Below are 137,777 nucleotides of genomic sequence, written 5' to 3' on the forward strand. Positions count from 1 at the left end.
TCAAGAAACAGGTGGGTATGAACACAGGAAAAAAGGAGTACTGTAGCTGAGGGAATTCCCTCCTGATGGTTGCCACTGTCTTGGGAAGTAGGGGGTTCGGTCTTGGTTGAAGGGCAGGGGATCAGGGATGGAGTAGGTTTGAGGAGAGTGTGGAAAATGTGAAAGAATGGGAGGGTTCCTCGGAAGGATATCGGGAGACAATGTTATTTTCCCAATGGTTTAACACCTAGAATGCTTATTTCACGTGTATGTAACATTTCCATGAGCAGGTGGAGCCCCTATATTTTAACAACATCCAGTATGCACAGCCTTATCTTTTCCTCCAGCAGAACAGGAGTGGAGAAAACAGGACTGGGATTTTATTAGATAAGTGAAACAAATAGGCAACTGAGCAAGAGAATTGTGGGGATTGGCTGAAGTGGTGAAATATAGATGAAAATATAAAAGGCAGATTGAAGGAGAGATTTACATGGGCAGGGAGGGGACGTGTGATCAAACGAGGATGCTAGCACCACGTAATGATGTCGCCTCAGGTAACGCACAAACGACACAGCCTTTTGTGGCAGCGTAATAAGCATGGCAAGATTAGCCGTCCATCAGCTCTCCAAAACAAGAGAAAGAAGCAAGAGGGAAAAGAGGGACTTCGATTTTCAGGATGGGGCTAATCATGACCTAGACTGATTATTTGCTAAGGGTACCCAAGCTCAGGCAATATGGATTAGTTAATTCCTAAGCCCCTTATTGTGTGTTGGAAATAGCAGTGGTTCTGAGTACCCTAGTCTCTAGGGGTAGGAATGGAGTAAAGAGAGGACCTCCAAATTTTGGTCCTAGTAGTGGGGCTGCTCCTTTGTTAAATGCATTAATTGTATATTTATAGTATAATATAATTAATATAATTACATAACATTTGCAATTGCTAGGCCCCTGACTCACTGCCTTTTGCTTATGTTTTCGACTTGGGACTTGACCTTCTCTGGTGTTGGAGTTTTCTCTTATTCACTAGGGTTCTTGGGCTTGAACTCCTGGCCCTCAGCTCCAGTCCCCACAGCAGAGATTGGTGTCTGCTCAGCCTTCTCTGTTTCTGATGATCATCTACTTCCATCTCTGTTTCCAGCTGGCTCCGGAATTCCTCGGAAACTTGGATTTTTATTTTCTGACCCTTAACTGTACCTACATGGAATCTTCCTAACACTGACCCATTCCTTGTTCAGGCTTCTGCCCAATATGGATCAGTTTTAGAGTTCCTAATCCACAGGAGTGTGTTTGATGGGTGGCTGCATCCTAGATTCTTTGGCCTTTCTGAGTCTGGTCCATCTCATACCAACCAACCTTCAGTTATATTGCTCTACTCTGCTCTCGTAATTTTTAAAAAATATTATGCCTGTGCCTAAAATATTTTTTTCCTTTTTTGTGGTAACTTTCTGCCACTATTCTCTTTTGGGTTTTTATTTTAAGGAATTCTTTTGAAACCATATTCCATAGAATTTGGTGTGTGGAAGATAAAATAATTCTGTAAAAAAAAAAAAAAGAAAGGGGTGATTTCTGCAGGCAAATGCTTGGCACATACTTGGTTAAATAAAATTAAATAAGATTCTTTACCATAGGACCTGTCATAACCTCTAATAAGCCATATACATTGTAAATTCTCTAGACGGGTCTATAATAAATAATAATTTCCAAATCCACCTACGAGTAGAGTACACTTTTATAGTATACTTCTTAACATTTTTAAAACAGCTTGGAAAATAATGTTTTAGAGGAACAACAACAAAAAAAGAGGCACTATTTGATGATAAATTATGTATTCATTCAATTATTTTTCATTTATCCAAACAAAATTTATAAAAAGCCTGCAGTCTCAGGCATGGCGTCACATACTAGAGACACTGTGATGATTAGCTCTTGAGGAGCTCAAAACGGATATAAACACGGTCCCGTCCTCTGGAACTCATACTCCATATTGTTAATTGATATTAAACATGTTTAACTACTGTTAAAAAAAGACAATAGGCCCCCAATGTAGTCACTTACCCTAAACCCCATGTCACCAAACCAAGACTTAACTACAGTGTCCCCAAAATGGAACCTAAGACAAACTACTGATCAACACTAGTTAGGTCATCTTCCTGATGGACACCTGTCAACCTTGCAATGACCAACCCACTTTTTTGCTAGTATAACAGTATAACTTTCTTCTTTTTGATTCCTCTGCCAAAAATGTCCTTCATTTTGTGCAGCTCCTCAGAGCTCCTTTCTATCTTCTAGATTGGATACTGCCCGATTTGAATAGATTTTTGCTCAGATAAACTCTTAAAGTTTTTAATATGCCTCAGTTTATCTTTTAACACCACTGAGTGACCTCATGCAAAATTTGATATATCTAGCAATTTTAAGTAGTTGGTGTAGTGGAAAGAATGATAGATTTAGAGTTAGAAAGTCTGCTTTAAGTTAACAGTCTTTTAGGGTTGGTTTTCTCATCTGTTAAATGGGTATGATAATCACTTATTTGGTGGTGTTGTGGTTAAGATTAAATGAGATAATATATAATAAAAGTTATTTGCAAATGTAATTTATTTTTTAGAAGGGATAATTTACTGAATGGAAGAAAAGCATGATGGCATCATTAAATACATACTTGATGCATTATGGTCAGAGCCTCAAGTTTATTTTTCAATTTTTAGACAATGCCCCTTCTTGGGCAGGAAACAATAATGTTGCTCCAAATCCAGATAATGGAACAACCTCACATTTTTCAGGAAGCTATAGAGCACTCTTGAGTTTCTCTTCTCCCCACAAAAGAGCATTATAATTACGTTTACAATTCAAATTGGTGGTGGGGGGATGGGTAGGGGGGGGTGGGGAGGTGGGGTGGGTAAGTTTCACTCCAACTAAGATATGCATTTAATTGTGCAGGAAGAATATTAAACAAGTGAAAAATTTTCAGTGCTTATTTTGAGAAAAATGTAATTGTAAAAATCAGATCATTTTTATATGTATGGGACACTAAAATATTTACTAGAACCAATTTAGTTGCCCTATGTCAACCTTAGTTTGAAAGTCAAGTGTGATAGGAAGAAAAATGAAAATGATCTGAAGAAAGTAACCCTTTGAACTAATGAATCTGTTTCAAGGGAAGGGAAGGCACTATTCTTAGGCTCTTCTGTGTTTCTTAAACTTACACTAGGATACCTATCCTGTGACCGTGCTCAGTTTGAATCATTAGTCAACAAATTTCAACGCAATGGAAACTGTAAAAAAGGTTTAAAAAGAACTAGAAAGGTTCCCAGCTATTTTGCTTTCTGAGATAAATGACTGTTATAAGGGAAAATACCTCATTCTTATTCCCTAAGTTACAAATTAAACCATGTGAGTTTTCATTTATTAACATGGAAAGATATGAAAGAATTGCCCAAGATAAAAGTCATATTGCCACTGATTCATTGAAATTAGCTAATTCAACTAACTCTTTTTCCATTGAAGGAAGAGAAGCTAAGCTTCCTGTGAGTCGGAAAGGAACCGAGTGATCATCTTTTTACAGATGAAGAATCTTGGATAATTTTTGTTAATTCAGAATGCCAGTGTTTGCATATTTATAATACCTCACTCTGAGGCATCGTTCTTTATTGTTCACATGGGAAGAGAATTGCTTTAGGTGTGCTTTTGTCTGACTTAGTGAGAGTCAACCATACCCTGTGTATATAATTCTAATTACAGTAAAGAACAATGTCAATATTTAGCCATCTTTCCCATTTGCAAGTAAAAGAACTCTTAATTCTTCATCTGAAAAAAAAAAATAGCTTTTCTTTGCTGTGCTTAAAAATGCTAATATCCAATACCTGTTTCTTTTCAGCAGTTGTTTCTTGCAACATTTTTCTAAACATCTGAATTTAAAATGAAATCTTTGGGAATAAAAATACTTCTTTATTTACTTTCCAAATAATGAAATTGACTTGGAAAAATAGCACTGGCACTAGTTGGAAACCCTACTAGTTATGAAATCATATATAATTTGTACAACCTTGAAGATTGGAACTGCTTGTGGAAACTCATGCCATCAAACCCTCAACTCAATTAAATTCATGTTTGTTAACATCACTGCTGGCTGTGTGACCTCAGTGTATGCAGGCAACAAAATGAAAGGAAGCACTGGAAACAGACGGCTGTGCTACCTGTAATTCCCATGATTTGAGATTGACTCCTTTGACACAAAATATTTTATTCTAGGAGTAGAGGGTTAAAATTCAGAAGCCTCTGGATGAAATGCGACATTGGACCATTGTCTGCGATTAGTACCTTGAGGATAAGCAATTCATTCATTTTGCGAAACATTAGGAGACCTAAGAACAGGAAATGACTGATATACTAGAACACTGACCAGGACACCAACACTTTAATTACCACTCTGCTCATAACTAACTGCGTGACCTTGAACAAATCACTCCCCCTCCCCAGCTTCTCTTTCCACATTGATAGAATGAAGGAATTGTTCAGCTTTACAATTTTTCTCAGCTCTACAAATGCCTAAGACTCTACTAAGGAGGAGAAGGCAGAGTGTGGTCGAACCAGGCGAGTGGAACAATGAGTCTGTTATCCCCGATGTTTCTGTCTCTGCAAAGCGAGAGAACTTGAAGGCCAAGTGCCAAAGCAGCTTTCCAATTCTTGCTCAGCTCCATGCTTCTATCTTGAGTTGTTGTCTCAGGTAAATAGCGGTTTCTAATCGGGAAGCCAGGGCACGGTGGTCAGATTCACTCCACTTTGAGCCCACCTAGCCTGGCTTGTATTCAGCTTTTTAACTTCTTTTGGCATAGCTGTGAACTCCCTTCTTAATGCTCCTTACTTTGAGCATGAAATAGTCCAAAATACTTCAATATCTCCTGCTCTACTGAAGTCTAAGTCTCTGATTTATTCCCACCTTTCCTTTCAGAGTAGGTCAAAATTGCCCTTTAAAAAGAATGCATTGAGTTGCCTAAGGCTAATTCTGATTCATCTTTTTCATTGATAGTCATTTTATCTGACCTCCCCCTCTCCCTCTTGCCAAAACATCTATCTTCTTACAAAATGCAGATACTGTGTTCTTTCTGATTTTTGGAAATCATTAGGTGAAGAGTGTTAAACATCTTTTCTCATACTTTGTCTCACAGTCAGAGAGAGGCCAATTTGTCGCTCTTGTTTTCCTTCGTGTCTCTTCCCTGATGTGCTCCACTGGAGAAAAGAAACCTCCAGAATCTGTACTGGAATGGAGGTTTCGTTCCTGATCAAAGCGAGGATAGGATAAAACTGATTAGCAGAGCTTGGAGAACTTAAGACCCAAGCTATTCCCACTTTTTCTAAAATTAAAAAAGTAATAAGAGAACAAGGTAAATAATACAAATTGATAAAGAAGATCTACTAGGACTCTTCCATATACCCTTCCAGAAGTTTTCAGTGCATATAAACATACATATGTCTTTTTTCTTTCTTTTCCTTCTCCCTCCCTCCTTCTCTCTCTCTCTCAATCTTTCTCTCTCTCTCTCTCTCTCTCAATCTCTCAATTTCTCTCTCCTTATGTTACATAAATGAACTCATACTATTCACCGACTTCTGCTTTATCTTCTATGGTCATACACGATTTCATTGTTTGGGTATGCCATAATTTATTTATCAGTCCCCAACTGATCAACATTTTAAGTCTACTTTTTGATTGGTTAGATGAATAAATTAGAGCGCATAAGTAAAGAACTCACACTATTTAGAAAGTCTGTTTTATAAATTAAATGTGAGTAGAATGCATGCCTTTTTCAGAGCAGAGACCCCTTTTTGTCATTCTTGATAAGTAGTAGGTACATGCACTGTAGGCAAAGCTCTTTCTGCTGCGAAATCCATGTGATACTGGCGCAGTTGCTTGTATCGCTTGTGCTCGGCGTTGTTAACTGCTGGTAATTATTGTGTTTCGTTTTAGAAGAAAGAAGTGAGTTACTGAGAGATCAAGCTGCAGGATGGTGGGAGTGGGCCAAGAGCCAACGCTTGGCTGTTCAACTCGCTCTTTACTCATTAACCGTTTCTCATTATTTCAAGGACAGTTATTACTGTTACCATCAAAATAGCTGGTTTCAAGCTGGCAAGTAAACATACAGATAGAAGACTGATAAATCTTGAGATACAAAAAGTCTAAGATATAGATAGAAAGAGGTCCATATCAGAAAGTCAAAAATGAACTGCTATTATTATTGGTATTCTGATGCTCCAACTGAAATGAAATTAAAATTCCACTGCTATTAACTTATATATTGAAAATAATTGAAAATAGTGCCTCACAGAATTGTTCCTCACGGTGAGCAAAACTACAATTTTATGCAAGGTAATTCTCTATTCTTAAGTGCCTCTTCTATAATTCCAGGAAGATGTGATTTGAGGTGCAGTGAGCAATACCAATTACCATGTTTCTCTTGTGGGCTGCAGCTAGTGCTCATCCTCAGCTTCCTCTTCACTAAGACATGCAGCAGACATCAGTCATCATTACTGTGCAGCTGGTCTGCATTCTTAATTAGGAGGACACATAGTAGAGCTTAGTGGCAGAGTATGCAATATTATGCATTTTTTAAAAATTGTGGTAAGAAGCAATCTTAAATAAATTACATAATAGCTTATGTACTGTGAGCTCAGGACATCATAAGGTCTTAGGGAGCTAAAACCATTTGCCTGATAAAATTTCAAAAATGTAATTGGACACACCCTGCTCATCTAAGCAATTTGCAATTATGTTTTTGAGTACAAATAAGAATATTTTCATGGTTATCCCTCATATTTTTATGGTAACTTTCCAGGCTAATTTATCTTGCCATGGTTACTTCATGCTGTTTCCTTGGCTGTTTATTTGACATTTTGAAACTTGCTGTTGATGGTTCCAGCACAATGAGAGATTACTACTGTGTGGTAAAACACCATGATTTATGTCTGAGCATTGATTTGCTGCTCTATTGACTCATTATATTGTCATGATTCATCTTGGCTATTAGTGTGCAAGGGAATGGTAGAAGTTATTCCACTTTAAGGAAAATAAAGGCATTTAAAACTGCGGCAAGGAAGAGAAAGGGAGCTAATATTAACTGAGTACCTACTGTGTTACAGGCAGTACTCCAAAAATGTTTTCAGGTTTTATCCTCACAACACATCTGTGAGGTCTTTATTCTTATCTCTACTTTACGAATGAAAAAACTGAAATTCAGATTGTATATGTAATTGCTTTATGTCATACAGCTTGCAAGTGGTAGAGCCAATTTGGAACCCAAGTTAGTCTACCTCCTATAATTCAGCTTCTTCAAACAATAATAGTACCTTATTTGTGTATAGAACTCTATAGTTTACACAGCACTTTCCCAACAGCTCTGTGAGCTATACACTATTACAAAGTTTTAAATATGTTTAGATACATACCTTTGTATGTATATAATAATATATAATAACATATAGTATATAACAATATATATAATTGTTACTACATTTTACAGATGAGGAAGTGAAGCTTAAGAAAGCTGTGACTTGCCCAAGGTCACACACATAATAAATTGCAGGGCTAGGACTTGGACACTTATCAATGTAAGATGATCACTTTTCCCACGACACTGATAACACCTTGGAGCAAACTAATTCTTATTTAGAAGAAGGCAGATTGTTTTGCACTATGTTCTGTGTTTATTTAAAACTCCATATTTTATATCCTATACACTTGGAAAAATAATTTGTGAGAATCACAGCTTAAAACATAGATGTCGTTGTACAATTAAAGCCAAGGTAAAAAGAACAAGTAGTAAATTAGTGAATTAGAAAACTTAGGCTAAAATACACATTTGCAGTTGTGCATAAAAGTAGCAGAAGTTAGGGGGTCATGTACAAACTGAGGCATCTTCTTATTGTACACTGATGATGCAGTCAGAGGCTTTTCAGATGTGTTTATTAAAAGACTCTTTTGCCCAAGAAGTAAATTTATTAGAAAGTTGGAGCGGAGTGGGGAAGAAGTTATGGGGGAAAAAGAGGGGTCTTTCTCTACTCTTTCTTAGTTACACTTTCTAATTCCTTACTCCGTTCTTTTTGACTACCCTTCCCTCACAAAATGCTTACCTAATGAAAGTATTGGCACCAAGATGTGAATGACTGCTATGCTATGCTTATCTCTTCAAAGAGAAGCCTATGAACTCAATTGAACCTCCAAGTGGTAGAATGGTAGAATGTTCCAGAGAGATTTAGTTTCTGTTGCTCTATGATTATTTCAGGCAGCCACATCCCTAAACTTGCCCACATTTCCCTTCAAATACTCTTTCAATATGCTTTCAGCAACAAATACTTATTGAGAACAATTTGTGACAGGCACTGTGCCAAGTGCTGGGGACCTGTTAGTTAGAAAACAGACATACTCTCTTACAGAATCTAAGCTTCAGGAAGGCAGGGGCTATAATGTATAGAGTTAGCATTGTTTTGTACCTGCCACAATCCAATTCTCACTTTGGCAAATGGCTGTGTACTCCCTTAAACTCAGTAAAAACAACAGAGAACTAATAGCATATAGGTGGGCTGTGGTTTCACAGATGTAATCATTGAAACCATGAAGAGTATTGGCACTGGATACTATATTTCAGTATTTATTTCTCCCTCCTTCCCTTCCTCCCACCCTTCCTTCCTCCTTCGCTCCTTTCCTTCCTTCCTTTCTTTCCTCCCCCGCCTCCTTTTTTTTCTCTTATTACCACTCAAATTATTCTTGAAAACTGAGATGGAGTTATAGAAATCAGGCTCTTGGGAAAGACCTTCATTTGGGTCTAACCATCTAACATATCATATACCTTCTGCATTTACTAGTTGTGTGCCTCTCAGGTTCATTTGCTCTGCCTGTCAAATGAAGGGAATTAATAAGCTACCTTAAAGTATGCACTGCATGTACATAATTGGTGCTCAGTAAACGGAGCTATTAAAATCACTACTATTTAAATTTAGAACTCTTCATTAAATACTATAACTCATTACCTTTAAAATTTTGGAGATGTTTTCTTAAGGCATGATTTGTGGAAAGATGATATTTATATTAATAACTGCACATTTCCAATTGTAATGCATTACTTGCAGGACTTTTGTTTAGTATTTTCATAGCCTTGTTTGTTTTGATCATCCTAGGTAGGTTCTTTATATACCCCTAGGTCAGTTAAGCAGTCAAAAAATCAAAAGATATTTGTAACATCTATTACTTATCAAATATTTTTATATGACACAGGAAACTGGGTCTACTTCTCTACCTCTGTCCTTGATTATTTTTTCCCCTCCTGACACAGTATAATGTGACCAAATGATGTGCTCTCACATACCCTATGGAGTCCATTGTGTTGTCTTAATGCCCCCAAGTTCAAGTGCAGGTTCCAATGCTTACGTACCAGTTTTGGAGAGTGTCTGCAGAGATGCAAAACAACCATGTTGAAGGCTCTAATTCATAAAACTTTTGGCTTGACTTAGAAAAACAGAGAGATCTTAAAGTATCAAAACCAAATTAAACTGTATCACAAGAAACAACTAAAATTTGCGGACCATTCTCCAGCAACTACACTGCTGTGAGGTGTGTTTGAAGGTTCGGCTGAGTCCAGTTTGGCCCTCAGATCCAATGCTTTGACTCCTGTATAGTTAATTTTCATTAGAAGGAAGTATTAATTGAATACTTTCTTTAAAAGGTGATTTGCATAAATGCAAGGAAAAAACCTCCAAATAATTTTTCTATTTCCTTTTGTAGTTCTTTTGGGAAACATACTAAGTGTGACTATACAGTAAATATATCTAAATACAAACATTCTAAATCTTTTTCCCTTCCCAGAATGCACTTACTCTTATAATGCTGCTGTTGTTCAAAATATGTTTAGAACAGCTTTCAGGGCCTTTAGCATTTTCTTTGAAATGTCCTCAGTTGTGGAAAATCTTCATCTTTCAAAAATGAATGTGACTTTCAAAAAATCATCAATGTTCATTTGGAGCCAGATCTGGGTAATCAGCTGGATAATTCCACTTGAGGTTAAAACAAAATTAAATGTGATAAATATGATAAAATCTGATAAAAGATTATGATAAATTTAATGTATAAGTTGACTTTAAAAATAAATTTTAAAAAGTTCTAAAATAACTTTAGGCAATGCCAACATCATTGCCTTCCAACGTGACTGCTTTAAAAATCTAACTTCTAATTCTTTTGTTAAAATTTAATCTTGTAACATTGGTGACACTTCATGCACTGTGCTCTAACTCAGAAGGAAATTCCAAGAACTTGGACTGTGCTTTCAACAATTAAGGTATATTTTTACCCAAATGCTTAGTATGATGCCAAGCATTCTGTGGCAACTGAATAAATAGTAGATGATGATGATGACTGGCTTTGACATCAGTAGACTTGATAATGTAAGAAGACTTGGCAAGACATTAGTGACCATGTTCTGGCTGCTTAAGGATTGCTGGCATTGCCTTAGAGTAGAAAGAGTCAAATAACGACTTACTGAAAGTTTTTTGCTTTTTGGCATCTTCTAACGCCTGTGTCTCATGCTTGCTTCTGATGTAGCTTATGGAAATTGTGTAGTGAAACCACTGTATGCTGAGGAACAACCACTGACAATAGGGAAAATTGGCACAGAGCAAACATGGAAGGGCTTATTTTGAGACAAGAAGGTACCTAGAGGTCACAATAATCATATCAATGGACTGTTAACCCCAGGGGAATACTCATCAATTGTTGACCTACAAAGTATAGTCAAGCCACCAATAGTTTCCTATTCTCATTTATAACTTGGGAAACATTTGTACTCTTATTCCCAGGTATATTAATGGATTTGCGTATGCATAAATTGCAGCAGATGCTTTAAATATACCAAAAAAAAAAAAAAAAAGAAAATCTCTGTGGCTTTTTCCCTGAGGGAGTTTTACATGTTAGCAGGAGAAATCAAGATAGGAAGAAATATTTTTTTTAAAAAAAATGCAAAGTAGAAAGTGATGAAATTATTTGAGATATACACATAAAGTGAAATAATTGGTTGGAAGGAGAGTCTAAGAATGTTCTATGGAAGAAATAACATTTGAACTGAGATTTGAGAGTGAGATCAAAAATCCATGAGATGATATGGGGGAAGACTGAGCTGTTCAGTTGGCTGGAATGTGGGGGTATGAAGTAGGAGGGGTTGGAAATAGGTAGGAGAATTAGATGAGAGTTAGATTATAGGGCGTGGGAAGGAATAAACAGATGTGTGATACTATCCGAATTTCATTAAAAACAATCTGGCAGCTCTTTTTTCATTAGAGATCTATTTTAGTTAATGTTCAACAATCAGCTAATGTCCAAACATGAGCTTGAGATGTTGTCAACCATTCTAGTTCTAGGACGTGAATCAAACCTGAGTTGTAAATGCATATTTAGTTCTGTGGTTGCGGCACTCCTAATTGGCTTAGTAAATTAAACTTCTCACACATGAATGGCATTGGTGTATATGTATTTGCTTTATATTGTCCACTAGCTAGACATAAAACAAACAAACAAAAAAACTAACTGTCAAGCTGGATGACGTGCTCTTGAAAATTCAGGTTCAGGCATGAATTGCCTATTTTTTTCCCTCATGAAATGATGAATCTGGAAAAATCCTTAAGGCAGAGGTAGGACTATATTCATTTACCTGTTTATAGCACTTTAAGCAAGAAGAGACCAGTAGAATGATTGGTTCAAATTTTCTTAAACTTTTGTGTCAGAGTACAGGTTGGTGCAAGCTTCTTTTTGGTTCCCTAGGCTACAATAAACCCAATATCTGCTCTCTTCCTATTGGTGGATTTAAAGCCACCCTTTTGGCATAGGAATGTGGGCCAGGCTATCAGGCAGTTTGACTATCTTACCTTCTATTATGCTACTAATTCTGTTATGAAACAAAACAAAAACCAACCCCTAAACCTAAAACCTGTGATCTGTGCTCAGTCAACACAAAATCCCCAAGTGGGTAAAGAGATCAGCAAAAGTAGGAGTATGGGCTTCATTATAATGCTGAGTCACCCTAAGAGGTGCATGCTTTCACTGAATTAAAGTTTCAGTGTTTTGAGTGTAGCTTTTAAGAATACAGAGCTCTCATAATGAAGTGTGGGAGTAATAACAGAACAAGCAAATTTTAGGGAACTGGAGAAGGGATTCCACTACCGAGGAAACAAACCAAATTTCATGTTAAAGCTATTTGGTGCCCTATAATTTGAGTGTCCCTTCCAAATGTAGATTCTTTTTTTTCATGTGGAATTGATGACTGAAAATGTGGGCTGCACAGACAATAGATACAGCTCAGCAGGAACGCCACATGCTGTGGTATTACTTAGAATGTTTCTTTGATAGTTTTCCTCAGAGTACTGAAATTAAGTATAATTTTAGTTCAGTGTCGTTGACTGTAGATGATGAAAGATAGTGGAATATGTAGATAAAATGTATCAATGCATGCTCAATTTTATTTTTTCAAGTCAATATGCCTACTATGTGACAGACTCTGTGCTAGACTCTGTAGGGTGTGCAAAGTTGAGGAAAGCAGTCTTTTTCTCAAGGAGCTTATATTTAATTGGGAAAATAAGATAAATGTACAACTGGCTAAATCACAACACAGGATATGTTAAATGCCCCAAGTGAGCTTACAAGCAACATGGCATAATGGTTTGGAGGAGCAGAATGTCCGGGAAAAGTTAAATGGATACAATAGGTGTGAACTCCAAAAATCTGGGTGTCTGGGACGATGGTGGCCCCATTCATGAAAATATGTACGTAAGGAGGAAGAGTAGGTTTGCCTGTTAATGCGTTGAATTTGAGAAAGCAATGAAACATGGTTATTCTGGAGGTAGCTGGAAGCCTATCTAGAGAGAATTTGAGCGTAGAGGTGTGAATGGACATGCAGGGATAACAGTAGAAGTTGTGGAATGGATTAGATTACCAAGAAAAACCAGAGAGAAAAACGAAGAGCACTGGGAACTTTGAGAGAAAACCTGATTTTAAAGGACAGGAGAAAAAGGAAATAATATTAATATACGTAAAGAACAGTTTGAGCAGAGCAGAACCTGGAGAATGCAGTGTGATGAAATTTAAGAGAGGATTTCAGGAAGAAGTTGAGCAACATTGAGGATGGCAAACGAGAGCTCAAGGAGGATGTAGACAGAAGAAGAAATGGCATTTAGTGATTAGAAGGCGATTGATGTCTTTTAAGAGAAAGGCTTCAGTATAATGACAGGGGAAGAAACCCGATTAATTATTAAAAGTATGTTGAAGTATATAAAACAAATTACACAAAGATCACAACTTTTCCTGTTAGGACAACTACTCTGCCCTTTAATGTGAGGAAAATAATGCAATAGCTAGAGGACATTATTTCACGATGGATTAAGCATTAAAAAATATGACTATTTGCTGAGGTTATCTGAGTCTTTCTCACACATGCTACTGTAAACCCTTTGTTGAGATAACTGAGTGGCTTGTCTTCAGTAGTATTCACACTTGTTAATAGTACAAATGGAAACTACATGTAGCGAGGCATGAAGTGGGGGATGCCTGGAGTAGGTGATGGAAAATAGCGAGAAGATTCCACTTCAAAGGGCTTAGCATGCGAAGCTATTTTAAAGTCATTGATTTTTCTCTGTCTTGGTGTGCTGATTTCTCCTCCTGACTTCTGTGCTACTCTTTGGACCCCAAGCTTTTTTCTTTAATGGTGTTTTGATTAGTTGAACTGTGGTCACGCAATTATATGGCAAACCTCCCTTTCTCCTTCTTCGGTAAGATTAACCAGCTGATGATTATGGAAACCAGAATTAGATTTCAACGACATCTTTTATTTTTATATTGCTTTCTATCTATCAAACCCTATTTGCATATATGCTTCCACTTGACCTCAGATCAGTGCTACAGGATAAACAGAGATCTTTTGGATGGGAATAAAGAGACGGAGGGAATATGTGAGTTTTTAAATTGATCCTTTCCAGTACCAATTGTAAACTCCATCTCTTTTTTTTAAGGCTGTTTTTTTCCCTTTGGTTAAATTAAAGATATGTAGATAGACATTTCTATATCGTTATTTTAAAAAGTTTATGTGCTCATGGACATTGGACAATTAGATATAAACAATGGAAACATTATTGAAATAAAATTAAGTAATAATTTTTATTTATTAAACTTAATACTGAAAGTGGAATATCCTAAAACTGTAAGGGGTTAGAGTGAGGCAATTTGACTTTATCTTATTCTTGAAGACTCTTCCCCCATTTCAATTTGACAATCCTTCCATAAAAACTATCATAGTTAATGAATAATAATACTTGGAGTTATTTAGAGTTAAAGAAAGAGTATTCAGGAAATTAAAAATTAAAGGGGGAAGTTTAGAAAGAGAATTGTTCATTCATGAATTCATTGATTTATTGATATTATATGCAAGGTGTCATGCTAGGTCTAAGATATGGCCTTGCTTTGGTGAAGGACATAATATTCTTTTGAGAGGGAATGTTTTCCCTAAAGTCCTGGTGTTGGAGCAGAGTTAGCTGGCAGGTTGTCAGTGGCTGAAAGAGTGGAGAAGAGAAGGGAAGGCTGACAGAAAAATTCCAGAATAATATGAGGAGTAGGATGCCACTGCCATCTTCTTTTCTTTCCACTGGGAATCTTGCTGAATCTCAGGAGGGGAGGCTGGTTGTAGAAGGAAGACTGGAGAACTGTCAGGTAAAACTCTGAGCTGAAACACTGCTGGCCTTTCAAATAGTTGAGGAACTGTGCTCTGGTTATTCCACACCACTAAGACTTCACAATAGGGTTGAAGAGAGAAAGTCAAGAGCAACTTCTACTTTGAAAACATGGGAAAAATTAAGAATAAATCAAAATAGCTTTGCTATTCTATTTCTTTAGCGTTTTAAGAAATTTTTTAAAAATCAAAATATGTCGTGACTGAAAGGTCCTGTTTCAACTGGTGTTGATTTAATTCTTACTCAAGAGAGAAAATTGCCAGTTGGATCATCAACCTCAGTTTTTGTGGAATCAGATTTTTACCTCTCTGAAAGCTCTTTTATAAGAATTGTTCAGAGTTAAATGGGGGATGACAAGTTCATAGCCCAGAAGGAACATTGTATCTCTGGGCTATCAAAACATTGATCATCAAACATGGATTAGCAGAGATTCCCTAGAAAATCTTTGGCTTCTAATAAACACTAAAGAATGGGAAACCTAGATTTGGAGAGTAGTCTGTATGAGAAGAAAGTACACTGATGATAGAACATACCTGTGTAGCCTGTGAGTTGGCAGAAGGGTATTGACTGTGTTAACAGTTGACAGAGGCAAGGACATAATATCTTTGAGCAACCTCTTTGAAGTTGGGTATATTTTTTTTCTGGTAGAGTGAAGGGTATTGGTGGTAGTGATTGCCTATTCTCTACCGATAAGAAAGACATAGTCTCTATAGAGTTCACACTCTGGCTGGCTCCACTCTTGGCTGATGAAGCAAGCTAGAATGGCTAATTCTACTGGCAGTTATCTGAGCCAGTCCACACAGGTCTTTGACTGCTGTGAATCAGCACTTGTGAGATTCCACAGGGTGTAAGAAACCAGAAATACTGGTTTCTACCAACTGTTGGACTCCTAAGGACTAGTGTGACTAATCGACTAAGAGCAGCTTCAAATCCTTTCTGGGAGGAGGCAGGGTTTATAAATAAATAGAAAACAAACACAACTGACTCGAACTGAAATTTGTGGCTTCGGTTTGATATGGTAGATATAGTCAACCTAGCCTAAAAGAGAAAGCCGGAGTCTATACATTTATGCAATCAGTGTTCAACATCTCATTGCTTCTAAAAGAATCAATTAGACTTTTGGAAATGATCATGTGATTAATAGAATGATAATGCTCTGAAAATGAGAATATGAAATGATAGTGAATGAAGACGAGTATGAGGCATTTTAATAAAACTAAGAACATGCTAATACCAGTCATTAGAGTTTTCCTCATTGCATATGCTTCCAAATTCTGTTTTTAATTGTAAATAATGTAGCATTAACTATAAAATAATTCCATCATTTTCCCCTGTGCTCAAATCTAAAATTTCTCTTAAAAAAAAAAAAAAGCTAAGGTTCTTTACAATTAAAATCCCCTGCTTTAAAAGAAAATAGAAGCAGCTGAATAAAAGACATTTTTTACATTTCACTCAATCCTCCCTTAGAAGATATATACATTCCTGTACATGTTTGTGTTTTCACCGCTTTTAACAGTCCTGGGTGCCTGAAGTTGGTGCTATTTCCCAGACCGATAGAGCAGAGATTGCAGATCCATGCTCTGCCCCCTGATTCCTGGGATTAGGAAGACAAAAGCTGATGTGTGGGGGAAGAAGAGTTTCTGGAGGCATGTGCAACTAGCTGTTGCTAGCACATCCCAGCACATCAGCCAGTCTGACAGCAGTGCTGACGTCCACTCCCAACCTCTCATTTCAGGGTAAAGAGATGCTGCTAGAGAGCCTTCTCATTCTTAACTGAACACGTAGAAGGGTAAAGTCAGAGGTTCTAACCATCATTCCCATTCCAGTGGCCTTTTTCCTGAATAGCTGTCAGGATCTTGGGTGATCAAGAAATAAGCACTGTAAGGCACCTAAACCCTACTTTTTGTTACATATAAGTAAATAAGCCCCTCTTAAAAATTGTTGCTCTCTCCTCGTCCTTTTTATGGCATAGGAACATGGAGACTTAAGTGGGTGATTTTTCTTTTGTTCTATATAGTCTTTTCCATTTCTAGAGAAGATTCCATATAAATAAGAATTAAACATTGTTTTGCTATTCCCAATACATTTAATACTGCCTATTATTTTAATTGGCCTAGTCATTTCAGAATTTAAAACAGCAAATGCTTAATTAAGATTGCATAAGGAATTTCCAGCTCCTGAGAAATCGAAAAAAAAAAAAGAAAAGAAAGGTTCAAATACATAATATATTAAATCACCTATATACTAGGCTATGCCATATTCCTTATACTGACCTTACCTAGTATTTCATAAAGCTGTCAGCTCAGCTGCATATCATCCAGATGTCTTGTTTTGGCTCACCAAATTTCAGAATTGGCTGTGAATACTCGCAAATATTTTCTTTTAAAATGTAGAGTATATTACTGGTTGCCTCCAAGTATTTCTGTAATAATGTAATAGTCTGTGTTTACAACTAGAAGGCTAGAATATTCAGCAGTGGAAACCAATGACTGGAAAGCAACTCAACCGAGGTTCACTTCCTGGTCTTGCCATCTCTAGGCCAGAAGAATACAGATTATGAATTTCCTCTGGGTGGTGTCACAGAAAAGCAGAGAGAATTGGCAAATGGGGCCAGTGGAGCTATCAAACATAGTCACTGTTTAATTTTGATAAAAATATGCTTTTCTAGAACAATTAAATCTTTATAGACTCCAATAGAACATTCATTGTATTTCCCAACTTGGGCATTCCCCATTTGAAGAGGATTGGAGCTTTGGCTGGGATGGCCTCCTCCCTGAATTTCAGAAGTGCTAAAATAACAAGCAATGTCTGGTTGGGTGATTTTCCACATTCGCCCTGTTTAAAGGAAGAAGCTTGTTCTACTGTAAACACTTATGGGAACTGTTTGCTTTGGATGGGCTGGGTCTGTATGGGCTGAGAGGGCTTTCTTACTCTGGTTTCTTGCCAAGGTGGAAATTTGATGCCAAAGGCTTCCCAGTTATATAGAGGCATCCTCTAATTTGAATAAGATGGATCCCAAGAAAGTGTGTTGGGGAGCCCAGGCATAGTAATGGCTTGAATAAACAGTCCCTTGATGTAGTAGCTTGTGCTAACCTAGCATGGAGCAGAGTTCATTGTCGTATCTGGGATTGAATATTTCTTGGATCTGTTTTTGTGCTACTGATGATTAGGTAGGTGCCAATTGAGAAGATACTGTACATCTACGGAAACCTTTGGAATCTTACACTCCCTACATCTATTAAATCTAGAGGATAAGCATTCTGCGTGGTTTAGCACAGTCATGAGCTCCAAATGGGTATACAAAGGTGAGTTGGGTGTGGCTGCTAGAAGTCGATTTTACATCTAGTCATTCCATTACTTACTGTACTCAGAGTGGATGATCCTTATGGAGTTGTGGTTCTAAGCACAAGCTCTAGAGACAAATTGCATTGAGTTTAAACCCTGCCTCTACCAATTATTTGGCATGCGAACTTGGACAAGTTGCCTAAGTTTACCATGCCTCTTTCTTTGCCTTTGTAAAATGGAAAGTGTCATCAGGTCTCAATAAGTTAATATATGTGAAGCACTTAGAATAAAACCCGACACCAAGTAAGTACTCAATAACTATTAGCTACATTCATTTTCTCCTCTTAAAACTATAAGTGATGTCAATCGATTACTGACTCACTGTCTAGTCTGATGGTTCTGGTTGGAGAGGGAATTATAGGAAAGTGAGAAATGTGTGGATGTGCCATCTGTCCACCATAACTCCTATGTGTACCTTTATCTGTGTACAAAAGTGAAATTGGGCCTATTGACTGCTCCGACATTTATGAAGACTTCTCTTCAGAAGTGACCTTTCTGGTTTTTATGTAATTAGGTAGATCAGTTCTGTTTTTAATATTGTTCTGTCCTTTTGATGGTTAAATTCAAGCTGTGCTTATTATAGTTAACTCTTACCCAGAAGTTGCTGTGTGCTAATCCTCTAAGACAACGACCTATGGAAATAGTCATTTCTACACACAAATTGTGGTTGACCAAATCTACACATTCTCTCAGATATGGGGCAGACCTCTAAAATCCCACAGAACAAGTGGGAGGTGGGGCATTTACAAGTAGCGGATTATTGTATAACCATTTCCTGTGCCCCAGCCTCCTCTGACTTCAGCTGCTTTTTTAAGCAACTGATCCAGAGCTCCTGTTATGAGCCATGTCCCACACCTCCCCCATGCAGCTCCACTAGCCACTCCCTGTCTTGGATTTTGGCTGCTTTTTGTCAGACAGTCTTGCAGATCACATTAACCAAATCTACTAACCTGGTGTTCCTTCTGTCCCTGGTGTTTGTGTGTTTGATATGCCAGGCCCATAATCATTTGTTCATTCTTTCATTTATTCAGCCATCCATCAGGAATTTATTAAGGCCCACTATATACTAGGCACTGAAGATGCAAAGATGACCCAAGTTCTCTATAGCAGAGACCATATCTTAGATTCTAGAGGCAAGAGAAACAGATGGATCATGACAAGGGAGCAAATGGTATGGGTTAATGGTTAGAAATATGGAATTTGAGCCTGAGTACTTGGGTCCAAATTCCTATCTGTGTGATGTTGAACAAGTTATTTGACTTCTCTATGTCTAGTCTTCATATTTCTGAAATGAGGAGTGTCATTGTACCTACCTCACAGGGTTCTTATAGGAGTTATAAGAGAATGCCTGAAATATAGTAAGTGCTATATAAGAGTTTGTTAAATAAATAAGTTTAACAACAGGAATATACACAGGTATTATAGGAATACCAAACCCCATTAACAAGATCAAAATACTTTTTCCACTCAGCCTTCTTCTAGGTTTGAGCACTTCTTTCGCTTCAGGAGAATAGGAAAAAAACCACAAACAAATAAACAACAACAAAAAAAACTCAAACCAGGCCAGAGTTTGGCTATTGAACATTGGGGTGGCTTGTCCTGATCTTGTACTTTATTTACAGAAATAAGCCTTTTGCCCTGTTTCTTGGACCAAACATCTACCTTGTATTTGTTGCAGTGACTGGGTCTTTGTCTTATTTTTCTGCGTCCTCAGTCTCTGCCTTACTTTCTGGTCAAGACTTCAGTTCTTCTGGAGCAGGCGTTCTGCCTTGATCTTGCAGTCTGCCCTAGAACACTATCCTTCAAGCAGAGTCCTCTACCAGCTGCCAGACCTTCTTGCTGCCTCTATCTCTGAATATTACTTGCTCTAGGATTCTCTTATGCTATGTTTCTTCCACTTGTTCAGCCACCCGCCTGCCTACAATTTTACTCTCTGGACGCTATGCCCCACCAATGCGATTGGCCTCTCCTGTCTGTTTCCTAAGCATTTGCTTGACCTACAGAGACAGGTGTTAAGTCTTGGGTCTTTTATTCTCGCTTAAGGGTTGTTCTGCCACCTCTTAATCTTCCTACTGACTGAAAGAAGGTGGTAAGGAAGAAGAGCTGAGTGTGATATTCTCTGTGTTGCTCATGAAGTGACCTATGTAGCTTAGTTGTTGGTTCCAAGGGATTTTTGTGATGTTTGCGTGAGAGGTAGCTGTAATAAGTAACTGTGCCTAGGCAAAGGTGTGCGTAAGAGAGTGTTGCTCTATATAAAGTTTGCTACTTGGGGACTTTCTCTTCTTGATGGCAATTTCTTTACTAATTTATCTCCCAGAATAACCAGTTTTGCTCAGTACCAGTCATGCATGTTGCCTGAATACGTCTCAATTAATGAAGTCATAATATTGCAGTACTGGTTTTTATTTCAGTCCTTTCTACATATTTTTCCTTCTTAGTGTTTACATGCGGGTTAAACATTTGAGAAATCCATGGATTTCCCCTCCATTTTCTCCCTCATGCTTATTTTTGCTTCTTCCGAGTTTTCTAAAACTTGAGTATAGTTTAAATGTCGGTCCAAAGAATTTCTCTTTCCATGGATTCACTTCCGTTGAACATGGCCACTTTCTTCTTGAGTAGGAACATCCAATCATCTCCATTAAGATAGTAACCTCAAAGCTCCATTACTGACGAGGATGTCATGAAAATGAGGCAATAGTGGAAAGGAAATAAAGGGCACAGTGTAATTCCTGCTTTTAACAACATAACCTAATTTTCATTAGGCCTCATGTAAATGCCTAATTTCCATTAGTCACCTGCTGATTTATTTTAGCCCCATGCACAGCAGACAATCTTATTTTTCCCTTCAGTTCTATTTGGTACTTAGATTTAATCGAAAGTTTAATTATAAGTGCTAGAAGTCATCTACAGATTATTTCTCATTTGTGAATTATTTTATTGTCCATTTTTATGGTATATGGTATTCTCGACTGAAATAATTTTTATTTCCAACAGCATCTGACATTCACAAGGATTTTAAAGCACATTCATACATGTTACCTCGTTAATTCTCACAACAGCCCTGTGAGGTAGGCAGAACTGTTGTTATTCCTATTCTATAGATGAGGAAATGATGGCATAGAGAAAGATCATAAGAAGATAAGTTAAAAGTGTATGGGGGAAAAAGCACACTAAAAGGAGAGCCTGAAGATCCAGCACTGCTTATAGCTCTCGTACTATTATTACTAAGTGTGTGCCTCTAGGCAAGCCTCTTAATCTCTTCAGGACTCAATTTCTTCATCTGAAAAGTGAAGGACTTAGATTTGATGCTCCATAGGCTTTCTTCTGGTTCTAAGTCTGGATGACATTGTTTAAACAGATATATTCATATTTACCTCCTCTAATACTCAGCCTCTGACAGGTGAAGAATATGAACACACACACACACACACACACACACACACACACACACAAGTTGAGGCCAAGCAATCCTGCAGTGAGAGATGTTGGATGGGAGAATAAGGGAAACGGAGATGTAGGAAGAGATGATTTATTCTTGAAAAGATGTAATATTCATTTTAGGTAGACTGAGGTGACAAGTCCTGATTGCGAGAGTGTTCGATCCAGTTCAATACAAATTTGGAGTAATTAGAGGGTTGGGAGAAGGTTGAAAATTATGTTCCTTTAGAGGAGAAACAAACTGGATATCAATTATAAAGTTTCATTGGATGATGGCTAATAGAAGTGTGGTAATCATTCTAATTTTAAAAGACTTTTTTAAAGAGCAGTTTTAGATTCACAGCAAATTTGAGAGGAAGGTACAGAGATTTATGGTACACCTTCTGTCCCCACACATGTATTGCTTCCCTCAATATCAATGTAACTATTACAATTTTGAAAAACCAAACAAATATAAGCACAAACTTTAAAGTATAACTACTTCTATAAATGCAAAACTGTGAAATGCCTTTTGAAAAAGCAATGAGTTTATTAACCTTTGCATAAGAATCTTTCAGGAAGAGGGTGCCTTTCTCTTCCTCTCATTGTGTTAGTTACAATGTTATGGCACTAATATTTAGTCAAAAAAGGGTGCGACCACAGGAGTATCTGTTTTGTAACACATAATCTTGAAGGATTTCAATTTTAGTGCTTACATGTTGGTGTGCGTGTGCATGTATGTGCACCTATACATTATAATATTTTAATAGCTTAGATGCTTTTTCTGACTATATAACACAACTCATTATTATTTACTGGAGCCATCATCTTCTCTTGGTTGCTGATAATTGCTAATAGAAACACAGCAGCATCGTTAGAATACCTCTTAACTGAATCCAAAGGGAGGCAAGCTCAGCGTGGGCCGGGAACCTACGTTATTCACCTTGTCACTTGAGTATCCAGCAATAATGGCCTCTCGATAAAATTGTGGTTGAGTAAAACATAGTCTTCCTAAAACTATAATAATAATGTTTATAATTAGCAACAGTGAAAACAGTTTCATGATGCCACCAAGTTAACAAAGTAAGAAACAAAACTCTCTGTGTGAGGTTAAACTACCAAAGCTTCATAGAATACCTTCAGTCATGATGTTTAGTGAATATCATTCTTTTATTTCTGAGATCTCAAAGTAGTGGAATGTCCCTAGTTTTTGAAAAGACAGTGATAGTTTCTACAGCTGTATAGGCAGGGATTTCTACCTGTGCTGAAAATTTTGAAAAGCGAATAGCCCACGTGGAGGTTGACGAGGGCACTAGTATATGCATCTTGATTACTCTTAGAGCCATGGAAATAAAACTCAGTATGAAATTACAAATGAGACTTTCCTGTGGTCTTAGGTTGAGATTCCAAAGCAGAGCATAATAGAGAACAAATACCTCCACATTCTATCAAGAGGAGCTAGACCAACACCAGGGCCTGCTAAGGGGTACCCTAAACTATTTCTATGACCTGTTTCTATGTCCTCACCCACTCCAACAAGAGTTCTTGGGAAAATTTATTTAAATAACAACATTACTGAGGTATAATTTACATATCATCAAAATCGCCTTTTAAAAATATACAATTCAATGGTTTTTAGTATACCTACAGAGTTATGTAGCCAACATGGCGATTTAATTTTAGAACGTTTTTATCATTCCTGAAAGAAACCCATACTCATTAGTAGTCACTCCCCATCTCTCCTTCTCCTGGCCCTTGGCAACCATGAATTTGCTTTCTGTCTCTATGGATTTGCCCGTTCTGGACATTTCATTTAAATGGATTTACACAATATGTGGCCTTTTTCTGTCTGGCTTCTTTTACTTAGCATAATGTTTTAAGGCTTATCCATGTTGTAACACATTTTAGAACTTCACTCCTTTTTATGGCTGAATAACACTCCACTGTATGTATATGCCACATTTTGTTTATATGTTCATCTGTTGATAGACATCCGTTTTTTTTTTTTTTTCCATATACATATAATAATGTTACATGAACATTCATGTACATGCTTTTGTGTGGTCTTAGAGAAGTTGACCTCTGTTCTCTGAAGATTGTGAGCACAGGATACGGAGTCTGTTCCTTGCCTAGATATGAGGATGGCTGGAACTGCCCCTTACAAGAGAAGAGAGGATGTGGCAGTAGGAGTAAGCTACAATTCCATGATAAGCAGGGTAAGGATTGTGTTTTATGAGGACTAAGTGGACACCATGGGAGATATAACCATCTTGAAAAGACCCTGACCAAGAGTACTGTCTGTGTGTGAGATTACTGTCTGAGCAGGAGCTAAGGAGGAATCATTAATGGTCAGCAGGAGAAGTCACTGTCACTCGAGGGAACAGAAAAGCATTGGAGATCCCCGGTGCGGGTTGAAGGTTTTCTAAAGAACACACCTAAGTTCCCTATAGGAGAGAGTCAGCTGGTACTTGCATATCTGTCTCACAGGGGACACCACCAGCTAAATAATGAAGACCTTTTTGCTTCTTTACTTCTCCTTTCTCCTCTACCCCTCAACTGGGGAGGAACAACAAACAAGATTGGGTGTGGTTGGAATAAGACTGTGTTCCACTTCCCCATTGCAGGTTCCTGGGACTTATAAAGACCTGACCTGGAATCTGGGGGAAGAAGATGCGCAGAAAAGAGCTAAGTTTGGATATTAGAGGAGATCGAACTTGTAAAATACCTTGAAATAAGACTGTTACAAAAGTAAAAAGCAACTGGAGAAGTCCTACAGTTTCTTCAAGTTATTGTCTGGGGTCAGGAAAAGGAAATCTGACAGAGCAGGTTTGAAGGACAAGAATGGAGAAAAAAATAAAACTATATCCTGATTGTTCTCTATGGAATCTGGCCTGATTAATAAACATGTTTTTGTCAGAGTAAAGTTATTTTTGAATTTGGACTGCTTAGAATTTCTCGGACTCCAGAATTATGCTAGAGGTGTTTGCTGTAGTGGGTAGTGGTCTCCACTAGTGATACTGTCAATCAAAGGGCCTTGCTTCCCCCATCACAAATGTAGGTGTATGACCAGACTGACCAGTTAGAACTTGTTTTTAGGTGATAGTGGTGGACACATGATACCTGCATGGTTTTTAGGTGATAGTGGTGGACACATGATACCTGCATGGTGGAGACAGGACCCAAGGAGTACCAAGCAACGTCCTTGTAGGAATGTTGGAAATCTCTCTCCTCCTGAGATTATAAACTACAAACGCCACATAACTCTATTCTTTCTAGGATCACCTACCCTTCCACATGGAGAGAGCTTCCTGGAGAATGAAGCCAATCCAGAGAGGAGTGAGTTGAGAGACAGAGACCATCTGATTCATCATTACATTGCTTGATGAAAAACATTTTAAAAAATTATTGGACCATTGGTACATGGAGTTGAGTTAATCATACTCTTTAGTTCTTTTCATACATTTCTATTGGTTTGTAAAAGATACCTCTCATTTAAAAATTATCATTTTTAATATAAATGAATATAAATTGGCATGGTTTTAAATATGAATAAGTGACATTGTATTAGAGACTTTGGTAACTTTCTTCCTTTTTTCATTTTTAACCCAATGCTGTGTTTTTAAGTTCTAATTGCCTTACTGTCTACAATTCATTGACCTGACTATGGTGAGGACTTCTGGGTTGACTAAAGCTGCCTGCTTCCGTAAACAACACCATCATTGACACGTTCATGTGTGTCTGCGAGTATACCTTGGAGTGGAATTGCTGAAACTAACTTCTGGACATTTCAGTTACTGCATAAACCAATAAATTATCTTTTTTTGCTTAAGTCACTTAGCAATGAGTTTGTGTCACTTGCAACCAAAAGACTCCTTACTAATCCTTGCCATTGGAGATGAGGAGCATCTTGTCCCCATCTGCCTGGCCTCCTCTAATTCCTTTGAAGAAATCAAGGGTAAAGTAGCATTTTTGATGTACCTTCAGCTCTCTTCATCCATGCTATCAGACTCAGTAATTGCCTTCTCCTTTGGAAAGTCTCATCACTCCTATTTCACAAGATGGACAATGTGAATCCATACTGCTTTATCGAAAAAAACTATTTCGATTTTAAAAAATCCATGTTAAATTCTTAGAACATAGAAAAATGTTTCAAACTTTGGAACTGTGGTATGGTTGTAACTCTCTAGAAAAGGAAATGTCTCTTAAGGCTGTAAATACTTTACTAGATCAATCATCTTAATAATAAGATCTTATTAAAACAATCTTTTTTTTTTTTTTTTTGCCAGGAATGCTAGTTATGAGACCTTGGTTAGGGAGATTTTCTTCTGTGGTACATAGATTTTTCTCCAAGTGTTTTTGTTTACTGAACATTTTGAGACTTCTCAGAAGTCTTCCTGTCACACGTTACTGCAGGTACCCCCATTCAAGATACAAAGGTCAGTTGAAGTAGCTGAAGAATAATGGAACAGCATTCTATTCCTTAACAATGGGACGATATCAATAAGATGAAAATCAACAGAGATCAATTCAATGGACATAACTATAAAACTATTCATTGACGTATATTCTAACATTAAATGAATCAGGAGAGGGTAGACCTAGTTTGACAGCAGTTCATATGAAAAAGACATTGAGATGTTAGGTGACCTTAACTTTAAATGTATGGTGACAGTCTGAAGAGGCTGTTAGAAGCACCAGTGCAATCTGAGCAGCAGTAATTGAAGTGTGTTGTGTTCAGCTTTGGAGGCAGGGGAGAAATCACTCTTTTCTTTGCTGGCTTTACCGTCTTTGGAGTATTATTCTGAACACCAAGCTTAAAAAAGACAATGACAAAGTGGGATGCTTCCAGATGAGGACAATTGACACGGAAAAGAAATCTAGAAACTATCATGCCAGTAAACACCAAGAGAGTACAAGCGGTCTTCAAATATTTGAAAGGCTTGCATGTGAATAATAGTAATGCCTTACACTATGTATAGCACCACACGATTTCATAGCATTTTCATTTTTATTATTTTATTTGATTCTTACATTGGCCTTGTGAGATAGACCAGGTAGATACTGCTCTCATTTTACAGATGAAAAAACTGAGGCTCAGAGAAGTTATCTTGACTTTGCTCAACATAGCATGGCAGTTGAATGGAGATGCTGGGACTAGGTTTCTTGACTTATGTTTAGTGCTCTTTCTATTACCTTAAGTAATTGAAAACTTAAGGCTTCCACATTCTATGCTTTCATGGGGGGCCAACTTAGGACCAATGGGTGTCAGTGAACCATAAGGCAATAAATACAACATAAAGAAGATTAAAAAGACATTAAGAGCTTTCTAACAATGGAAAAAGTGGACCCCCAAAATGTGAACTCTGTCACGGATACTCTTCCAGTGGAGACTAGATATTAGCTCTCCAGGGGTATTGTAGAAAAGATTCCTGTATGGAAAATAAAATTCTGTTTGAAAAATATTATTCAGGCTGGTGGCAGATAAACGACTCATTAATATGTTTGTGTCAATTTTATTTCTGTTTAGCCACTGATCATGAGTACATTGGTATTGATGTCTCTTACACTTTAGCCATTTACCTTAACATTTATACACGGAGACAAAAGGATAAGAGAATAATGAAAAATCAGAATCTGGGACCTGAGTTGCCTGGGCTAAGGGTTAAGGCCAAGTCACCTCTGAGGCTCCCAAAGTCCTTTTTTCTGCAGCCTCAAGTATCTTTATTTTTACTGTGTGTCTGAAGCTTATGACACGATCGAGGTTAGTAACTATGGAAACCGGAGTGATTTATTTACCACTGAGAAGGTTTAGCACTGACAGAATCAGAACAGGCTTCCTCATGCAAACAGTGTCTGCCCATCCTTTATTAAGAGGATCTGTGGAGAAAATATGGATTAGTGAAACTGAGGAATCTGAGGAAACATTTTAAATGAAGGTACGTAAGAGCAAAAGGGAGAAAGAAGGGGCTTGAAGAACCATGGAGACTGACGTTCCTTCTCAGCTCCATGTCTCTACTTGCCCGGTTTCCTCATTTTGAAATGCCCTTCCCCATCCAGAATGGTGACCTTCTCCTAGCTTACCCCACCAGTCCAAAGCCCGCCTTGTACACACAGCTTTCCCAATAAAATGAATCAATGTTTGTCCTTCTTTTGACTCGCTGCATCAGATAGTTTCTGCGCCATGTCTATTTGCAGTGGATTACATTAGACTGAACATTTTTATTATTGTTCCTAGGGTTGACCCATATGTCCCACATGTATTTTGTTTTCTGATCAAGAGTATCAGGACAACAAGTTGAATAAGGGCTGAAATCCAGCTCAAGCTCCTTTCTCTATGCCAATAGCCCATCGAGAGGAAGGAGTGAGTGCCTTTTCAGATTCTCATAAGACATCACATGAACTAGTGGGGGGCCCTAATGGTCCCCTAACTATTAGACTTGTGTTTACCATATCTCCCCAATGAGTTTGTGTTCTTCTTGAGGCCCAGGGGTCTGTCAGATCTGTTTCAGTATTTCCCATTGAGCCTAGCTGTAGGTAAATGAACAGAGACAAGGAATAGAAGGAGGCCTCATCTCAGGAAGAAAAGCACAGAGAAGATGGTCTACAAAAGGAGAAGGGAGAAGTCCTAGGGAAAGAAAGTGGAAGCAAAAGAGTTTGCACATTCAGAGACCATTTCTTGTTTGTTTTTTTTGGTTTTTTTTTCCTTGTGCTTTAAGGGCACATTGGTATTCCATGGAGTTTCTGGCTCCTAATCTCTCGTTCTGTCCAATGAGCATGTGAACAAGGGCTAAGAGCTTGTTCGGGCTCTATTAGCCAAACCTGGGTCCTGCTGGTTCCCCAGACTGGGCTTGTCGGGAGTCTGAGGGATGAGGCCAGGGCTCAGCATAGATTTGGAGTTACAAAACAAAAGCAACAGAAATCTGTGAGAGATGACCTGATGTATTTCACTGGATCCCGTGGGAAAAGCCCCAAGAAAATCCTTCCCATTCCAAACACCCCTCTTCACTTTTCAAAATGAAGTTGCCCTTTGTCATCACTCAGGCATAGCTGTGTCTTCTGCAAACAGGTTTTCCAGCGGGCTTGCGTCAGATTCCTGTGGCAGAGTCAGAACTGGCTGACCTCCTTACATTTGATTTTGCTCTTTTCAGAGTCAACGTAAGTTGTGCATGTGACTTAAGAAGAAATCAGACTGTTTCATTGTTTCCTTTCTCCAAACCTTCCCCTAACCTCAAACCCCAACCAAAAATACCATCAACTCACCACTCTTGAGGAAGCCCCGGGAGAAGCTAGAGCATGTCTGAGATGTGACTGCAGCTGAATACCAATTGCAAGAAGAAAGAAAGAAAGAAAAAAGTTATCGAAAATATGGAAATCTAAGATTTGCTTTATTTTTTTAAGATATCACAAAAACTAGGTCCATTTAGTACAAGCAAGACTCGCCAGCTGAAATGGGTTGCAGATGACCAGAAGAAGCAGGAAGGGCTGCTGTCATTCTGAGGAATAATGGAGTCCCTCCCTCTCTGACACAGCACAGACCTCATTACCTAATGCTTTTCATATCTGGGAAGCAGTAACACAAATAAGACCATGGTATGATGCAGCATGAACAAGCTAAATTTTTACTGAATCGTAAAAAATCATAGCATGAAACTTCTGTATCCTCAAGCAGACCCCTTTTGTTTAAATATGCCCCGATATCCATAAACAACGAAATTGTAGATCACTGGAAGTAGATGTTGCAAAAACTATCTAATGTTTACTCATTAGCAACAACCCAAGACTTTTGCTTCGTGATATAGAATGGCAAACAGATTCTTCCAGCTAATAGCTTTCTTCTTTGCAGACCTGGGCAAAGTAGACTGCTGGGACCTTGGACAAATCACTCAGTGACTCCAAACTCCATTAACTCATCTGTGAAATGGGGATTAAAGCAATATCAGATGGGGTTACTGTGAGGATTAAATTAGATGGTTTATGTGAAACAGCCATTTAGTGCAGTGCTTGGAAGATAGGGCTCAATTAATGTTTGCTGTTGTTATAGTTTAGCACAATGGTTAAGCACACGGACTCCAGTGCCAGCATATCTGTCTTTGGATCCTGCTGTTACTATTTACTGGCTGCGCAACCTTTGGCAAGTTACTCAACCTCTCTGTTCCTTTATTTCCCCAATCGTAAAATGGGGAAAAGACTACTAACTACCTTTTAGAGTTATTGTGAGGATTAAATGAAGGAAGTAAGCCCCTAGAACACAGCCAGGCCCAGCGAGCACCATATAAAGTGTTAATTCTTTTCATTATTCTATAAAAAGAACTTTGTTGACTAGATGTTTCTCTTACCATATCTCCACTCCCTACCTCCAGTCGTAGAATTGTCAGACTGCATAGCTCATCCTCTCTTTTAAAATTTGAGCTACAAGAAAAGCCTTAATTCACAAAACCCCATTCCCTCTCTCCTGGGAGACCTAAGCAGGAACACATTCTGTGGTGAGAAAGTGGTAGCACCACAAATCTCAGCGGTGTAAGAGCCTCCATAACTCCTGCCCGCCCTCCCCACTCCCTGGCTTAGTCCTGGGGGCTCAGGAATGGTCCCAAGGATCTTGGGTGCCTGTTGAAATGCCAGCACCTTAGCTTAGCCCAGGTCCTTGAGGAAGACCCGAATGGTCACAGAGGACTCCAGACTGCAGAGCAGAGTAGCACTCCCAGCTCCATCTGCTCACCAGACTGACTTGAGGTGAATTCCACAGTCTGGGGAGATCCAAGGCTTGGGAATTTTGCCTAGGGCCATGTGAACTGAAGCAGCTTCCCGCTTGGAATTTCATCCAGGGATAGAGAGACTTTAGCTATTTTCTAGCAGTAGTAGCAGGGTGATAGTGTCTAAATTGCCGCAGCTAAATTGCATCATCAACATATAGCTTCTACTTGCTATTTCTTTCATACAGAAATCCAGTCTTAAAAACCTCTGGATCTTTCTGTTCATGATCTGCAGAAAAGCCAGCACTAGCCAGAGGGTGAATTGAGTGTGTGAAAACAAGTCAGTTCTGAGCAGCACTGCAAATGTGTGGGAAGAGAAATCGGCCCTTAATGAAAACCTGCTCTGTGTCAGCCCATGTGATTCATAGGCTGTGTCTCTTTGAAACCTTACAAGAGCCATAGGAAGTAGGTACCACAATTATCTCCATTTTATGAATGAGGACATTGAAGCTATAAAGGGTCTCACTAACAGTGATGTGACAGAGTCTGGAATCAAATCTGCTTCTGTCTGATTTCAAAGCCTGTGTACCTGGCTAAAAGTTCCCATCCTACCTCTCTGACCCTCTCCTGTTTTAGGTATCTTCTATTCCTCATTCCATCCTCTTCAAAACCTCCTCCAGAAAAGGAATTTACCAAAAATATTTGAGTCTTTGTGTGAATTTAAATCAACATGCCATAGTTCCAAGGAGATTGTCACTTTTTAAGATTCTTCAGCAATTCATAAAATAAAAGTCTTTATTTTATTGAAGGGATTTTAGGCATTATCCAGTAGGTAAGGATGCATTTTGGGAACAGTACTCTTAAAATACAATTCTTACTCTTAGGTTGGTCTTGATAATTATAATAGCAGCAACAACGGCAGTTATAATACCACTGACTGAAATAACCATTGAAATGGCACTTACAAGGGTATAGTGTAAACCACTTATTTAAATAACTTATATAAATTATTTCATTTACAACTTTCAGGTGAGTATTATTATTATTATTAATTTGTAAATGAAGAAACTGAAGCTCAGAGAGGTTAAGTAACTTGCTTAGGATTATATAACTAGTAACTGTTAAAGAGTTGGCACTTGACCCTAGGCCTGTATGTCTTCAAAGACTGGGCGTAGACTCACCCTTTGTGCCATATTGGAGAGAGTTAAGCTTTGAAGGGAGCCTCTTGAAATAGGCCAAAGGTTGTTGTTTCCTTTCTTTCTTTTTGTAGATCATTGTGCCCTTCTTGCACAGGTGGCCATATACATAAGGTTAGGTGGCAGCCGATGTCTTGATTGAGTCTCCATCTCATAGAAGCAGCAATGAAATGATTCTGTTTCTGGCATCCCAGTGGAAGGACTGCCAAGTCTGTGATCGCCAGAGCATTAGCTTAGCCAGATTCTACACTGTTTATTCTATTCTGTACCTTGTCTCTATGGGATGATATTCTTTTTTATCTACATGGGAGATTTATACTAAATGACTTTTCAGAAGAGAATTAGGACAAAGATTAGATTTTGCACATGCTCAACTAAATGACCTTAAACTGGAGTTGAAACAGTTTATGGTCTCAGGGATTTCATAGGATAATCAGTTTTCCTTGTTTCAGATCAAGTCCCTAAGACCAATACTCAAAATATTTTTAAAGTAATTATTCATGCTCTAGTGGAAGGAGTCAAAGTTTGTAAAATATAAGAAAAAGCCTAAAGACCATGCTGAGTGTTTCATTGCCTCTTGTGTTGTTCTCTGTGGGTTCTGTTGAAAGGTACAGAGAGGGTCCAGATGTAATATACATTTGCTATACTGCTTTACACTTTATATTCGATTCTGTATATTCAATTACACTAAAGAAGGCAAGAAAGCAAATGGAAGGATAAAGCTCACCAGAAATGAGTATACATAGAAAGCAAGCTAGCAGCTTATGAGATATTGGTGAAACTCCTAGGATGTTATGGATAGATAACGAGTAAGGAAATAGTTTGTGAGACAGATTCCTAAGATGTGTTACATATAGATAATAAGTTGGCAATCTATAAAGTATGTTAAAGAAAGAAAAAATTAAATACATGATGGGAAAAGATAAGAATGTTACTTGTAGATAGAAAGGGATGGAGAGATCAAATCATAATCATGCCACCTCTGTAAATTGATCACCCATTGGTGACAGATATTCTGGTCCTAAGAAATAAACATGAAACCAGAATGGCTCAGCAGGTTAATTGGGAAACTACAGTTGCGGACAGGTGAATTTGCCCCTGTGTCTCTTTGATAGAGCAAGTGTGTGCTATTAGCCCAGGGCACCTTTTGTCTCTGGGCCCACTTGCAGCAACCTCATCTCTGGTTGTCATAATCACAACACTGGTAGGGAAGGCTGATGTGGTAGAGAGAGGGAGAGGAAGGGGGAGGAAACGGTGGAGGGGGAGGAGAGAGGGAAGAGAAGGAGGAGGGTAAGGGAGAGAGAGAGGGGGAGAAAGAGGCTATGAATGTGGCCCTTCTACCCACTTGCACTGTATTCTAAGTGTATTCACTTACCCCTTTTCCTTTGCTTCTATGGTGTATTTGAAATTAGTTTATTAAACCGTGTAATTTGAGCACATTCAATTTCGAGGCTGTGAGCCTTTCAGTTCTGTAGTCTCAGGAGTGGTTTCCCTGGTAGTGCTTTCAGAGGCTACCTTAGCATCAAGATGAATTCCTACTCGACATCCATAATAGATTGCTTCCACTTAGATCTTTTCACTCACTTCATCTGTTTCCTTGGATGACACTCCAACTGTGGATTCTTTCACTCCATCAGAGTACCTAGGAAAAAGCTGCGCCAACAGAGTTTGGAATGGAGGCAAAACTAATTTTGGAGAGCTCCAATGTGTGTTGAAAAAGAAAGCAATCAAAGGAATGTGTTGTATCACATCCTGAATATGGTCTCAGGCCCTCTGCCAGGTAGTCAGTGAATATTTTTTATGAATTTGATTTTTTTCCATTAGGGAAATTACCAAACCTCTGAATTAACCAGAGAAGCACAGAGGGACAGCATGTCTGCCATTCTTGTAGAGCACGTTGGGGAGGGAGGAAAAACAATGGTTTGTAAAAATGGGTCCATAACAAATGATTTTAATAATTCTGAGTGACTTAGTTGCTCACGTGGCGTGACCTCCTAAATATATTATTTATAGCTTTCGTGTTTTTTCTAATATAACATCTTTCCCCCTCCCTAGTCACAGTATTCTGCTGCCCATTTGCTATGTTTTAACCACAAACTTCTTGCCACTATCAGTCACATGGCTCTAAAGTGAAATGTGGATTATAAAAGGAAACACTTCCCATGTACTTATGAAATGGTTTCCAGCTGGTCATAAATGTGCCTCCAATTCCCTCTGGATAAAAGTGTTTATCTGCTAATGTTCAGCATTCGGGACTTTGCTCAGTTTGAAAGTGGGAACATGGAGATAAAGTCAATGTTATAAGAGATTGACTTTGTATTTGAGAAACATAAAATTGGATGAAATAAATATCGCACGTGTATAAGAAGAAAGTTTTAATTACTACATAGTGAAATTATACCACCCCCAAACAAACAGATCTAAAATAACAATAACAAAAACTTCTCACTGTGTTAGAGAATACAAGGCTTGGTCATTTTGTGATCAGGAGGAAGGAAGTTGTATATTCAGAAGAGTTAAGATTATAGGTGTGTGTGATAAAATCCCAAGCGATGTGTCAATTCTTGCAGAGGACCCCAGGTCACTGGGTGGAATCCTTGTGGGACCTTGTCTGTTAGGAAAATAGAAAAGAACCTAGCAGGTACTTGAGACCTAGTCCAAATGCACTGCTGTGTTAGTGGCTCTGAAGGTTTTTCATGTTGCTACAGGTGTTCTGGCCTTGGAGACGATTCTTGGGGCCTTAGAGATGACTTCGTGGGGCTCTGCTAACAGGAAAAGAATTAGGGAGTCATCACTTCCAGGCAACTCTAAGGAACAAGGAAATCCTTGTGCCTGAATTTATAGGTTTAGATAAATATTCATTTTCCTTCCTCTGGCCCAACTTGCTCTTCCTGCCTGTCATGGTAGGTTTATATCAGTTTAAGGCAGTCCAACTTTGGACTTCGACAAGACAAATGATGGCATCTACTAGAGACACAGTGGAGAAATCACCTGCAAAATGATAAAGCTCAAGGTGTAATATAAAGCGCAAGCTATAATTTTGCTTCTAAAATTCCTCTGACTTTGATGCATACATCAATCAAGGGCCTACTTTTCCTTCATTTTAGCTGTCTTGGGCTAAAATGGGCAGGGTTGAGGCTCTCTTGTTTTCTATTAAAGGGCAAAGCAGTAAGATTTATGTCAGGAAGGCTTGCTGAAAAGGATAGAGTGGGCTCCCAGAGCCACCCAGTTCCTTAGCAATAACTTTTCAATTGAAATCAGGGTGGCATTTCCCAAACAGAATTCCCCAGAACATTAGTGCTTAAATTGCTAATATTTTTGTTTGATTGTTTTTCAACCATTATTGATGGTCCAAAAAAAAAAAAAAAAAAGGGCATGAAGAATACTGAGTTGAACAAATTTCAAGGAATACCTTTCTGTAGTGCATTAAAAAACATTTAATGTGCTAATATTAATCACACATCTTGGAATCAATGGCTTGCAGGACACAGTTTGTAAACATCAAACAAGGGAGAGGACCTGTGGAGAAGTGGCCCATGCTAGGTTGCCAGACTGTGGTCATCATTGACTTCTTGACTGCCAATGGTTAAGCAGTGCCATCAGATGTCCCTAGGTGTGACTGGGGTAGAGGTGTGAAGAAGGGAGAAAGGAAGTAAAATAAAACAGAGATGGTGAGATGGTAGAGGGACTTATACTTCTGACCCCTGTGTGTATAGGATTGAGTGCTATTATGGGTAATAACCTTTACCACTGTTCTTGGTAGGAATAAAATTTATTCAAGGAGGGTAATTAATTCCCCTCACTCTGAATGAAAAATTTGGGTAGCTCTATGACTTTTCTGATTACAATGTCTACAATTGCTTTAAGTCTCATGATCTCCATTCATAAATTAAAATATCTAGTTTGAAACAAGAAGCCGCATCTAATCTTCATTTAAAGGTAAGATGCCTCCCATCCCCAGGTAGGTCAGTGGAAGATTGTGGTCAGTTTTTTCTTGCTTACCTTCTCTCTTTATCAACGGCTACTGTTTCTAATCTAGGACAGGGGAAGGAACAAGAGTTCAGGGGACTGGGATAGGAAAGTTCTTGCTTACTTACTCCATCTCATAAGATGAGCAGGAAGTTTACAGTTCTCAGAAAGTATAGCATGAAAGAGATGGTTTAGTCAACAAGGGAGAATCACCACTCCCCACAAAGAGGTTTGTTTGTTTGTTTGTTTGTTTTTTGTGGCTCCAAAGCAACATTTACTATTATGTCGCAGTTTCTGTGGTCAAAAATCTGGGCATGGCTGAACCGATGCCTCTGACTTAGGGTCTTTCACAAGGCTGTAGTCAAGGTGTGGTCCAGGGCTACAGTCATCTCAAGGCTCAGCTGAGGGGTAAGCTGCTCCCGAGCTCACTCACATGGCTGGTGGCCGCCTCAGGTCTTCTCTGGCTGTTCACTGGAGACGTCCATTTCTTGGTACATGGGTATCTCCATAGGGTTTCTCACAACATGGAAGTTTGGTTTAATTCTCTGAGAGTAAAGGTTCGTTAGGCCTATGTGGCAGGTCCAAATGAAGATCTGGCCTAGTGAAGTGTGCACCTAATTCTCTAGTTCCCACAAATGTAACTTCCGAGATTTCGATGGCTACAGAAAGTACAGGGCAGCTCTCTCTGGGGCCCTTTGTTTTCCACAGTACACTCCACACAGACTTTCTCTGTTGGGGTTCTATCACTGCCACCCAGGTGGTCTTACATAGCATCCCCTTTCACGTGACCTCAGGCAGACAGTTCCACTAAAGAGTTCTGCATCTGATTCTTGAGATGCACATAAGTTTAATCCATTGGATCACTTCCCAGACTAAACCCTCTGTCCTGCTGCCGGTCACTACAGCTTTCTCCAGTGTGAGTTAGGATCTAGTGCCTTGTGCCCTGAACTGCAGAAGGGCACATCGGAAGCTTCTTAAATAGTCCCTTTGAATTTCTCTTCTGGGGCTTGAGGTGAAGGGGAAGCACTGCTTCCCTTTGGTGGAGAAAAGGGACCCACAGCACAATTTCTTCCCAAGACACTCCAAAAGTCCTCCTTTACTCCACTCTCTCTTTATATCTCCAATGTGAGTCAGGAATTCAAAAGAGTTATATAACCAATTTTTAACTAAATTCTTACAAAATTTTGCTTTTGGACTCCCACCTCCTTTAAAATGTAGCAACTATTACATCTTTGTGCCTCAGTTGAAGCTGCAGTTTTAATTCCTGTTACAAAGATGTTTGAACATATATCCGAATTTCTCTTAGGTGATAATTTTTCTTAGGTTGCTTTTCCAGAAGGTGAATCATTGGCTCAAAGGATTTAGAAAGAGTGTTTTCATTCTAAACTCATGGTGGTTTTTCTCAAACTTGAGACTGTAGGGGAACGGCTGGGCTGACTAGGGGTGAAACGGTTGTTTTGGGGAAGCTAGACCCTGTGTTAAGTGGTGCCAGGGTGGGTACTGGAATTTTTCTAGCTACCTATAATTTGCTTACCTGCTTAGTGCCAATAGTTTGAGGTTTTTCACGTTATAGTTCTTCTAAGCTACTCCTTGTGCGGGAATAGTTACAGAGGGACAAGGTTCCATTGCATGTTTGCAATGGAAATAAGAGAATGTTAGATGTCAGTGATTAGTGGAGATTCAAATACTGATAGTTAATATTTATATGGCCTTGAGAAGGAGTTGAGGCACAGAGAGGTTAAATAATTCAACTAAGCTAGTAAGCGGCATAGCGTGTGTCTAACCATTGCACAGAACTGTGTCTGACATTAAATAAAGCACTATCTGTTGCAATTGTGCTCAGAAGTTTTGTCACCCTCTCTTGAAGAAGACCAAATATATTTTGAGAACTAACCTGATTTCTAGGGTGACAGGCCTAAATATTCAGAATGAGGATTATAATCTAGTTGGATAGGTATGGGCTCCACCTTGGTGGTATCTGGCTTTGTTTCTCTCCCTATTGATGGAGAAGTGGAACACACAGCACAGTTGTGTGTGGTGCTTAATACATGCCCAGCAAAGGTTAGTTTTATGATTGAATGATACAGTCTACATAGATAATGACACAAATGACTGTTTTCTGCATGTATGTTTTCTATCTCATTATTATCTTTCATTGTCACAGCAACAGTATAAGCTAGAGAGTTCCCCTGCACTACAAATGAAGAGGCTGAAGTTTAGAGTAATTAAGGGCTTTATCCTGACTGAGGCCGTACAGCTAGTCAACTATAGATGCAGGTTCCAGGCCACATCAATCATGCTCTTCTGTTCACCTAATGTCTGCCACTTACGACTTATGAGCTCTTACAAGAGTAACATTAGTATTAGCTTATGTATGTCCCTTTAAAATGGTCCACTTAAAAGACCTAGCCAGTTTATCTCCATTTAGATTCCTCAAACTCCAGTCTTGCTATTAAAATATTTCCTTGGGTCTCCAAACTGATTTTCATATCCCTTTTATTAAAATTAAATTAAAATAATTTCTACATAATTCAGAACATGATTGGCTTTGTTAGAAAACCCTGTAATTGAATTTTTCTCACATGACATCTTTTCGATTTAATTATTGCATTCTGTTATATCCTCTCTCTAAGCACAAGCCCGACAGCTCTGTGGGGAGCCTGGGAAGAAGTTTCTTTCTCCTCCCTTCTGCGGGTGAAGATGTCCTGCCTGCAGCCTTGCAAGCACAAATGCCTTGGCTTGAAGTCAGAGGATCTGAGTCCTTGGGCTATCCTGCCTTCCACTAGAGTGGGAAAGTATTTTAACTTTCAATTTTCTCCTACACGCAACGAAGAGGTATGACTTGGTCAGGGAAGGAGTTAGGCGTGCCCAGGGCAGACATCACTAATCACTCCAAGAATTCCTCCTGCAGATTCTCAATGCTGTCCTCCAGGTAGGTTCTATGGATCTATTGGAGATAGCACCTAACATGAAAGCCAGTTGCTGTCTTTGGTAAATATGAATGCTCTTACACAAGCCTACTCCTAATATTTGTTGTCTGGGGCAAGAGTACAAATGGAGGCCATATATCATATGTCTAAATATTTTAAAATTATAAATCTAGCTAACAAATCTTTAGATAATATATGTTTTATGCTCTTACTTTGAAAAATATAGCTTCATTATAAGCTGAAATTCTTCTACTCCTCAAGGTTCCATGTTAGAATATGGCAGCATGGGGAAAAATAGCACTTTTCTTCTAATACTTGCAGTCAAATTATGAAGGACCTTGTGTGCAAGTGTGTGGATGCCCCAACCTGCATATCCAAGCTCTGCCCACAATGGTGTGAACGGCTGCGCCCTTGTCACTTCTCAGGCCTAGGTGTGAGCACCCCAGTGGTACAGACTACCTTCATGAAGACTACCTTCACGATTTGGGCAAAGGACTGCACAAGGCTATTTAGGCAGGGTACGCTGGGATCCTGGTCTTGGGCAGATTGTAGATTTCAAGCCGATATATGCTATAGGCATTGCAGACTTCTCATCCTCTGAAGAAGGGGCATCTCTGAAACAGGGCCAGAGTGGGCTCCCTAAAGTGCAAAGTTCCTGTGACCTGCGTGTTTTCCTCTAGACACCACAAGTGTGAACTTATCCTTTTCACCACTGGTCATTTATGACCTCTTAAACAGTCATGACTCCCAAATTTATATTTCCACAGAAATCAAGGGAGTAGAGAGTGTCACAGAGGTAGAGTGGTCAACAGAGTTAAATGCAGCAGTGAAGTCCAGTAAGCTAAGGGTTAAAACGTTCCCATTGGGACTGGAAATATGGAGGTCATTGGTGGAATTAGAATAGATGCTTATTCAAGGGAATTGAAAGGTGATGAGAGGTCAGGAGGTGGAGGTGGATAGTGAAGAGTGTAATGAGTTCTTAAAGAAGCTTAGCTGAGAAGGGAAAGGAAGAGAAAGGGCAGTAGCTAGAACGGGACTTTGGGGTATACGCACACATATATGTATACATATATATAAATGGAAGGCATTAGAGAATGTTTATGGGCAGAAAGGAGGAGCTGCTAGAGAGGGAAAGATGAGACTTATAAGAGACAAGGGATAAGTTGCAGTGCAAACAGAGGATTGGGGTCAAGAGCACAGGTAAAGGGACTGATCTTGAACCAGAGGTGAGATGATTCATTTTCTGAAACTGGAGATAGTGGCCAATGTGGGCAAGTTTTTATTTGGTATGTTGAGGCAGATTGTAACTGCTTAATTTTTTTTTCTTTAATGAGGAGATTAAGCCTCATGAGAGTGAAGGGAGAAAAATGTGGCTTGAGGATTTAAGGAGGTGTTGAAACTTTGGAGGAACTGTTTAGGAAAGAATGCAGGAGGTTGCTGATCAAGACAGTTAAAAGAATTGTCCAGTAGCACAAGGGCAAACTGAATTTGTTCAACATGAATGTCGAGTGGCAAAAATCTGCAAGGTTGTGTGATTTTTTTTTCCCCCCAGAAGAAGTTAACAGCTCAAGTAGTGGGAAGAGGAAATAGTCTGTGGAAAGGACCCAGGGTAGGAGTTTTAGTGCTCATGTGCAAAGTAATTAGAAGAAACAGATGTGCAAGGGAGTGAGGGGTGCAGATAAGAGTAGGTGATCCACTATGGGCTATAGGCTTGGGGGCTAGATCGGGAGAAAAATAATTCCAGCAAGGGGTTGACCAACTCAGATAAGTTGCAGTAATGGAAGAGCATATGCAACTGGAGTATGGGAATGAGGGACCTAGATGGTAAGGAAAATCTTGGATATGGGTGCTCAAGCTTTCAGAGGTGAAGCAGGTTGACGCCACGACCCTGGGTCATTGGAATGAATCCCTTAGGTGGATTGGAAGTGCACAGTACAGTTGAGGAGATCATGGAAATTTAATGACAAGGTTGATTAGATTTTACATGTTGTAATTAAAGGATAATACAGAGCTTGGAGAAAAAGAGAAAAGCTGAAAACATATGAAATTCTCTCCTTATTTAAGACACAAGCCCTCTGGGCATGTTATTCACTCTACCTTTTCATTTCTATAATTACAGAAGAAGTGGAACACCATGAGGATATGGGAATGAGAGTACAAGAAGAGGGGAGTGGATTGAGAGGATGACTCTTTGGCTCTTGTCCGAGGCTAGCAGGGATGCATGTAGGTTCTAAATGTGCTTGGTCAAGGTCAGACTAGGGAAGCTGGGCTGGCAGGTTCCACACAAGCTCAGCAGCCTGGGAGTTGGGGACGTTGCGATGGGCAGTCTTGGAAGACTCAGTTTTATGAGACTGGTTCCTGGAACTGGGATTTGGGGAAAGGGAGGAGCGAAGGGAATTCATGTTTATTAATGCTCTCTGTTAGGCACTTCACACACTTTCATTTAATTCTCATGACAATTCTGCAAAGGAAGTGTGTTTACACTCATTTTAAAAGTACTTCAGCTTGCTGTAACATGATGTAAATTTCTATATGAATTTCAGATTTTTTTCTTGAATTCCAAAACTAGACAATGCAGAAATAGAAAGTTAAATAATACAGAGAAATATAAGTCAAGTCAATAAGCAATATAAACTTCATAGCTGCCTTCAGTTTCTAGACAATATTTTCTTGTACCTTTCCTGTGTCCTTTGTTTAATTTTGGTTTAGGCTCTAACTGTTTTATCATTTGACTGAATTCAAAGCACTATTTTTAACCTTCACCAATAAAAATATTCAAATTGCATACTTTAAAGAGTAATTAACTTCAGATTGTCTCTCCCTGGGGAGGCAATTGTGATGAACTGGAAACACTAGACTGGATTCTGGTTCTGGTCCTTGCTGCTGACAAACTATGGAGCCTGGGAAAGCCACTCAACCCTTTGAGTTCTCATTTTTGTAACAAAGATAATAATGCCCACACTGCTTATCTTCTAGGACTGATGTAACTGAGACGGTGTACGTGAATAGGTTTTAAAATGCTTTGCAGGTGTTAAGGACGTGTTCCTGAGGCAGGGGATTTCAGAACCACCTACTTTATGTCATGCCTCAGACAGTGTGCAATACTGAGGAACAGGTTCACAAATCTTTACTTGAAAACCTTGTGGCCAAATGTATTTCAGAATGAAGCAGAGTTTTTATGATTTTAGAAAGAAAAAATAGTGCCCATCTTGCATATTATCTAACCCCCTCCATCGAGGCCGAGGGCAGCACCCTGTAATCTCACACATAAATATTTCTTAAGCACAATATGACTATTCACATTAAGAGTGATAAATAAAGATCATAAATAGCTTGATTTTCATTCAGGTCAGTATAATAGGCTGAATAATGGCCACCCAAAGATATTAGGTCCTAATCCTCAGAACCTGTCAATGTTACCTTATAAGGAAAAACAATCTTTACAAATATGATTAGACTAAGGATAATGCGCTATTTTCTTGGATTATCTGGTGGGCCTTATATGTCACCAGACATACCTTTATAAGAGGTAGGCACAGGGTGATTTGATACACATGAAAGAGGAGAAGGCAGTGTGACCATGGACACAGAGATTGGAGTGATGCAGTCAGAAGTTAAGGAATCCCAGCAGCCACAAGACGCTGAACAGATTCTCCCCTGGAGCCTCCGGAGGGAGCGTGGCCTTGCTGACACCTCAGTTTTGGTCCAGTGAAACTGATTTTGGTTTCTAACCACCCAAACTGTGAGAAAATAAATTTCTGTTGTTTTAAACCACCAAGTTTATCGTAATTTGTTACAGCAGCCACAGGAAACTAATACAGTCAGGTTTTGCTGCCGAATGACTTATGAAAACATGCTGACTTTTTAGTTTTTTTGAATTTGGGAATTGCAAATAAGAAATTGTGAACCTATATCTAGGACTGGCACTCAGGTATCTTTCAATGTGATTGTTATGCTATTGGGTTCATTCACAGCTGAACAGAATGGTGGGGAGGGTCCTGGAACCACTGCTAGCAGTTGCTAACTGACTTTGAGGTATGTTGGGGAGGATGTCAGGGTGGGTCTATCCGATAGCAAATTTGAGCTATGAATACATGGTGTTTCACCTAAGGGGCACAGTAATATCTCACCATAAATCAGGCAAATGGCTGGCTTCAGGGATTTAAGTAGCAGGGTGTCTCTAAAGGAAGGTGATTTTCAAGACCCCAGGTAAATAGGCTTAGCTAAGGGAATTTGGGTATCAGGTAGCAGACGAGGATCAGGACAAGGGCTAGGGCGTCAAGGGTCATAGATTACTATAATAGGAATGGAAATAATAAAGACTGATGCAAAGGTTCAGTTGTATCAGAGCGTGTGTGTGTGTGCATGTGTGTGTGTGTGTGCGTGCGTGTGTGTGTGTCGTGTGTGGTGTATGCGTGCATGTCGTGTGTGTGTGTCATTAATGCGTGCTTGTTTGGGAGAGAGAAAAAAGGAGGAGGGGGAAGAGAGAGAGAGACTGGTGGAGGTACTTGGGTGAGAGAGGCTCGTTATTAGAGGACATGTTGAGGTGGGGCGGGAATGATGACTTGGGAAGAATATGGGTTCCACCTGTGTCCTGAGCCAGACTATCGGCAAGGAAAACTCACGTGAACACCACAGGGGTGTGACTTGGGATGCAAAGCAGGACCCTGGGTTAGCAATGAAGCACTTGTCATGAGCTGGAACGACAGTAGACTTGATTAATATTTGGCCCAAAGAGAGGGCTGCTGATGCCTCAGAGTACTCACACCAAAATGCAGCAGGAAACTGGAGTGAGTAGGATATGAGGGGGAGGGGGAAATGAAGGGGCCCAGCAATAGAGAGCCACAAGACCATTGAAGGGAAAATCTATGATCGTGGGGATGGGGTGGGGTTAGGGGGCTGGGGAGAACAACTGCTGACGTTGTCAACATCTCTGTCTTTTTTTTTTTGTTTGTGTGTTTTAAAATCAACTTCCTGATGATAAAATGGTCCTTGTTTCATGACATAACTGTCAATCTCTGATGAAATTACTTAAAATCTCCATTTTAAAACTCATTCAGTTTATCTGCAGGTTGTTGAAAAGTGATGATTTAACCTAAATGGCCAAATACAGGGCCTGGTTAGGTAAACCATGGGCATCTATGCAGCCAAATGTTTTACAGCCATTAAAATCATGTTTATAAAGAGTTTCTAAAGGACTGGGGAAATGTTTACACCATAATGGTGTGTGAAAAAGGCAGGATACAGATTGTTTACAGACTACGAAGAAACCAAAACTATGCATGGAAAACAATCTAGTAGGAATTCCATTGAACTATTAATACAATGATAGCTTCTGGACAGTGGGACTGAGTATTTTTTTAAAAAATCATCTTTCTAGTCTTCTATGTTCCAAATTATCTGTGCATCACCTTTTCTTTTACTGTTTTTTTTTTTAAAAATACATTACTTTTGTAATAAGAGGAACCCAAGAAGCTTTCCTTTCTGAACAAGCTTACACCTAACTTTCTTTAACTTAATCCAAAGCATTTTGTGTTTCAAAGGGCAATAATATCTAACAAGAAAAATGGTATTGCATTAAAATTTTCAATTATATAAAGTCTAGATACAAAATGCAAACATAAATAAGACCCCTCCCCGCCACACACACACTAAAGCCTAAGGAGAAACAAACTTATTTTTTCTTCTCCCATAAAACCCACTGGCAAGAAACTGCAGGTTGTGGGAAAATACTTGGAGAAGATCATATTGTGGTGAAACATGGCTTTAATTTTGCCGTTTAAACTCTTTTGCTACAGGAAGAGCCTGCTTTTAGAGATGGGTGTGGTAGAGGAGAAGCTGCTTCTTCTATTCCAGCCTGAAGATTTCCTCCAGGGAGTGAATCCTTCAAAATTCTTCTCAGGCATTATCTCTTCCAGGAGACCTTCCCATAACCCTGAGCTGGAGTAAGTGTCTTTCCTGCTCTTTCAATACTCTGTGCATGCCTCCGTTACTCTGCTTATCATGTGACATCATTTCATTGATGAGGCTATATAAAAGTCTCAAAGTGGCAGAGAGTGTATTTCACTTATGGTGGACCTCATAACACCTAGCAGAGGTGCTGACAGATAGTAGGTGATAAATAAATGTTTGTTAAATGAACGGAGCAATTCTCTAAAAGTGTGAGAAAAACTGTATTTAGCTTCCTAGGGTTGCCATGTCGAAGTGCAATAAACTGGGTGGCTTAAAGCAACGGAAATTTATTATTCTTTCCCCCCATAATTCTGGAAGCTAGAAGTCTAAAATCAAGTTGTTGGCAAGCTTGGTTCCTTCTGCAAGGCTCTGAGGGAGGGTTTGATCCAGGCCTCTCTCCTAGCCTCTGGCGTTTGCTGGCAATCCTGGGAGTTCCTTGATTTGCAGCTGCATCATCCACTCTCTGCTTCTATCTTCACCTGGTGTTTTCCACCCGTGTATCCTCTGTGTATCTGTGCCCTGTGTCCAAACTTTTCTTTTCTTATAAGGACACCAGTCATCCTGGATTTGATAGGATCCTAATTTAGTTTGACCTCATCTTGATTACATCTGTAAAGACTCTCTTTCCAAATACATCCCATTCATAGGTCCTGGGGTTAAGGACTTGAACATATCTCTTTTGGGAACAGAAGTCAATCCACAACAGAAGCTATAGGGAATTTGATATTGAGTGAAGTAGCAATACCAGCTGGTGTACCCAGCATAACATAACGACTGGGTAGAGAAGGCATCTGAGATGCTATGAGCCCTAGTTAGCCAGGAGTAGAGGAACTATTTCAGCCTGTGACCCATAAGGCAAAACTGGGAGGGAACATGGAGAGCCAAGCAGATGGGTACTAAAAACAAGGAAGGAAGAAACCGAGTTTTAGAAATTGGACATTGTTGGCATGGGGAGACAGGAATGTCAATGTAAGAATGTTCAAACCTGTAAAGAATTTTTATAAGATTTTATTTGAGCCCAAACTGATGACATATGCTGGGAAGCAGGATCTCAAATGCTCATCAGAATGGCAGTTTGCAGTTTCTTCTACACATTTGGAAATAAGGAGAGAATGTCAGGAAGATCCCTTGAAGGTGGGAGAAAGCAAGATGGGATGAGATTACAGGAGTTAAGATGATATGTTTTTCAAGGGTGGTTTGAGGAGTCTGAAAAGAGGTATTTCAAACTTGTGTTAAACCTAGATGCACAGAAACAATGGACAGGGCTTGCTCAAGGCAAGGATAAACCTTTTACTAAAAAGTTATATGCCTTGGGCATGACTACTCACCATGACCTGCCCATTTAGGAATTTACGATCTGATCACCGTGTGAGGTTACTTTCTGTAGAACCCCTTTTTATCCATAGGGATTTGGAGCTAGTAGGGAAGAAGAGTAACTTGCTGAAGTCTACCAAATGACTTCCAACTTGTCTTAGGCTGTTTATCACCTGCATATCTGGTGTTCTTTGGCTTATGGTATCTTACTTAGCATCTGACCCCAGATACACATCATGGGTTTTGGCACCAGATGACGTAGGTAAGAAAAACTCAAGCATTTTTTCTCCTAGGAGTCATAAAAGAAAAAAGTGTTGGCTCTATGTATCATAACAGGATCTGTGGAAAACATACTGAACTACATTCTGCAATTGTCCTAATCATGTATTTTCTGACGAATAAAGCCCATAAGAATTGATAACATATTTTGGCAGAGATTAAATTCTCCTAAGCGGCTATGTGACAAATTTTATGTGCAACATATAGCTCTGGGGTTTGAAGAACTAAAGAAGACATGTTGTTATTTTCTGTTGACACTAGAATTTAAAACATTTATCATCCATCGTAAAAGAGCAATTAATAATAAAAAAATTGGAAATTATCTCAGTAAATGAATACCCCAAGTGAAATGGTTCCCATAAGCAATTCCTTTGTGAGAGTCATTTTTCCTGAAATTTCAAATGAACTATTAACGGTTTAATCCGAGAAGGATATGGGACAGAATCTTAACATTTTCATAAGAAACTTCAACCCTCTGTTTGTGATCCTTTACTATACATTTCTGGTCCAAGAATATCTAAACCCATGGATAGTTTAAGACTTGAATATCAGACAGAGAAAGGAAAGATTAATGGGTTGAAATGTTTTTGCTTTGATTAGAGCCAAATCTCTTGAGTCATTTCGTTGAAGTAAACATATTACAAGTGGAGGAGAGAGACAAGGAGGAGGTGGCATGTAGGAATGCTGAACCAAAAGAAGGGGGAGACTTGGGATGAACAGCTATCAAATCTTAGTAAAGACTGTTTGCTTCCCAGACTCCTGAATAGGAGATTGGGTTTGCAGAAGCAAAAAAGATGAGAACTGGGCCTTGTCAAGTGCAACCAGGGTTTTCGGTTACTTCATGCATGCTTTAGGTCTGTTTTGATAACTAAGCATATTTTTTTTGTAACCCAGGCAAAAAGGAAATATTTGTCCTACTAATGGCACTGGACTGGATTGTGAGATGGGCTCTGAGCATTCCAGCCTCAAAGATAATTAAGACTCAAGAAGTTTCCTTCTTGAGCAAGAGTTCAAGAAAAGTTTATACTGACTTTACAATTGGCTCCAACCAAAAATTTCAGCACCCTTTTATTTAAGGTATTAACTTATTTGACCCCTAGTTTGTACGTGAAATTGGCTAAGGAGAAAGGGGCAACATGAAAAAAGATTTTAAAAATGTGGTTTTAAGCTATGCCTGGTATGCTAAAATATTTAATTCTTGAAAACTTGACATTTAGAGCAGAGGGTGGTTTTAAATAGAGGATGACCAGCTGGCTAATTACATGTTGCCAACATTTCCCTCTAGCTGCTTACTGGACGAGTCCTGTTTATGTCAAAGGCAGACTCTGTCCTTTGCCCTCTTTCATGGCCAAGAAATGGAATGCCATGCATTTTACATAACGTGAAATGTCCTGGCGAAACCCAGAGCAACAAAGCCTGCTTCACTCCCTTGGGGGGCCAAACGAGGCAAGTGGTACTAGAGAAGCAGTTGTGGAGAAGTTTTGGGACGGGCTGACAATTTTGAACGGCTAACATGTCAGTATACCACCCTCAACATCTCCTTTCAAAAAAGGTAATTTCTTACCCTTAAAATACTTTGTGAAGCCAAAAGCTATTGATGGCACATTCAAGGCTAGGTTTTTCAACACGAAAGCAGAAACTGACTTCTCGTGGTCCCATCTGCCTAGCTGGGCCCTGCGAGTAAAGTGAGACTTGAAGTAATCAGTGTTGATGAGTGTGAAGTGGGAGTGACTTCTTCTCATTGCGTGATTTTTAAAATAACAAGCCTCCAGGGACCTCTGAGGTGGATTGCTCAGAAGAGGAGCCAAGTATAAAATTGATAGAGCCTTGAAGAGAATGATATACAAAAGTAGAAAGAAAATGAGGAGCATATCACCTAAGGCCATTCGTAAGAGGCCTATAGAGGCCGACTATAGTAGGAATAGCCTCCAGGCAGGGACTAGTGGACAATAAAAATGATAAAGGGTGTAGGACCATAAGAAATGGTGGGGACTGTGTCAGACTGCAGAGCGCACATCCGATATAAAGGCATTTAAATAAATAAAAAAGTCACACCATGTTACCAAACAAAACATGTCTGTGAACTGTATTTTGTTCAAAGGCCACCAATTTGTGACCACTACCTAGTGAGAGCTCAACATTGAGGGTCTGAATTTTGGGGCTGTATTTGTTTGTTGAAAGAGGCTTGCAAAACTTTTATATAAGGGAAAACTATTGTCTAAACTTTCTGTCACGATTTAAAATTATATAATTCTTTTTTTCCTCTGTTCTTTTTCTAATGCCATGAAATGCAGGATACGTCTTAGAAGGAAAAAATTCGTCTTGGAAGGAAAAATTTCATCTTGGAAATTGTTAGGTGCTGTCCTTCACTTCTTCAATGAATAGCTAGGGGTAAACATTCGAGAATCCTCCTCCATCATCCCACTTCAACCTCATGGGTTATCAGCATATCGCTCTTGGCCTCTCCTTCATCTTAGGCACACTCTTTTCTCTGCTATGTCCTCCTCAAACCCCAGTGGTACCATAAAGGAAGCAAGCCATCATAGCAGTGACTTTTAAGTCAATTTTGTGAATGGGGCCAGAAGTTTTTGTTGATTAGAACGAGAGATTACTTTGTTGCTTTGTGTAAATAAATCAAAACAAATTCCTCTTAAAGTGGGTGCCCTATGGGGAGAAGCTTGAATGGATAAGATTTACAGTTGGGATAATAATATTTAGCCAGGGATACAATTATGGCTTTTTCAATCCTCTAGGACTCTAGAGCCTTATATTTAGACTTCTCATCTTAAGATTTCTCTCTATATTCCTCAATAGGGATATTATTTTTAAAAATACCTTTAGTATACAGTATGTCTTTCTTGAGCACTTCTGAGGCTAAACATTACGGGAGCTCTATGCTACTGGCCTTAGCCTACCCTTGTTACCGTTGCAGTGTTTCCCAGGATGCACTGTGGTCAGGCAGGAGTTTCTGTGCAAACCTTTCTCTGGTTAGAAGGCAGCCTCGGGAACCACTGCCACAGTCAGACATAAGCTTTCAGACTCCAAGCCGCTGAAGCAAAAATAAGGCTAACAAATAGTTACCAGCCAGCCACATGTCATGTACTAAATCGCGTGTTCGTGAAAAGAGAAATAGAAATATGTTTCAGATGGCTGACACCAAGAAGAGGGCCATCAGTCTAGCAGGGGTAGAAGGTTGGAAAAGTAGATTGGAGCCAGATTATAGAGGTGGCTTTGCTAGCTAGACTGAGTTCAGGCATATTCTTGGATATAGGGGGACCTTGAAAGTTTTTGAACAGAAATATGAAATAGTGGAAGAGACTTTCTAGAAAGCTTAACATGGCAGACATCAGCAAGGTAGTTCAGAGGAGTGAGAGACTAGAGGCTTGGAAATCCAGCATAATAAGTCCAAGTATTAAACCATCTGGACGATAGTGACAATGGGATACTGATTTATGCTGATGAAGAGTTAACATTAACTGTGTGCTCTCTGTGTGCCAACTACTATTGTACGTACTTCATAAGCATTAATTAATGCTTGCAACAATACTTTGAGATGGATGTTATCAAATATCACTCTTTTTTCAGACAAGAAAACTGAGTCTCAAAGCAGTAAAGAAAGTTTCTCAGTGTTACTTGGTTAGGAAGTATCAGAGTAGGGGTACAGACCAAGGTGGTCTGGCTGCAGGGCCCTCACCTTCAACCATGCACATCATTGTCTTTGTCTGCCATTGTGGTGAGGCTGGGACCTAGCCTGGGTATGTCACTTGGTATCACTCCGCCTCATTGTCTATTATGTGCATGGAACCCTACCCCAGGTGGCATGCTTGCCCAGGTGTTGACTTCAAGTCACTGCAAACACTTGCCAATGCTTGCATTTATTTCAAAGGATACTTGTGAACAAAGAAGAGAAGATAAGCCACAAATACTATAAAAAATATCCCCATGACTGCTCATCACATTATAAGAAGGAAAGAAATTCAATTCTTTCTGCTCTGTTAATTTCCATGAGATGTTAATGATGTTACTTGCCTGGCTTCTTTGGCTTTTATTCAGTGGTTTTAGGATGCATTTAATTCCAAAATGGAAGTTTTGGAACTCACCTAATGTCAAACTGGTGTTTTACTGGCATCCTTTAGTCACCATCAGATGAGAAAAATTTGTTGTGAACTCACACTGACTACACATTTTTTTCAAAGCTACCATGATTATCCAAGCCAATACAACTTTGTAGGAACAAAACCAAGAACAGATGTTTGTCATTTAAATTTCTTCTTACGCCATTCTTACAAATTAAAAGCTTAATGTAGATTCAACCAGAAGGTGGCCTAATTAGATCGTGTTTAAATTAAGGTAATTCCATGTAGGCTACATGGAACAATTTATATTTTTTTCTCACCATGAAACTTTTCTATATAGAGAAAGCCATTAATTTTGAGAACATTAATTTTGGCTAAGGTTCTGGGTTTATATATTTGCCTTTTTTTTTTATACTACATAATAATAAACACTGCAGTGTTAGAGGAATTCTGTTGTAGAAAAACGGACTATACCTTAATTGTAGACATAAACTATTTACAAATACTGTCATATCATATAATAGAGGAATTTACACACAGATTTGATTCAATATCAATTTAAACAAACATTTATTGAGGACTTGATATTACTTAATCCATGTGATGCAGTTTTATTGCTAGGTTGGATTTACTGTGCTGAATTATATCAAAAATAAGTTGTTTTCTGTTTTAGCAGGATGCCCTCTGGTCAGGTCTAGCTATACTCTACTGCATCAGCAGATCGACCTATTGATTAACAGTTCAGTCTATTTTTAAGTTTAAACTTTGGTTAGGCAATGATTGAAATGGATTTATTTTTGCAAATAAGCAGATTACAAAGGCAAGCAGATTTAGAAGGACTATTGAGAAATCTTGAAACTATTTTGTTTAGAAAGTTAACCAAATGTCTTGATTACATAAAATAAACATCTAAATCAGAATAGCTGCATGATAGAGGTTCTCTGATTGTCAACATTTAAATATACATTAATAAACTTGTCGAGTTTCTGTAAAAACATGTTACCAAGATATATAAGATTAAGGTAATTAGAAAACTTATGAAAGTAGTTTTAAATTTTTAAAGTAGTTCTTATTTGATTTAAAATGGGTCCAGCTTTCGTCAGAATTGGTAATAAGACTATTTTTTTAACAATAGAGAGAGTTCAGCAAATCTTTGAGGCAAAATTTAATATTTGGGTCACTCTTCCTAGTAATATTGGTTTTGTAGAATTGATATCGATCGAGAACTAAGAATTCTATTTCTGTGAAGGAGCTTTAAAAATTGATTTCAGAGAATCAATTTTTTAAAAGGTAACCTACCCAAAATCCACATTTCTTATTAAATTTTATCTTATATTATTTTACGGTATTTTATTTAATATTTTTCCCATAGAACTGAGGTTTTTCTTTTTCTTATTTAAATAGCAAAATTCCTTAAAATGGGTTTTGAACAGATGATATGTTAAATACAATCTGTTTAAAAATTTTTAAATCTATATAATATGCAAACATCTTGTCATAAAACATTCAGATGGTATTGTTTGAAAGACCCCCAGCCCCCAATCCCTTCCTCATACCACCTCTGGCTGCAGGTCTGGGCCTGATTCCAATCTTCTTCCTAGGTGTTCACATACATGTAAACATATAAAAACATAACTTTCAAGTTTACCTCCCATGTTTCAATTCCATTTTCATAAAATTCATTTTGTTAGTTAATCAGTAACAGACATAATAGAACAAATAATATTTATCTCCTCCAAATAGTTAGTAGTAAATTAACAGTTGAACAAACTGATTAAATAAATGCATCTCATTAGGGAATCTTTTCTCTGGCCCTCTTTCCCCTGTTCAGAGTTGAGTAATTCTTTGTTAGTGTCCAGGGGAATGTAGGAGATATGCTACACTCTGTTAGGATCATTAAAGGATTTGTTTCTGTTCCACATTATTACTTTTATGATCAGAAAGAATAGGGTGCTTAAAAGTCTTGCAGAGGGTCACCTGAAACAGATTTCGATGACCTTCAAAGATGCCCTCTCTTCTTTCCCTCCTGTCTGTCTTGCCCTCTCTTTTACTTTCATCCTTTTCCTAAGTCTGTCAGGTACCAAAGCTTTTTGTTGATTTGGGGGATAAACCATACATATACTTTACAAGCAAAGGCACATTTGCCTAGTGGGTTATGTCTAAATGCCAGTGAGCTCTGACTTCCTGGCATTGTGGTATAGTGAATTCTGTAGTTAAGAGAGACCCAAGTTTGAATCCACTCATTTGCTTTGTGGCCATGACAAATTCCTTAATCTAGGTTTGAAATAGATGCAAGCATTGGCAAATGTTTAGAGTGTCTTGAAGTCAACACCTGGGGAAGACTGCCACCTGGGGTAGAGGTCTGTGTACAAACATAAAAGACAATGAGGCAGAGTGATACCAGTGGTCCCAGGCCGGGTTCCAGCCTCACCACAATGGCTAACCTCAGGTTCTAGCCTATTTCAATAAAATGGGGTAATAAGAGCTGCCCCATATGGCTGTTGTGAGGAAATAATAAAATAATGTATATAAAAGTTCCTAGCATAATGTCTCGATAAACAGTTGTTATCATCATCATAGTGTCAGCACTTGCCTTCTGGATGGCTGAAGGAGACAGGGAAAATCCCAGTAAATCTTGATCAATGGCTTGGCTTCTGGGATGGTACTTTCTGAATCTGCAAAATCTTTTGTAAGGAAGTGAAGAAAGTAGGGATCCAATATAAAGTGATCCAGGCAATTCACTGGGTAAGATATTTTGAATTAGATAAAGTTCAAAGGGTTAAGTGCGAAAGTTTACAGTTCAAAATCAAAGTGCCGCCATACAAGATAGGGAAAGGTGGACATTAATCCAGTATGGCAGCCCTGATAGAATTAGCTAAATAAGTGCTGTTAATTTATAAAACCGATGAGATAGTGGGATGTATGAAAGGCAAAGGGCAGGAAGCAGCCTGTCAACTTTTTCCCAGTATTGGTCTGACTCCAGCTGTGGCTACTTTGTGTCTCCCCTTTTATGGAGGATGTGGGGGAACTGGCAGAACTCCAGAGAAGAGTAAAAATAAAATTAAGGCTTAGAAAATAAAGGCTAAGAAGAAAGGCCAAAAAGCTGTGGGGTTATTTAGCTTGGAAAATAAAGGTCCAACAGATTTGAAGGATCATTTTGATAAAGACATTGGTTGTTTCCCATCTTCATAAATAACAGGACAAGAGATGAGAAGCTTATGTTGCACTCTAAAAGGTTTTGGGCTGTGAGAATTATTAATAAGGAAGCTCTCAAGGCTCTTACTGGTAACCGAAGAGAAAATGATTAATATACAACTACGGGTGTGTCCACTCATTTATATTTACCTGTAAAGGAAGAATGAAGATGCTTTTCAAATACCAGCTTTTGGATTGTTTTGAAAACAAACCAGTTACTCTTTGAATTTAGTGTTTCCTATCTAAATCCAGTTATTAATAAAACGTTTAAAGCAAATTAGATAGGTTCAGGATTTCCTGAAACAAAACCTTGGCCCATTATATCGGTTTTGGATAACACCAGTTAAAATGCTCTTTGAGGCTACATTTATTCATCACATCTCGGGGGAGACGCTTGGTTGTGACTTTTAGGAAGAGTCCAATAAACTCCAGTTTATTGTCCATGTTATTGCACAGGAAGACTGAAACGAAGGGTTCTCTGTCTTTCATTCATGCCCTTTGGATGGGGACAGAGAATGTGGGGCCCAGCAAATATTGTGAGAAGCAGTCTCTGATCAGGATGTGGTCGTGTCCAAGTCAGAGGGAGAGGAGCACATTTGCTTCAGTAAATATGTGGTTCATCAATGATTCCTGCCATCTTCCAATTTAGGTAGGTGGCTGGTGGCCGACTTCAGTTTGGATGCTTTCTCTGCTATCAAGTGAGACCATATGTGATAAGGATCTCAAAAACTCAAAATAGCTTTACTTATCATGTTCCTTTTCGCCTTTGCATCTACCACTCTTTCTATTATCATTTCTGTTATTAATTTTCAGTTACATTGATAATACAGAAGAATATATTTTGGGACCTTTCCACATTAGGATATATAAACTATGGCTCCCCCTGGTTATAGATATATTGTCATTTATTTTTTTCTATTTTTTAAAAATTATTTTAAAGGTTAGTGATAATCATGGAAATTAGAATGATCTAATAATCTGGACGGGTATTGATTACAGGTGGCATGTGGGAATGTCTGGAGGCTTTTAATTGTATATCTGGATCTGGGTACTGATTATTTGGATGTATACACATCAAAATTGTCTCCTTTGTATATTTTTATATACTTTATTGTATGTAAATTACACCTCAATAAAAAAGTTTAAAAATGCGGTTAAAGCTATACTTTAAAGATATTTTAAAATATTAAATTATATTTCTGAAGACAGGGATGTAGAAAAAGAGAGTTGAAAAGGAGAGGGAAAGGAGCTAACTTTTATTAAGTACCTTCTATCTTGTAAGCATATTACGTAATTTCTCATTTAATTATCAACAACTCTGTGAAGTGTCTTCTTATTCCATTTTTGTAGATGAGGAAGCAGACTCAAAGGGCAAAGAAGTTGTCCAAATTCACACATACTCGGTAAGTACCATAGTCAGAAAAGAAAAACAAGAAGATTACCTTATTTGGAGAATAAATCTTCTTCTAGACTTACATATCATAAAATGAAATAATATATTCCAGAAATAGCATTGCAGACATTTCTATCGAAGTAGTCGTAATTCACCCTGAACAAAATCTTTTCTCTGTCAGGTCACAGATCTGAACTTGCTTTGTGAATTTGCCATCATCAGGAAACCATAGCGATGTCAAAAATAGTAGATATTAGGTTGAACCTGGCTGTCTTGTTCTTCACTGCAGACAGTCAAAAAGAGTGCAAGGCTTTGTTTAGCATATGATGTATACTCTAGTAGGGGCAACATAAGTCTGTGCCTTTTATTTATGTCCACTCTAGAGGCAACAAGGAATAAAATATCACTAACTTTGAGGGCCTTTCTAAGGTATTCTGCTGACGTGTAACTCATCTTCATACAGAAGAGCCCAAGTATCTGGAAGAAAAATGCTGTACTTTCATTTTTTTTCCTTCTTCTCTTACTCTCCCTCCACTCCCTACCTTCTTCTAACCAGTGATTCTGCATTTATGAACTAAACACAGATAAAAAGGCCAAAAAGGCATTCCCAGCTTTGCATGCATTATAATACACCCCTGCAAAATCAAATCAACTAGGAAGCATGCATTGTGGACTCATTTAATCGATAATATAAAGAAACCACATTATTACCTTAAGTTATATGACTTAGATTGCTGGCTGATGACAGAAACCAATTTGCACAAAGATTTCTAGGCTTTTGTTTCCTCGTGTGCAAAATTAGGCCTCCTCCATGGCTAACATTCTGATTCCATTGTTTACAGCTTTTGTCTAGTTTTCAATACATAAAATTTCAGAATAGAATTTATTCTAGTCATGGGAGTGAACTGATTATATGAGGAGTATGTGTTCTTGCTGCATTCCTGTCATTACTAAAAGAGTAGAATTGTCAATCTCTAAAGTATGGGTAAGTAGATTTGATGTAAACAACCTCATGCCAAGTACTGAGATGCAATGAAAACATTACATAACTCAGTAATGTGAAGTGGAAAAAAATTATCAATGAGAGGAGAATGAAGAAAAAAAGGTGTTTTTAATAATGAAAAGTATAGAAAAAGGAGCTTTTAAAAAACCTAATGAATTAACTTGAGGGGAGATAGCCAGAAAAAAAAAAGCCATTCTCTATAACAGAAATAATATAGAGATTTATACAATTTATATTTTACATGAATTCTCCTAAATTGTCCCAGATCCTCTTTGTCATTTAAACAATTCTTACTACCAAAACAAGGAAAATCTTTAACTCTCTTACGCATTTCTGAGGTTAAAAATCAAATCATTTTCTACAAAAGACTATAATTTTCATGTTTCCTCAGGATTGAAATTAAAATAAAAGTTCTCAGATGCTCAAGTGGTTTAGTTCATCCTTTCATAAAGTTTACACGTTTGTATCTTTGACAGTAGGAAATTTCTAGAAGTTTCTCCATCAGTTAATCCTCACCTAACACATTTTCTTCCAGAATATAAAAATGAATAACTTTGTTAACCACCCTTAAACAGAGAGGCAGTATGTTGTATGAAAGAGCAGTGGGCTGGGTGACCAGTGGATTTGCCACTTGTCCATGGCATAAGCTCGGACGATTCACTCAGCCTCTGAGCTTTACCTTCAACTTTATAGCCAATCTTTTTTTTTTTTTTGGTAAATCTTAACAATTTTCATTGCTACCAACAGCATTTGAGAATGTAGAAGCAGATTTTTCAGTTCACTGACTTGAAAGTCTTCGAATATTCAATACTAATATTCATTAATATTTTGGCAAACACATGTCAAATATCCTTATGAGTAGATTAAAACATGTGATGTTAGTGATTAGTAGGCAAAACAAGTCTTTCCAACTGTTGGCCAAGGCATCAGAAAAATTTCCTTCCTCCATGCTCTTACACATGATAATTTCTGTATAACTCTATTGTAGCACTTATTTGGTTTTGACTAACATTCTTAGATGTCTTTCCAGTTAAAATGTTAGCTCCCTGAGGGCGAGAACCGTACTGCAACTCTGTAAGGATCTCATACAGGGTGTATGTCCCTCGGTAAACTTTGTGGATGAATAAACAGCCACAAAATTTTCCATTTGCTTCTCCCCATTTAGCAGCTTCCGCCTCCCTCTTTTTCCTTGGCTTTTGAAATGTAAGTGTAATGTTTGCCCAGGGCAAACAGACTTGGAGCTTGGGAGGCAGCATTGCATAATGAGTGTGAAAATCGTCCTGGTTTAACTCTTTGCTCTATAATTTATTAGCTCTCTGTCTCTGGGCAAATTGCTTAACTCCTCTAATTCCTTCTCTGTAAAATGAAGATAATAGGTTATACTTCAAAACATGTACAGATTAAAGGAGATCATGTTTTAAAACCTTTAGCAAGGTGCCTAGTGTAACACTTGATAAATGAGAGCTATAACTATTATTATTTCCTCGAAGGTACAGATATATCGAAAAAAAGAAAAACAAAACTAAACAAAACGAAAAGATGTCATTGGCTATTTCTTGCCTTTCCCTCTAGTAGACAAATCAACTTCTGGATTGGAATGTCTGTTTAGCAACCAGAAGCTAAAAACCAATAGAGATTAGGTCTGACTGAGACTCTTAACAAAATCAGTCTGGAATACATTATCTGTTGATAAAAATTAGTTTTTATGTTTTCAAAATTGAAAGTGGTGCTCAGAGTTGAAATACAGAAAGAATAGAGTTGGTCTAGGTAGTAGTAACCATAGGAGTATTTTATTAGGGTGAAAAATAACTTCAGGCAGTCTCTAGCCTAAAGCAACATATTATACAACTTTAGGTAATAGAAAAACAAACAAAAAAAGAAAAAGTAAAAGTTAAACTTTAAAGACCTTTGTTCTTTCCTAACTAGCAAACAACGCCTCATAATGACAGCCTACTTTGGCCTTTTTGCCCCGCAACCATTATGGTTTTCATCAGGCTTGCCTCACTGTACTTGAATACATGCGCCTGAGTTTATTTTCCATTTTAAGTTGAGTCTTAAAAATACAGGAACATCTCGTGGACTTGCTCACTAAATTTCGACCAGGTCTCTGTATTTGCTGCTGGAGAGGGCTCGGGGAAATGCAGAGTCACCCATTTGTCATACTTCTCATACTTCTTCCCTTCACCTGGATTTCTTGTATATTAAGCCGGTTAAAAACAACAAATGTACTTCTAAAAATCTATGGAGCAAAAGATGGCAACATCTTCTGCATATAAAAAGCATTTTCAAATTGAGTCAAATCTAACTTTCTTTGAAAGGCAGAATTTAAAAAATGATGAGCAAAATGTATATACTTCATGAGCCCAAGTGAATGTCTTTTTCTATGGAAGCAGAGACACACTTCTTCCTCTTCCTTTACGGAAGCCAGATCCTGATTCATTTTTTGTTCAAAACTCAGCAGAAACACAATGCTTCATTTTATAGAGGCTTATTACAACACAATGACAGCACTATAATTTTCTTTAGGGTGAGTGCTTCACTTGGCTTTAGGCCAGCTAAGCTCCTTTAGTAGTATCATTTAGCAGTTCTGTACCATTTGACACAGGCAAATACCTTCATGTTTATGAATTCTGTATTCTTGTAGGAAGCATTTTTAAAACTTTGTTTTAACAGCAGCTCATTAAAAGCAGCACTTGAATTTTACACGTGAGCAGATGATTTTTCCCTGATGTAGACATTCAGATGGTCTATAAGCCATTGCAAGTGACAGTACCACCCACTTCTTAAGGCTAAAGCAGTCGTAAAATCACTTTGGCACTCAAAGGGCCTTTTGGTTCTTTTGTTAAAGGAAACCTGTAATTGTAAAATTCCTCCTGAATTTCATTGTTCACATAGATGTAAATAATGTTCTCTTGTCTTTTTTTTTTTTTTTTTTTTTTGGGTTTTGTGGTATGTGGTCATTCTTGATGTTGTTTTGAAGAAGTTATAGACAGTTAAGTAAACATCTTAGGGAACTAGCTGAGATCTAAAGCTAGGAACACTTCATACTTTTGTTTATTAAAAGAAAGACAACGATTTTTCATAAGTCTTCTGCCCGGCCCCCTCCACCCCCAATGCCTGTCTCTTGTTATCGTGGTGGACTTTTACCCCAGGAGACTGTTTCTCTACATAAAAGTTGAGTAATCCTTACTTCCTGAATGAGAACTACCTGAGTGCTTACATGTGGACAGGAACAGTGGCTGCTGTGTGACTAGAGTCCTGGAGCCCAACAGGGGACATGCTAGAGGGGGTGAGGGGAGGAATCTTTTGTGACAAGCACAACTGTGTGGCAGGCCTTTGATCTGACAGCAAGAGTGAGTCCAGCATATTAGAGGCATCTCATTTTCCTTTAGCAATCTGACATGACAAGTGTGCTGCAAGTTTTCCCAAAGACTGCCCTCCTTTCTGCTTAGACTGGGGGTGGGATGAGGATAGAAAATGAGAGGCCTACAAGGAAAAATAAAGTATGTTTTTTTTTTTCATCCATTTATTGACTATAAATGCAAACTTTTACTAAGTGCTCTTTTTGGGTCAGGCATTGTCTCAATGTCTTATGTGCATTCTCTATCTTAATTTTTATAATAACCATTAAGTAGATAAATCTCCATTTAGCAGTTGAGGAAACCGTACCTTTGGAGAGGTTAAAAACCTTGCTGAAGGTCACACAGTAAGAGGCAAGGTTGGGACTTTATCTTCATGTGATGCCAAGGCTGTGCTCTTAACCACTGTGCTATACTGCCTCCCTGTGTTAACATCTTTTATCTTTCTCCCCAGCACCATGGAAGATTAGTAGAAGAAAATTGCTAGATACCCGTAGGTACTATTATATATATTTGTCATTATATTAATACTATTGTATTATAGACTTGTATGTTAAATTGTTATGTTTATATGAAATAACTGGGAAACTTAGGCTTGAGTAAATGTAATTCAAGCTGTTTGATTTCTAGAATATGATTATAATGATCTCTTTCTGTTCACTTCTGTCTGTCTGTCTCTGGTTTTCTGAAGTGATCTTTTGTTTTCCATGAACAGTTGTTACTGAGCAATACCAGCTGCAGGAAAACAATTTATGACATTACTGCCACTGCCCCCCCATCTTCCCCACCCTGCTTCCTTCCCCACAACCTCCGGTCCTGGCAAGTGCTATTATTTTGAACGAATATGATTGACAGAGATGGGAAGTTCTCACATTTATTTCTCTTATAAAATTTATTCAAGCAAAAGCTTCTCCAAAAGAGGCCCCAGCATTGTATCTGGTTCAGACATAAATCTTCAGGGGAGAAAAAGGCTGCCAATACAATTTAGTTGGAAGCTAGAGAAGCAGAAAGAGGAGGAACACTTTTGGGAATTTTGAGCGCTCTCCTATTTTGGGCACCCTGAGGGATAGTTATATCTCAAAGCACCAATTAGAGTCAAGAAACTTCTGAGATTATATAATGTCCTCTGATAGACAAGTCAGATTTAGGGTTGGTCCAATTTACTTTGACTACTCATTTTTGAAAATTGCCTCTGGGATGCAGAATCTGTCCTTAAATTAAGCCTTCTCCTTATTCCATATTCTGTATGAGGGAGTATGGTCAGATAACTAAAATCTATATGTTTTTCTCAGGTCCTCTGTAAAAGTCTAAAGCTTTCTGTTACATTGGAGGTTCTTAACCTTCTGTGCTTATAGTACACTTTTAGGTGCTAGAATTATTAGCAACACAGACGAAGGGCTTTAAAGAATCAAAATAATACCACCACCCCTACTGCAATAAAACGATATCTCTTGGTGTCCATAAAAGTAACTACAGCAAGGACATAGCTTATGTGCTTGCCTTTCCCTGCTCTGTCTAGATGTGAGCACAACTGTTTACTGCCCTTACCTTGATATCTTATATGTTCATGGAAAAAAGTGTTTACACATTTCAGAGATCATACAAACTTCCTTTGTTGTTGATTTGCTTTTATGCCATACATTTTGCTTTTTGCAGGATGAATCCTGACAGACCTCAGTAATTATATATGTACTTGAATGCAGCAAAGGTAATTTTACAAAATTTGAGAAAGGATTCAAATGCTGGGGTGCCATCGAGTACCATTGGAAAACCACTGTCTTGAATACCTGAAAAGCAAATCATGATAAAAGGAAGAATAGAATAAATAAAACAAAAATGCACCTGAGGGTGCTTGTCCAAATGACCCTACACTGGCATCTGAAAGTGGACCTTTTTTCCTTCCTGGGTGACAATGACAGGTTGCTTTTTGTTCTAATGATACTCAGAGTTTGCTGCTTTGGAGAACATATGGATTATATGTTCTCCAAATATGTGAGTTAGCTTAGTGGAGCCTGGATGATGAGTCAAGAATTTCAATGGATTCTTATAGTTTGATAGTTTGAAGGTAGATACATGGAAAATAGCATTAAATATATGTACTTAAAAGTTGACACTTGGTTGATATTAAAGGATCAGTTTGGCAAGTGTTTTACATGCACTTAGAGAAGCTTGTGATATTATCACTCCATGTTTAAAATTATCCAAGTGATTTGAGAAAGATTAGGCAAGTTTGTCATATTCTTATGCACATTAATTTAGGAATTTGGCTGGGGAACTTTCCTTTTTTCTTAAAGCAAATATCTAAAGTTGATCTTATTTAAATACTGTGGAATTAATTTTCCTCAACTTTCTTAGTATCATAGTCAAATTAAATCCAGAGTAGTTTTGAGAAATGGGCCTGAAAGAGAAGTGATTTTCATTCCGGGTGAATGACATGCTTAATGCTTATATGCAGGGTAGCTAGGTTCAAATATTTGTTGGTGGTCTACCATGTGCCAAGTCTATATTCTAGTCTGTGGAGATAAAATAGTGAACAAAACAGATAAGTTCTTGTTGTCGTCGATCTTAAATTTTAGTGCGAGGGGTAAACGATAAACTAGTATACAAATAAATGTGTAACATGTCAGATAGGGAGGAATAGAGAGTTGTGGGGTAGGAGGAAGCCACGAGTGCCAGTTCATAATGGATAATTAGGGAAGGACTTCTGATAAGGTGACTTTTGAACAGAGGACTGATGAGCCATGTAGGTATCTGTGGCAACCACAGAACATTAAAGGCGAAGAACCTGAGGCAAGCTCCCATTCTGACCATGGGTTCATACATGTGACTTGCTTTGGCCTATGGAACGTTAGCAAACATGACGGCAAACAGAGGCTTGAAAAGCACATGTGTTCCCTCTTCCCCTCCTGCATGATTGGGCGTATTCTCTTTTTCATCTCTGCCTGTCATGAGAGCATGCCCAGGCTAACCTACTTCAGATGTGTGAGAAAGATGAGGAGAAGAGCCAAGGCCATATTAATCCAGTTGACAGCTAGCCAACTGCCAAACATGTGAGAATGCTCAGCTAACATCAGCTGAAGTGCTTCCCCAATGCACACTTCTTACTGCAGACATGTTAGTGACCCTAGCTGAGATCAGGAGAGCTACCACGCTGACCCATCGACTTATGAGCAATCATAAATGGCTGTTGTTTTAAGCCACTCAATTTGAGGATGATTTGTTATGCAGCATCACTGTGGCAATAGATGACTGATGTAGGCACTCAAGGTTCTTCACAATGTGGCCCCTGCCTATCTCTTTAGCTTTATGTCCCACAGCCCTAATGTACTTTATACTTCAGGCACCTGATTTATCTGAATTTTGAAATGGGAAATGTTCTCTTAGGCCTTTTGATATGTATTATTCTCTATTTCTGAAATGCGCTTCATGCCCAGGTCTGCCTGGACAACTGTCCTTTCTTCAAGTCTCAGCAGTGGTGTTGCTCCTCTGGAAAGGCATCCTGATGCCTCAGGCTGGGTTCAGGGCTCCTTCCTTGTGCCTGTGTAAGCATCTCTAGCACAGAAAGGCACGTATATGACTATAATTTAGTATGCTAAATTTTTGCTTTTCCCCATATACAGAAGCTTCCCTAAGGCAGAGACTGTGTATTCTTTATATCCTGAATATAGCATTTGGCACAAAATAGAATCTTCACACGAACTTGTAAGCTTATTAAAAACATGTATTTGCCATACTGTAACAGAGTTCTAAGTCTCATAAAGGAGGAATTACTAAAAGAACAGAAAAGATTTCTTAGAAGAGGCAGAAATTAAAATGCTCCTTAGATTTAATGCTGGAGAGGGGAGAATCTATCAAGCAGAGGAACAGCCACCAACAATGGCAAAGTGGTACTCTGGTGGTTGAAGTTTTCAGTATTATTGTAGTGGAAAATTCATGAACAGGTGCAATAAAGGATGGTATTATTTTGTTGGGGCTTGAATAGCCTTTAAAGGTATTTAGGCTTCATTTTGCAAGGGAGCGATGCCATAAAAACCATATTTTGATGGGTTACTCTGGAGGCAGTGCATAGACTATATGGTGGGTCAGAGAGAAAGAGATTGGATATGTGGAGCCATCTCTTGGTTTTTGGAACAATTCAGACAAAAGGCAATGGTGATAGTGGGAATATGTAAAAATACAAAGGACATTGTGAGGGTTGGGAAAAGATTAATAGTTGATGATGACTTTTAGATTTCTCTTCTAGTGTTGGGGAAAGAGGAATAGCTGTGATGAGAAAGTCAAGTCCAGTTTGGACACACTGGATTTGAGATGTATATGGGTGGAGCGCTCTCACAAGCAGTGAGAAATGTGGACCTGGAGTTCATATTAGAACTGGCACATTTGGGGCTCTTTCGTCTACAAAAGAATGTAGCCCAGAAAGATGAGAAGCTCAAGAGCAGATGCATGCACAATGCCTTTATACTTAGGACAACAAGAGAAAGTGCAGACTTCAAGGGAGACAGAGATAGAAGGAGAAACTAGAGTCAGATAGGAGAAGATGGTGGATAGTGCAAAGGAGGAATCTAAGACTAGGATGAGGTACCAATTTCAGGTAGAAAGAGAAACTGATGGAAATGAGGAGACAGAAGGGACGAGTGGATCATTAGAAGGATGTCTTTGAGAAAAGAATGTTTTGGTCTATAGTTATGGGTTTTGCGGTCAAATTACAAGGACTGAGTTGGAATAAATGAGGAAATGGAGGCAGAGAGTTTAGATTCCAAGAGATTTGTTACAGAGAAATGAAATAGTAGCTGAGGGTTGAGAGAAGACATTTCTATGACTTGGGCATTTGTGTAGATAAATGGATGGGGGTGGGAATGAGTTTGGAATAAAGAATGGCTCAAAACCTTCCAGAGAAAAATGGGAAAAAGTAGAAATGAGAGCACATAGAGGAAGTTTGACTTTAGTAGGAAAACCAGTTATTTTTCTGAGACAAGAAATAGAAGAGAAGCATTTTATCTGTCACCATTACAGGGGACAACCATGGCTTCTTACGGTCCATTTTTGGGCCACGCTTAGAGAGATAAAATATCACAGTGCCTGATCAGCCACTTGACATGATACGACAATCGTAATTTCTTAACTTCTTATCTTAGAGGTCAAAACCATTTAAAAAACAAAATGTGAGTATATTAGTCTCTCCAATAACCCATTTGTTTATGTGACCAAGAAATGTCAAACTGTTAAAAGGTAAACAAACAAACAAACAAAAACCCAAAGCACATGGTTTTCGAAAGGGTAGGAAACCAAGCAGATGATATTTATCAAATGCTTGTTTATTAATAACCAGTTTTTCTACATCTACAAAATTTAAGGGTCATAGGAATAGATAATAATTTTGGTATAATACAGACATAACATTTATATGCTCTTTAAACTGATCTTCACTTTATTTGGCTTTAGTATTTTGTAAAATAGGAAAACATTTTCACAACTAGTTTCAAAAATAGACCCTTAACTATGTATATAAATATTTATTCATTTATATAATTAACCTGAAGTAAATACATACACATGAAAATATTTGTACTAAAATGGTAGAAATTTATAGATAACTTAAACATTTTTTCATCAAAATTCTTTCCAATGTGGTTAATACTTTTATGATAAACAAAAAGATGCCAAGAATTGATCTTTGAACCAAGGCTTTATATAAGGGGCATTTGAAGTGGGATTTCTCATTGCTATGTGGGTTTGGTTTAAGGTCATTCCGGTACTCTGAGTCTGCTCTTAGAAAACATTTTATTAAAATGTTTTAATGTCTGTTATTTTTTTTTTCTCTTGGGATGATATGGATGAGATGGATGAAAAAGACCAAGGGCAAACAAGGCTGTTGCAGATGGGTGGACATTCTCTCTAGTTGCTTTCATGTCATTTGGCAGGAACTGAACAATCCATTCCCCACCCTACCTATTGCCTCCTTTCCCCCTGCCCTCGCACAGACTGTTGCTGATGTTCTGTGAGGACAGGCTAGGGAGCTAAGGGGCTCTCAGAAGGAGGGATGCTTTAATCTCTGCCGGACCTATAAGCGACTCTGATGTTTTGGGTCATGTCTGTCTTTCTTGGGTAAGGTCATGTCTCCTTTTGAGGATTCCTAGTTCATGATGGTGTCTGGACAAGGAAGAAATGCTGCCCCTGCACTCCTGACTGTGGGGTGCTTGGCCGTATGTCTCAGTTCAGATTCCAACATATCCTGTTGAAGAGAAAGCCTTACAAGTCTGAACATTGGTTTGAGCAACTGAGAGTGAAAGCACTTTTCTTTTGAACCATTTGCGCTTTCCAAAACACCTCAAGGGAAACACTTTTAATGCTGGAGCCTTAATAAAGAACACAGGAAAATTGTTTCTTTGATGAAGAAAAGCCTTGATGCATACAATATATGATACAAGTAACCCAGTCTCTCTAAATGCTGTTACTTAATCTATTTAATATGTTTAGAATTCTTTGGAGATAAAGCAAGATGTAAGCAAAAATAGAGAAAGGAAAACAACAGGTTTTTTTTTTTTGTTTTTGGCCATTAGTGATTAGAGACACTAAGATGTGGCAATTATTCCTGGGAGATCTATAATTCTTAATAAAAGTTCCAAGAAAATCTACTTTTTACAAAATGCACACAAAGCTAAAAAGGAGAATTCCACTTTTCAGGGAATTCTCAGGAGCGGACATCTTAATAGGGTGTCACTTAGGTGTCAAAGAGAAAATTGGTGTGCACTCAAATTGAGTTCTCCTGCTCCTATTTTCTGTAACTCTTTCTAAGAGTTGATATTGAAACTAAGGAAGAGCTTCCCATTTTCTTTTTCTAAAGGTTCTCAGGTCAAGTGTCCATTTCTTCCAGCTCCTTCCGGCCCTTCTCCCTCCTGTAGACAAAGATACAAATCCCTTTCTCTCTGGTCCCATGTATAGGGAGGTAAGATCTCAATTACAAACCATGTATTCTTATCCTCTGACAGGATATGATCACTAGTAAGCTAAATCCTATGGTTTGGTTTTAGACTTTAAGATCTAATGACTTCTGGGCTTATTCTTGATATTTTGAATTTATTATGTATAATTATTTAAGTATATATGCATTCACACATATCAATTTGAGTCCATATTGCTCCCTTTAATACTTAAGTGAATCTCATTATTCTGAGATAAAACTCAAGCTCTTAGCATATCTGGAATCTCCTACCCTCATTCTTCATCTGTTTGAACACCTCACTTTATGGGTTCATCTCAACATACATCATTTACAGGAAATATTTCCAGCCCCAGAATGTGTGACAATGCCTCATCTTTGCTCTTGTATCACTTAGCATATTATAAGAAAGTAATTTACTGATTCATTGGTTCGGCAAATATTTATTGAGCACTTACTCTTATTGACCTACCACTCCACCAGGTCAGAGTTGTTTGTTATAAAACAGACTTCAGTAAATATTTGTTCAACTAAAATGGATATACATTATTTTTAGATTTAGGAAAAGGCTTAATTGGTTACTCATGAATGAAATTACCATTAGAGAGGCAATGTGAGGTGGTTAAAAAAAAAGTCTCGAATGGATTGCAAGCAGAATAACTATTGGTGGTGTCTAAGAGCCTAGATTTCAGAACTATCAAACTAAAAGTTCTCAGGTCAAGTCTCCATTTGCACAACTATCAAACTACCTGTGTTCAAATCCTTGTCCATTTTGCTTGCTGACTTTGTGACACCAGGTCAATCATCCAGTCTCCCTGTGTCTCACATGTAAGATATAAGTCATGACAATACCTGGTCCACATGGTTATTGAGGGCATTAAGTGAGGCAGGTACAATGAGGTACAGTTAAATGAGGAAGGTGTGCATTGTAAACTCTATCATCTTTGATTGTGCTTCTCAAGCTTTAATATTTATACAGGTCACTTGGGGATCTTGTTAAAATGCAGTTTCTGATTCAGTAGGTCTGGGGTGGGACCTGAGAATCTATATTTCTAACAAACTCCCAGGGGATGCTGTTGCCCTGGTCCACAGACCACACTTTGGTCTAGTCTACAGTAGTCTTTCTCAAACTTCACTTTATACCAGAATCTCCTGGAGGGCTTGTTAAAACATGATTGCTGGACCCCACCCTCTAGTTTCTGCATCAGTAGTTCTTGAATGGGGCCCTATAATTTACATTTGTATCAGTTCCCAGGTGATGCTAATGCTGTTGATCTGAGAACTCCATACTTGGAGAACACTGATGTAGAAAACAGAAGATTGTTTTACTTGGAGAGAAAAGTTTGCTATGTTACAGAAAACAAGAATTATAGATGTAAAATGTAGATTCTGACTCTTAAATTTTAGTTTTGGCGCTTAAATGCATTTAGTATTATTAAAAAAAGTAATTGGCACCAATCTGTCCCTATGGCTTTGTATTTTCTAAGGCCTGCCACAGCTGCAGCAGTAATAAACTATTCCTGATCTGGGATCCCTGACAAGGATTTCTCTGAGAGCCAATGTGATTTTGGCTCTTGAACAGATGTCCTCTCTCTCACATGACGGAGCAAAAGGGAAGAAAATATTTTAGTAAGGTTCTCATTAGGCATTGTGAAAACTGGCCTATGTTTCGATAGCCTTTGCCATAATAAACAAGTATAGTAGGAAAATAGATTCTCTTACTGGACTTAATGGAAAGATTGGTACATTTGGAGGATGGGCATGGGTTATATGACTCTTCAAGGATTTACTCACAGCAAATCATTAAAAAAAGAGGGAGAAGTGGTCAAAACTATCTCTAATTAAAGCAAAAATTAGAAATATACAGTATCAAAATATACTGAACTGAATCATCCTATTTGCTTGTACTCTAGCTCTTCGGAGTAAAGAGAGATGTTGCTTGCATGTTCCAGAAGATTATCTTCCTAAATCAGCCTGGTACTATTAGGCCAAGCAACCCTTCTAGGTTAAAGGAGAAAGATAAAATGCCCATGGACAAAATCATGCTTCCTTATCCTGAAAATAGACCAATTGTCTATCTTTAACAGTTATTATCCCTTCTTCTATATAGGATAGAGTGCTATATTCTGGAAGTGAGTTCAGGAGTGGTTCTTGTCTCTAATATGTTTATAATCTCAAGAGAGATGAGAATTTGTGTAAATAATTATACTATAAGTAGAATAGAATAACTGATATATTAACCATACTACCAATGTGAACAGGGAATGCAGAGGAATCAATGATATATTTTGCTTGAGGAAGTTGGAGGAGGCTTAAGAAGGATATTGCATGTGGGTTGAGACTAAAAATTAAAAGCATTTCAGTAGACAAAGCCCTGTTAAGGGGTTTGTGGCTATATAGTTATTATACTGAACCTACAACTGAAGTTTCCATTTACTGCGCCTTGCAAACTTGTAAGGGTTATTTTCCCTCAAATCAGAAATGTATAATGCAGAAAAAATAGAATTGAAATTTACTAAAGGAAATGTGTGTTACATTTTTTTTATATGAAAGGTCAGTGGTTGCTTAGATATTTTTTAGATTTCTGTGCCCTGATTGCCCTGAGAGCCAATGAGATTTTGGTTGTTAACCAAATGACTGATTCTTCTGTTGGTCCCATCTGCATAACTCTAAAATAGAATTCAAAGCTGACTATAGCTTAAAAACTGATAAGTTCCTAAAGTACACTTCAATTTTGGAGGAAATAGCTGTGGATTATTTCTTTACATCTTGCAGAGCTTTATAGATTACTCATAGTAAAAACGTCAGGCAATTAAATACAAACTAATGGCCTGTGTAGATCTAAATTTAAACTTGATGGAAATGAAACTTGTGTTTTTGGCTCTCTGTGCCATCACACTCGCTTTGGGCCCACTGGACTATAATTTCCTTGGCTGTTCTATTTCCTCAACTGTGGCATTTTCTCCCTATCAGCAGTCTTAAGATATCATTTCCTTATGAGCAAAACTAGACCCTTCAGCCTATCCCTTTGAACATTCTCACCATTTTATTTTACTTTTCTGATACTTTGTCCTTCCATTGCACTCATACACCAAATTCTCAACCGTAGATCAATCTAACATCTGATTAGACATCTTTATTCTTTTACTTTAAACATGTTTCACTATGCTTAGGTACGTTTCTTGTAAGATACCTATAGCTGCATTTTGTTTCGTTTTTAATTCAGTCTGAGATTCCTATTTTAATTTGGGGGAGTTTAACTTGTTTATATGTATTGCGATTAGTGACTTTTTTGGGCATATTAATATCACCTTTTTTGAAGATTTTATGCTTTTTCTTTATTTCTCCACTTTTTTGGCCTAAGTTAATTTTCCTCTAGAAACATTTCTCCCCTACTTATTAAAAATTTATATCCTTTTCTCAAGCTTTAGTGGTTACTTTTACATTTTTAACAGATCTGCTTAACTCGTCTAATAGGTCTAACATTAATCAATATTTCTATCCTCCCTTAGAATGATATGGGCACTATAGAATGTTTCAATTCTGACAACCTTGTTTCATATTTCATGTTATTGGAGTCTAGAATTTTAATTCCCCTTTGTTTATAATTCCCTCAATTGGTCATTATTATTTTAATAAAATTTTAATTTTATATAAAATTTATATTATATATTATATATATGTAATTTAAATGTATGTAGAAAAATATACTAATCATAAGTATACAAATTGATATTTTTTCACAAAAGGAACAGAGTTTATATAACTACTACCCTGATGAAGAAATAGAACATTATTAGCACCCCAGTATTACCACTTCTGCCACTTTTCAGTCACTATCCCTCTTATAATAATCATTATTCTAACGTCTATCATTACTGATTAGTTTTGCCTGTTTAGGACTGTATATGGATTCTATGTTTGACTTCTTTCCCTCACTATTATTGTTGTAAAATTCAATCATGTCATTGTGTGTGGGAGTAGTTTGTCTCTATTGCTATAAAATATTCCATTACATGAATATGTATACCTTATTTATCCATTTTGTATTGATAAACATTTATTTGTCTTTAGTTTTTCTATTACAAATAGTCAGTTGTGAACATCTTGTATGTGTCTTTTGTATACATTTTGGGATACGTGTTTTTAATATATGCTTATGTATACCCATTTCTGTTGGGTACACCTAGGAGTGGAATTGCCGTGTCATAAGTTATATGATTTATACACTCATCAGTAGTGTATGAGATTTCTAGTTGCTCCACATTCTAACCAATACTTAGTGGTGTTAGTCTTTTTAGTATTAGCTATTCTAGAGTCTATGTAATGGTATCTCATGGATTTATTTTTCATTTTTATTTATTAGTTATTTGCCAATGACTAATAAGTTTGATCACCTTTTCTTACGCTTATTGGTCATTTAGATATCTGTTTTTGTGAAGTGCCTGTTAAAATTCTTCCTGTGGTTTGTACTTGTTGATTATGAGCTCATTTTTACATTAGATTGCTTTTTCCTGTGGAGTTCTGTGGCCCTTAGATTGTACTATAGAGGTTTTGCGGATATTCCACACTTGCTTTTCTGCTGGGACTCTGTGTTAGTTTTGGCTTGGGATTCCAGCTAGTGTGAATAGTAGAAATTTGGACCTCCTCACTAGAAGAGACACATGCTCAGTGTATCAGTTTCTCAGAAAGAGAGTTTTTTGGGCCTTCATCCAAAGATTGAGGCAGACAGCATATTTCCTTGCTGCTTCTTTGGGATAGTGTCCAGAGATTTTCTAGATTAGTGCTGTCCATTAGAACTTTCAGTGATGATTAAAGTATTTAATACCTATGCTTTCCAACATGGTAGTTAGTGGCCTTATGTAGTTATTAAGTACTTGAAATGTGTGACTGAGGAATTAAAATTTGAATTTTATTTAATTTTAATTCATTTAAATTTAAATAATCACATATGGGTAGTTGCTACCATACTAGATAGACTGATTTTAGACCAGTTTTCTTATATTGGAAAACCCATGAGGATCTTGGATATATGAAGTAGTCTAAGTTCCAACTCTTCTCCTTATGCAGGACCTAAACTGTGTCTCCTGTCCTTACACTCCTGATCCCATTTCCATTATTCAGGCTTCATACCCTTGGACCACTATAACTTTAATTGGAGTTGGTTTTACTTTCTTTCTCTGGTTAAGCTCAATCTTGAGTTTATATTGTTGCAACATTGTATTTGAATGTTCAAATGGAAGGAGGGATAAATATTAACTCAGTCTGCAGCTCCAGCTCTCATGTACTTCTCAAGCCACTTGCCATTTATTTATCTTCTGCTACCATCACCCTATGGAAACTTTCATCGCTGATAGCAGTTCCATAGTATTATATTTAATGACTTAATCCTAACCTAAATGACTTGCGGGAAGCTTTGACTTTGTTCACCACTGATTCTTTAAAGCAATTTTTTCCCTTGGCTTCTTACAAAGTACCACAGTTTTCTTTCTACCTATATTGATTCTCCCTCTCAGGCTCTTTTTAGGACTTCTCTTCTTATGCTCACTACCTTCCCATTATCAAGGGGAATCAGTCCCAGTCTTATTTCTTTTCCCACTCTATGTATCTTCTTATGGTGATTTTATTCAAATTTCTGGCTTCAATTAAGCTTATGAATCCCAAATTTATTGTCATTTTTGAAACATTAGCTGATGTCAGTATCTCAGTATTTCTTGCTCTCCATTGGTTTACCACCCATCCTTGCAAAAATAAAATAAAAAACCAAAATAGAAAGTAGCAGGTTTTTTAGGCTCACAAGACTCAGAAGAAGTGATAAGACTTCAGTGAGGAAACAGCTGCATGACACATCTAGGCAGACATGGCTTGGACCCTTAACCCAGTGTTCCCTGATTTGTTTCCAAAATATTGTTGAGGACTGCGAAATTGTGGGATACTGGCATGAGAAAGAATCTTAGAGATATTCTTTGGTCTGTTTTCTAGGCAAATAAGTGGCAGAGGTGATTCTAGAACTGGTCATCTAGTGATGCTCTACTTGCCATCATCTCAAGACCTAAGGAAGTAGTACTCCTCCCTTAAATTTGAGTCAGTTTAACTTAAGGAAACTAAGGGAAATCCTTGTTTCTTCATAGAATAATAACCAATAGAAAACCGCAGGAGATTTCAGTTATTTTAGTTGTTACAATTGCATATAAAGGTGTAATAACTTCTCAAATGTTGCAACTGAAACAGAAAAAAATATACTTTAAAAAATCCACATGATTTTTCTTTCAGTAATCATTTTAAGTGTGTGTGTGTGTGTGTGTGTGTGTGTGTGTGTGTGTATGTGTGTGTTTGATGAAAAAGACACAAGAGAAACTTCGAAACTTTTTTCTCTAATTATATGTCTACTTTTAGCTAATATTTATGAGGGCCAACATTATCTCTCTTCAGTAACTATATTTCTCTATTTCCTCAAAGAGTCATGTGAAAGACTGTTTATTCAGAAGAGATATTTCTACAGTGAAAAAAAAAACACTCATACTGAAATCAATTCAAGTCTCTTTCTGATATCTAGGCTGTATCTAGGACACATCTGGACATTTGAAACATCTAAATTTGACTTTTCCAGTTTTTAGCAGAACATTTAGTAAATAAAAGGACAAGAAACTTATATTAATCATGATTAATTTCAAGGTGACAGCATTTCAGTGGGGCCTGTATCCCTGTAGCATAGCTTTTACTTTGTCCTGCCTGAGATTCGCCCCACATTGGTGGATGAAGCTGATATTCAAAGGGTGTGGTTTTTGAGGTTGCCACATGGCTTTGCCATGACTTAAAATAACTCTTTTTGGCTGCCAGTAGACCTAAGAAAGCACTAAGCACAAGATTCGCTGACCTCAGAATTTGATGCCTTAGGACTAGCAGCTCTTTCAGGATACCTCGGTTTCTGTTTTTAAATATCTGGAACACTTCAAGCCTTAAACCAGGATCTTGATCCTCTCCTCCTCCTCCCTTTAGTAAAAACAGAGGGTAAGAATTAATTTTGGGTACAGAAAGTAAATGATGACCTTTCATGGTTCCCCTGAGAACACTAATCTTTACTTTCTAAAGAAAGTCTACCTTCTTCAGCCTAAATCCTTTGGACAGTATGTGAATAAGAAGTGTGGAAAAACCCCATGGGGAACTTATTCTGGGAGTCTACAAATAGGCCAATAGCTTTGGATATATTCCTCAGGTCCTATTCTCCACTGTGTGTAGATGCACAACATCCAACTTTCTTCCAGATATTCAGTGATAATGTCTTTAAAAATTAGAGAAACATTCATTTTGAAGGAAAAGGCGAAGAACATTATTTAGAGAGGTAAATTATTTTTTCTATTTATATAATGAAAAAAATGAGACAAATTGGTTTGAAAAGAGGAAAATAAATATATTGCAAACATTTATTGAGCGCCTTCTATGTGCCAGAGATAGCTCTATGCTCTAGAGATATAATAGTCAGTGGACTAGACAGACATGTTCTCTGGCCTCATGGACTTCCCATTCTAGTGGAAGGCACATGGCAGGAGACTTAACCCAGTGTGGACGTCAAGAGGCATCAGAGGAGATTTCTCTGAAGGAGCGATGTTTAAACTAAGAACTGAAAAGGGTTAGATGGACAAAGTCCCTAATTTAGTTTGGCTTCATTTTCAATGATCCCATTACAAAACCAAACAAAAATTCATTTCTAAATTTTTTATTTTTTTCTATCCTTCTATGGCTGCCTGTCAAAGAGAAAATTCTGATTTCAAGAGAAAGCAATTGAATTGCTACCTCTTTCTCTATCTCTTGCATAGACATTCATTATTTCTTATATCTCACTTTATTATGATTAATTGGTGTACATATCTGTCTCTCCCTCTAGCTTGTGAATCTCTTAAGGTCAGGGATTATATCTTAATAGTTTCTCTTCTGGCACAACATCTCTGTGATGAATAAATAACAAAATTAAGATGGATGAATATCAGAAATAGATGCTTTCAGAGCATCATTTTGTATTGAGAAAAGTTTTGTGTCAAAATATACTTTCTTTCATCCAATTTAGTCAATCCTTAATAAATTTATTGAGCATCTACTATGTGCAGGCCCTGTGTTGGTCATAGGGATATAATGGTGAGCAAAATAGATATGGCACTGGTTCATGTGGAGTATATAGTCTAATGGAGGAGGTCAGACTTTACGTAAATAATCACTTGAGTATCTAATTCCTGACTATCAAAAGAGATAATGTAGGTAAAAATATTAAAATAAAAGATTTTAGGTGAAAATGGCAGGAAAATTTAAAGTTTTATCAGATTTCTGGATGCCTATAAGGAATATAACTCATATTTTCTCCCTCTTTCTCCTCCTGCAATAATTAAGTTTTTACATTCAAGATGCATAATTTCTATAAGGAAAAGGAGACAAATTAACATTCATTCTGGATATTTTAGCTACTTGGCGTGGCTCAATTGCTAATGGCATAACCAATTTTTATTTTTTGGGGGGAAACACGAGTCTGAGATTCCCAAAGTTTTTTCCCAATGCTCTTGTTGTTTAGTGAGTCAGAACCCTATTTTTCATGGAAGTTTTGGAGTTCTAAAAATCTGCCGATATCTATAATTAGGGTTGTAAATTCTTGCATGTTAAGAAAATGAAATGACAGAGGTAGAAAATAAGAACATAAGTCATTCTCACTGCTCTTTAAAACATAAAATAAGAAGACTGCTCTTGGAAACTTATAATTACACACAATACATTTTTTTTTCTGGTTTCAGATCTAAGAAAATAACTTAAAATAACTTTTCAGTATTAGAAGGTGAACACTGAAGGAGCAAATGGACCTCTTTAATATAGTAGGACGACTTACTCTATTAAGTTGATGTTTAATAGTCTTCTTTGAAATTTGTGCATGTATGTTAGGAAAAAAACTCAACATTCCATTTTTCTCTTGTTTACCTTTCTTTCTTTCCTTCTTTTCTTTTCTTTTTTTTCCCCCTGAATGCTATCTTGTGAACCTCTGAGCTGTGCTACTAATATTAATGGTACATATTGCTGGCATAAATGTATGGCAGTGAGAGGGCACATGAAATGGTGTGATAATATTGTAGAATATTTTTCACAGGTACTGTATTTCTCAGATCAAAGAAACTGCTAATAATCTGAAAAGGAAAAGCTTATTTGCAACAGTTGCTTAATATTGTGTTATTCTTGATGAAAATATTAGCTTTAGTCTTAGTCTGGTATTTAATTCTTACCATTTTAATAAAAATATGGAAGCTGAATTGGTAAGAATAAACATAGCAGCTTAAGAAAGACAGAATTAAAGAAATGAAAAAATGAAAGTGTGGACCACTACTGACATCTTCACCACTAAAGAGTAGACCACTTTCCCAGATAATGTCTTCCCATGCTCCCCTTGTCAGCCACAGATAACAGTCAAAGAAGAAGTATAAGAAGCAGAGCGTTGAATGGTGGCTAGCAGGTGGCTAGCAGGGGAAAGGAAGTGGTTAAAAGAATAAAGTTGCAGTTCTGTAGGATGACTATGTCTAGAGATCTAATGTATAGCATGATGATTATAGTTGATAATACTATATCGAATACTAAAAATTTGCTCAGAGAGTCGATTTCAGGTGCTCTTATCATATATGCAAAAGATAACTATGGAAGGAGATAATATGTTAATTAGCTTAACTGTACTACTCATCATCGGGTTGTATATCTTAAATATTTTAATACATTTTAGATAAAAAAGAGTCATATATAGGATGCACGTAATATAACCTAAATCATGAAGTCTCAACAGGGTAAAATTGTCCCCATGGAGATGACAATTGGTGTGTGTGTGTGTGTGTAATATATTTTTTTCAATGTATAAAGCATAGATGTGCAGTATATAAACAGATATACAGTGTATCTGTGATATTAACATTTCATGGCGGTTGGGAGAGTGATGAGAAAAAATGTCTAAAAAGATTCCTTATTGGGAAGGTAATAATAAAAACAAAAGGCTGTAAAAGATTGCCTTTACTGGTTTCTTTGTGCAGCACAGAGGAGGTAATTTTTACTTTTGGGTGGAGCTACTTAATCTTAAAGAATTTGATATTTATGTTACAGCATCAGTTAGGAAATGAACATGATGAGATGAAGCCAAAACAGTAGCATGGCTAATAATTGGTGAAAGAGCCTGAGGCAAATTGACAGGCTTCTCAATAGCCTTACTATAAATCCAATAAACCTAGGCCCAAATTGACTCTATATTGTCAGTGAAGAAGCAGGAGGAGGTCACTCCTGTTTTGCTTCTTTACAGAGTCTCATTTATAGATTTTTATTCATGGAATCTATAGTTTTCATGTGTCATGTGCAATAGACGTTCTCTTAACTGACCCCCACTAATTTGCCAGATTAACAGAGGTTCTCCACGCTCTCTGTAATATATCCTGGCTGAGGCCCATGGCACTTTGAACACTCCAGGCTCATAGGGTACACTGTTGTACCCCACACTTCTCTTCTCCCCAGTCGAGTTATGTGCTTACTAAGACTCTGCTTGGTTTATTCCCAAATCTGTTAATACCACTTGCATTTGTTACTACACTTTGTAATATTTAGTAAAATAGCAGGTAAGCTGAATGTAAAAAGATTATCGTTTCTACAAAAATCAAGTTGAATGCTTCAGAAAGAATCAAAAAGGAGAGTCACAACTTCAAATCGAGAGCAAAGTGGTTGTGTGCTTGTCTCCAGCCATGTTTAAGTACAGGTATGGAAAAGGTAGAGCTTTGGATGTGGCCAGGTTTGAGGTTTTGCCAGAGGAGCTTGAAGGAGAAGGTCCAGGGAGTTAAAGGTATATGCAAATCAGCAAGTGCAGTGAAGGATATTGGACTTTAGGCTGAATAAGGAGAGAAATGAGACCATGAAGGGCATGAGAGAAATGATGGTAGGCTTGGTTGACTGGAGGGGGTTGAAGTAATAGGGAGAGTCATCTGAAATATCGGAGGTTGTAATTGGAGAGTAGAATGCTTGAAGAGAATATTTCAGAGTGCGGTTAATGGCAGGTAAAGACAAATAGGACGAGGTGGCTGAAGTGCTGTAGAGGACAAAACAATATGGGTGGATAAAAAGAATGTGAGAGGCCAGGTTACATTGGAAGGATATTGAAATCATCAAGAATTACTCCAGGAATAGGGTTGGAGGGAGAAGTGAAGTGGCTCAGAGAATGGAGTGACACACAATTCGGTAAATGGCAAGTCAGGAAGGGCCAAAGGTGCTCAGAGGACAGAGAATATTGTGAGCTGGCATGGCTGGGAAAAATGTGGAGGAATGGGATGACACTGGGGTGCTGTAGGCTGAAGAGTCAGGTTGGGATAGACAGAGAGGACGGGGGAAGGTGTTTCATGTTGTGGGTTATAGAATAAATAAAGGCCGAATGGCAGGAAGGAGTGCGGTGTTTCTTGTGTTTTGAGTTTATGATGTGTGGTGGCTTTGGATTGCGAAAGGTTTGGAATGCTGGACTGAGGATTTTTGTTTTTGTGCTCTGTACTTTTTCTGTAGAAAAGTAATTATTGTTTGGCTACTGTCTTTTAGAATTCTCTCTCACTAATCTTTACTGATGTTAACCTGTGAGCCAGAATTTATTCTTGCATTGAACTTCTAAGGCTATGAGAAACTGCCTATATTTGTAAACATAGGTAAACAGTCAAACACATTAAAATAAAACAGAGCAGATGGATATAGATTAGAAAATTAGAAAAACAAAATTTGAGTTTGCCCCCAACTTTACTTGGAGGTTACATTTTTAGAAGCTTGTGTCTGGTAAGCCTCAGAGTCTTTATCTTTGAACCCTGATCTTAGAGCTGTTTATCTTAGAATGTCAGCCCTTCGAATTTATGATTTTTTTTCCATAGTTTTAAAAGTAAACTAAGTTAATTCTGCCACTTCCACTTCCCTTTGACTTTCCATTCACTATTTTTGTAAAATGCAATAACAATTTACTGATTTGAGAAGAGATATTGAACTATCATGAGAACCAGTCTGAGCAGACTCTTCTATTTATTTAGCTAGAACGACTTGGAAAAAGCCAAGTTATCAGAAAGCTTCTAGATGAGGTGTAATCAGAATAAGGGTAAGTTTTTGGCTGAGACAAATGTTTAGTGTTATCAGGCTATGCATGCCCAATGTGTCCATCTCTAAAAAGGTCTCCTGTTACTCTTTATCACTTATTTTGGTCAGGGTCCTGGTGGGAAAGAGATGGCACACTCAAAGTTTTAGTCGAAGAGACTTTAACTAAAGGACATACAGGGTTAAGGGAATTAACGAAGATGACGAAGATGACGAAGATGACGATGATGAAGCACCTAGGGGACTAGCAATGTTGGGATGCTGTGACTGCTCCTAGCCTGAAGGGATAAGGAAAGTGATAAGGTGTAAGTGGTGTTAGAGAACCCAGCGTGAGCTGTTGTCATGGAAGGGGAGCATCCAACAGGAGCTGTGGCTATCAGCAGAGGAATGAAACCACCATCAGGAAGGGAGCAGACAGAATACATACTAGGTCTCTATCTTCTCATTCTACGGTCTTCTCCAATCAGTGGAACCCAGTTGGAACCCAGAAGGCAAGAGAGCCCAGATAATGTAACCAAAGAGTTCAACATATAGCAAGGAATATAGCAAGGAAGAGAAAAGTCAAGAATAAACCAGGAAAGGACAAAGGAGAATAGCCAGCACCTTAGTTTTTCAACTCTTCAATCCTTCAGAAATTAATCTACTTTCAGTTCCTTCCAAGAGTAGCACTTTATTAAAATGCTGCAAAATTAAAAATCTGAAATTTTCTTTTTAATTAAGCCACTCTTAGGGTTTGAGAGAGGGCTCAACAAATAGAACATACTGGGGAATAATCCAAAAAAATGGCAGATAGAAGCTAAAAATATCATGTTTATAATTGGTCAAGTTAGGTTTGGAGGAAACAGCTTTGTGGGAAGACCTATGAATCTACCAACTGAGCCCAGAAAATTGAATTTGTTTTGTGTTATTAGCACAATTCATCAGTCTTCTCCTCTTCATGGTCTCAGATGCCACCAAACCCTGTGGGGGAGAGCCCGTTCCCAAAGGAAAGTAGAGAGTGTGTGTTTTCTCTGGGCAATTTGCCTCACTCCCTTCTTTCAGAGGCAGATGGGGAGAACAGGGCAGGCCTACCAACAAAGGCAAAGCTGGAAGTGTGAAGTGCAGCATATGCCCTTCGAGGGCAGCTCATACCCAGCGGAAGATGGGTGAGGCTGGGCCACACGTGCCTCATTGTTCTTCCCAAACTTATCAGGCAGCGAGCTCTCTCCACTGCCATGGAGCAGACTGAATGAAGGCATTGGAAAGGATTGCCTTTTCTCCACTCCATTTTCTCATTCATTAGTTCATTCTATTTATATACTCTCAGGAGTTAGGCATTCTATTGATGCTGAGAATGCAAAGATGTATATGATGCCATTGATCTCTAGATGGTAACAATAAGAACAGTTAACAGTTACTGAGGAGGTACAGAGTGCAGAGGAAGGACTGACTAAACACACCTATGTGTGTGACATTTTTGTAACTTCCCTTGTCTATTGCCAGAAACTAACATACTGACATCTTTTGGGGGCTTGATTTATCATTACAGTACGTAGATTCAGATATAGAGCTCAATTCATGTTGCCCAGCTTCCCCTCCCAAGCATAACAGCACTTAAAATAATTCTTTAAGGTGGGATGTGTTTTTCATTCATTTCTCATGAAATATCCACAGCCACCATTGAGACAAATACTATTATTAACTTTATTTTAAAGCTGAAAAAATGGAGGCTCGGCAGGGTTAAGGGACTTGCTCAAAGTCACAGAAATTAGCAGCAGAGCTAGGATTCAAATCTAGGCAGTTTGGCTCCAGAGCTAGTATTCTTAACTCCATCCTATGTCATAGGCCAGTGGTGGAGACAGGCCTGTGAACAAATAATTACAGTGTAACGAATGAGGTAAGTGCTAATGGAGGGATGTACAGAATGCCGAAGAAGGAGTTACTAAACAGGCCTATATGTGTGACATTTGTGCAATTTCCCTTGTCTATTGCCAGAAATTAACATACTGAAGTCTTTGGGGGGCTTGATTTATTATTACTATACATGGTTTCAGATATAGAGCTCAATTCATGTTGCCCTGCTGCTCCTCCCAAGCATAACAGCACTTAAAATAATTCCTTCCTGTCATCTTGGACCCCCTCCAAGAACTCTGTTCTAGCTTTTGGACAAGGCAGAAACAGGAAGAGGATGTCCTAATGTTCCCTGACTAGAGACCTAAGTTGGAATTTAGAATAGTTTTGTGATTAAAATCACCATTAAGATTCTATTGCACGATATGTACATATATGTGTGTCACCTATAATATACATCAGCCAGGATACCTGTGCTACATAGAATCACTAAAATCAGCTGTGAGGTTGGTTAAATTTTTAAACTTTTATAGTTTCTAGGTCCTATGTCAAATGAAGATGATTTTCTTTTCATAGAGTGAAGTTTTCTCATCTCAAAGACTTTTTTGACTATGACTTTATCATAATTTAGTAGTAATATATCACAATTTCTGCTGATAACACAAAACAAATTCACACTTTTGTTTCATTCCTCTAGGTAGGAATTGTTTCAATTTGGCCCCATTTCTCACAGCTTTTCTTTCAGATATTGAACGTTCATAAATTTGGTTTTTATATCACTTGAAACTAGAGTAGGTATCATTAAGTTTATCTGACCAGATTGGATACTGTAAACAGGTGCTGTTTGCTGCTGCCAAGTGCTGGCCTATTCATGCCAGGATATTAAACACATCCTGTAGTTCGGTGTAAACACCAGGTGGGATTCTAATCCATTCCGCACAGAGCCCCTCATTCTTTCCTCCTTAATGAATGAAAACCTCTGGGAAGTCCCTGCTCAGGGATTCTCAACTCTTTTTGAAGTCAGCGAGTCCCACTTCAAAATGATTCAAGAAGAGGGCCAGATCAGTTACTCCCAAGTCCACCCTCCTCCATCCCCCTTCACAACCTATTTCTTGGAGTGACCTCAGGAACTCACAGAGAAGTTCCAAGTTAACATGTAGCCTTGTCTCGTACTAGGTTACTCTTTCAGGATATCAGGGTTGGAGAAATCCTCCTTTCTTTCTAAAGTTGAAACGACCTCGGAGCTTTGTGCCCCTGACTCATTACTACATTGTTTTCCTATTAGGGCTGTACAGAAGACAAAGTGAGACAAGGTGATTCTCACGACTTTGGGATAACCTCCAGGTCTCAAGGTTATCAAAGCAGTGAATACCTTTGGCCTACAGGATAACTGGTGACACTATTCAGAACCAACAAGAGTCATCATTAGGAGCGTTTTCCAGGAGGAGTTACAGCCCTGCTTACTGATTTGGCCAGAGGTCATCACATGAATGTACATGGGCACCGTAGCTCTATTTTCATGCCCTTTCATTCTTACCAGGGTATTGTACTGGCATATGTGGTCTGAGAAATGGAGTAGTTTTGGAGGAGAGCACAGTGCAATAGCTTTGCAGGAAAAGAGGTTGCGTCTTCTGATAACTTATCCATTGTCAAAGAAATCACTTGAAAATTGACAACCGTGGCAAACTACTGGCTATCTCCAAATATTGATTCTCATTTTTTCTATAGTAACAGAATCCCCAATATGTAACTGGAACAGCTCTGAAGCTCTGTTGGTCATGTAGCCAAGTTTTGGCCAGTGGGATAAGCAGAAGTGATGCTCTTTTAAGGTTGTGCCCTCAGAAGGAAGGACAAGTCCCACTCTTTCTACATCTTACATTCGGGTTGGATGGAATGTGAGCATGATCCATCCTGACCATGTGTGTCCAAGGATAACAGGGCTACACAATAGAAGGCACCTGGGTCTCTGAGCCTCGAGCTGCCATACCAGACTTGGACCATTTACCCCAGACTGTTACATGAGAGAGGAAAAACCATCTATTATGTTTAAACCACTGTTAGTTGGGATCTATGTCAAAGCAGTAAAGACTTAAGTCAGGGGCTTTGAATTTCAGTAGAATAGAGTCCATTTTAGTTGAGAACATTGCTTTCTTAATTCAAGTCATCTGTTTCAACAGGTAACATTACTTCTCTCAGAGCTCTGTAGCTTCCATTTAGGGTGCTGCCTTTTGAGGGCTACCCAGAAAAACAAAGGGCTCTGAAATTAGGTCCAGCTGGAAAAGGGAGTGGAGATCTAGACTTTTCACTTCAACTCAAAAGTCCTGCCCAGAACTGTCGTTTAGTCCAAATGTGGCCATACTTCTCTGGCACTCCTCATGACTGACGTCTGTAAGAGTAGGAGTGCTTTCTCAGATATGACTCCAGTGTTTGAACTTGTTGCTAGGACATCTATGGGATTTCCATATTCTATCCCAGAAAAGAAATGGAATTTTTCTTTGATGCCACATTCTTCTGTAGCCAGAAATACAAGGAAACCAGTGTGTGCTGTGGGGTTTTGGCAGAACTCTGAAGTGTGGCCTGGATCTGAGAACCCACAATCCAAGAATAAGGCACCATTTACACACAAAATTGTTGAATTTGGGTAGAAACTAGGTTCAGCTATGCTTGTGAAGCCACTGTCTTGCAGGGTCAAAAAGAGCTTATTTTTCAAGTAAATGTGTTTCACTGTTTACTGGAGACTCTACCAAAATAATTATTTCCTGTGTGGGTCACTGGGAGTGAGGTAATCCCAAGGAAAATGTTCCATTGTGCTTACTGGCCCGGGCTGTGCAGAGACTCCAGACTTTCCCTTAAAGCAACAGTAATCGTGGTGAACGGTGAAGTCTGGTTCATATGGAAGGGAGATTCATTTTCTAATCAGTAAATTCAGGATCTTGTGAGAGACTGCAAATGCGAAGGCACACATGCACGTACACATTAACATATCTGTGGATACCCTTATTATGTTGGTACCCACAGATATTTTTGAAAGAGACTGTGTATATGAGCCAAGATAATGCCTCCTGTTCTTTTTAATGTAAAAGCAGAAACTTACTTGTACAAGTTGTTAGTTTGCTTATCTGTCTTGAGCCACTTGAGGGCATGCTTCATTTGCCTTTGTCTCTCCAGTCCATACTAATGGGCCTATCACTGAGAACAACATTCACCAGTCCTCTTTGGATGTATGTAGGCTTGCAAAGGAAGTGAATTCCAGGGAGGAGACTACTACTCCAAAAATGATTTCCCTGGTACCATGTCACCAGGATGAAGGAGATTTCCAGAAAGAGTGCCTGGCCAACCAGGATTAGAGCATCCCTGAGGTGCCAGACTCCATGGTTCCAGAGATTAAACTCTGTACTTCTTACTTCCGTTCTCCCTGGAGTCAGCAAAGTAGGCACAGAGTTATCTACACCAGTTGTTAGGTAACGGCACAGCAAGTACAGTGAATTGTGGCAGCTGGATCAACAGGTGACAGACAATCAAATTAGGCTAAATAGGATACCACTTATGGTCTATAAAGCAGAGGAATGATATTTAATATACGCTATCTGATACTTATCTTGCCTTACCCTCCATTACTGTTCTGGCGTAGGAGCTTATCATATACCTTGCAGATGATAGAGCTATGTATTATAAAATGGAGTCTTCATTACTGATAATCCACTCACTCAAATTTTTATTGCGTGCTTACTATGTGCCAGGCATTGCATTGGTGCTGAAATACAGAAGTGAACAAGCCAGATATGGTCCCTGCCCTTAAGAAGTTTAGCCTCTAATGGAAGAGATGGACAAAAGCACAAACAAATGTGTAGAATAATTACAAATTGTGACCATTTAAGAAAAATAAACTGGATACTGAGGTAGAGAATGAAAGAAGTGCCTAATTTACATAAGATATCCAGAAAGGACTGTCAGGAGGAGTGAGCCTTGGGAAGGGTGAAGGGGAATAACATTCTAGACAGAGGAAAAAGCTCAAGTGAAGGACCTAATGCGTAAAAGAAATTGGTGTTTTAGAGGATAGAAAACAGTGCTCATGGGTCTGCTATTGAGCGAGTGATGGGGAGAGTGTGCCCTAACTGTCAGAAGCCCGCCAAGGATTTTTGGATCTACGGTCAAGGACAGAATATCAAATAGAGAATGTGGAGTGCTTGCAGAGTCGTCAAGGGGCTTGGCATTATTTTCCAGAGCAAGAGGTCTAAGCTTGAATGTGGTCCTTCTATTGTATGTTGAATCTCATCCTAGTGCTATATGTTCCACCTTGTTGAATAACAGAGAGCAGAATGGAATGTTGGAATTTATCTAAAAAGCAGAAGCAAAATAAGTGCAGGCAGAACTGTAGAGCTTGTGATTCTGGCCCAAGGATCAGGCCCAAGTGAGAAAACCATGGTTGGGGGTAGCCATCCATACCCAGTTGGTAATTGGAACTGGAGGCAAAAGAGAATACTGATATTGAGGTCTACAATGTTATTTGCACTTTTTGTTTCTGACCTTTCAGGATAGAAGGCATCTGGGAAGTGTCCTCTATGAGCGTCATTAAGATGCCGTCAGATTCTAGTAAAGGCTACAGGGCATGCCGTGCTTGGTGTGTGTGTACATGTGTCTACTTTCATAGAAGACATTTTTGCATTCTGACTGAGTAGAAAAAGAGAAGAAGCATTAAGTACTTGTCAATCCCACGTTTGTGCAGAAAACACATATAACACATGTATTGTTATCCGGCTTGTAGACCAATTCAGAGGCTGAATTTCTGAGAAATAAAGAGAGTGATAGATTTAGAGAGACAAGAGAGATCTGAGAGAACATGGGTACGAAGAGTGCCTTTCCACAAACCTTTTCTAAGGAGGAGATCTGGGATAAGAACCAACATAATTTTCTCGAAACTATTTTCCAGGGCCTGGAGAATGTCTGTCCATGCAGCCTGAGCCTTCTGCATTCCCTTGGGCTGTAGTCTCAGGTTCCCCAGAGGCCAGCATCTGTAAGCAGAAGGCAAATTGTTAGCTAGCCTGCCATCTCCCACTGATGGATGCTATTTTTAGGAGGTCTAATTTCTTGTCAGAGACTTAGCACCAACAGCAAACCCTGAGAAGTCAGCTTGATTTCCCAAGTCTGAGGTGATACCCAGGGATAAGAAATGCCTTCACGCCCCTCTGCTGAAATTAAAATGCTCCCATGGCATCCTGAAGGGAAAGAGAAGATGGGGAAAAAGATGTTTGTTCACGCCTCCAGAGATTTTTAGAAATCAGATTTAAAGCTGAAGAGGCCATTCACTCGCTCCCATCCTTCATTCTCCAGGACACACACTGAGTCATGGTTTCTGAAAATGCCTCTCCCATTGATTCACATAGTCTAGCGGAATTTGTTCCAAAGCAGTGGTTTAATGGCAAAGAGTAAGGAGTCAGATAATTTGTCAGCTTTCCCAAGATCACAGTCTCAGAGCTGGGAGAAGTGTGTTTCAGTCTTTTTCTGCTACTTGGTAGGTCTTCTCATCTATTAAATGGACCAATAAGAATGGCTCTTACACAGGGTTTTCATGAGATAATATGTGTGAATGGAAAAGTGCCTGGTCAACGTGCATTAATCTCTAACTGCTATAACTTCTGTTTTCCTACACAAATATGATAGTCGCAAAGAAGTTTTCTCCTTTTTAATTAAAGCTATTGTGTTAGCTTATATCTGGGTCAATTTTCTATCCTCTCTTTTCTTTCCCCTACAGACTTTGCTCGCTCTCTGATCTCTTTCTGTGATGTTTTCCTTGATAGAGCATGAAAACATACTCACCTGTCTCTCCCACCTTAAACAAACCCTCTCTTGACCTTACCTATTCCTCTGGCTCCTGCTGCCTCCTGTCCCCACTTTGGGACCTGACATCCTTCAGTGAGCCAGTGTTCTGCTCTGGATCTACTGGTAACTTAGTGGTGAAGACTCTGTCATTTTGGCATGTCCTCTGTTTTTCTAGCAATGCCTAATTCTAGAGTGCTTTATGTGGCCATACATTTTAGCCATATTCTCAGGTAGTACGCTATCACTGGTATTTGCACCTCTGTCAGCATGACTCCTTTGTCTTTCTTAGTCTCTCTTATTAGATTTAGAACTGAATTAACAAGAAAGGAGTAATCTGTTGGCCTCCTCAAACCCCAATTGTGGAAAAATGCCAAGATTTAAGGGGCAGGTGGGGAAAAGCAGCTGGTAATCTGATCCGTGTTCATGGCTTTTTTTATGATCTTGATCAGGGAGCCACAGCGGGCCATGCCTATCCTCCCCTTCGGCCTTCCCATGCTCCCATTGAACCGGTATGAGGGCTCAGTGATTCAGGCAGCTGATATCAATCAATAGGAGTTGATGTAAGAGATTAAACCTTTTTGAAAGCCTGGATCTAACATGCTGATGCTTCCTAAATCTGTAACAATAGCCCAGACCTGTGCACTGACCCATACTGAGAGGGTTCTTCATTGTCCTCAGTACAAAGAGTAAACTTCTTATTGTGGCCTGACTACCCGTGACTGCCTGTCACTTTCCTGGACTTTGCTCAGAGTTCTTTCTGCTCCGGTCACACTGAGCTCTTAGTTCTCTTAGGAACCTATGCACTTTTAGGCTTTCACGAATAGTATATACTTTGCTGGGAAAGAAAGTTTCATTCTTCCCCATTTCTGGTCTGGACAATTTTGCTTATCGTCCAAATCAAAGCGTCCTGCCCTGAAAACCTCTCCAGGCATTAGAAACTTCTTCCTCAATGTTTCTTCCAGATTTGAGTTCTCTGGGGACAAGTGGACTGCCTTAACCCCCTGGATCCTCAGGGTGTAGAACAAGGGTTCTCTATGGTGGGCATTGAAGGCAGGTTTATTGAATAAATGAATGCATTTTCAAGGTGACTATAGCTTTTTCTATTCTTGTTCTGCTTAGAAGCCCGCTGAACAATTTCAATTTTTCTAGAAGAGTCCTATGACAATTTGGCAGAGCAAAGCTTGGCAAATTTCACACAATGAACAACAACATGAGACATCAGCGTAGATTAGATTCCTGATGTAGATGAGATTTCCCTGTGTTTCAGTGACTATTCTGGCCTCTCAGTGTAGAAAACGATGAGTTAGTTATGCTTTAGTCATTCCAAATCTGAGTAGCCTACAATACAAAGGGAGCTAAATGCTGTGAGAGCAAGTTTAGTCTGGAATTTTCCTCAAGACCATGTATAAAAGATGTCGCATGCACTGTGGTGTTAATGGCTATTTCTGGATGGATTCTTAGACAAAGACCAGATTGCCTCAGGACATAGCATCCTTATTCTTGCTCCTTACCATTACTGTTAGGCTTCCTGTAACATCTGGTGCAGCTCCCCCCGGCCCCCAACTCAAGTTCCTTTCCCATCCTCCAATATTTATTGAAGAAGACTCAAAATCTTTCTTTAGTTTTATCACCTGTATTGCATAGGTTAGTAAAGATTTTTAGCATGTATACATGTATGTGTGTGTGTGAGTGGTGGGTATTAAGATGTGGAAGTACATGACTTAGAAAAAAAAGCACTACATTTTCCAGAACTTAAATGAAAATTTAAGGCTTAAAAACCTGGCTTTTAGCTTTGTACTATATCTGGCACAGAGCAAATGCTTAATAAATTTTAGCTATAATTATTATAATAATTATCAATATGATTATTAGCAGTAATAGGATACAGCACTTGAAAAGCAGGTTATTTTTCTATGAAAGCAAGTGCGAGGAATATGCTCTCCTGGTTTTACATTCTCCATAGGAAGTAGAAATTGTGTATATTAGCTGGAGTTCACCCAAGCTACTTTTGGGATGAGTAGGATCATGTGTTCAGAACAGAGGTCAACAGCTGTTATTCCTCTGTGGCATACTGGAGATGTGGACAGATGTATTCAGATCGACTTTCCTTATTCAGTGAGTGTGGGAACTGGTGGGGAGGGGTAGGGAGTAGGGAAGTACAGCAGTGGGGAGGATGAGAAGGTTCCCATGGGGGCCTAGTAACATGAGAGAGCATTTAAAGCAATGTTGAAGTTAACAGTTCTATTTCCTGAAGTTTCTGTGCTAAAAAACATATAAAGGGATGAGAGCCCTTAAAATTTTTCTGAAAGGAGAAAAACCAGGCATGACTGTTTTCCCAAGGCCAAGACAAGATTGTACTTCCTGAAGAGGTCAGAGGTTGACTCCTTACTATTCCACTGATTGCACAGTAGGGAATAGAAGAGGGTTGAGTAGGGTTCAATACAAGATGTGGAGTGAAATACATTCCTTACCTTGCCCTCCCAACCCCAGTCATATTTAATTAACATTCCTCTTTCTAGAAAATATCCCAGTGTCCCAGTGGCTTCAAAAAATTAACAATTCAGCCTGATACAGGGCCCTCGATACATTTGTGTAATGCCAGCAATAAGGCAGGCAGGTGGTCTCTATGAGACCAAAAGAACATGGCTCCATGAGACATTAGATTTTCAGAATAATAAGATTTGAGAATATCACAGTAGACTTTTCTGATAACAATATCTTTGGGTCCTAAGACCCAAAGTTTATACTGTTATAATGGTTTAGCCAAAATCTGCTTGGTAATTGTCTCTCTCAGTCTTTAATGATGACGATTGATGTTTTCAGTATCTGCCACTCCCCCTCTGCCTTTTTTCAGATTACCAAATGAATGAACGTGTTGTCTTGGAACTGTCTTAAAGCTCAGATCAACATTGCCTGGTTGCATGATAGCTCCTTGCTGACACTACACAAATTTCTAGTCCCGTCATCATTAATTCCTCTAGGATGATGTCAAAACTGTGCAAATATTGCTTCTTTCTCTTGACAGGGTCTGCACGAGTATAGTATCAGCAAGGAAGCAATGAGAGCTGTAGCCTTCTGACTGAAGACATTGCGAGTCACATATAGAATTCTTGATTAATTTTTATGAAGTTGGTGCTCAAGGTCAGATGTGCCTATCAAGAAGATACATTTCTCTTTAAAAACCTTATTCCTAACCACTGCACTATCAATTGCACATTCCAACTGTGGGTTGATTGTGATTATGTCTACTTCTCCCATTATGTTTAGAGTTCACTTTTTGGAATCAGACTAAATTGAGTTCAAATCCTTGTTTTGCTACTTACTGTGTGATTGTGAATAAATTACTTGACCTCTTTAATCTTCTTTTTCTTACCTATAAAATGGAGATATTATAGTACCAACCTCCTAGGGTTGTTGTGGAGATTAAACGAGATGATGAATGCATAATACTTAGCTCAATACCTACTAGCAGAAGCCTCCAGGAAATGTTAGCTACTGCTTTTATCACTTGGAGCCATAGGCCTGCCTCTGTAAGTAGTCAAAAGGCTTTTAGGTAATCATTTTAAGCTACTTTTCATCATATTTTTCATATAAACCTTCATGAAGTCTCCTAGATTGTTCCTGCAAATATATCTTTTTGTAATATTTGTTTACTCAGTAGGATTAGTCAATCAACATGGCAGTTACTTCTTGCTTTTTCATTACTTTTAGGCATAGCATAATTAAGGGGGCTTTAGTACTGCTGGTTTGTGATAATATGAATGATTTTCTTAACTTCATCTTTGTCTATTATTTGAGTAAGTTTTCACTACCAACCACTGGGATAATACCACACAGCTTGAAGAGAGAATCTCAGGCTTCATTATTTTTCCATGATCACCATGCGAGCATGAACCTCTGTATAGTACAGCTTTAGGGAATATTAGAAACTAAAATGAAAGTTTCTAGTTGGAATGTGGATCAGAGAAGATATCCTAGTAGGCTTGTCCTATATTAGAAATAGAAAAAGGGTGTCTCGTTATTGACTGACTTGACAACTATAATTCTTGTAGACTCTTCAGTGGCACTTTGTAGTTTATACTGGTTATGTTATTACCTAAAGATTGTGCATCATGGAAGAATTCTATGCTAAGTTCTAAAATAAGGTTCTGGTGGCGGTCATGCTATGGAGCACAATCAATTCATGTAAATATATCAAACATATGTTCAGTGATCCATTTTGGCCGATCCAACAAACATTTATTCCTTTTCACATTCTAGTCACACAGCCTCTAATAAGAAATCATGTTAGATACCTTGAAATAGAAAGGTAATGTATATTCTCTATCCAGAATTTACAATACTGAAGAAGCATGGCTGTAGGAAGGCAATATGGAGATGTGATTAGGGCATAGCAGTTGAAGTTAGAAAGATCTAGATTCTAATGCTGACTCCACCCCTTCCTGAGATTTCTTAACTCTCTTTCAGGGTCAGTTTTCTCATCTGTTAAATGGGGATAAAAATAGCATGTTCCTTACAGATTGTGTGAGTATTTAATGAGCTCAGGCATGTAAAGTGCTTGGTACATAAATGCTAGCTATTTTTATTATGAGAAATGCAGTAAAGTCTTAGTACTCTGTGCATTGATGGCTTTAAGATTTCTTATTTCTTTTTCTTTTCTACTTCTTTGTATATGTGAATGCCATTGAATTTCAAGAGCAAATGTGAAAGGACCCTAATGAAATGATTTGCTTCTTTAGTGTGATACATATTTTTAAAAAAAGATGGTGTGTTTCCTTTTTACTCTAAAGAATGAAAACCAAATATAGTTAGTCAAGTAATAAAATCAAATACACTTAATTATTGTTTTGTGGGTTTGTATAAATCAACTAACCTTTCTGGGCTTCAGCTTACTTCTCTGCAAAATAAAGGAGTTCGACCAGATAATTACACTGTTTCTTTTCAGCTAAATTTTATTTAATTAAGCACTACCATATATATAGTAATAACTAGATGTTTTACAGTCATCTATTATATGCTTGAAGACACTTGTTAATTTGCTCCTTAGCTTTTGTTGTCAATCACAGGAAAGTTCAGGGGGTCTTTGTTTCTACTGTGCATATTTTGAATCTTCATGATGAGTTTCAGAGCCTCTTGTTCTAGAAGGTGGTCTAGTGGCTCCAGAATAAGGATAACCTTTTAGAGAATGGCATCATGCCTTCTTTAAATTGTCCCTGGAAAGACATTAGGCCCTGGGTAAGATATAGGTCCCCCTAACTGGATATAGGGTATGAGCCAGGAATACTGGGTCAAATTCTAGAAATGAATTTACTCCAGGACTGGGGGCAGAATTTTATTATTTACCTTTAATTCAGAAGTGTAAGTTAATCATTTTCAAGGACAAATTCCTCCAAAAGGCAGAAAAATGTGTCAGTATGAGACAGTCACAAGGACTGTGTTTATGAGAGAATGGAAATGTGGACAAAGGGGTCTACCAGGAGAGGAAACACTTTTTATCTGTCATTTAGAAGAGGTAGAAAGAGGAACATGAAGACTTCTTCCACTTATAGCTAGGTCATCAAAGACATTCACTGTAGCATTTTAAAATAGTAAAAAATTGGTAACAATACTAGGGGATTCTTAAACGACCTATAGTATGATTATAAAATGGAGCATTATGCATCAATTACAAATGATGTTTATAATTAATATTATATGTCATGGGAAAACATTCAAGATATACCTTTTGACCCAGCAATTGCACTTCTGGGTATTTATCCAAAGAAAACCAAAACAATAATTTGTAAAGATCTATGCACTCCAATATTCATGGCATCACAATTTACAATAGCCAAGATACGGAAGCAACTTAAATGCCTATCAACAGATGATCGGATAAAGAAATTATGGTTCATATATACAATGGAATATTATTCGGCCATTAAAAAAATGAAATCCTACCATTTGCAATGACATGGATGGACCTAGAGGTTATTATGCTGAATGAATAAGTCAGACAGAGAAAGATAAATACCATATGATTTTATTTATTTACGGTATCTAAGGAACAAAAGGAAACACACTCACTAATATAGCGAACAACTGGGGAGGGGTTGGGGAGGCGAAGGGTTAAAGAAGTATAAATTAGTAGTTGATAGTTGGTCATGGGCATGGGGAGCACAGCATAGGGAATGATGGCTAAGTGGAGGGCCAGGGGAGGAAGGGAGTATTTGGGGGGATTTTTTTATGAGCAATATAGATGTCTAACTAATGTACTATATACCTGAAACTAATTTAAATAAATAAATTTATTTAAAAAATTATGAAAGGCAAAATAATTGTAACTGTATGGTGAAGGATAGTAACTAGACTCGAGGTGATCATTTTGTAATATATACAAATATCAAATCATTATGCTGCATATCTAAAATTAATACAGTGTTATATGTCAGTTATATCTCAATTTAAATAAAAACATACAAAAGGAAAAAAAAAAGTAAAAATCTTAATAGAAAAACACATGGAAGGCAATGGACCAGAATATTAAAAGTGTTTATATCAGGGTGGTAAGATTATGGGAGAGTTTTGTTTTAATGATTATTTTAACATTTAAAAAGGTAAATGTATCTTTTAAAAAATTTTCTGTATGAAATATGTCTTACTTTTATATTCAGAATTAAACCACTACAAATTATATTTTTTTAAAAAACTTATATACACAAAGCCCAAACTAGGGTAATCATATAAAGCTTAGATTTTCAAGAAAGCAGAAAAAAAATTACTGGAAAAATTTTGAGAAAGCCGTCAAGTACAATATCCTTACCCAGGTGCCAGAAGAGGAGAGTGGGGTAGGCCCCATCAGTGGAATGACGCTAAATGCAGAAGAGCTGGCCGGCGGGGAGGGCTGCAGAGGCTTGCTGACTACCTTGGGGAAACTGCTCTGGAGTCTCCCTCCCTGACTATCAGCCTATCACCTAACCGCGAATGATTTCTTGAGGGACACAGAAAGCATAATATACCAACGGGCTTTTGGTCACCTTACTGTCTCCTTAAGGACACGTGATGTTGTTATTTTCCCTTTGGTTAGGGAAATTCCTCTCTTCGGTGGGTTTGGTGCTTGTAGATCAGCTGGGTTTCTCAAACTTTCTCAAAGTGAGTTGAAGGAGGGTGTGCTAAATATTCCGTAGGACTATCTATGTCCAGCACAAAAGTTCAATTCCTAATATTCATGACTCCTTCTACACCGACAATATAATTCTTATTGGTGTCTATCTCCATCCTATGAAAATCTCTCCTCCGTGGGAGGCTTTATTCCTCCTGCAGAACATCTTGTTTGTATACCTTTAAGTTCCTGCTGGATTCCAAGCACCCATTTTTCACAGCTCTGATATCCATCCACGGAGAATAATTTTCATGATCCCATCATAGAGTGACTGATATTCTTTGTCACTGACAAGAAAAGGCTGCCTTTAAAAGAAAAGTCTAAAGTCATCAAAAACAATGTAATATCCTGTGTGAAATGTTACAGTCACGATGCCTTGTGGTTTGAGTAACTTGTGGTTGACTAACCCTCGAATTGGAGGTGGCCGTGGATGACAGTGACTCTCTGGCCTCAATAGGTGCATCTTCAGCCTACCTCACACTTTGGGCTCCTCAGGGAGGAGGGGCTGCAGCCCTAGCCCACCGTTGGCACAATGATCCTCAGGCTGCTCCTGGCTCTCAACTTTTTCCCCTCAATTCAAGTAACAGGTAAACAATTTTGATTTCTTTCCTCTAAGTTTTGCTTTTGAGGTCTTCAATTAGCTTTGTTCATTTTAAATTTCAAACAACTTATGAAATTTGGATATTCGAAGTATAGTTTTGTTATAAAATGGCAACCTGTTATTTGGAAGCTCACTGACTCTCAGACTACAGTAAGTATAATATTTTAATGAATAGTTTTTGTAATTAAATAAAATTTATGTAGCTATTAGTTGATAGTGTGATAGTGCCTCAACAATTTTTAGACTATATATATATTAATTTAAGAAAACTACTATAAGCAGATTGATTCTGAAATCTCTAGACTGAGACTCCCTGGGTTTGTATCACAGATCCATTTTTTACTAGCTTGGCTTAGGCTAGTGTTTAAATTCTTTAAGCCTCAGTTTCCTTCTATGTAAGATGGGGATGATAATAACCTCATCTCAAGGTCATAGTGAAGATAAAATGAAATAACTTATGTGAAATCCTAGTGCAGTCAGTGCTTTGCTAGCAAGCTAAGCATTATTTGTAATTACTATGTCTACTGGAATTGAATGAATGCCAAAATGAATTCTGGAGTCATCATAAATACTGGTACAATACAAATGCTAGTAAATTAGTTTTCTTTTATAATTGGCTGAAATTCATTTTCTTAGATTAAAATCTTTTAAGTTCCCAATGATGATGATGAGGATGGCATACGTAACACTATTTAGAACCCCCATTTCAGATAAAGAGATGGAGGAGTAGGAATGCTAACTTGCCCAAGGATAGACAGGTGCTAGTTGTTCGAACCAGGGTTTGATGATAGAGCCTATGCTTTTGACTGTTATACTATCCTACTTAACATGATGCAGTTTATAATTTCATAGCTCCGGATACAACCAGGTTTAAATCGTCTTCAGAAAATCACAATTCCAAACAAAGAACTTGTTGCTCTGGTGGGCTGGCGTAAGGTGTTTGTTCAGCTTGTTCTCAGAGTTTGAAAAGGGTCCTGCTTGGCTCAAAAATTGAACTGATAGAGGTTAAAGGGCATGTTTAAATAAAGATAGTTATTTTTCCCTTGAAAATATATTGAAAACCAGTTTCTTCTATTTTCTTTCTCATTTATTTTGGTGGTGCAGAGATTGTGTTATTTGTTGTTATTCTTAAACATCATGTGCATGTGCTCCAAAGGGTATAATTTTCCAACCTGCACAAGTACAATAGTTACATGTATACCCATCTATTTCATTGTCTGGTGTGCTAGTGAGCACATGTACAAATTATGTGTATTCATAAAAGGTGTTGATAGAATGAAAGCATGAACTGGTGATGAGATAGGTTATACCACAGTATCTAGTACCAAGCTTTTAGAGCTACTAAATTCACTTAAAAAGTATCTTTACATTTACTTTTGCAATGCTCTTTGAACTCCATTTTTGAGGGATCTTTAAAATTTTTTTTAAAGAATATTTAAATTTTCTTAATATATTAGACAGTAAAAGATAGGCAGAAAGGAAAGAGAAGCCTTGCTCTGACAGAAAACAAAAATTGGTAATTGTACACAATATATTTTTCTGATGTGCTTTGTGAACAACCTTCTGCCATCAGTTCATATGCTCTCCTTTGAAGATATTTTTTGTAAGACTCAAAGCTTTATATTTTTTTCTTTAGAACACCAATTAAAAGGTGGGTAGCTGAAGAAGCGATTGGAGAGTTCGCACATGCAAAACCTTTGTTTTCTACTTTAAGATGCATCTACTTTTCAAACATGAAATCGCCCTTCTAATAACTTTTCAGATTTGTTACCGAGTGGCCATTCAATGAAGTAGGAAAGAAGTTGGGGTAGAGAAAGCACTTTTGAAATGCTTCTTCCAGTAAGAAAACTTATGAGAAAAAATAATCACAACATCCACAAATGTATGATCCATTCTAATTAATGGTACAAAACTTTCAATGTGCTTTTTGTTTCTCTGTATTTACCCTCCACGAAGAAATTAGAAAGATAAGAAAATTCTCTGGTTAATGTGTATTTGTCCTCCCTAAGATTGTGAGACACTACTGGTATATTTGTGTTCAGGGTGTGTGTGTGTGTGTGTGTGTGTGTGTGTGTGTATAAAGAACAGTTCTTTTTTCCACTAATTTAATAATTCTAACTCATTGGTTCACAGCATAACTTAAAATACTCATTCTATGAAGGTTAAACCTAAACTGATTCTTTCTGATTTTAATGATACTCTAGAAAGTTCTTTCTGGTTAAGTTAAAGGAGTATGATTTAGAAAGTGTTAGGAAACCTTAACTTAGACAATTCCTTTACTAAAGTTATATGTTTTCTACCAGGTTGGGGTAATTGTGCAATTGAGATCCACTATAGAGGATTTTGTTGGACTTTGGAAGAAGAATCCAGCTTAGAACTGCAGGCCCTTGAAAGAGACGTGATTTGTGATTGATGATAGAAGGAGTTTGCATATAATACACAGTGTTGTTCATAGATTTTTTTTAGCTAGTATTGGTTATTTTTCATCAAGTTAATTATTCCATCTGAAGACAAAATCAGGATATCATTTATTTTTCCATGAGAGTATTTCTTTTAATTTCTCCCCAAACTGTAGCAAGTAAACTGTCAAAATGGCCAGTCTGAACATGATTGATTTCTCCAGTGTCGCTGCATTTCCCTCAGCATTTCTTTTTCTAACAGAGGCACAGAACACAGAAAAATGGTATGTAGTCATTTAAATCACCAGCAAAGCAAGGTAATTAAAAACTTTACTTTCGATTCAGCAAATAACCCCTCTGAGGTAGTTGTACACACAAAAAAGTAATTTACCTCTTATAGGAAATTGTTGCTCTGAGGTAGGCTTAGGAAAGTAAGGTAAAAAAGATCAAGGTCAAAAATGCAATGTAATCAGTAGATTGATGTATTTGCATGACATTCGATACACTGTCACAAGTTTTCCTGACTGTTAAAAATTGGGGGAAAAATTGACTGGATGTTTTGTCATTTCAAGTAAATTTGATGGGCATGTCAAAAGTATAGATGTAACTGAAGAATTTTTTTACTCTACTCCTATTCCCTATAAGAAGATATTACTTTTTACTTTTTTAAAGGCAACCATCCAGAAAGGACTTTTATAGCAAGGACTGTAAAATTAATATTAATATATAATTATCAGGAAATAGAATGAGTCATTTTCACAGATAGATTAGAAATAAAAATGAGTCTGTGATTCTAACGTTGAAGCTCTCACATTCAAATCTTTACTGTGGGTGGGAAGGGGATCTCACTGTCTCTTCTTCAGACATAGACTGTCCTCCTTTTTAATGTCTTTATTTTCATGAGTGTAGAAATGCCACATGTCTATCATTCAGCTTTTATCATGTGTGGATATCTTCTTTCAAATATTTCCTGCATGCAGTGTGCTGACATTTACAAAATGAATTTTTTTTTATGCCACCAACATCCCAGAAGAAAATTCCATTTGTGGTTTATCATCTTTAAAACAATAGCTCTTTATTAACTGGTGTAGGCATCGATAAGAATGTACAATTCATTGCAGACCTTCCTGTCTAAAAATCAGAGAGCAGGCACTCCTTCAAAGCAGTTATGTCACAGCTGGTATTGAAAAGGATAAATCTTTCTTTCTTTTTTTTTTTTTGGTTAAATTTTTATTTGCCTTATTCTTCAATAAATTTATTATTTATGGAGCTTCATAGAGGTTTGAATTTTCCTTCTCAGTAGATAGTTTAGTTGAACTTTAGGAAAAAATGACACCTGGGTGTCTTTGTAACTGATTTAAAGAGTCTCTGGTTTTCTAAGCTGGGATAAAGAATGTATGTCTCTTTTATGGTGATTTCTTTAACTCTGTTTGGTCAATGACATGGTGTTGCCATCAAAAAATGTACCCAGAAATTTCAGTTTGAGAATCATTGCCTGTGAACTTGTTTCTGAAGCCGGGTGGGGGGAAGGTAACTCAGATCCAACTGAGAAGTGGTTGGAAAGCAGGTGTCTAAGTTCTCCCTTGTTACTCTCATTCTAAGCACTAGAGTTGAGGTACACTGGATGGAATCAACTGTTACTCGGTTGCTTGAAAGAGGATGTGAAAAAGAGACTTTAGACTCCTTTGACCTTAGTATTTTAATACTAATTCTTTGGCATCTTAAATTTAGTCTGTGTGTCACCATGCAGGTTATGTGTGCCTATGTTTTTGTTACTGGAAGAGAACCTGAATGATGGTGGGGGAATTTCTTACTTAAACTTGAGCTGCAATTTTATCTCTACAACATCACCATTACCATTATCTTTTTTATTTGTCATCACCTTCATTATCTTGAGGACTCTGGCTGCCAAGGTAACCAGGTTAATGGTTCCTGATGGTGTCATAAGAATCATCCATTCACTTGTCACTCTGATCTCTGATCTAATCGTGATCCCCTTTCTACTGTATTGGTGTCATTTCATTGGCTCACAACCCACCATGTAACACTTTGATTGCAGCAGTAACTCCCATTTATCACCCACTCACTCACAGGTGAATGTGAATTATTGACATGTCTTACATTTTAACAATGAAATAAATTTCCTTGTTAAGAACTTAGGTGGGTATCTGATTATTTTTTTCTGAGAAGGTAGAGGGTTGTGTTATTCATTGCTTAGGGATACTTGACACGTGATGAAGCATCAGAAAATGCTGTATTTGCAGCTGATGCCTTTCTTTGATATTGAACACTACTAATAATAATGGTACATAATTTAAGATTCGCTTTAGGAATGTTGAGTCCAGGAGGGTTTCATTTCTGATTCACAGACTTTCTCCCATAGAAGGTGGGATAGTGAAAATGGACACACATGAGGAAAATAGTGGGTGAGTGAAAATGGACACACATGAGGAAAATGTTTTCTTTCACCATGAGGCTCCTGGAGGGACTAAAACAGAGTGTTAGTAGGTTACCGTTCTCTAAAGTACTAGATTCCTGATCTCAAAGTGCCTGCCCCACTGATGCTTTGGTAAGACAGGTCTGCATTCATGTGCTCATTCAACAGGTATTTATTAACATCTTCTATGTGACAGATAAAAAAGAAACCCACTTTGAACTTCAAGGATGTAAAAATGAGAATAGTGAAATCTTCCTAGGAAAAATTTTTTTTTCAGTTAAAGGCTGCCTTAATGATACTCTGTTCATACTTATTTATTTTATGGAAAACAGTTATAAGCAGAAGCATTGTTGAATTCAACCACAGACATTTAGAGTTGGGAGAGAATTTAGACATCTCTCAATGTATAGAAAAGAAAGTTGTGTTGCTGGTTTCTAGAAGGTGCTTATTGCAATGACATTGCAATGTTTCCTGACATTTTTGGAGGCTTTTAGACTGGACCCATCTTACTTATCCAATCTATATTCTTTCATACCCTAACATAAGATCCTTAACCCCAATATTACAGCTTTCTTCACTGTCACACACCTGCACTCTGTTTTTATGACATTTCTGATGCTGTTTCCCTCTTGGAATTCCCTTTCTTCTCCAAATCCTAGTTATCTTTTACTTCATGTTCTTAGTGCAAGATTCACCTTCTTGAGGATGCTTTCTCTGGGTATTCAGCCTTCATTATGCTCTTGTGAGAGGAGTTTCAATGGGAGCATAACTCAATCTAACAAATATTTATTAAACTTCTTTTATATTTTAATCTTTATTTGGATCTGAGAGAATATAAAATGAAGAAAAGAAATATAAAGACTTAATTAGCACACAAGAAATACTCATGTAATTAATCAAGTTCTCTTTGGACAATCTTTTACAATCTTCTTGAGAAGACTACATATAACAGGATATAACAGCTGGAAACAAATAACACTTGGCAGTCCCCTACCTCACCATGTCATTTGATATCTTAATGGCTTTGCATATATTATTCTTTTTAAAAAAATTATTTATTATTATTTATGCCCACAGCACCTGGTCTTCCTAGGTGGTCTCCTATCCAAGTACTAACCAGGCCCAGTCCTGCTTAGCTTCCGAGATCAGACATTAGGCTTGTTGAGGGTGGCATGGCCATAAACCATGGACTGTGACTCCACTGGGATGTGAACCCAGGACCTTCTGCATGTAAAGCAGATGTGCTAACCCCTACACTATGGAACCATGTCCACATATATTATTCTTATAATCTGCAATGTCCCCTACATTTCTCAACTGGAGAAGCCTTCTCTGGGATCCTAAATGGCAAAATGAGATATTTCTTTTCTTGTCAGTGTTCTCAAAATTATTACTGTGTTTTAACACATCTGTTTTTTCCCACCAGACCGTGAGCTTTCTGTGGGCAGGATCATGGCTTATTTATCCTTATAACCTTGGTATTATGCATAGCGCTGGAAGAATTGTAAATGTTTAACAAATATTTGTTGAAGGAAGAAATGAGTAAATTAGTACTAAAGGAAGCGTAAAATAAATACTTTAGTAAACCTTTATGGAGAGTTGAGAATTGAGCTGGACCTTAAAGCAAGATAGGATTTAAATAGATGATGTTATTAATAATAATTGATAGCTAACATTTATTTTGCACTCATATTGTGCAAAGTACTGTCTTACCTGGTTTTCTCTGTATAAAATCATTTATTCTTCCCCTAAGTTCTATGAGGCAGTTGCTATGATTGTCCCCATCTTATAGATGGGGAAACTGAAGCATGGAGCAGATAGAGCAACTTGCATGAAGTCATATAGCTAGTAAGTAAATAAATCCAGACATTCTTACTCCAGGGTTTATCTCTTACCAATGCTATGTTGTCTCAGGAAGACACAATACATATAAAGAAATTAAACCAGGAATACTATTTTATGTTCTTGGAAAAGATGGCCAATCTGAATGTGTGGTCACCTGGAGAGGTAGGGTAGAATCAGATCAAACAAATGATTGATTATTAATAACAGAAATTCAAACTTCATTTTCAAAAAATGTGAAGAAGCTGAAAGCTTTTGGAAGCAAGATGGTCTAGAATAGGTATGGTATAGAGACTGATGTCAAGGAGCTCATGTTATAATACTCTGTCACTTTACGAGGAGGAGGGGAGTAGATTAGGACTTGGGTGGCAAAGGTGGGAATAGAAAGAGGTGACTATTATGAGAGATGTTTTAAAAGTAGAAGTTTCGGGACTTAGAGCCTAGTTTGGGATGAGGGTGAAGGAGAGGGAGGGAACAAGAATAATGCTAGGGTTTTTGGCTTAACAGAGGAATGATGATATCACCATCTGAAATCAAGATGTTGTGTAACCGAGTTTTAGAGGAAAACAGTGTTTGGCTTTAGACAATGTTGAGTTTGAAATAAGAGCTCGAGATGTCAGCAAAATGTCCAGTACAAAGCTGAAGATATGGGAACTGGGTAAGAATATTTAGCAATCTTTATCTTTGGAATGACGCTGAAGTCATGGGAATGGATGGCTAACAGAAAGAAGAGGGCATAAGTGTAGAAAAGCAGAAGTTGTACTGAATCAAGAAAATACTTCTGGTTAGGAGTCAGCTGAAGAGAATGATTAGCTAGTGAAGAAGAGAGAGAATGTGCTTGGAGAAGTAGTGGGGTAATGAAGCTAATGAAAGTCAAAGGAGAGAAGAGTTTCAAAAAGAACAATGATTAAAAGCACTAATTGGATGAGGAAAGGAGAAGTGATTGACTTGGGAAGGCCACTAGTGTGGTTAAAAGGAAGCCAGTTGGGACTTTTGAATTTACACAGAGTAGTGGGGAAAGAAGATAAGACTTCAAAGGCTTAAGAAAAGGGCAGGAAATTACTGTATAAAGTGAAGACAATTAGAGACGTATATCACTTATAATGTTTACCATGGTATTTTTGTACACAGCAGGTATTCGGCAGACTGAGTGACTTTATTATGTTTGACATGTGGAAGGAACCAAATGCAGGTCTTGTGTGTGTGTGTGTGTGTGTGTGTGTGTGTGTGTGTGTGTTGTGGTGTTGCAGGGTGGAGGAGAGCTATTAGGGAAAAGAGGAGGAGGAGGTAGAAGAAAAAAAGGAGGATGGAGGTAGTTTTCTCCAGAAGATGAGGAGGGAGATGATTTGGAGCACGGAAGATTAGAGAGGAGAACAAATCTCTAAGAAGAATGAGGAAGAAGAAAAGAGATTTACAGGGGCAGAGATGTGTTAGAATCAAGCTAGGGTAGATGAGTGATTTCATGCTGGCAAACTTGGTGTTAAAGACTATTTTGTTAATTTATATATATTTATATATAATTATATATATTATATATTTATTATTATATTTATATATTATTACATATTTATGTATAATGATATATTTAATTCTATTTATTTAATGATATATAAATATAAATCTCTATATTTACTTATATATAAATATATATATCTTTAATTCTCTCGGAATAGGTCATTGTGTTAAATTTATACCAACAAGGCCACTGGGATAATACATACCTTGATTTTGAAGCTCACGTGTACTTTGAATTTGCTTGAGCCTTCAAAAATGCACATTATGCTGGGCTTGGCCTTAGCATGTGGCTGAAATAACAGGTCACAAAGTTCAGACTAATCCTGTCCAACATCATGGATAGGGCTCCATTTTCTAGTCAGGGAAGTTAATTTCAGCATCTTCCTGTGTGTTTTGGAAGAAGAATGTGGCTATTTGCCTTTGGTTTTGTGAAGGCCATGTTTATTATTCTTTTTACCTTACTTTTTTCAAATTTAAAAGCTAAAGCTACTGATTTTTCAAGGTAGGGGGTATGATTGGGAGTCACACTGTGGCGCAGCTTTTCTAGGCCTTTGCTTTCTCATCTGATATATGAGGGAGTTGGACTTACAGACATCTCAAGTCTATTTCTGACTTAAAAAATACTTCTTTAAGTGACATAAAAATACTCTGGCTTTTATCAGCTTTAACAGGGCAACTCAACCACCCTGCCTCTTTGTGGATGCTCTTATGATCCAATAGAGAATATACAAATCGTTGCAAACTAGCCATCTCCAAAATCTCTTGGAGAGACTGCAAACCAGAATCTTAGATACTAATATGCTTAGAAGTGACTGCAACAGTTTAAGGGATAATATTGTCTTTGCTCTCTCCCCCCATCTTCCTATGTAATGTTAAGGGTCAATGCAGTAATTATTTTCAAACTTCTAGGCTGACACTTACCTAGAAGATTCTGTATGTGCCAAAGTGGTCCTGAGCAGGCTCTTTGGAGGTGTAAGATTTAGGGAGAATGAAACAGATAGGGAAAATGTACTCTTTTTATATAGAGTTGTTTTGAATGAGGGTTCAGAATAATGATGGCTCAGGCTGAAAATGTGGTTCTCAAATTTGGTTATTGGATTAAAAATATATATATATTTAGAAAACAATATATTAATATAGGAAGTCCCTTGATACCTGTGGGATTTATTTCTGTTAGCTGAATTACTGTCATAATATTTATGTAGAAAGTTATAAAGCCCTGGTTACTTACTATTTAAACTACAGACATCCTTTTAGGGTAATAAAATTTGATTTGGGGATTGGTCTGGTGACTTTTGGTATGGGTACCTTATTCATATAAATTAAGGTGCTGTGCCATTGTCTTCTTAGACTGTCTTACCATTAGGAGCTGAGAGAATGATTGCAGACTTTTGAATGGTAGGGGCTGGGTCATATTGTACCCAAGTTAACGTTGCTTTGTGTTCAGGAAGTTTCAGTCCTGGAGTGCTCACACCCTGCATTGCTGGGTAGTGTCTCTGAATGCGAGAGATGGATTATAGTACAGGCAATGGTTTTTAGCAGGTTTAATATTAAGTGTCTGTCTAATACAGATGACATCCAAATGTACATATCTATCTATGACTTTCTTAAACTCTAGTTTGACATATCTAACTCTTGGAACTTTCCTCCAGAATTCCTTGCCTTTCCTTCAAACTCAACATATCTAAAACTGAACCCAACAGGTTTTCTCCAGATTTTCTCTATTTACTTACCTGATTTTGTCAACAAGTACCTCCACTCTTGCCCTTACCTAGCCCATGAACTCTGTGTTATTTCTGATTCCTATTCATCACCACAAAGCACAATCAAGCTCCAATGCCTTGTCCATCTTTTCCATCGCAGCTGCCACCTCCACAGCTCAGGCCCTGTGATCTCACAGCAACATTATTGCAACGGCATCCAATGGATCTCTGCCTCTGCTCTATCCTTATTTCAAGCCAATGCACTCTACACTACTGTGTTAATATCCCAAGGTGGCACTTATCACTGCATTCTCAACTCAGATGTCTTCAATGTTTCCCATTGCCTGTCTAGTAAATTCCTTTTGCTTTTTCTTGGCATTAAAGACTCTCCAAGATTGAAATCAGCCATCTTCACCTACTTTCCTGTTATGTAAATTTAATACTTTCTTAGTCTCCAGTAAACTCTTACATTTTAGCTTGTCTAGATTTGCCCCAGACTTCGTGGCTCAGCTGCAGGCCAACCTGCACAAAAGCCTCCAGAATCATCTTGTTTGGTGATAAGACCTCTTTCATGTGACTGTCAGTGAATCTCTAAAGGGCTCATGTACCATACATGGCTTTGGAGTGTAGCTAATTGTGTACCTGCCTTAGTATTTCTCTTAGAAGGAAAAGGCTGCATCTTTTACATCTTCCATCTCCCAAGAACCTGATACATTAGGTCCCATTATGTATTTGCTGAATGCTTGCATGACTTTGTTGTGTCAGAAGTTAGAATAACAAATAACAATTTTCTGAAATATGAAAAAAAATTTTCAGAGAGTACTTACCAATTATTTTGATAAGTTTTCTCTCTTAAGAATTAATGACAGGTCTTGGTTGCTCATACATGACTTTTTGCTATGAACTATTTGACCTCTGAGCTACTTTCTGATAGTTTCATGTAACACAAAATATTTTTTAAAAAATTATAGTTGGCATACAATATTATATTAGTTTCAAGGGTATACCAATAATTTGACATTTATATACCTTATTAAGTGATTACCAAAGTAAGTCTAGTAATCTTACCTGTCACTATACTAAGTTATCATATTATTTACTATATTCTCTACTATACATTACATCCCTATGATGTATTTGTTTTATAACTGGAAATTTGTACCTCTTAATCTTCTTCACCTTTTTCACTCATCTTCCCACTCTTCTCCTCTCTGGTAACCATTAGTTTGTTCTCTGTGTCTATGAATCTGTTTCTGTTTTGTTGTTGTTGTTGTTGTTTATTTATTTGTTTGTTTTGTTGGATTCTACACATAAGTGAAATTATACAGTATTTGTCTTTCTCTGTCTTACTTACTTCACTTAGCCCAATACTGTCTCGATCTATCCATGTTGTCACAAATGGCAAGATTTCATTCTTTTTTATAGCTGAGTAATGTTCCATTTTAGATATATACCACATCTTCTTTATCCATTCATCCATCAGTGAATACTTAGCTTGGTTTCTTATCTTAGCTGTTCTAAATAATGCTGCAATGAACATAGGAGTACATATATTTTTTCAAATTAATGTTCTTATTTAAAAGGACAAAGACAAACGTCCTTTATACTAGTGTCTGCTTGTACAGAAACTCAAGTCAGTGTAAAAGGTAGAGCTTAGACTAGTATTGACCACCGGCAGCTTGTTTAGTATATTTATTAATTAGACTTCTATTTTTTATTTCTATTGTTACCTGTAATAATTTATACTTGTTTAAACTAAGATTTATTTAGGTTTGTTTAAAAATTATACTTTCTGTCAACAAGAGTTAATGTGCTTGATATAACTGATAGTTGTACATAGACAATCTTGGGCTGGATTGGATTGGTTGATTGGCTTGACTGTTTCTCTCAATAGAAGTCATTGCTTCTGTCATGGTGACCTCCTTTACACAGCTCTTTCCTTCCACTTCTGGTAACCTCATTGCAGCCCCCCTCCCTACCCCAGCCCTTGTCTCTTTAAACTGAAGGGTGGTCAAAAATCTGCTACTATGAGCTACAGCTTCTAGCAGTACCCCTTGTGGTTCTATACCTTTGCCAACACTTCTTTTGTAAATAAACTCTCCTCCTACTGTCTGATATTAAGTGTATCATTTGTTTTCTGCTGGAATCCTGAATGAGACAACATATATGTGTACATGCCATGCTTTTTCAAAGTCTTTTTTTTTTTTTTGGAGAGAATTTCCTTAAATCTTTATTCCTTGGAGAGAATTTCAAGATGACAGTCAACAGAAAACTAGATAAAATGACCACTAAATTATTTGGAAAATGTAACCTGCATGACTTTTTTTTTTTTTTTTACATTTTAACATGAATTTTAGAGAGTCTAGAGCTTTTTGAAATGTGATAAATCATTCATAGCTTTGTTTGTATCTTCCTAGTCACTCAAATAGGAGGGTGAAAGATGCTATAGTCTGATGAGTGTTTTGCATTCCTCTTTCTCACATCTGTATGAGGCCTCAGCTAAAGTTACCAGAGCCACAGATGGCTGAGTCTTCCTTTACTCCCAGAAAACACAGTTTGTCTTACAGATTCCTTAGTAAACCCTGGATTAGTCTGTGGGACAGCCTGCTTTTTACAGAGCCTGAAAAGAAACAAGTGGTCAGATGGTCATGTGTTGAAGAGTATCCTGGGCCTGAGCAGGAAATGTACTCAGAGGAAAGTTACGGTAACTTCATCAGCTCTGTGGTCAGGAGGGAGGTGTTCTTCTGTGCCAGGGAAACCAGCGTCACCTTCACAAAATGTTCACAAACATCACAGGGCAAGATGGTTGAAAATAGAAAGCTTTCATTTGCTTTGGTTCCTGCCTAACATGTTAAATTCTGTTTAGTCAGAATTTAAAAAAGGAAACAATGCGATTGGGATCTCCTAACCTGATTTTTAAATTGCAAAAGAAACTCTAATAGTGATGTGCATGGATGGAACCCAACAAAGTTCTTAAGAGATTCTGAAGAAAAATCACATTGCTAACTAAATATGTGTTATATCTTTTCTGCTGATTCCTTAACTTCCCAATGCAGATTTCAGTACTGAGTGCTGTCTACTCTTCAGTACTGAGTGCTGTCTACTCTACTCTCAGGTTCACCAGACTCTATGTGGCATTTTAGTTCTCTGTGGTGCGATGATAAAGAAAAGGAAAGATGGAATATCGTACATTAACATGACAAATAAATGTAACTTACAAGGACTCTGAAGTTAAGGATTTCCCCAGTGACGTTTAGACAAAAAGTGACTTTATATACTGACAAATGCTCACGTTCAAACCCTTTGGTACACTTGGGCAAGCTGAAATAAAAGAGCTGTAATGACAAAATTATTGCTTGTGGGTCTGAAATAATTTATAGGAGGCATTTCATGTGATCAAGGCCTTATCTTGGGTCCATCTATGAATTTCAGGAAGTCTCTGAAATTGTAAGCAAAATGTTTTGTGGATGTGTGTTAGTGGCATAGAAAGTTTGGAGACATGCTTTTTCTGTATATGACCATGAAATCAAGTCAATTTTGCTGAATGCACAAAGTTAGTTTTCTATTTATTCATGATTTAAAACATTAGTCCTAGAATCACACATAAATTATATCTTGGCTCTTCCACTGTTTGTGTGACGTTGTTTGAAAAGTCACTTTTTTTTAGTTGCCTCTTCTATAAAATAAAGGATTAGCCTAGATCATCTCCAGCTTTCCTTTTAACTGAGTACTTTTTGCAGGATGGGACTTCAGCAAAATGGTAAAGAAAATAAAATTTATCTTGGTCTTGTCTTTTCTCACTCCATTTACTTCCCTGCTCAATGGTATTCTCCTCTCTAACTCTCATTTCAGACACCTAGTACCATCTAACTATAAAGTCCAACTTTGAGAGGATCTAAAATCAATCACTGACATTGTGTTGAAATTGTGATGTAACTTGTCAGAGACAAAAGAACAGTAGATTAAAAATTATGAGGGATGAATGAAGTCTTAAGGGTCACTTACTTGTCCTGTAACATTAGGCAAGTCTCTCACTCTTTTTTAAAAAATTTTATTTATTTATTTATTTTTTATGGTGACATTTGTTAACAAAATCCAATAAGTTTCAGCTGTACACTTTAATTGTAAGGCATATAAATGTTTACATGGTGTGTTCACCTCCCACAGTAGGCCAGTCTCTTGACCTCACTGACTTCAATTTCCCCATCTATAAAATCTCCAAAAGATCAATGTCTTGCCTATTTACTTGACAGGTTAGTATGGAGTTCATATGAGATAAAATAGGAGAAAATGCTTTGTAGCCTTATATGTGTGGTCCTTAGTTGCTAATTTAAATTGATATGCTCCTCACACTGCATTTTAAGTCATCTTCTTTTTAAATCTAAGCATTAACTGAGCTGGTGAAGAGAGTCCTTTCAGGGTCAGAGTTCCTTCCCTGCTGCTTGGAGCCACACCTTACAGATGGTTATCTACTCCACCTGTGCAGAGAGTTGACTTGGTTACGAATATAGTAATTGATACAGGCAAAGGGGGAAAGGTTTTTTGTTGTAACCAAGCTTCCTCTCCCACTCCATTCTCATGGAAGCACAAGCACCTTTCAATTTTCCAGAAGTCAACTATAGCACAAGACTCACAGATTATCTGTGGGAAATCTTTTAGCTTTCACTCCCTTGCTCATAAGCAGCAGATAAGTACCTTCTCGCCTCCAATCTTACTCTTCATGTTATCAATAAGGAGTTGTGCAGGAAAGAGGTTTGAGGTTACTGCTTCCTGTCTCCACCTGGTTTAGCTGCTAGGAAAGGCTTTGAAAAGCAACGCACTAAATTCATCATCAAAACAACCTGTCAATTCAGTTAGAGAAATGTCAGTCAAGACAATCTTTTGATACCATAAGCAAATACAATTGATGAGTTGACAATGTTTCTCTTTTAACCTAGTAGATTTGACTTAGGTAGACCTTGCCTAACTACTCACAAGAGGAAAACCAAATAAGAAAAAGTCTAGGTCTACTAAGACCAAATTAGCTTGAGAAGGATGCTTTCCATTCCTAGTATGAACTGGAAAGCAAAGGGGAATCAAACAGAAGCTAAATATTTCAGTAGTTTCTTCTGAGTCTAGATGTGTCCTTAAATTTATAATATTATAAATTTTATAATATTTTATAATATTATTTACAGTGTAAATAATATGTCCATAAACTATGTGAAGTACTATAAATTCCCTGAAACTCAGAGAACCAAAATACATATCAAAGCCAAGTGTCATTTGATGTTTCAGTTATCGGTTGCTTTGATTTATCCATGTCGTTACTCCACTCCCACTGAGAAAGCAGTGTGCATTTTAACACACGCTCCATTTTAAGAAAAAAATAAAAGGAAGCGGAATTATTGTGTCTAGTGGAAGTCACAACGATCACACAAATTCAATATCACTTGGAGCGACTGGTTAACTTTCTACTAGCAAAAATATATTTCCTTCATATAATTTCTCTTTAAAACAGATGTAGATTTTGAAGTCCTATGAGATGGTTTCTCACTTAGGCTTCTCTGAATAATCGACATAAATTAAAGAGGGACCAAGTACTATAAGGGTATAAATGTTGAAAAACAAGAGGTTCTATTGGCCAGTTCTGAACTCAAGTTGAACCCTAATCTAAGAGGCTGTTAGCCTCACATTAACACATATTAAGCAAATTACTTCAAGCATAGTATCTATGTTTTAGGGTCAACTAATTTTAAAATGATCTATGTTGGTGTCCAAGAGGGATAAACATCAATTGATAAATTGGATGTTTCTTTTTTCATCAAATGTCCATGTAATCAATATTTTTCAAGCAGTCCCCCCCCAAAAAAAATATTAATGCAGAGTCACACAAAAAAGGACCTTTCCTACTTAAAAGTTCTCATTATAAGAAAAAGAATCTGTAACTATGGTGATGGATGTTACCTAGAGTGATTGTGGTGAGCATTTAGCAATATATGCAAATATCGATTCATTATGTTGTACACCTGAAACTAATGCAATGTTATATGTTAATTATACTTCAATAAAAAAAGGACTTATCCTTGCTCAATTGTTGGATATGCCAACAATTGTTAAAAGGGCCACATTATGTGGCTTGCTGTATTATAGATCATGAATGAAGAACATAAGGAGAAATCTTTTGAAGTTATATATTCCATAGTTATAAAAATATGAATAGAGAGAAGGTTTTATGGAAGACAGAAAGGTAATAGTAACAGGCAAAAAGAAAAAGCAGCTGAAGAGACCTCTAAACTTTTAACTAGTACATTGATGTTTCTGTCACCTAGACACATGCTGTTGGAGTGACCCAATGTAGGTGCTATTTTCTAGAACCAGGAGAAACTGAACATGAAACAAGTAGCCTAGATATTGGGATCATGGATTGCTCTTCCCCGAGAAAGGTCTCAACTTGTAGTGCTGAGGTAGAATGGGCTCAGGAGAAATCTGATCAGTCTTAACAATGCTGAGACCCTATGAATGAACAGAAAAAAAAATCTATCTTCCAGTTATCTCACTCTATTATGCTTTGCAAAGGAAAAATAGTTTTGAAAAGAAAGACCACTGCTTCCCCCTTGTGAAAAACAGCAAACACTGAACTAAGTGCCAGGGAGTCAACTGTTTCCAGGAACCTTTGAGGTGATTTGTATTCTTTGCAGTGATCCCTCGGGCTGGAAAAATGTCTTCTTCCAAACTTCACCTCAATTTCCCAACTATCTGTTCTCATCATGTAATGAATGAAGAAGAGGTGCAGACAACAAAACAATGTTACTTACTGGTTGGTCTGTGTGGCCTGATAGTCATTTTTAACTCCTCCTTCTTATTCAACACATCTAAGCCAATGCTGAGTTCTGCCAATTTTGGCCTGTAAATATTTCTTGAGTTTATTCATTTCTTTCTAACTGTAGTTCTGTAGTTCTTTCTAACCTTATCACCTCTTGCCTTGACTATTACAATTGTGTCCTAACTTGTCTCCATCTTTTTACTCTTGTACCCTTCAAATTTACTGTCCATGTGCTTGCTAAAGTGATCTATACAAAATGAAAAGTTGCACATGTCACTTTTCTGCTTAAAATTCTTTGATAGGTCCTCATCGCCTACAGGAGAGATCCCAAAGTATGAACTATGCTTGTGTTGCCAGTCTTGTCTTACATAACACATGGTCCAGAAAAACTGAGGTAATTCCCTACATCTATCATACTCTTTTTCACCTCTTTATCATCTCTGACTAGACTATTCTTTTTCTCTCTTTGTCTTATCTTCCCCACAGTCCTCTACCTCACCTCCTACCCTAACACACATACTTCTACCTCATTCCACCCTCTAATACAAAGACTCTCCTTAGTTAGTCTAACTTTTACTCAATAAAAACTTGTAAGACTCAGGTCAGCAGTCACCTCCTTCAAAAATCCTTAGCTGATCCCTCAATTGCCCTTAGCAACACTGTATAGATCGCTGTGCCGTTATTTTTTAAGTAGCTGTCTGTTTATGTATCTTTCTTCCCCAACAGACTAAACTACTCAAGGAAAAAAACGGAGCTTTGTTCATCTTTGGGAAATCAATTTTTCTCTCCCAAATGCATCTTGGGAAGATGAGCTAGACAAGACATAGTAAGCAAATTACTGGGATACAGTTGCTAGAGCTTCTCTTCCTTCTTCCCTCCCTCTCCTTTTGCTTCCTCCGCCTCACTGTGGATGCTGGGAGAAGGAAGACAAACTGGCTGACCTTCTAGGGTTTCTCTCCAGCCTTTCCTTGCCTAAGTCCCTCCCCACCCCCACAGCCCTTCTCATTTTTTTTTTCTTATATCAGCTCTCAAAGGCAGATCAAGAAGAATCTGAATGCCCATAAAACAGAATTCAAATAATTAGTAACAGAAACACAATTCTTGGAGGTCTGGGGTTGTTTTTTCCAATCAGAACTGGCCCAATGATTCCTTTTAAGTAATCAAAGAAAAAGGCCAAGCAAAATAAAACCAAACAGAAAACAAGCTGGATTTTCCTACCAAGACAGATTGAACTTTTTGATTTTTACATATACTTTTTAGTGCTTTTCATGAGTATTTGTTGAATGATTAATAAATGAAGCTAAAGTTATCGTTGAGAAGCAATTTTGAATAAGAATTTAATGAGATGGTAGTCAGGCCAAGCTGCTGATAAGAATGATACAGTCCAGTCACCACCTTTCACTTATTATTTAATGAGATCCTATTATTTGCACAGTAGTATACCAAAGTCACATATGGTCCTTGCTCTCAAGAGACTTGGAAACTAGGATTCTAGAGGAAATACACGCAAATCAAAAGATGAACAAACTGAAGCACATGAAACAAGAGGTGTTCAAAATGTAGAACCTGACCAAAGGGCAAATGAGTGACACAGACAGTAAATGTTCTGAGACCTTAGAGAGGAGAGACACTCTAGGCCCTGGAGTTATTGAACAAAGTACGGAGAGAAGAGTGCTCACGGTATGTTCCCAGAATGTTGGTTTAAATGGGCTAGCTAATTGGAAGAATTTTGGTTTGAGGGGGGTGAGGTTAGAAAAGTCTGTGGAGGACTATGAATTGAGAATAAGAAATGAGTTTTCATCTGTTAAGCCACTGGTTATCAGACTTGACTTCAAATTAGAATTTCCTGAGAAACTTCGAAAATACTGATGCCTGGGTACTATACCCACAAAATTCTGTTTTAACTGGCCTGGGAATCGAGGAGTTTTTAAAAGTTCCCCAGGTGATTCTAATATGCTTTCAGCCTGAGAAACCTATTATGTCGTAGTGATTTTCAACTCTAACTGAATATTAGAATCAATTAGGGGAATTTTTAAGACAATACCAAAGACAACCCAAGAATGACAGAAAATACTTGCAAATCACATATCTGATAAGGAACTTGATTCAAAAATATATATATAAAAAATGTTGATAATTCAACAGTAAAATGACAACCCAGTTAAGTGGGCAAATGATCTGAATAAACATTTGTCTAAAAAGGCTATATAAATGGTTGATAAGCACATGAAAAAATGCTCAACATCATTAGTCGTTAGTGAAAAGCAAATGAAATTACAATGAGATACTACTTTATATCCTCTAGGATGGGTATAATAACAAAGGTGGACAGTAATAAATGTATGACAAAGATGTAGAGAAAATACACTATGCATTGTTGGTGGGAATGTAAAATAGTACAGTTGCTTTGGAAAATAGTTTGTGAATTCCTCAAAAAGTTAAAAATAAAGTTACGTGGCCCAGCAATTCCATTCCTGGTATGTACCCAAGAGAACTGAAAACATGTCCATACAAAAACTTGTACACAAATGTTCACAGAAGCATTATTTATAATAGCCAAAAAGTGGAAGCAAGTGATGATTGGAAAAATAAAATGTGGTATATCCATACAAAGGAACATTTTTCATTCATAACAAGAAATGAAATTCAGAAAACATTATATTAAATGAAAGAAACCAGACACAAAAGGCCACATATCTTACGATTTTTTTACACGAAATATCTAGGAAAAGCAAATCCAGAGAGACAGAAAATAGATTAGTGATTGCCAGGGGCTGGAGTGGGGAGGAACAGGGAGTGTCTGCTAATGGGTATGGTATTTCTTTTGGGAGGGGATGTAATAAAAATTTTCTGGAATCAGATAGTGATGGTCCATTCACAACTTCACGAATATCCTAAAAGCCGCAGAATTGTACACTTTAAAAGGGTCGAACTTAAAAAAATAGGGTGAGCTTTATGGTACGTGAATTATATCTCAATAAAGTTGTTATAAAAAATAAAAAGAAACAAAACAAATACTCTCTCCTCCACAGCATAGACCAATTTCTGGAAATGGGATCTGGGCATAGGTTTCTTTTTTAAAATTTTTTGATGTACAACCAGCAGTGAGAACAATGTAGGAAGTGAAAAGCTATTAGTAATTTAATTTTATGCAGCTCGCTTTTTCCAAAAGCAAAAACAAAACACCTGACTACATGAATGCAAATCCAGGTTAAATTGTAAATTTCATTTTAATAGATTCTGATTTTATTTGTCTTTTCAGTATGAGTGTATGGAGCGTTGCTTCAAATAACCTTGTTTTAAAAAAAGTAAGTAGGTAGACAATTGTTAGCGTGCCACCAAATGATAGCAAAAAAAGTACTGAAATTTGAATCAAAGATACAAAGCGATTTACTGTTTTAGAGAAATTTTGGAGAGTCTTGGTTGCATAGCTGGTTTTCAATGCTTTTAAGTGGTTTATTTCTCAAATGGTTGTAAGTTGACTTGGATTTTCGTCCTAGCTTTGCTCACCATCTGCTCAGTGATTTTAGGCCTCAGGCAGTCATTAGAAAAAGAAAGGAATATATTGTCATGTACCAGGGGGTTATAGCAATGGGATTATAGTGGGAAACAAGACACAGCAGATGTGTTCTCTTCCCTCATGTGGTTTTGGTTTTATGGCCTAGCTTCAGATTCTTTGCTTTAAAACTGAAGAGATTGAATTAGATGGTCTCTAGATTCTCTGGTCTTTTACTGGACTAGCATATAGGTACAAGATGGACAAGAGAGAGTACTCTTGTGGGCCTCTTCCATCTTCTCAGATTTCAAAGAACAAATATGCAAATTTCTTGAGAAGGCTGTTCTCAGAATTGGCTGTGTAAGATAAATTATGCTCTTTGGGTTACATTTTCTTTTACCTCTATATCTTACTCTTGGAATGGCTAATAAACAAAGTTAAAATGTTTCAAAACACTTTAATTCCTTCCTGAACGCCTGTATAACAACTTAAAAACAAATCTATTTGTGTATCTATGTCATGTGTTAAAAGCCATTTCAGTCAGGAAACTAACACAGTTAAGCATAATTAACACCCTAGAAGTCTCAGTACAGATTTAAAAATTCCAAATACATATCTGTGGTGCTCAGTGCCAACAGAAGGCCACTTCTGCCTTCCAAGTGAAAACATGTTCCATCGTTTCATTCAAGGAAGGATGAAAATAATATCAGACCATACACCTTTAAACTCTTGGTATAATTATCTCCTAAAGAGCTCCTACATCTTCATCTGCCAAGAGAGAGCTTTTGATGGAGAGGTTTATTTTGTTAATTAATATATCTTGATTTCAGAAAATAAGTGCTTATACCCTTGTTCTAAGCAACTGATTTTTCCCCCTCCAGAAAACAAGATTTTGGTGAAGCAGTCGCCCATGCTTGTGGTGTACAACAATGCGGTCAACCTTAGCTGCAAGTATACCTACAACCTCTTCTCAAAGGAGTTCCGAGCATCCCTTTATAAGGGAGCAGACAGTGCTGTGGAAGTCTGCGTTGTGAATGGAAACTACTCCCATCAGCTTCGGTTTCAGTCAGCTACAGGATTCAACTGTGATGGGAAATTGGGCAACGAAACAGTGACATTTTACCTCTGGAATTTGTATGTTAACCAAACGGATATTTACTTCTGCAAAATAGAGGTCATGTATCCTCCTCCTTACATAGACAACGAGAAGAGCAATGGAACCATTATCCACGTGAAAGGTAACATGCAAATCTACCAGTTTATCACTCTAAAGTAATGGTGTTCAACTATAGTTTTGAAACTAGGTCATGATCAGTGATGGGGTTGGATAAATTCCAAAGAAGATAAACCAAAGAGGAAGTCTATACATTCTAAGCTAATGATATTTTGCATATTTTGATCCCATTTTCTCATAATGTTTGGAAGGAAGAAAATATACTCAAGTACCATTCTCATATTGTTTAATCCGTTCTGTTCTATTTTTCAGAGAATCACCTTTGTCCAGCTCACCAGTTTCCTGACTCTTCTAAGCCATTTTGGGCACTGGTGGTGGTTGGTGGAGTCTTGGCTTTCTACAGCTTACTAGTAACAATGGCTCTTTGTATTTGCTGGGTAAGAGAAGCAGCACTGCTTTTATGTAACTTTTCCATTGCACATGCTATCTGATCATATTTAAGTATTTTGCCTATGTGGTTTATCATCTGTTTAACATGTGATTTATTTTTATTTTCTTTTTACCTGCTAGGTTAAAGTAGGTTCTCTTTTAGCTTGTACAACTTTATCTGAGTTAAAAATCAGTTGGTAGTTCTATTTTCCAGACACACCGGTTAGGTGGCCATGCAGAATAAGAAGCTAAATGATTAAATTAGGGTGGGGCGTTAAGCGCAGTTGCTTTTCTTCTCCCCATTTTGTGGTATCATTACAAGATATAACATAGTTTTAATATATACATATATAAAAAAACCTAAGCAGTTTGGGAATCTAGGCAACCGAAGTCAATGAACAACTTTGGTTCAGATTAAAAAATCATGAGAAATCTGGCTACTGAAATTATGCGTTCAAACCTAGCAGAGAAACTAGGTCTGTTTATCTGAGTCATATTTTTATCTCCCCTGAAGCAGTTGAATTTAGTGAGGCCAAGTATGGTGCTGTCATTATGAAACTGTAACGAAAGACTTTTCTGAGCTCTCATCACTGAATTGGAGCTTACCAACTTTTGCAAATGTTCATGCAATAAACCAGGTGCATTTTTCTTTACCTTCTTCAATGTTGAAATTTTGGCCGAGGTTTGAACATATCTTGATGATCGTCTTTATTGTTAAGAAGAGACCTCCTTATCAAGGATCTTTCCCTTACTCAGGAACTTCCTGTTCTTAGATATACATTAGAGTACAGAATATCTCATTATTGATTCCATTTTGTCTTCAAATTTTTTTCTAAAAGTTAGATGCATGTACAAGTCATTCCTTCAAGAAGAAATGTATGCTCCTCAAGGACAAAGAACCATTTTTCTTTACATTCACCATCCATCTGGTATTAAGTACATTTAATGCTTAATGAATGCTTATTGAATTGATAACTTTATAACCTCCATAGAGGCCAAAATAAGGACTTATGTGAACATACCTGAAGGCATACTCCATCCATTTAACTAATCCATACATGAGTCAGTGATTTTTGGAAGCTATGCCACATGAAGCCATCTTATTTACTCTAATCTTGGTGCTAGGAGGAGGTGGGCAGCTCTGGGTTCACAGTCATGCCAATAATAGATCCAACCTAGGACTCTTTTAAACTCTCATTGGCCTATTGCCAAAGTTTGCCTCTTGATTGTTACTCACATGCTTCGCCCATTTCAGAAGACCCTAGGGTGCAGGCGGACATTGGACATGCTGCTTGTTGCCTAATTTCTACCTTCTGCAGGGTAGGGAACAACTGCTGGTTCCTGGGAATCCTTTATACTAGATGCCATCTTGGAATACTCCTGCTTTGCCTTCTTCAAGTTGCCAAAACCTGATAGAAGCTTTTTATGTAGCGAAATATTGCCTAAGTTCTTCTTCTGATGTTAGCCGAGTCCCTTCATCTTTCTGGATCTTGGTGTCTTCATCCAAGGGACCTTCCAACTTTTAACCACTATGGTGTTTGCCAATGATTTTAGAATTTAGAATCTTAATTCTTGTTTATTTCTGATCTCACTGAGAATCTCAACTTAATTTAAGAGCCAAGTGCAGTGGTTTTTTGGGTATCCCTCCAGGACAAGTGCTCCTCTATAATATGCTGACCTAGGTCAATGTAATTTACTAGCTTTGCAGGAAATAGTTTTGGGAACTGTTTAACTTTTAGTGGCCAGAAAGGTACAGCTCATCATTTAAAGCTTATTGTAAATATGCATCAGAGTATCAGTTACTATAATCAGGTACTAATTTGCTAAGTGACTCAAATCATCCAAAGGGACAAAAGTAGCTTCTCGTTTTCAAGGAGTTTTAACAGTTTACTGTCAACTCGGAAACAACATAGACGCTATGTGTTTTTCTTTGACAGCACTACCACTTCCTAGCAAAGTTCATCTTGCTTTGTCTTGAGAAACTTATTTTGGTCTTATTCTGTCTCACAGGTTCCCTGTAAATTGGGGAGTCCCAGTGCTTGACATCTCTTATCATCTGTGACCTTTTGCAATCAATTTGGTTACCTGATAACTACCCTTTATTTACATCTCAAACCTAGGTCTTTGTATTTTCTGACCAAAATGGTAATATATGTGTGTGTGTATACGTATACATATATACATCTGTATATATGTATATGTGTATGTATGTATGTATGTATGTATGTATGTATTTCATAGAATAACACAGCATTTTTACCCTGGACTCATATTTTTCTGCTGCTGCTACTATTTGAGCAACCAGCACCTTGCTGAGCTAGGCAGCCAGGTCCTTAGGTATCCCTACACTTTATCTATTTCCTGTATATTTTTCTGAGATCCTATTTTTGGCTGGTTTGTGCCGTGTCTTGGCATAAGTTTCTGTTTTCTGGAACTTCCTGAGGGCTTGTGATGTGCTACAGTAGGCAGTTCTAGGCCGAGTGGGTTTCTGGGAGCAACTGCAGATTCTATCTCAGTTCTTGACCTATTGCTGACATTTGAATAAATAGTGAGCTCCCCTCTGCCTGGCTGCCACTCGCCAGCACCTGTTACTCTCACTCAATCTTCCATTCATTCAGCTGAGCTGGTAAGCTTGTTCCCTTCCTTAGTCTAAAGGACCCTTTTAAAAACCATTGTCTTCTCCACTATAAATCACAATGTGGGGAATGTGGATAGTGTGTGTTCAGGTAGTATCTGCCTTTAAATCTAATGAGTTCTTGAAAACTGTGTGATTAAGTGAATTGCATTGTACAGGCATCTCATCTTGCTACTGCTCCTAGGAAACAAGTGGGTAAGGGCTGCAGTGAAGAGAAGGGCAAGGGAGGAGTGGTCCTGAAATCATACATCTTTAGTAGATATTGAATGGTGAAAGGGCAGAGTAGATGACCCAGTCACACAGACACATGAGGTGAGTATTCTGCAAATATGTATGTATATACTAGATGCACATGGATACTGTGGGTTCTGTATAGTATTCCCAGTCATTTATATCCCACTGTTGAGTTTAGAGTTAGGGTGATGATGACTAAATCTACTATCTGATAACAGCATGAGGATAAACTTTAGAGCTGATTGCAGCAGATCTTTTATAGTTTAATGTGCAACCTGGATAATCTCAGAACTAAGACATCTTTTTTATTAGATCCTTTCTACCAGCTATAGTTTTATTTGGGTGTCCAGAGGCAAAGACTGTCACTTGGGAATCTGGCAAGGGGAGTCCTCAGGGTTAGAATAAGTATTAAATTGCAACTCAGGGTATCATCAACAGCCTTCTATATTTATTTGGGATCAGACATTTCCATTTTCTTTCTCTTGCCTTGCCATAACCCTGTGTCCAAGAGAATTCTAGTTTTTCATTTATAGAAAGGATATAGAACCAAGATGTTTGAAGAGCAACTTCCTTTACCTGTTTGGTTTCCATGACTGCCTCCTTCTGAATGAATTCCCCAATTATGTGTTTTTAATGCTATCTTCTTCTTAGTTCCACTGAGATAACTCATCTATCATTTCAAATTCCAAAGGACTGAGTTTATAATTTTCTTCAAATCTACTTCTCCTGTCTTGCCTTATATCTATGGATGGAACACCATCTTCTAATCACACATGCTCGAATCATCCGTCATCCTCGGATATTAGCAAGAAGGAGAAGACAAGCAGACTAATAATATTCATTCCAATTTGATGATATATTTTGTTTCCATTGCTTCCTTTCCATTCCATTCTTTTTCATGATCAGACTCTGGATTAGGATTTCTCAGTCTTGATACTACTGATGTTTTGGCTGGATGATTCTTTGTTGTTAGGGGCTGCCCCGTGCAATGCAGGATGTTTAACAACATCCCTGGTCTCTACCCACTAGATGCCAGTAGCATTCTTCTCAGTTGTGACAATTTAAAGTGTTTTCAGACATTGTCAAATGTCCCCTGAGATAGGGGTAAGAGGTGTCAAAAATGAGGCTAGGTGGTCTGGCTTGGGCAACTGTGTATATGTAGTGTCAGTCACTGAGATGAGAAACACTAGGAGAGGACCAGATTTTAAGGGAAGATCTTGAGTTTTGTTTTGGACATATTGAGTTTAAAATGACTTTGAATTCTAGTCCAGAGGTACAAATTTGAGTGAATAGGTGATAACTGAAGCTGTGAATATTGATGAGATTACCTAGAGAAAGAGAGTATAGAGTGAGTAGAGAAGGCCTAGGACCAAGTTCCTCCTAGTGAGGAACTCTAACATTGAATAGCTAGTTAGAGATGAGCTTGCAAAGGAAGCAAAAAAGAGTGAACAGAGAGGCAGGATGAAAACCTGGATGGTACCATCTTGTAGAAAGCAAAGTGGAAAAATGTTTCAAAAAGGAAAGAGTAATCAATAATACAGAATGCTGCTGAGAGTTCAAGAAGATGAGGACTGAAAATGTTAGTCATATTTAGTAATGTGAAGGTCAGTGTTTTTCTAACCTCTCTTTAACACTTACTCACGTTCCTTTGACAGGCAAGGTGTGACATGCTCAGGTAGCAGTGCATGGAAATAAGGCCAGGGCTGAAATCTTGCTTACTTATTTATTCAAGTGTTCATATTACTCATGTCCAAGTTGTCTACTTATGTATCAGGCCTATGTGCCAGGAAATAGGCTTTTTTTCATAATAGAGAATTCTGAATTCAGAAATCTGGATGGTGGCTTTCCATTTTTAGAATTTTTGTGGGTCTTTTACCAAATGTTAAAATTTTACCACAACATTGACCCAGAAAAAGTGCTTTTAACCCCTAATCAAAACGTGGCTAAAATTCATGGGCATATAAATCTTGCTTCAGGTTAAGTATTACTTTACTTCTCTCACTTCTGGTAGAAATTCATTCAGAGAGAGCTGAGCCTGAGGAACAAAAATGAGTGACTCTACTGTCTTTATGGCAATGCGCATACGTATAAAGGAATAAAAATGTAACTAATTGCTACAACCATAACTTCCCATTAATTTGGACTCCACTGCTATGCATTTATGATTACTCCAGACTCTGGAGGTCTGAAGGTCCTCTTTGGTTAATTATGGAAAAAAGGCTTGTTAAGCAAATGACTAATGTAAGAAGACTCCAGTGGGGATGCTTAACCTTAAAGAGGAAGGGCCTTCAAGAGTATTTACATATCAACAGCAGATATGTTAATTAGATATGCTTTTGAAATTCAGGTCAAATGACTGCATTGAGAGTAACATGGGTGCATTTCTCTAAAACACTTTCTTTGATTCAGATTTTTCAGGTTAATTTAGAAAAGTCCAAAGTCGTTAGGTTCGATTAGTCATAATCTAAGTCTAAAAAGCTCAATGAATTCTGGTGTGTTCAGCTTTATTTGACAGTCCACGGTTTGAAGAGTTGGCCCCAAAGTCTCAGAACTCCTCCCATGATATCTCTCTCCATGTCCCTGGCTCTTTCACAGTGATACTTCTCTTTTCTGCAGATGAAGAGTAAGAGGAATCGGATCCTTCAGAGTGATTACATGAACATGACGCCCCGGCGGCCGGGACCCACCCGCAGGCTTTACCAGCCCTATGTCCCAGCGCGTGACTTTGCGGCCTACCGCTCCTGACATGGACGCCTATCCAGATGCAAGCCGGCTGGCACCTCTTCACCTGCTCAACACCACTGCTCTGGATAGGAAAGGACAGCCTCGTCTTCAGCCAGCCATCTCAGGCTCCTATTAGGCCATCAATGCCGATTTTCCTATAATGACTGGACCAAATAACATCATTTTGAGACTCTGAAATGAAGTTAAAGAATCCTCCTGTGGCAGGCTAAATTTTGTAGTGCCATGACCAATATTCAAACTTACTATGTATTTATTGACTTGATTGAGAGGTTAGCTTTAAAATTTGCTTCCAGTTTTACTCCTTTCTCACTCATGTGCACATTGTGGTCGAAGAAAGTATGATATCGAAAGACATTTAATGGAGAAGAAAAGTTAGAAAATCATTCCCTTTGGTTAAATGGGGGTTTAGAGTAGGAATAGATTAGAATGGGAGTTAAGGAGACTTAAACATTTTTAAAACCATTATAACACTGTCTTTTACTCATGAAATGAGCCACTTCATTGATATTTAGTGCTGTTTTCCTTTTGGTTTAGAAAGATGTAGATATTGTCTTTGATGTATTCTGGTCATATTCAGTTATTTTGACCGATGGAATACCTTCAAAACAATGCAAGGCAAACCAACTGGCTTTCCTTACTCCCTGTGATGGGAAATCCATGTAGTCCTCACAATAAGATTAGAAAAAAAAAAAAAAAAAAGATGGTCTTCCTACACCAAGGAAGAATATAGCTGGAAATAAGCCCATTTGATGTCAAAATTATTTGAATACCGGGAAGGGTTATCTGTTCAGTGGCTCATTCCAGTCAAATCCTGTATATTTGTTTTTTGTTCAGTGGCTCATTCCAGTCAAATCCTGTATATTTGCTTTTCTGTTCTATATATTTCAGATTGCACAGTTAGTCTCTTTATTGTCTACACTAAAGAGATCTGAAGTGGGATGCTGAAAGCACATCCTTAGGGGAAGGGATGATAATGTGAAAAAGGAATGTTTGCATTCATTAGGGTGAGGAGGATGAGTCCCAAGACACTTTTTCTGAAAGAAGGAGAATGGAAGGGAATGATGGGATTCTTGTCATGTGCCAAGGGGCTGGCCAACAGCAAGTGGAAGTTTTCCAGAAGACAGCAGGCAGAAGAGCCCTGGAGGAAATTTCTTTGTAGGGACTTTATGGGCTTTAGGGCTCAGAGCTTCCGAACTTTGTGGATTCAGCTGCCTGTTTACCCTAGAAGTCCATCTACAAGGAAAAGTATTTTGGAATGTGTCTTTTGAGACAGCATCAAAGTTCTCAAGATACCTTGCATGGACTTACCCTGGAGTAATCATGGACGTTTTTCTACCTTCAGTTTGAGTTAACTGAAGTATGCTTGGGGACCTTGAAGAACGGCTCTACTGCTGCCTTCACAACTGTTTAGTATTTTGATTTATTCAGATGTTAGAGAAGTCTAGGTTTTAAAGGTAAATAGGCCTGGTCCAAGTCCCATTGCTAGTTGGCTTCAGGCAAGCCACTGTCTTTCTAAGACTCTGGTTCTTTAACTATAAAATAGAGATAATGATCACAATTGTCTGTTCCTATACTATAATCTCCATGAAGACATGGACCAAGTTTGTTTTCTCTCCTGCTTGTCCTTGGCACTTAGCACCATGCCTGACATGTAATGTTAGCTATTATTATTATTGCCATAGAGATAAACTATGTGTAAAAATTAAACTGGGAAATGACCTGAGAAGAGAGAGAATATTGTAACACAAATTTAAACCTAGTACCCAGGGACGAGGTGCTATAAAATTTGAGACCTTCTTAACTTTCACCATTTTCTGTTTCAGAATATTTTAGCTTATAATGAAATGTACAGTATTCCTCCTCCTACTTTTATGTATATAAAGAGAACTTTTAATTTTTTTTGTAATGTGGAGAGGGATAAGAATATTATGATTTCAGACAGAAAATATTGTACTTTGGTTGATTTTTAAGTGGCCTTCCATTCCATGAATTTAAATAATCCAAAGAAGACCAAACCCAGAAGTATTTGAGGAATGAAGAACTGTTGAATTTATACTGGCATATGTACTACATTGCCAGCCTTTTGGCACACAAAGTTCTTTGATCCAAATTATCAGATTGGATTTGACAATGATAGAACTAGAGAATTTTTAGAAAGGGCAATGGTGATAAATAAATAAACAAAAAATAAAAATGGAAAGATTTGATCTTTGGTAATAAATGGTTTTATTTTCTGATGGGAAAAATAGATTTACTAAAGATGAATCACACTTTAGATTTTTCTTACTCACTTTGAACAGAACCACAGTAGAAATGTTAATAGGGAAGTCCTTTTTCACTATGAGTATGAAGTAAGAAATGGTTTAAAAACAGTGGTTGGAGCCATGCTTTTATAGTTTCAGATATAGTAATTATGAAGAAAACAATGTCATTTGCTGCTATTATTCTAACAGTTTTATACTTAATAGTATTTCTATAAGTTTTTATTGTGAACTCACTTATTTTGGGCTGAGCATGCCAATTTAAAGAGACCAAGTATACATTATGTTCTGTGTATTCAGTGATAAAATTACTGAACTACCTGTGCCTGCTTTTAAATTTGAGCAGATATGCTTCACTTTTAGCAATGAAACTGGAGGAAACTTGCTATTTAAAAAAGATGTGGGATAAATCCTTTTAACTAATCTTCAGTTTTAGCCTTTTTTAAAACAAAAACCCAGATCTTCAAACATTAGTTTCACTTCAAGGAAGGTATACTTCTCATTTGTTTGCTTGGCTTTAGTCACAATTTCTCCTCAAAACAGTGGTTTACATTTCTGAGATGCCAGGGAGGGCTTACCTGTGCATTCTATGTGATGCGAATGCTCTATGAGAGAGATCAAACTTCAGCCTTAACTCTATCAGTCCCTTAGGCTAACTAACAGAGTTCTCATGAATAATTTAATGGGGATATGGATGATTAAATAGATGCCCTCGCCCCTGCCTTTTGCTCTGCCAGATAGGAACCACAACCAAAGTAATAAATTCAACTACATGCTGGAGGTTAAAGGTGGTGGCAATAATGGACCTAGAACCAGAGTCATCACTGCCACAGACCAATAGCTTGTGAAAGTTTAAAAATAAAAGAAAAACAACAAACAAAATGTGGCACTTGGAACAAGTTGAAAATTCAAATCAGACATATTAATCGTCACACATATACCCACTGTTATTATCTTGTGGGTAGGGGAAGGCCCTTAACAGGAGACACTAGAGCTGGTCTGATAATTCACAGAGCAGCTCCTATTTATCTCATTGTAATCTACCTTTAGGAGTGGCCTGAAGTCAGATAGGTGTAATATGAGTTCATCTCCACACTTGTTCTTTTCTTTGTTGAAACAGAGCTCATTAAACTTAATAAAGGTAATTAGAACTTGAAAAAAAGATGAACTTATATGTCTCCTACTCCAAGAAAGACTGAACTCAGCTAATCACCCATGAGTTTAATAGGACAGATCTAATCAATTGGAACTAGATTGGTAAAAAACAGTCAGTAAATGAATCTACTCAATAAGCACTCCTTTATTGGGCTCATAAAAATAATGTAACTTACTTCTGTAAAAGATTCTAATATCTTGAAACTCAAGTTCAAAATGAAATAAAGTGTAAACTTTATGACTTCACCGAACAGACCTCCTATTGCATTCTAGCTACCTAATTATGTAAATAGTGTAATTGCCTGCAGTCTTGAATTCATTTTTACTCCTGGTCTGATCAAACAGATCGATTGCTTTTAAAGTAGTACCCCATTCTTCTTGTGTGGAACAGAGATAACGGATGAGTGAGAAAAATTAAAGATATTTCTTAATTCATCCTGTTGGGGGCCCGACCACCCACTAAGCAGCAGGAAACAGGATGTTGGGAACTCTACCAGGTCTTGCTTGGTAATTTATCTGTGTCTCCAAAACTATGGAGCACTGCCGACCTTGACTTTTAAACAGTGGTACCCAGAAGTTTGGTTCTTCAGGAACGAATCTGAGTGAGCGAACCTCTCAACTTTCTCTGATTTGGTATCCCAAAGGAATGCGTGCTTTCCTCTTGAAGATTCATGGACTCTCAGCACTTAGAAACCCAGGCCGCTGTCCAGAACAGAATGTGGCACATTTTTTCAGTGTGCCTTCTGTTCATTTCAGGACACTGGGCTCCACACTCGAAAAATGCTTGGGATGAAATATGGTGACCCAAGAATGTTTTGGTTTTTTCCCAAGCTGACATCATTATTGAGGCCAGTCTAAGGGCCAGAATGTGTGCTTCTCAAGCCCCATTCCCTATCGTATTCACCTATTTAAACTTTGTGAAAGATTTTGGAGGGGACAAAAAGTCGCAGAAAGGTAAATTTATCTTAGAGTAGGGGTGTACTGAATTCTACTTTTACTTCACCTGGCAGAGCTATCTCAATGACATATTTAAACACTCTTCTGGCTCCAAAGAACAAATTGTGAGAACTGGGTGGAAATGTCAGTTTAAACAGAAGAGCAGCAAACAGCTTTGTTTTCCTATAGTTGTGGTTTTACATGGTGACGATGACACACGAAGATGAAAATGTGCAGCATGAACTCCAGTTGTTATCTGAGTGAGCATCTCTGCCAACACTGAAGGATATGTGTGGGTGTTACCTGCAAGCAAAGAGAGAGAGAGAGAGAGAAAGAGAGAGAGAGAGAGAGAAAAAAGAGGCCCCATTTCGGAAAAAAGAGCCAGTTAATCAAAGATTGACAGTGACAAGTGGTGCTGTTTATTTCATGAGCTTTATATTCGATTTCCTTCCTCTCACTAATCTCCAAGTCTGAATTTAGTCTCTGGACTAAATGTGTAAGTGTCTGGTGGCTGAGGAAGGGGGTGGAAAAGATGGTTTGAACGGGTATCAGGGCAGTTGCCACAGTTATTTATTCATTTCTTTAGTCTCCTGGGCACACACTTAGCATTTGATATGTTAGCTTCCAAAGTGTGGACTTTTGTTAACTTTTGGGAACCTGGGACGTAGTATACAAGAGCGGACAATCTTCAGGTTGTATTTGGAACCCTCTTTTACTCCCAACCCTTATTTCAGTGCAACTCTTATTTCAGTTGTTTTATATTTCCTTCTCCTCCCTTCCTCTTCATTCATACAATAACTACGTAATGAGTACCTGCCCAGCTCTAAGAAGTGGGCTAGGTACTAGGGGTGTGGCAGTGAGTAACACGAACATTATTATCGCCATATTTACCACCTGTAGAGTGTAGAATTTGTATATCTCTTCCTCTATTTTTTTTTTAATACCCTGCTCCTCCTTGTAATCGCTTGGTCTTAATTATAAGCTCAGACCTTAGTGTGGCTATTTGATGGCATTTCCCTTGGTTTGCCTGAAATTTATTCCTTTGAGATGTTCTTATTTAACATCTCTAATGCATTTAATGTCTTAGATCAGGGTCTGACAAATTTTTTGTTTTTTGTTTTTTTTTCCCAGAAAGTGCTAGATGGCAAATATTTTAGGCTTTGCGACCTTACCTTCTCTTGCATCTAGGCAACTCTGCTATTGCATAAAAGCAGCCAGAGACAATACGTCAACAAATGAGCATGTCTGTGTTCCAATAAACCTTTACTTGTGGACATTGATATTTTAATTTCATACAATTTTCACATCACACAATATTAGTATTCTTTTTGATTTTTTTCCCTAAGCATTTACACATGTAAAACCTATTCTGAGCTCATGGGCTAGTCAAAGGCAGGCAATGGGCTGGACTTGGCCTGCAGGCTGCAGTTTGCTGACTCCTGACTTAGACCCAAGGCTGAAATTTTAGCTACAAGGTGGTCTTGGAGTTCTAGTCACCAGCTACATTTTTAAGACTGAAAGGAATCAGTTTGGATGTGTGTAAAGGCTTATAGGAATAGTGACTGTTAAGTATCTGTTTGAAAGAAGGACATGGATCAATGAAGAAAAAGGAAGGAAAAACTTCATCTGAGGGAAAGTCATTTTAGGCAGAAGCAAGAAATTAGAAGCAAAGAAGAGGAGAAGCTGTTTCAAGATGACAGAGTCCTTTGTACATTGTCGCTAAAAGCTTAACAATCTTGGGAATTCTGGTCACTCTTCTCTTAAGCTCTGTTTGCCCTTTCTGCTGTTTTCTAGGTATCAAATCCTTTCAATATCTAAGGAAACAAAGTAAATTTTGAGCCACAACTGGCACGGGACAAAAACTGGTTGGTATCTACTGTGATGAACAGGACTGCTTTCCCTGTGAGGTCCTCCCCACACAGCACACTCAAATCCAACTTGGGGCAGGTGGAGCAGAGACCAGGAGCAGCTGCCTCAGAACTGGCCTCCTTCTTTCTATCACAAACTTTCATTCTGCACTTGGCTGCTATATTATGGGTGACCAAGAATGAACCCCTCCCGCCCCCAATCTAAAGTAGGGCTCAGCATATTACAGGTAACTGGTAAAATCAGTTTTATTCAGAAAGAAAGGCACTGACCCAACATTTACCATTCCTTTACCTCCATTCCCCACTCCTGTCTACAACTGCTGGTTACACCCAAGGTACAAACAGTCCCTGGAATCAGCCCAGTGTATGTGGGCACTCTGAGCTACACACCCATTCACACCATCTGGGCAATTTAAAAATAGGGCCAAATGTAGTGTTTAGACTGATCTATCCAGCTAAGATCAGGGAATTGCCTCTAAAAAGTCAGATGATTAATATTATTGTGTCAACATCTAGGGTGTCAGTAATAAAAACAGATTCTGGCTGCATGAATTCATCTTGACTTTGTACATGACATTCAAGTTCTGGGTCTGGGAGAATTCCTCGGAAGTTCCAAGATTTTTCTTTTGTAGAATGCAAGGCCACTGTGTACATTTATGAGTGGTATGCCCTGCGCAAAGGCCCCTAGCCAAGGGAGTAGGGGGAGCTGAAATGCAGTCAAGATGCCCTTCTGAAACTATGCACCTGCAAGAGCTATGTCCACCTGGAGAGGGCGCCTTTCTTTAATGCCCATTGTGTTGGCTATTCAAGCCCTGACAGAATGCTTGCCTTTTTGCCACTTGGTCACTGGTCTCTTTATAGAATAAGTTAGATCCCCATTCTCAAAACAGGAATTATCTAGGATGAACCAAAGTTAAAATAAAACAATGAAAAATGGAATGGCTCTTAATACCGTAAAAAATGTCTTTCCTGGGTCTCATTTTAGTCATTTCTTCCTCTCATTTCTTTACACTTTAATTCAGTTGATAGGTTTTTCCTGACATACATCTGGTGGGGTTGTCTTTCAGAAGTAATATAAAAGAAACTTTCTGGTTCAGATCTCAGAGGAAAAACAAAGAAGTTTTTGTGACATGGATAATACTAGGTTTTGGGTTAGTTCTTGAGGTGTCCCTGGGACGTTTCAGTTAATGGCAGAGTCTACTTTTATTTTATAGTTGTCAGTACGTGAGTGGGTAGACTAAATACCCTTTGGTCTGGTTCCTATAATAGTTGTCATACTTCTTATTATAACTGTTCCAGGATAATTTTCCCAAAATAAATGCCATTGTTTTGAGTTTTCTCCTATTATCACATTCCTAAGTTTTACAGATATCTATGTCTATACACACACACACACACACACACACACACACACACACACACACACACACACACACACATATATAAACACACATATATAATGTTTGGTATTTATCAATCAGGATTATTTGAATAAAGTTATAATTTCCTGTAACTCTTAAATTTATCAAAATTGTTTCTATCACTTTTTCTTAAAAAAATAATGAATTTTATTTGTAAGTTTAGGTTAGAAATCTTGAAAATTTTGTGAAACTTATAAATTTTTTTTTGTGTGGATTTAATTTGAAAAGCACATTCACATTATAGGATGAGAGAAGCTATTACATCATTTTTAAGTCTAGCATTTTCCAAATAATAAACTTCTTGAGGACATAAACTTTACATTATGGATTATTCCATAGTGAACTGTACCTTGAATATAATAGGTGCTCAGAGCATCTTAGCCAAATGTATAAATGGATGAGTGAACAAATTACTATCTTTTATTTGATAAATATCTGCAAGTTGTTTGGTCTTTTACAGATTAGATGAACTAGGTACTATGAAAAGACTTGAGAAAAGTGAGGACTACTGATAAAGATTCACCGTTTCTTAAATTGTTAAAAAGTGTCCTATTAATATACATTTTAAGACATTATCCAGACATTCAGAAGCAAAAACTCTTTATCCTTCCTTGGCAACAAACAAAATTCTAATTGTGTTCAGGTATCTACCCTCCATGTGCTTTTGGGGCATCCCAGGGTGTGAGTAATGATTGGTGTAAACTAGATTAGTGGTCCTAGTCTTCTCATCAGTGACTGTTTTAGACATGGACATGTGACAAAATTCTGACCAATAACTATGACAGTGTGTTCTGAGGGGCCTCTGGGAAAGTTTCTCCTTGTGGAATACAGGAAAGTATCTCCTGTGGTGATAAACAGTCTCTTTTCTGCTACAGTGTTGTGTCTGTAAGTGGCATCTGGAACAGCCATTTTAAGGCCATGAGGGGAGTTAGCCTGAGAAGAACATGCTGAGGTAGGCAGAGCAGAAAGAGGAGAGGACCCTGGGTCTTGATGACATTGCTGTGCCACAGATTGAACCAACACTGAAACTGTTCTTCCTTCAAATTCTTGTCATGTGAGACAATACATAGTTTTGTTATTTAAGCCATTTTGAGTTGGATTTTGCATGAAGCCTAAAGCATTCTAACTGGTAACTCCTTCTTTATGTTTATTGATGTGTATAAATACTCATAGAATATGTTACTTGGGAATACAATGAACTTGGCTCAGTATTTTGTCTTATTGACATACTCAATAAGTCCCTGATAGTTCTGAATAACTAAATGTTATGATCATATTCAGGACAGTATCTATATCTGACGACATGAAATTTGAGCAACTTGCTTCTTTGAACAAATTGCCTATTTTAGGCAGAAGATACAAGTTCCCCACCAGAGCTCATTAGGAGTTTCTCCTTCTCTTCCTTCTATTATATGAATTAATAAGAAGGAGAACTTCCTGGAAGGTGACTGGGGAATTTATAGTTATTTTGAATTCAAATATGCATGTGAAAAATGAGAATATTGCTTTAATTCCTTGCAGCATAGGATAGCATACACCAGTAAATTCTTTTAAGATTCTTCTAGCCGAGTGATCTCTTTCTACCCTGTATTCCTTAATATTTCCCTAAACTCCAGGGGCCAATAGAAGAGATAGGTCTTAGAATGTAGAAAACAATACATATTTAAATAATATATATTAAAATTAAAATTATACATATATTTAAAATACAAAGATAAATATTACATTATTGATTTAGATCAATGGCTTAAAAATATTTTTTAAAGTGACAGAACCTTCCTCCATTTTTCTTCTGATAAAGTCTTATCAGAAAGTCAAAATAAGTATACTGGGCCTGGACTCTCATCCTTTCTATCTCTCTTAGCTTTTGGCAGTGGCTCCTCAGGCAACACTGATCTTCCTCGGGGTTCCTGGGATGGCACATTAACTTCCAGAGTGGCTTTGGGATTTCCCAGAGGAAGATTTGTGTTCTATGACAAGGGCACAAACTGAACACAACATGTCTTCAGTATAGCTATCGACACTTAGAAGGACAGAGAGGTTTAAGACATAGTCCAGACTTCAGAAATTTACAATCTGTTTGAAGAAATAACCAGTTGTGAAGGCAGTACATACTGAGCCCTAATTAAGTGATATACGATGCAAATTCAGAGGTGAAAGATTATTATGGACTGAAATTCCAATCTCACTCTGAACTGAAATGGATGGTATTGTATATACCTCTCTTCAAATTTGTGTGAAGTAGAACTGCTCTGAGGAGGAGTATTTGTATTTTGATTTTTAGAAATATTGTCAATTTTTTGCAAAGAGGTTATATTGATGTACGCTCCCATCAGTTATACGCAAGAAAGCCTGTTACCCTATTTATTCTCAGTAACAGTGTTATCAACACTTCATCTTTACCAATTTGATAACTTAAAATGCTATGTCACCATAGAGTTAATTTGCATTTTATTTTTTAATATATATGATTCATTACATTTTTATATTGTTAAGAGCCATATGTATCTCTTCTTTTGTGAACTGTCTATTCATATTCTTTGACCATTTTTTTTTAGTTGTATTGTTGGCTTTTTAATATAAGATCTCTTTAAGAAAACTAGCCCTTTGCGTATAACTCCTTAATTTTAGATATGAACAGGTATAAGTTTATTGTTTCATTGTTCATTCTTCAACGTTTATTGAGTACCCATTCCATGCTAGGCAGCAAAGTTGGCACAGGAATTAGATATAGCAACTATACACAGGAAGCTTTTAGGCTATAGGAGATACAGTTCTTTTCCCATGTTTTATGTTTCATCTGTTATAGAGTTATGCATAGGGAGTTATTGGAGCTCAAAAGTTTTCTGTTAATGAGCTGAAATGATTGGATGAACAATAAAATTAAGACATATAATATCCTGTTTCTTAAATTGGGCACTGTTTACTATTCACTCTGAAAATTCACTGAATTGTACATATACGATTTATGCACTTTTCTGTATTGTTATATTTTTGCAATAAGTTTTAAAAATTTATTATATAGTTATTCCATAAAGTTTATTTTTCTTGCTTTTATTTCAACACAAATCATAAGTGTTATAATCGAGATTCTTTTTTACATAATTTGTGTACTGTTGACTGTAATGTTAAATAAGATAACTTATCTATACTCATTGTAGTTTAGTCTCAATCGAGATTGTGCCTTGATCTCAAATGGCCAAAAAATAGTTTCTACAGAAATTTGTTTTAGGATTATTTATAGGTGAGTCTTCTCCTTCATATTCATGCAAATGATTTTTTTGTTCTAATTTCTTTATAATTTATTAAAATGCTACTTTTCTTGCATTTTTTCACATGTAGTTTCATTTAGAAAAATGATTTACTCTAAAATTAAAAAATACTTTAAATTTCTTTTAAAAATAAAACATCTGCATTTAGATCTGTTTCTTTTTATAATAAATAAGAAGTAATAGTTCACACCAAATAACTGTAGCCAGGACAAACACAGAAGAAATTCGTTTTCTAACAAGGACCACAATTTGCTCTTTATTTGAGGATCTTTTGTTGTTTCACTTAATTTGTCTATTGTATTCTCTATCTTGTCTATGTTAACTCTAATTGCTTTAATAGTATTTAGTTGGCATTAACATCATGTATTCAAAAGTGACTGTAAGGTCAAATTTCCTATGTGTTTTATCAAGATTTCTATCTTTTGGTAGATCCATAAAATATTGTGTGTAGTCTTTGAATTTTGCCAAAGAATGTCGTCACTCTCAGCATACAAGAAGTCATATCTCTTGGAATTAAATATAAACAATGAGTCATATGTGACTTCTGTATTTTTAACCAAGATTCTGGCTTGTATACATTTTTCTTTCTGATTATGTTAGTGTCATTCTCCTAGGCTTTCATTTGATAATTGAAAAAAATTCATTAAAATAAAATTAAAATTGTTTTTTAAAGTTTTTGAAGACAAATAAATGGTTTTAATATTTTAATAAGTATTACAGAATTTGCAATTCTTTCATGTATTGTCCATTTAGTTGCCCATGTAAATGTGATGGACAATGAGATGTGCCATTTGGATCCCCTGCAGGACCAAGATCTCTCATCTGCAAGAAAAAGCTGTTTGTTTCTGTTAACTTCCTTTCCAAAATTTATCTCCGCTGAAAGGAGCTGCCTCACCCAGGGTTCTTAGGCCTTCTCCCTGAGAACAGCCTTTGTTCAATGGTGGGTCAATTTAGAAGCACCACCATTGGGACAATTTAGAAGCACCACCATTGGGACATCCTTGCTCCAGAGCTTCCAGTAGTATTAATACAGCTTCTGTTTCAATTGTAACTGTCTCAAAGTTCAATTTCCTCTTATGTTCAATCCTTCTTCCTTCCCTGCCCCTCCTCACTGAAGGTTCCCCACCCCCTTGAAAAAGTCAATTAAACTTCAGAGTCTCAGAGTTTTTTCTCAGGAAACCCAACCTAGAATAGTAAAGAACCAGCAACAATCTTCATGCTTGTTATCTAGGCTTACAGATAAATTTTAGAGTCATTTAAATAGTTTAACATCATAAAATGTTCCAAAATATGTGGAAATGTCACAAATACTGTGCTAATTTGTGAACACCTCTGGGACTACAAATTGAAACTCAGAAGAAGCAAGAAAAAGGATGTTTAGCAGTCATGGGAAATGATTTCTTATTGTGTAAGAAGCTAATGCATTCATGCCATCTGAGAGCAAGAATTTAAAAGGTTAGTTTTTTTTCCCCTTTGATGAAAAGTTTCTGGCACTCAATACTTCCCAAACTTGGAAGCAATATCTGCATCTAGGATTGGTAGAAGCGAAACCTCTACCACCTACTATGGCATGTGGAGGCAGTTGCCCAGTGTTTTGAGGTCATAGGACAAGAGATGTGGAAGAGCATTTCCAGAAGCCTGATATGAATGATTCTCAGGACAGTAACATGTTTCCTGTGGGGTTTTCAGAATGAGAAGAAAACACAGGCTCCTGGAGAACACCAACAGCTAAGAGAAGGACTGAAGGAGGCAAATCTGAGACCCACGAGGAGCAGTTAGAGAGGAAGAGAGTAGGAGAACTGTCAGATTGAACCATGTGAAGTTGCTGATATTTGACTTTTAAAAAAATTAATACACAAGTTTTTAGAGATCAGTTTTAAATTCATTGTAAAATTGAGTAAAAAGTACAGAGAGTTCTCACATATTCCCTCACTGCCCCACCTGAAACAGCCTCCCTCATTATCCATCTCTCCCATCGGAGCGGTACATTCGTTACAGCCAATGAACCACCCTTGACATCACTACCAACCAAATCCATAGTCCACATTAGGGTTTGGTTTTGGTGTTATACATTCCATAGGTTTTGACAAATGTATAGTAACGTATTCATCACTATAAACATCACACAGAATAATGTTACTGCCCTAAAAATTCTCTGTGTTCCACCTACTCATCCTTTCCTCTCCCAGACTCCTGGATATTTGCCTATTTTTGATTTATAAAAACTCTTCGTGTGGTTCAATGTAAAGAAGAGAAAGGATCACATTTCTCTAAAGGAGAAGAAGAGCCTAAGTGTGAGTGTGGTTAATAATGCTCACTGGGTAAGTGAGATGAGGGATCAAATCAGCTCTTTGGATTTTGCATCTAGGGCCTTGACAAGACCAGTAGCCATGAAATGGTGGGGCTGGAAGTGAGGTCCTAGCAGGGAAAATTGTGATCAGACAGTGAAACACAGGCAATCAAGAGAGTAGAACTTATGACAAGAAGTTTCCTTGTGAAGAGAAGCTTCTTGGCATCTCAGATCCTTTATTGGTTTGGTTGTTCCTCGATGGTATCTCAAAAGTCCAGGAAACAATGAAATGTTTGCTGTTTGGAGAGCGAGAGGAAAACAGGAAGGTCAAGTTTTGTTGTTGTTAGAAGACAAAGATTTAAGGTGTTTAAGAAAAAAGGGCATTGAGTAGAAAAGGAAAAATGAAAGCTGAAGGAACAAGAGAAAATAATAGATGATAAAATGTAAATAGAAAAATAATAGGAAATAGTGCTTTAGCAATGAAATGAGTGGTAGTGTTGGAGAAGATGAGAGAGTGGAGGGTTGGGGATGGGGATCTAAGCTTGGGTGGAGCAGTGAATCTTGACTTGGAGAGGGATGTTGGTCTCCTTCTCACACATGTGCATTTGTACAGAGCAGACAGGGCATTCATTATTTATTTGTAGAGTTCTGGGAAAGACTATTTTGACCATCTACTGATTTTTTTGCTGTACTATGCACAGAATGGAAAGAAACAGGTATTTGCTTTCTGCAAAGCAAGCTCTTCTATTTTTCCTTGGTGCAAAATGCACAGGATGACTTGATATCAGAGGAGTGAAGACAAATCATCAGAGCTTGCACTGTATTCCTTTTATGTATGACAGGGCTGTTGACCCTTCCCTACATGGGATCAGTTGGTTCTGTGTGGGTTGTTGCCTACACCTACAAATAGTACCCAGAAATGTGAGTGTTTTCTCCTCCCTCTGTATCCCTGCTCCAATCTGTTATCTACTGGTATATAACAAACCACTCCAAAACTTAATGGCAGGGTGGAGAAATGATTCCTTGTTTCAATTCACACTGCCTATTTCCCTCCCATCCATACAGGAAAGGCAGGAGAGTGCACTCCTAGTAGAGATGGCATTTCCTTATTACATACCATGACAAAAGAATATTCCTCAACATGTTATAAAATTCTACTTGATATCTGAGTTGACTACAGGCATGGAACATCTCTTTTGTGTCACTTCAAATCTTCTCAACCTTGCCTGTCTCTTTTTTCTCCCTCCGTTGAGGCAACCAGCTTCATGCCGTTCCAACCAGACAGTACCTTATCTCAGATGCCCTCTGAGTGCATCTTATCCACTCTGGGACTTCTATGTTGATGCCTTAGTGTAGATTCCTCAGGAACACATTTAGTGCCCACACATGCTTAGCAGAATAGATTATGGCTGCCATTCTTTACTTCCTTCCCATAATAAAATTACACACTGAAATTCATTGTCAATTTTTTTTTTTTTTAATGCTTCCCAGTAAAATAGGTGGATATTTTATCTCTGCATGTTGATTTTGGGTTTCGCTTTGGTCAATGGAATGTGAGTGCATGGGATACAGGCAGAGGTTTTAAATGTGCTTATGTGGTTTGCCTTGGCTTCATGTTTCTGCTGTTCACCATGAGAGAACATATACCAAGAAGTTTCTGGTGCAAGAGAGACATGTGGAGCATACTTGAACTCAGCCCACTCACAGCCCGAAGCAGAGCATGGCCAGCTGACTTACAGACCCATGAGTGAGAAAAACACAACTTTTTATGGTAAGCCTCTATATGTCACCTGGCCACCATTCCTGCTTCCGGGGCCCCACTCTCCAATAAGGTATTCGTGTAGAAGATTTTGCTTCACACTCTTCTTTCTGAGGAACCCAAGCTAAGACACTATATGTTCTCTGCTAATTTTCATTGGTTGCAGGTTTATATATATTGTTCAGATATTGGAGGTTCTAAAGTGTTCACCACTCATCACCCCTTCACACTTTTGCTAGCAACTAGAGAGTCAAATTCTTTCAACCTTTTCGAACAAGCTTAGAGGACTTGAGGATAGAGTATGCATGTATAGGAGGGTTAGTGAGCAGGTATTGACTTGATTGAGCCTGAATTTTATTTTCTCATCCTATCTATCTGAATCCTCAGTCTCCTCTGTTAGTCATTAATATAGCCCTTGCTACCATCTACCCCTAGTTACTTGCTCCTAGGAAGTTGGCAGTCCCAGCAATAAGTCCTCTGTGACTCTCAGAGGACTTTCTAAAGATAAAATGGCCTGACTAGGGAGTTTCTCATCACTGAAGGGGAGTTAAGATAGCTGGATGACCATTTGTTAAGTATGTAGAAATTAAATAAGTAAATAAATAAAATCATAGCTTCTACTTGTTTGGTGTAAGGTACAATGTTAAGCATCTTAAATACATAACCTTATATCTTTATAATAATCCTGCACATTGTCTGTTTTCTTCCTTTTTCATTTGAGGGGTTTGAGACTCAGATTAAATAGCTTGTCTCAGGTCATGAGACCAGGGATAGCAAAGCCAGACATTTGTCTAACTTCAAGGCCTACTCTTTTTTTCATTAGTACATATGTCAACTTCATTATGGGCTAGGGGCTTAAATCATCTTGACCTTAAGATCTCTTAAATGAGAGATTTTACAAGTTTATGAACTTTTGTGTTAAGGCATGATAGCAAAAGGAAATAATACTGTATGAAGTTTCCTTCTCACTTGTTTTTCTTCATTTTTGGGGGGTTGGGAAGGTCTAGAAATTAAAATGATTAACACGTCTTTGTAACTCTTAACAAATAAGTGAGTACAGTGGTTTTCACACTCAAATCAAACCCAAGGTTGTTTTCTGACTCTAGAAAGCCTTTGCAGAATCTAGTCATTTATCAGTTAGGTGAAACATGTGCCTGGCTGCCCCTACTAGAGTGGAGAGAATGAGCCATGGAGGTCTGTGGGAGTATGGAGGTCATGCTAAGAGAGATGTAGGTGATGTTTAAAGAGACAACTTTAAACATAGTCAGAGATATCTTATACCTGTGTGGCTTCTGGGTGTTTGGTAAGGATTATAAGTACTAGATATAATACAAAAGGGAAAAAAGGCAGGGGAGTGGGTTTGGTCCAAGGACTTATGATCTGACTCACAGAGACATGAAAACATTTGAGAGAAGAGGAAAAAGGAGTGTGTTTTAGGCAGATATGAGTGCACACATAGGACAACAAATTTGTGACTTTGAGAGTGTGCTGGAACTTTTTCATGCCCCAAGTAAGAAAGTGAATGTCACGTAGGCTATGATAAGCCTGAAATATGCTAAATGAAAATACTCACTGGGCATTCTGTTTTTATGTTAGTATGAAAACCAGTGCCTATTGAACTCCACTTTACAGAGTACAGGTACCTAAAACTACCATTTAACTTAAAAACTGAGATGCTGGGTCTTGAAAATCTATAGTAATGGGACTTGTGATTAAGACTGAATATCATAAGTATTATTTCACAAGAAAGAATAATTAAATATAAATTATGATGAATAATTAATCACCTTTACAAAAACCCGCTTTGTAGGTCAGGAAGGGGTAAGTATTGCTGTAGTATAACTCATGTTTTTGTGGTTTGAGATTCCCACTAATATTTTGTTTCCTTGAGTTCCTGTATACTATACTATATTATATAGAGTTAGACATGTAGTTTTTGCTCTAATAAAATATTGCTTTGGAAAATCTGTTATTCTCTGCCTGTTAACAGGAATCCAATATAATACAAATGAGAGAAGGTACTGTAAGAATTGGGTAAGAAAAATATAGGAAGGAGGTGCAGAAATGGAAGAGAGTGGACAAAAGATAAAATTATACTTGCTAAAGATAGCAT

General features: G+C 37.7%; 1 protein-coding gene across 9 annotated transcripts; it reads left to right on the plus strand.

The window, feature by feature from the left end:
- The first annotated feature begins 58,696 nt into the window (after nt 1-58,696).
- On the plus strand, nt 58,697-121,427 carry CD28 (CD28 molecule). 9 transcript variants are annotated; one of them, XM_039844508.1, is made up of 8 exons: nt 58,697-58,836; nt 59,297-59,335; nt 60,499-60,550; nt 88,572-88,687; nt 93,145-93,274; nt 114,367-114,723; nt 114,972-115,096; nt 120,574-121,427. In XM_039844508.1, the coding sequence occupies exons 5-8, from the start codon at nt 93,220-93,222 to the stop codon at nt 120,700-120,702; spliced, it is 666 nt and encodes a 221-aa protein (XP_039700442.1). In that variant the 5' UTR covers nt 58,697-58,836; nt 59,297-59,335; nt 60,499-60,550; nt 88,572-88,687; nt 93,145-93,219; the 3' UTR covers nt 120,703-121,427. The 9 variants fall into 9 exon arrangements, with proteins under 9 accessions (XP_039700442.1, XP_039700443.1, XP_039700448.1 ...); XM_039844509.1 differs by lacking the exon at nt 88,572-88,687; XM_039844514.1 differs by lacking the exons at nt 88,572-88,687; nt 93,145-93,274 and having other exon boundaries at nt 58,698-58,836; nt 59,297-59,339.
- The last annotated feature ends 16,350 nt before the right edge of the window (nt 121,428-137,777 follow it).

The sequence above is a fragment of the Pteropus medius genome, unplaced genomic scaffold (assembly GCF_902729225.1).
Source record: "Pteropus medius unplaced genomic scaffold, Ma_sr-lr_union100, whole genome shotgun sequence".
NCBI lineage: Eukaryota > Metazoa > Chordata > Mammalia > Chiroptera > Pteropodidae > Pteropus > Pteropus medius.

Bases quoted from the DNA above. Each gene is read 5' to 3' on its own strand.
- CD28 (XM_039844508.1), top strand. From the start codon at position 93,220: ATGATCCTCAGGCTGCTCCTGGCTCTCAACTTTTTCCCCTCAATTCAA. The intron at 114,724-114,971 runs GTAACATGCAAA...TCTATTTTTCAG, and splicing joins AACCATTATCCACGTGAAAG to AGAATCACCTTTGTCCAGCT. The intron at 115,097-120,573 runs GTAAGAGAAGCA...TCTTTTCTGCAG, and splicing joins TGGCTCTTTGTATTTGCTGG to ATGAAGAGTAAGAGGAATCG.